Source organism: Rhipicephalus sanguineus, chromosome 1 (genome assembly GCF_013339695.2).
Source record: "Rhipicephalus sanguineus isolate Rsan-2018 chromosome 1, BIME_Rsan_1.4, whole genome shotgun sequence".
NCBI lineage: Eukaryota > Metazoa > Arthropoda > Arachnida > Ixodida > Ixodidae > Rhipicephalus > Rhipicephalus sanguineus.
Window position 1 is genome coordinate 261,661,350 of NC_051176.1, and position 110,468 is coordinate 261,771,817.

General features: G+C 49.0%; 1 protein-coding gene across 6 annotated transcripts; it reads left to right on the forward strand.

Moving 5' to 3' along the window:
* Positions 1–642: 642 nt before the first annotated feature.
* On the forward strand, positions 643–73,539 carry LOC119378848 (low-density lipoprotein receptor class A domain-containing protein 4). Of its 6 annotated transcripts, XM_037647886.2 has the most exons (4): positions 19,175–19,247; positions 21,191–21,376; positions 69,217–69,392; positions 70,151–73,539. In XM_037647886.2, exons 3-4 carry the CDS (start codon positions 69,300–69,302, stop codon positions 70,511–70,513), a joined length of 456 nt encoding a protein of 151 aa, XP_037503814.1. In that variant the 5' UTR covers positions 19,175–19,247; positions 21,191–21,376; positions 69,217–69,299; the 3' UTR covers positions 70,514–73,539. The 6 variants fall into 6 exon arrangements, with proteins under 6 accessions (XP_037503812.1, XP_037503814.1, XP_037503811.1 ...); XM_037647884.2 differs by lacking the exons at positions 19,175–19,247; positions 21,191–21,376 and adding an exon at positions 643–852; XM_037647883.2 differs by lacking the exons at positions 19,175–19,247; positions 21,191–21,376 and adding an exon at positions 34,031–34,130.
* Positions 73,540–110,468: the final 36,929 nt, after the last annotated feature.

The following is a 110,468-nucleotide window of genomic DNA, read 5'->3' on the forward strand; positions in this document are numbered from 1 at the left end:
ATAAAACATTTCATTAAGCGATTGCGTGTTTTCAGCAGGCATTGTGACACGTAGGCTTCGGTCCTCAAAGATTGTTGGGCTCTTTCTGAACGCTGCTACGGTTCGTAAGAACAGGAGCAATTAATCGTTAGGTTTTTTTGCTATTCATTATTAAGCTTAGTTGAAAGAAACGGAACCATTCTTTTTATGTTCTTTACGAGATGTAGCTCCATATGAATTCTCCTTGCGCTTTCGGTTCTTGAGCGCTCGCTTCTCGGATGGTGCTACGTGCCGATTCCATATTCCGTCAGGGCCGCTGCAGCGGTCACGACCGGCGCCGCGTGTCCTCGTGCGGCAGAGCGGTGGCGAAGCCGACCGCTGTAGACGACGTCCGCGCCAGCATTGCTTCACGCGGGGCCAGGATGGCCAGGAGGCGGCGGCCGAAAAAGCAAATCTCTTTCCGAGAAGCGCCAGTTATCGGGGGCGAGGGTGGAAAGCGTGGGTCGCCAGCAGCCCCCACGTAAGAGAGGAGGAGGCCGCAGCGGCAGCGGTAAACATTGGGCCAGCGAAATTGCGTTCGTCTGGCGACCTTGCGTCTGCGCGCCCGTCTGTGACGTCGGCGCCGGGTCACGTGGGCTGTGACGTTGCCGGCGTTCAGAGGGCGTCACGCACCGCCCTGGCAGCAGCGGGCAGCGGCTTGGCGGCTGCGCTGCTGCTGCTGCATTTGCGTGTCGAGTGTTAGCCCTGCTGGATGGCCTGCCGAGCGCCGAGCTCGGCTTAGCCTGGCCGCTCTGCTCTAGGCCCACCCGGATAATGCCCACAAAGGCCGGCGCCGCCGGCCCCCCTGCGTTGCGGCCGACATGCTGGCGAGCTGTGAGTACCGCACTGCTTTTAACGGTTGGCCGCATTGGGGGCGTGCGTTTTGCACCGCGCCAGCCCAGCTGGGTAAAAGCGCCCAAAGGCTTGCGACTTGGCCACCCGCACGGGGTCGAGTCGCGATCCTTTTGGCCTTGCTAGCGCTTCTGCAGCTGCGATCTGCACGCTCCCGCGGTCTCCCTGAGAGCTCCGTCGGCTCGTTCGAGCCCGATCGAAGCGCTCTGGGACGCCTGCACAGCCGGCCGATTGAGTCGGCGCCTGAGCGTGCTGCATTGGGCAGCCCGGGGCTCGCAGGGTCGAGGCCTAGGCGCCTGAGCGCTCCGGGCAGCTCGCCGGCCCCCGTGCGCCGGCATCCGCTTCGCAAAAGCGGTCCCGCAGCCCAAATGGGGCCTCTCCCCGAGCGACGATGCACGTTCGGGTAGGCCTTTTGTGTCGCGGTTCGCTCTTTTCTGGGGCCCTGTGCAGGCGCTATACCCACTTGCGAGGAGAAAAAAAAGGAAACAGCGTCTTTGCCCTTTGCTTCTCGCGATCACATGCGTCTTCTTGAGGGTGAAATCCTCCACGGCTACGACTGACGCTACAAATTTTCTGGAGACCTCTATTAAGTTAGCGGTCATCCTAGTGCTCTTGCTCTTCGGCATATTTTTGGTTTTCGCGCAAGCGCAAACGAAGGACGCTTTCTATCATAACAATTGCTTTAAATCTTTATGACCCTTTAATTGTGTGCAGAGACGTGTATGAAAGAGATGTACGCATGCTCATGAAGGGCTTGACTGTTGTGCAAAAGGTCCCGTTCACGAGCGTCAGGTATAGCGCGCGTACGTACGCACCAAATGCATTTTGCAAGCTGCACAAATACAATTGGTTATACACAGACTTGTCTCAAGCGTGCAGAACTAACCTACGTCAGCGGTATGGATACGTCGGATCGTGAAATAAAAACAAACAAACCTGTATATCCAATTGAACCCCATGTATATCCATATATACGTGCGCACGGGACGAATGCCGTTTTCTGATGCACGCACGCTGTAACACACCGATGCTTGACACTTTCGACCTCAGTCGTGCAGGCATTCGCTATTAGTGTCGACTAAACTCATGTTAGTTACCCTGCCCCGGACGAGTTCAGCTGTGGTGCAGGATATCCTCGCGTTAAAAGCGACGTCCGGAATTTGCGCGTGGCTAATCATTATTAGCGTTTTCTCATTTCCGAGTATTAGAGCTAATTTGACGCGAAGTGCGTAAAATAAAAATTGAAAAAAAGTGAGGGAGAGAGTTAAAGTATAGACGGCGTTCGCTGTTGCCAGCTGAAATTGCCTTGTTGCCTGCGCCGGGTCGCTGATGCCAGCCGCGGCCTTATTCGGGTGGTAGTACAACACACTGTCACACACTGTGTTTCGTCCCAACGTGCGCCCGAACGCGGGTCGGGTAGCCTACTTTCTTATTTTTTCTTTGCTCGGCGTATGCTTGGCCCTTCTTTCTTGCTGCCGCATCTGTCCGTGGAAACATTTTCTGCGCCTCTCTGGGCCCCTCCCCTCCTTTTCCTGGACCCGTCCGGAGAAAACTGGATTCGGATTCCTCCTTCGCAGCGCCCGAGTGAAAGCGCTGCGCCGCCGCCGCCGCCGCTACGCCGACGAGTCGTCGCCGTCGTCTGCTGCTGCTGCTGTTGCTTCTTCGCGCGTAGCTTTTTCGAGCGCGCGGCTGCAGCAGGCTCGCTCAGCAGCATCTCGGCGTCGTCTCTCCTCCGCCGCCGCGAGACGTCGCATTTCCGTTTTTATTCTCTATTTTCTTTGCGTTTGCGTCACCCCCCCCCTTGGGTTCCTTTCGCTGCATGTGCCCAGATCGAGCGTGCGACTGCTCGGCCTTCACATTCCCTGTGTCCTCTCTCTCGCCCTGACGTTGTGTCATCGATTCCAGTTTTAGAGGAAGTTGCTAGCCGCCGGCAGGCGGTCAACAAAATGTCCCCGCCGTCTCGCTTCCGTAAACACTGCCGGTGACCACTGCGCGACGGCTTTCGCTCGTATTCAAAATTGACGCGTCTATTGTTGTTTTCTCCCTCAAAGAGGTGGCGTGTGTATGTGGTTATGCTGGATCAATAAAGGACACTGGAGCCGCCTTTGTGTACGCTCACTGGCGTCTCGTTAAGCGAATGAATCTACAGAGATTCGAGGAATGTCCACTCGACAGTGGCATGACAGTTCTTCGCCTGTCAGATGAACTTTTTATTTAGTCGTACCGTTAACCCTTTGTTGTGGGTCGTTGAAGCGAGGGTGCAGTGAGTCAAGTTCACATAAGCACACGTGATAAGTAAGGCTTCGGATGGGGCTGGTTGATCGACATCGTTCGGGTCGCGGCGCTGGAAGTTTTGCACGAAGCGCTATAACGGAAGACGCACCGAACACATGCAATCATCTGAACATTGCGCACCCGTCCTTTCTTTTTGCCCTTTGTGTGAAAATTCCGGAGCAGTAAACCGAACCGGAAGCACATTTCTCGTAATACTTCCCTACGCAGAGTTCAAAATCGCTCATGTCCTTTTCGTGCACATCATTCGGTAAAGTATTTGGTGCATTTATAGTCTCATGAAAGAGAAAACAAATTAGTACGGGTTCGCATTCCTTGCACAATGACAATCTGGTTTGTTCGTAAGCATAGTTATGTATGCCTGTCCGTTCCTTTACTTCGTTGACTTATTTACAAAAGGAAAACTATCCCGATCAGAACGTCTGCCTTAGAGTTCTAGTGTCTTTAAATCGTACATCCTTTGTTACCTAGTCATTGCGTCTATATTTCGAGCATACAAAGCAAGCCGAGAATAGCTGTAAACGCCGCGATTTCGTCTTCAATTACTTTTTTGTGTCAGGATTCAATATGCACCGTCATGTTATACCTAAAGTTGTTCTAACATGAATTCTATAAGCCATCACCTTCACTTCTGCAATCGCGTTCCGTAATTTCTGTCCGAGAAAGCACAGTTTCCTGCCGACAAAGCGACGTTCGCTACATAGGGACTGTAGCTTAGATTCTTCTATATTGTTACGCATAGGTACTTGAAAGTAGTTTCGCTAACCAAAATTTGGGCGCCATTGTTGTATGCCAACAAAAACGGAACGCATTTTGCAATGCGAGTGTGAAAGGATATGTTACAATTGCTTTTCTATCCCCCGTTTTCTACAGCATGAGCATATAGGGATTGACATGAAGACACCCTCTTCACATGCTGAGCTGAGAATAAACATTTGTCTGCAAAAAAGCTTAATTTTCGCAGGATATGTGTTGCCTGAATATATTTCTATGTCGCCCTAATAATTTAACCTTAATAGACTTCTAGATTTCTCTAAATGCTTGCTGACGATGCGACAAATACGCTTCCATCCAACCGACCACTGGCGCACTGGTTCCTACATCGCGAGATTTGCGAGGCAGTTTAAGGCGGGGGACTTAATCGAATTCCTTCGCGAAATCAGTACGCATAACGTCTATTTGTTGACTTGCACCTAGAGCTTCACAAACATAGTCAACTGTTCTACCAGATCTGTGTACGCGCTGGATAGGGACATAATAAGTCATTTGGTTTTAAAATCTGGTGAATGAGTTTTTGTATTATGCATTTCAGACAACATTATTTTACGTCGATAAATTCAAACCAGAAGCATGCAGCATACCGATGTGAGCTATATAGGACCCCTAAAATTCACGAAAACGTCTTACGCTATGAATTGTTCGTGAGCTAATATTTCAGGCAGCGCGGATGCTGGATATATCATTAGCGAACACCCGCCGTGTGTGTCCACTGGTTATTGCTTTCGACTGCTGGCCCGATAGTCGCGGGATCGAATCCCGGCCGCGGCGGCCGCATTTCGATGGAGGTGAAATGCTAGAGGCCCGTGTACTTAGATTTAGCTGCACGTTAACAACAACATATGGTCAAAATTTACGAAGCATTCCACTACGGCGTCCCTCATAATCATTCGTGGTTTTGGGACGTAACACCCCAACAGTTATTACTTTTATTAGCAAAGCTGGTCGGCCAATCACAAAAATCACTTACGAAAAAAAAAAAAAAGCTTTGTGAATTCACAAAACTTCTCTTTCGTAAGTGCGTTTTTCCATTGGTTAGCCATCTACGCTAATGACGTGTCCCGCATTGTGATTGGCTGAAATATTCCCTTACGAACATTTTTGGCGTAGGACGTTTTTGTGAATACGAGCCCTGGTCTGTAATCATTCGTTGCGGTCCTTAAATACCGGAAAATCCATTACGCACAAAGAGAGCGCGCCCCCTCTGTGGGCGCATTTCTGAAAACAGATATGTTTGGGCGATGTGCTGGAAAATAAGTTAGTTGGTTGAAAGTCCTATACTGCCTTCTACATGTTTTTTTTTTTTTTTCCTTGTTCAATTCGCGCCACAAATCTTTTGTTAAGATAATGTGACAGGCACTCCGCACGTGTTCGCAAAAATACGATCGGTGCACCGTCAGACCCGGAAGGCTTCTTTTGTCTCTAATAACAGTGCTTGCTTAAACATTTCTTCCCGGATAATGGGAATTTCATAAGCACGACGACACAGCAGCAAACTCGTGTTTTTCGATGTCATCTTAGTCATGATTGAACAATGAAACTGAGATACCGCGGTTGAATCTGTCCGCTGTAATTCCACATTCGTCCTCTTTGATTTATGTTCCGCCTAGCGTCCGGTTAAGTCTGTCGTCCTTGTCTCTAAAGAAAAGCCGATATCTTCTTGGTGATCACATGAGAAACCTCTTAACCGTTTTATCTTAAATTGTTCCTTCTTAGTGTATTTCAGCGCTTGAAATTTTAGTTGCCACGGCTTTCACTTTGCTTAGTCTTTTATGTTGGGTTTACTGCGGATAATATTTCCAATTATCCATGGTTCGTTCTTTTTCTTCTCCCCTTTTCGAAGCACGTGCAGGCGAAATATTATCTGCACACTGCTCAACGATTTAAAAAAAGAAAAAAAAAAGCATTTTCACAGCTATTCAACAAATTCCGAATCTGGCGTGCTCTCAGAATCAAGAGGCACTTTAAATAATATTTGGGGTTTTACGTGCCAAAACCACGATATGATTATGAGGCACGCCGTAGCTGAGGGCTCCGGAAATTTCGACCAACTGGTGTTCTTCAACGAGCACTGACATCGCACAGTACACGGGCCTCTAGCATCTCGCCTCCATCGAAATGCGACCGCCGCGGCCGGGATCGAACCCGCGGCACTTTAAATAACCAACAATAGGTGTTTCATCTGCACCGCAATTAACTTTAACACGAGCACAGACATGAGGTCTCGTTAGATCTCTTTGGTACATTGGGTGCAACACAATACATTCGTAGAAATCATCTTCGACTATGATATTAGTCGAAGATGACCACATAATATATGATAATATATGGTATTAGTCGCTATGTTTAATATGAAAACGAAGTCTCTCTCTAGCGCAGTATTTTACACTTTTTAAGTTCATGAGGAAACATGAATTCTGGCAGCATGTCCGGCATTTAGCAGTATCTGCATGACCCGTTAAAAATTCCTCCCATTTGAAATGAGGAAACTTGAAGTCGACAGTATTATTAGTCTTGTAATTATAATTTACATTAGCGCGCATAAGCATGTTAAAATCATGCGAGCTCTCGGGCGAAGCGGAAGGCTCTATATATTACGCGGCTTCAATAAGATTCAGTATTAACATAATTGATCTTTCACCAGACCGGATAAGCGGCAACGACGCCCGCCACCTCGCCGGGCCCTGTCCCGTCTGGAGATTTATAGCCCGCGGGAACAATGCAGCTAACGCCGTGAGGGCGAAGCGAATGTAATAAATATTCTAAATCTGTTACTTTGTTTGCTACGCCGCTCGAATTCAGTGCAAGCAATCGGAGCTCTCGCTGCGGCCCCTCGCTTCCCAACCATTCCGGCTGACGCTCCAGATACCCGATGCGCTGCCAAGGCCAGAATCATCAGAGCCATCACTGCGCTGTCCGTTATCTCGACGGCTTTTACGTGGCCAGCGAATCTTGATCCCATTCAGATATAACGCTGTTTACCTTAAGCTTATCATAGATCCACTGCACTGTTGTTCCGGTGGCTTTCTCCTTTTCATTACTTTGACACTCCTTTATCTTGCATGAACTTGCTTTGTTTGTATAGAACCAGAGATTTCCTGGCATTCTCATAAGCGCGCTTTGTTTTTGTGGTAGATTGGCCGTTGTAGGTTACGTGCCTTCAAACGTGCGTTGCTTATTTTTGCACTGCACGCTATCTAGTTTTTCCTTAGAGTGCCTTGAGGTGTTTATTTCTCTTCTTCTATTTACTCATAGCTGTTTTAAGGAGACGTTGGCACCATAAAGCGGCGCTGGCTCCCCCTTGTCGCTGGGCTAACATATCAGAAAAAAAGAAAGAAACGCAGAAAGCACTGTGTAACACTGAAGGATGATATGCAGTTGCTCTTTACAGCAAGAAATTGTAAATTGCTTGGTGTAAACAGACCGAATTTCGCTGAGCTTTTTCTTCAAACGCTGTTTGCATTGGCCGGCCGCTATTGATAATGATGTTTAGCGTCGGGGTTGGCTGTTTCTTTGCAGCAGAGCTGTTATGCTCGAGGCTTGCCGTGTGTCGTAGGTAGAAAATTATCACCACCATGAACCGGCACGCGCTCTCTTCGTCCTCTTCTTCCTCTTCCGCTTCCAGAACACGTGAGCGGGTTTGTCCGGCGTGGGATGCGATAACTCTGATGGGCGAGACAAGGAGTAGAAAGAGAAAGAGAGACAAAGAAAGAGATAAATTCTTGGCGAAAAAATTTCTTGTCGAGGCGAGATTCGAACCCGCGTCCTAACCGCTCGGCAATTTTGAATTTTTTTTTTGCTTTACTGCCTGTTCTCAGATATGTACATTAAAGAACAAGGACATGAAAGTAACGACAACAAATTGTGTCAGTTTTACTGGACAGACGCACGTTTAAAATTCCTTGAGTGCTGTCGAGGGTTGTACCCTCGACAACCACTCAGGTACGAACTCCTGTGCTTTCTGCAATTCCAACACGCTAGCAGAGCATAGCATAGCCTTGTATAGTATAGTATAATATCAAGGGGGTGGGAAAGGGAAGTGGGTGAGGAGGAGGGAAAGGAGGAGGGGAGAACGAGTGCAGAAAGAGAGAGAGAGAAAGGAAGAAACAGACAGAAAGATTGAGAAGAAAGAGAGAAAAGGTGGAAGGCGAAAAAACGACTACAGAGAGAGAGGGAGAAAAGACATAGAAAGAAAGAGAAAAATAGTGAGAAAGGCAGGCAAGAAAGAGAGAAAAGATAGAAAGAGGCGCAAAAAAAGATAGAAAAAAAAAGAGCGCAAGCATAGCCACGTATAGTATAGTATAGCAAGGGGTGGGAAAGAGAGAGGTGAGAGGGTAAAAGCCCATTCAAGCCTTGCGCGCTAATTTTATACCATAAAATCGATTTCATCGACGAAACTTTCGAAAATCCAGAAATTCAAGATTTGCAAACGCTTTAGGCTTACCCTTACGGTCAAAGTTTGTTTTACCCTTTTTTTCTTTTTTTCGTGCGAACAAATTTAGCGTAAGACGTTTTCGCTAATGCGGACCCACCAGGATTGGCTAAAAATTTTGTCTTGCGACTTTTGCGGATAGGGGCCCAGGTCTTTCGTGCATTGGTTGTGATGCAGTGTATTCGATGCGCGTGGTTGTGATTGACGAGTGCAGGGCAGTACGCATGAGGTGTGCGCCTCTCGCTGTTATTTGTGCTCACAGTTTGATTGAAAATTTGGCAAGCAACTAGGAGCGACGCGCCTTGCGGTGTATGTATACGTGTTCGTGTGTCGGTACATTTTCTGTTCTTTCATACGTGTTAAACGTTTAGCGAAATTAGGTGTAGTTGAAATTAATCCGCAGTCTGAGACATAGTTCATGGGCCACGTGTTGCTCTAGTACGTTAGTTATTCAACAAGTCAAGTAATCGCGTCAATTGGCTTTGACTTTCGCGATAGGGCGCATAGCAGGGGACGTACTTGATGGTGGCATAACAGTGACAGCTGATGGTGACCTTAACAGCAGTTGTTTGCTCCTGTGACACCACACCGCAAATGCCGTTAACCCGAGAGCTAATTGGCCAACGCTTTTCGTCATTATTTACGTTTCAGTGTCCCGTTACTCGCTACGCAGTGTGATGGTTACGTGAAGCTCCTCTGTCAAAAGGATGCTTATGAACGCACGCCCGTCGATTTCTAGAATTTTTCATTAGCGACTAAACCACAAGCCCTCCGTGGTAGGCTGTGGCATTGCGCTGCTGAACACGAGGTTGCAGGTTGGGTTCCAGCCGTGACGTCCACATTTTGATGCGAGCGAAATGCAAAAACGCTTGCCTAGCGCGCATTGAGCGCACGTTTAAGAACCCCGCAGGTCGTAAAAGTGAATCCAGTGTTCTCCACGACGGCGTGTCATAATATCGTAGTTTTGGCACGTAATCCCCCCCCCCCCCCCCCCCCCCCGCCCGCCCAGAATGTGTGATGACCTGAAAGCTGGGCGTCCCGTCAGCCAGTGGGGAATGAGAGCCTGCCACATAAAAGGAAAGTCGCTTATTGGCATTCACTTTTTAGCAAACTTTGTGTCGCTATGTTCCTGACTGTCGCCGGACAATGGACGAGTCCATTTTCGGTTTGCCGCCGCCGATTGGTTGAGGCGACTCGTAGGCTTCGCTGCGCTGCACGGAATATGCCTGCAGCCCGAGATGGCGGCCGGCCGGATGATGCCGTGGTGACTCGTATACTTGCAAATATGAAGCTGCAAAGCGTTCGTCGCCCGATAGGCGTCTCAGTAGGGCTGGTGTTCCCGTGCACAGTGACAACACGGAAGGGTGCGTACGCTTTCCTGCTCCACTCGGCTTATGCTGCGCTCGCTTTGCTAGCTGCGCACTTTCGTGGGGAGACTTGTTCCCCTTGCAGGGCCGAGTCGCCATCTCGAGCGTGTGTGCTATGTTATCAATTTCCGCACTTAACGCAAGAGGCCCTCTGTGTGACGACAGTAGCGGGCACCTCTTTACGTGTTGCATCTTAAAGGGACTGCCTGCCGTTATTCAAGGACCTCCTGTTTTGTAGAGCAATGAGAAGCCTGGCTTTCCGAGTGTGTAAACGTGTAGTCGTTTACTTGAAACAGCACAGCGACGACGGGGACGAAGAGAAAGGAACCACAAACCACTCTTCTCTTCGTCCTCGTCGTCTTTGCGCTGTTTCAAGAATGTTCAAGTACTGTCACCAACTAGCCCAGCTTTCAATCCTTCTACAGTGTAGTCGTTTCTTTCGAAAGCGCGTAAAAACTTTGAAAACGAGACTTTTCTTCATGCTTAGGCTCTTTTCCGCAGGAATACATGTCACATTGCTTGAAACGATTAAATTATGACCGTAATAGCCGTTCTCAGTGAGAAATGTTTTGCATAAATGATTAGTTTCTTCGTTTAATATATCGCGTGTTTTCCTATACAGGCGCGATCTGTGCAGTATGTTTCTTTCGGTTGGCGCTGCTGTCGTCATCGGTTACCGTGCAGGGCTTGAAGTCTCCCTTCATAGCGTGACGGCCTCTCTCTCTGCGCACACGCACACGCACACACACACACACACACACACACACACACACACACACACACACACACACACACACACACACACACACACACACACACACACACACACACACACACACACACACACACACACACACACACACACACACACACACACACACACACACACACACACACACACACACACCGTGTTGTTCTGTGTGAAAGTGTTTCGTCAAAACTCGCACAGGCCACAGAAGTTGTGTTTGGGATGGTCACAGTGTGGTGAAGCCAATTGAACAATTGAACAAGTGCTTATGAATGTTACAGAAATCGATATTTTGTTACGGGAAAGAATGACAGTGGGACGCGGGTTTGAGCGAGATGATCGAGGAGGAGGATGAAGTGCTTGGAGCGGGATGCTACAGGCAGTGACCGTCAGACAAGGAAGTGTTTTTATCCATCTGTTTCCCTCGTGTGTAAAGCGCCCGTTACAGCAGTATCCCGAGTGTATTTCTGATATTTATTCACTGTGCCAATCCAATCAAGCGCTAAAAAGAAATAAGCATATTGGTTACGATTTTTCAGAAATAACTCGGGATGTAAAGAGTTAAAGATGTGAGAGCTGAAAGCAACTAGCTGCAACGCAGAACATTCATTAGTTGACTCACTGCATGGAGAACTTAGGCACGATGACGCTATATTTTGTTTTCACACTTACCTGCCTAAAAAAAGAGGAAAAATGCATGCGTACTTGGCATTACGACTCGTAATTCACAACTAAACGAATGAATATTGAGTGGTAACTTAGACACCAAGGTGAACCTTCATTGATTCACGAGCAGGTAGCTTCACGCTCAGGTGCCTCGTGAAACAGTATACGCTGCGCCAAGAAGCTTAGTGCTTAGTCGAACAGGGCGGTGATCCGCCGTGTGCAGTGTTTCGGGGAAATGCATGCGAGCAGTATGACAGAGGCAGTACCTGTTTTCCTGTTTTTCTCGCACATCAACCGAATAATTGGAGAGAGAGAATTTCCCTGCACAAAGCACTACTGGCAAAAAAATCAACTCCAGCGCTTGTTAAATGGGCGCCGCAAAGATACAGTTGACCTGCGGAAGGTGGGCCGAGCCGCTCCCTAAATAATAAAGAGGAAAAAGGGAGAGTTCCTCCCCCCCTGACTTGAAGCCCTGCGGTTACACCTTAAAAGCGCAAAGCACTTTCGACTTACTGAACACGAGTGAAATCCTCGCACCATCCCCACAACGCAACTCGCACTGGTGCGAATCACCATACCAAACGGGGCACATTTCATCAACCACTGATACACCCAGGCCCGTAGCCAGGAATTTTTTTCGGGGTGGCCCACTTGCTGAAAATTGACTTTTTGAGAAAAACACCTATTTTTATTATTTATTTTTGGTAAAAACACATACTTCACCAAAATTACGGGGGGGGGGGGGGGCTAGCCCCCCCCCCCCCTGGCTACGGCCCTGGATACACCGCTCCATTCTTCTGCGCGAAGGCAATGACACCTTTCAGCGCGAGCTAAATGGGAAATGCACAGAAAGGCCCGGGAGGTAAGCCATGGGTACTTCCTGCACCGGGAGAGTTTAGGTGCGAGGTTAAAAAGAGAATGATAGCGGAAGGGGGAGAGAGAGAAAGGGAAATGGACACAAACAAAACAACCGCTTACATTGAGTAATTGTAGCTGAAGGAACTGTTACTCTAGCAGAAGCACATGCTATCGATCAATCTAAACAAAATAGTCATGTGATGGTGCAATTTCGTTTGCACTACTTCACTGTCGAGGAACGCCACAGGTCATCCTGGCATCATCTTCAACAGCGGAGCTGTTTGAGCCGAGCATGTGTCCGTGACGGGTGAGCAGGAATAATCATCATCACGAACCGGAACGCGCTCACTGCATCCTCTTTCTCCTCTTCTGCTTCGCTCCCAGAACACGTGCGCCGATTTGTCTGATGGGTGAGACAACGAGTACAGAAAGAAAGAAAGAAAGAAAGAAAGAAAGAAAGAAAGAAAGAAAGAAAGAAAGAAAGAAAGAAAGGAAGAAAGGAAGGAAGAAAGAGAAGAAGAAAGAGAAAGAATAGAAAAAAAGAAAGAAAGAAAGAAAGAAAGAAAGAAAGAAAGAAAGAAAGAAAGAAAGAAAGAAAGAAAGAAAGAAAGAAAGAAAAGAAAGGAAGGAAGGAAGGAAATTCTTGGCGAAAAAAATTTCTTAACGAGGCGGTATTCGAACCCGCGTAGCCACGATTCAATTCAGTTCAATTCAATTTTTATTTCATCTCAAGGATAAGGGCAGGCTCGGGAGAGAAGCGACGCTTGCCACTTGAGGAGAACCCGAGCCTCCTTGATACATGGAAAGCAACTAGGACATATGGGTAATGGATCAATGAACTCAGACCGTGAAAGGTTTTGCGCTGTACACGTGAAAATATGCACGTACAATAATGCCATGCACAGAAACTCTAATGCACGTAAGCAGTTTGTTACTGCGCAAATTTCGAAGTACAGTGCAAAATATAACGGAACACGAAACACCATATACATGAACAACAATGCTATAGGCACACAAATTGTAACAAACGTGAACGGCGTTCCCGCTAGCCAAATTGCAAAGTGCAGGTTTAGATATGCATAAACACAAAGCGCAATATATGTAAACAGTTCCACAAATGCCTGATCCGAAGGCGAGCGCCGTAATCACTCGGCTATTCAGGCACGCTATAATAGCGGAGCATATAGCATAGCCTTGTATAGTAAAGTATAGCAGGAGGGTGGGAAAGGGACGTGAGGGTGAGGAGGAGGGTTGAGAGTAAAGCATAGCATAGAAAGAAAGAGAAAGAAAGGGGAGGAAAAGAACTACAGAGATGAAGAAAGAAAGAGAAATGTCTAGAAAACGAAGAAGAAGGCTGTCCAGCTCCGCACTTCCTTCAGGCTTGGCACCACTTGTGCAAAGCTGCCTTAACTTTTTCTGCCGTATGAGGCTAATTTAATACACACTCGTATGTTCCGCCTGCAGCTTGTATACGTATGCATGCGCCGTGCTGGATGCACTATCGGTGTGAGGCGTAGCCGTTATTTGAACGAGCTCCAATTGCAATGTCATCTCTCACGAATTTGATTTGCCTATCGGAGCAGCACGCTTTAAACACCACATATGATTTACTGACTTATTATTTTTTTAAAGCACCCTTTCATTCATACGGCTATACATTTTCTTTTTCTTTTTTCATTCGTTAAGGGCTGCTGATGTCGTCTGTAACGCGCGAAAGCGGTGTCATTTCGGCGCGCTTCCGCCGCGTATGCTGTCGAAGCATGCATTCGGAGTTGTCAGAGGCGTGCACGTCGCGTTAAGGACTTCTTTGATAATTAATAACGCGAACGCTTTCTTTGTTTGGGACCATTGTCGTCGCTCCGCAGGGGTGCTCTTAACGTAACGCATTCATAGTTCATCGTTGATTAAAGTACAGATGTAATGTTCGTGCCTCTCTGGTTTACGATCCCGTAAACGCTATTGTTGGCGGCAGTGTCAAACACTGTTGCATCGTCTAATTATTCATTGCAGCTTTCATTATAGTAAAACTAATGAACATTCAAGGTCTGCACCCGCCGCTGTCGTCTTTATTAAATTGTTCATGCAACGATTTATTGAGCAGCAAAGGCATACGTATAGCCTCGCATAATTCGTGTAAGTATAGTTTAGTAACCGTCCGAAAAAGTAACGGCCGTTTCTCTTCACTTAATGATTAGCGAGGATCATTTCTTCATATTACTGTTTGTCTGTGCCCGCGTTGTAAAAAAAAAGAAAAAGAAAAGCATGCAGTCCCATTTCCGTGGGTGTAGGTGTAGCTCTTACCTTCGTTGTCGAATGTCGATACGAACCGGCCGTATTGCATCCCTCGGAGTAAACGTCACGTGCATAGGCATGCGCAGGGTTCCCCATCAGGGGGCCGAAGGTTCATCGCTGCGCCCCCCCCCCCCCCAATCTTACTAAGTCAATGTACGAGGCAGATTATGTGCCCCCCCCCCTCTTAAGTGACAAGGGGGAGTCAATGTATGGGGCAGATTTTGTGCCCCCCTCTAAGGTGACGTGGGGGGGGGGGTGCCCTACCCTGCCCCCCCTGTGCGCATGCCTACGGTCACGTTACTCCGTAACGCCTCCAAGCATCTGCATCTACCCTTTGACAATATCTCATTGTCGTACCGTGACGAACTTTAAAAAATCTGTGTGTGTGTGCGTGCGTGTGTGTGTGTGTGTATGTGTGTGTGTGTGTGTGTGGCGCCAGCATCTTCAACTTCACGTTGTCACGTTTGAAGAAATTTAGGGCGCCCTTCATCGACATTATTAGCTTCACATTAAGGCCGTAAATAGTTGCCGCAATCGCTTCTTTCACTACATTACGGCTTGTGTACGGCTGCATTTCCTTACATCGTGGCTCGGTGCGGCGCGGTCTTTAGAAGCCTTGCTGTTGATATGTCGAGCGTCGGCATTGGCTGAAATTTTTTTCCTTACGAGTCGGCGAATGCCTTCCTCCGCTAAACACCGATACATCTCGAAAACTTAGGTCTGAACCCGCTTATGGAATCTCGTCCGTAAGCGTATACCCAAGTCGTCTCAGTCCTGCCAAACATTGTCGACTACACACGCGGTGCAGCTGGTTTATCGATGTGAAAGCGAGATTGAGCCTCACGGAGTCTTTATACATGTTGAATGGCAGTAAATTCTGTTCCGACATCTGCGTGCAGCTGCGCAATTTACTATGTTAAACCTGACATTGATGTCAAGTAAACCAAACGTCTGCTCTTTCACTTGGTAAGGCCGTCAATCCGAGTTGTGTCGATGGGGCGAAATGCGAAAAACGCCCGTGTGCTTACATTTACTTGCACGTTCAAGAACCCCAGGTGGTCGAAATTGACCCGGAGCCCTCCACTACGGCGTGCCTCATAATCATATCGAGGTTTTGGCACGTGAAACCCCAGCACTCGAGTTGTGCGGCCAGAGAGAGAGAGAGCCATCAGAAAATGACAGCATTGGCCCTTCCTGAGAAATTGAATGGACACTAAAGAGCAAAACGATTTTTCTCATATTAGTAAAGTACTCTTTCACGATACCAAAAACACCACGCTTGCTGCGAGAGGACGCTTAGTAAGCGAGAAAACGCGCAAAAGCAAAATGTGGGTGGCGGCGCCACCTTGAAGTTTCCGCACCATTCGCCGTGACGTCACATGTTTTGACGGCGCCTATTAGGGACTAGTAGTTCCTAATCGGTAAAAATCAAGTACATTGTCCTCTGAGGGGTCCATAGACTTAACATACCAAGTTTGGGGTAATTTTGTTGAGCCAATGGCGCCAAAATACGATAAATACACTTTGATACCCGTGACGTCACGCGGGGAGATTTCGGCGCAAAATTTAAAAATGAAACTTTAAACTTCATTTTTCTCCTCTATTAATAAACATGTGATGGCGAAATTAACGACATTAGTGTGCTCAGAGCACAATTTATCGATCTAGGCCGATTCATTGTTTCTCTTTAGAGTCCCTTTAAAGGGACACTAAAGGCAAATATTAAGTCGACGTTGATTGTTGAAATAGCGGTCCAGAAACCTCGTAGTGCTACTTTTATGCCAAGTAAGTGCTTATTTTTAAATAAAATCACGTTTTATTGGTCCGCATCGCGTTAGCGCACTTCAAATCACCCGCCTGTAAGCGGTCTTTCTCACGTCACTGTTGTCGTGCCCAACGTTGCCCGGCTTTACTGCGCGGCGGCGTGCACTGGCGGCGTGCACCATTCGGGCATCCGGCAACATCACATGCATGCGGCATTTTGTCGAACTTTCTGTCAGAGCGACTTTCACGAGCGTGCAAAACACACGCGGCAGTACGCGATACCGAAACTACCACTGAGACGCGACCGCGTGAGCGAAGCAGGGCGCCGGGCGAAGCGCAGTTCGGCGAAAACGGAACTTTTGAACCACGCGCGGCGTTCCCCATGGCAACGCCAAAGAGGTTCTTTTTTCCATGAATCAAACAGAAACGAACAAACAGCATTTTATTACGTCTCTTGATGCACGGAAGGTTTTTTTTTTTTTTTGCAGCTAGTTTGATTACTAGTGATTAATTGTAGTCGGACTCTCTCACGTCATCGGGATCACTTCCAAAATGTCCCACTCGTGGCGCTTATCGTGTGATACATTTAGCTTAATTTCACGGTACGTAGGGCACCGCTGTTGATAATATTGCCGTTTTAGACGACTTCATATATTGAGCTTTCACAATGACATAAATTGTTAGTTGCCTTTAGTGTCCCTTTAAGACTAAAGGGTAACAAGTAGCTTCTATGGAGTCTTTGTTTCGAGAGAACGAGACTGAAAGGCGAGTTAAGCATGTTGACAACACATAAACAAGCGTGCCATACGTTTTCACTATGAATACCTATCGCCGATTTCTTTCCTCTCCATTTGCAGGCAGTGTTCGTGCAGTTGCGGTGTGAACTAACTTTGGGATGGTATACTTCCTCTGATGCTGACAGGAATACAGAAAAGCTGTCGAGGCAGAAGCATATATAATATATATATGCTCACAGTGGTTCCATTACTAGCAGTTTACATGATTGACCATCACAATGCATCTCATTGGACTGTGTTAATGTATATGACGTCATGGAATGCCAGAACGACTTCTACATGGCCTCGCCACGTGTCCTTGTTTTTGCACATTACTCTCATGGCACCAGAACATCATAAAATCGTAATATACCAGCAACATCGTTACGTCGCAAGTAAAACGGATGGCTTACAAGTCGCTAATACGTCACCCATACACAAAATCTCATCACTGGTAATGTTGTAAGAAAGGCAGCCAGCCACAACGGAAAAGAACTAGCGTACAACGAAAAACCGAGTGAAAGCAAGAAAAAAAAAATAGTTGAATATTATAATTCTTTTTATATCTGTTATTCACATTATTCCACGCTTTTTTTAGAACGCTAATAAATGCTCCAGAGCAGTTGCGTTTCTTCTATCTTTTCTCTTCTTTCTTTCTTCTTTCTTAAGGGAGGCAAGCCAGTTCATTACCGTTTCTTAGAACTCGGAACACTTCGCGATTGGTATGGAAGACGACGTATCTGGTGTTCTACTTCTTTTTCTGCGTGAATGACTACACTAGCAAAATGTCAACGATTTGATGGAACATAATTTGTACTGCTTCGTAGATAGCGCCCATCTTTTGTCAAGGACTGCGGGAACGAATTGAAAGAACGAAAGAACAACCACGATAACGCTCAGTCAGTTCTTATCACACGCTTGCCGCCAGTCTCTGCTCGAGCACCATGGCTTTATCGTAGCTGCATCGCCATTTTAATTGACAGCCCAGTCTGAACTGCATGAACAGCTAGCGACTGGTGAGGCGAACTGCGCACGCTTCAAAATGGTGTACGAGAGTAACAGATATCTTGCCCGTGCAGTAAAGTATATTGCCTCTTCTACTTGTAACATGAAGCGATGGACCGTGTTTCCGTTGTGTACATATAAGGAAACGCAAATACGGACTCGCTACAACAACAACAAAAATAGAAACACTAGGGCCGTACTCGCAAGAACGTCTCACGACTCGTTCGTAGGAGAAGCTTTCAGCCAATCCTAATTCTAGGCATATCATTAACGAAGGCATCGAGCCAGTGGCCAAAAACGCTTGCCAACGAAAAGCATTGTGAATTCGGCTTGACCTTACCCTCGCTTTTGCGCCTGCCTTCGTAAATTGTTTAAAAGTTTTAAGAACCGACATATGCGACCAATAGAACTTTGTGCGGCTTCAGTGTTTCTGGGATGTCAACTTACTGAGACGTACACTGCAGTTTGGTCATGCTGTATGATAAATCACGCTGAACTGTAATACGAGAAAGACCCCCAATATTTCCCTGAACCATACTAAAATCCCTTAGTCAACAGGTAGACACACAGGTATACTACTATTCCAAGGAACGCGTGATAGTTGACACGTACGTTGCATAGGCATTCCGTTTATACTAGAAAGCATAAGATTGAATCGCTTCACACTGAAGGAAAACTGACTTTTTGGGAAATAAGTTCGCACTCTAGGCTTGTGAAAATGAGTCAACCTCACCGCGAGAGTAACTCCTGCTGCATAAAGTAGCGTGTGATCCAGACATCCATATGCGAATTTCGTCTGCGCATATAGCAAGGCGTAGTGACAGAGGAAGTGTCCCAGGCAGCTGCGGCACGATACTAAAGGAGGTCGCTTCCTTGCGGGCAGAGAATAACGCGATTTATTGCTATCCACAGTCGTAACAGCAATTTTACGGTCACGCGCACACGAATTACGCAGATCCAGCGCACTTGTTTGGCATCCACTCTATGCGAAGGTTCGTTCTGACGTTGGTCAACGCTAGTCGTCGGGATAGGGCAGCTGTGGCGCTAGGCGTCGACGTTAATGCGTCCGCGTCAAAGTTCACCATGCCGGCCCAACAGCACATTGTACAAATTGTATTCCTTAACGTCCAGCATATTGTGCACCACCTGTCTTGTAGTTCCTGTCTCGTCCCCGTCTCGTAATACGAAGGGCAAGAATAAATCACGTCCAACATAGCTGCGTATGCTTCTATGAAGACACTTGACTTTCGTGTTATGAACCACTGGCATAAAAGAAAGATGAACCATCGTTTATTTTTCAGCTTGCAAAGATCGCTGTCCAGGACACTTCTATTGTACTTTGAACTTGTGCCAAAGGTCGTGTGTGTCGTCACGCCATTTATGCAGAACCATTGGAAAAGGTGCGAAGAGTTCACTTATTGTTCCTCTTCTTGTTAGTAATATTTGTACTGTGCCGTAAACGACATCCACCAGTTCTCTCAATTGAGCAACTCGCAAGGCAACAGCAGTCTATGCGTAGATTCATGGCCCTAGGAATGAGACTCGGGTCCTTAGTGTTGCGTGGGCCCTTTATCAAAGCCCCATTGTTCCGAATGGAGTACATATTCTGTTTTATCAGTAGGTTGCATACGAAAGCAAACTATCAGCGGGAACAATTTGCCCCGTCTGGCTTACGCAGACGTATCTAACGAATCACATGAGGAAAAAAAGGAGGAGGGGGTATACCAGCGCGATTACTTCTGACACGCTCGAACGGGTTCATGCCATATATCGCGGATCATGTCCTGCACAGAACTACACTGAAGAGTAGCATAGGCACGATACGAGCGTGCACTGTCGTTGGATCGCCTTACTCATTTGCGTGAAATATGAAAGTTTAGAGCCAGCATCCGTGCACTCGAATGAGAAGGATGTTGTAATTGTGTGCGGCTTAGTGTACATACGTGACAACCTTTCATTTCATGAATCTTCCTCCGGTTTGCTGACAACTCACCTGGGCAGTGAAATCGTCATATCGACGTCTGTAAGTGACGCCAGCTACCGGTTTTTCACGTGAGGTAAGGAAATGTAAATAACGCTGGAATCGCTCTGTAAATAACGGGGCCCGGTAATTCATTCACACGCGCTAGTATAAACGCACTCTTCACCTGCGGAGCGATATATTGTAGCTTTATAGACCTAGTGTATAGCGAGGTGTGTAGAGTTGGCGAGCAAGACGTGATGCGCTATAGAACGCGGCATATTAATGCTGTCTGATATGCCAAAGCCATTTAGCGCAGCATTGAGCGTGTCGGCGGGAAAGCCCGTCTTGGCGAGCAGCTCGTGCCGTGGCTCTCCTTTGTGCGATGAGATTGGATTCCTGGAGGGGGGGATAATGATGCGCTTTGCAAGCGGCGCACTATCGGAGAGAGCAGTCGAGTAGTCTCGCGCATTCTTGAGCCGCCGCCGAGACAAAAATGGGTTTTGCATCATCCCGGTCCTCTCTATTTGCAGCCGGCGACGCGGTCTGTTGTGTCGGTTTCGCTGGAAGGCGCTCCGTCGCTAGCGCTGACACGGCGGCTCTGTGACGTAACGCGCTTTCTCTGTCTACGCACTGGCGAATCTCTTGCTGCCCGTCTCGTCTGGCCGGCCGGTCTTGCATAAGAATTCTTTCACGCTGCGGCGCGTCAGCTCGCTCTCTTCAAGGCTTAACAGTGTGCTCATCTTGAGGGTTCGCCCTGTGTTCCGAGAACGTGCGGCTGAGGCCTCGCACCGTTGACGGTGTTCTGCGCTGCTGTGGACTCTGTCAGCCATCACGCGAGCTTCAGAATTAATGAAACCTTGAAGCTGCCCCGCAGCTTGCGCGAAATGCGGTGATGTCGCCTGGACGCTTGCTGAGCGCGTCTAGGCTGGAAATTCCGTTAATTCCGCCTCTGCGCTACAGTGTCACTTACTTTTACTGAACAGCATAAGGACGACCTAGCTTGACTCTTGGTTTTTCTGAGTCACGGAGGTAATTTCGTCCAAGCTCTGTCTTTATATTTACCGCGTTGTTGGCTGTGTATATACGTAATATGCGTTCTTGACGGTGATCCAAGTAGGAGTACTCTTTCTTTCTTTCTTTCTTTCTTTCTTTCTTTCTTTCTTTCTTTCTTTCTTTCTTTCTTTCTTTCTTTCTTTCTTTCTTTCTTTCTTTCTTCTTCTTTCTTCTTTCTTTCTTTCTTTCTTTCTTTCTTCACCAAAAAAAATGCTGGCGTCAGTTAGTACACGACAAGGCGCAATGAAACACGAAACAATTTTTCATTCCTGCCTCCTCCGGCTCCTCTTATTTATTCATTTATTTGTAATAATTCTTCCTACCTAGATCGGCAAGAAACACCTCGTGGAAACGGAAAGTCGTAACTGAAAAGACGATATAAAGGACTTCAGAAAACCTTTTGTCCTCGTACATTTTACGGCGCCTAATCTACCGAAAATGCGCAGTGGCTATTATATTAATATCAGCCAGGAGATCCAAGTTATTGAAATTGGTGCTTTAGCAGCTGGCGCAGTAAGTACAGAATACCGTTTAAAAAATCGTTTCAAAGATCATTTCATCGCGTGTAAGTACTTCGCCATTTAATTGGCCTCATTTTTTCGCCCTATTCTGAAGTATAATAAAATTTTATGTGATGAATTGAGCTGAATGCACTTGAAGGTATTCATTACTCGGAAAATTTCTAGCCGATTCCTGTGTATAGGTAGCCGGGTCTAAGTTTGTGCGCATTTTTTTTTTTTTTTTGGGGGGGGGGGGGGGTGTTGGCGCTTCGAGGTTCAATCTAATACTATCCCGTTCCGCCAAAACATCACAGACACGTTGTTCCATATGGTATACGTGAGTATAGTCCATCATTGGTTCACGTAATTGAGAGGATATGTGCTGTGAGAGCCTCCTTCTTGGTGTCTCCCTCTCGCCTTGCCCACACTCTCTCCCTGACTATATATGTGAGCAACAACAACGAAGAAAAAAAAAGACCGAACTTATTACACATATATTCAGGTTGGTCTTCCATCTGTTGACGCTCTTCCCGCTTTCTAACTGTGCCACCCAAAGCACTGCGATTGGCTGGTACATTCTCCGATTGGTTAATATTTAGTATTTTTCACGTTTAAGAAAGCGAATAACTATGTGCGAGCTCATGAATTGTTCAGAGAAGAGTACTGATAGAGCGCTGGAGCAGTCACGAGTTTGTGCACACGAGCAGTAGCCGTCATTGTACCTGCGCTTCCCTGAGACTGCATGCCTTTCCAATGCCATAAGTATTAATCACGAGCGTTGCGTTTGCCGAGTAACTCTGTTTGAAACGTCTTTTTCCCCATCTTTGTCCCCCCCCCCCCTTTTTTTTTTCCATTGGAGAAGTTGAGCATGCGATGGACGGGGCGCACGTTGCTGTGCGCAGATACTGCGCTTGTCAGTTCGGCTCTGCAAAGGCCGTCACCCAAACAGTGCAAAGTTCAGTTGTGGCCGCTGTTTGTCCGTTTTGTTTGCAACGTAACCATGCGTGTTCCCCCCATTGCTAGCCGGGGGGGAGTTTCCGCCAGAACGGTTGTACCGTGGACATTGAACTGCTTGCATGTGCAACCCCTCGTAATATTCGCAGGTGCAGGGAAAAGAATATTCGAAAAATGCGTACGCTTCAAATGAAATCATGCGGCTGTGCCGACGCTGACGATCGTTAAACGAAGTATCTTTTTTGATTATGTATCAGTTTTATTATTTCGCTGAAAACAAACCCCGAGTATTTTGTCCCGTGTCAGCGACCGCTATCGCTTTGCACTTGCAAGCTTGCGAGGCATCAGATCCATGTTGTGGCTGCTTCGTGACGTCTCATTTTTCTTCGCGGTGCAGTTCGACGACTCGCCATCGACCCGTGTGGTCATCTTTGGCTTTTGACCAGATGCGACATTCTGATCACTCGGGGGTCGTTCCGATTTTGTTTTTATCGTCACCGAAACGCGGGTTTTTCCTCTGTTCTTCTTCGTGGCCTTTCTTTCCCTCAGTGCTGAACAACGGGACACAGCCATGCGCTCGGCTGTCGAAATCAGAAGCACGCGTCTAGTTGTATTTCACGTGTCTCACGCGTTGCATGTGTTACGGCAACACGCTATGGCTTGGTGGCTGAAATTCCCCGGTTCTGGACACCAAAATAATACTCGAGCTCTTGGCGCCCGCACCTGAGGAAAAAAAAGGGGGGCTGCACGCACGCAAATTTTTCGCCAGGCTGGTTTTAGCCGCGTTGCGCGTCGCGATGTGCTCAACACTCGAGAAATGTGTGCCTTGATCCAATGTGTTTCTCAGCACCGTTGTTATAGATTAGGGACTCTGGTTACCGAATTTTTATAAAGTGCGGCGTCATTATTTGCCTACCTCCGCACGGACGCCCATTGACACAACGCCATGGATGCCGTCAAAAACGCTGAACGTTGGTCGTTCCTGAAAGGATATTAAAGAAAACGAAAACGACTTCTCTCGTGTTAGTTGAACTATCTTTTCGCAATACCAAAAACATCGCACTTGCCGCGAGAAGACGCTTGGCAAGCGAGAAAGCGCGCAAGAAAAAGTGCACAGGCTGCGGCGAGACGGTCTGTAGGTTCACGCTCCAACTTGCCGTGACGTCATAGACTTGGACGGCTTCTGCTCTAGGGCCCTACGTAATTCTTTATCGGCGAAAACCATATACATTCTGTTCTAACAGCTTACGTTCTGTTCTAAAGGAGCCAGGCGTAGTATAGAGCAAACACGAATTACCAACAGGCCCAAGCATATGCTCTTTCAGCATAGTTTATTGATCGAATGTGGCCGAAATACGCAAGAAAAAAGGTACCTTGAAATTTGTGACGTTGCACCAGACATTTAGGTGCTAAGATTTCATCGCGATATTCAAAGATCACTCTTTCACCCCGTTTTACCTTTTAATACTGAACATATGACGACTAAGGTAACGGCAATAGAGTTCTTGAAGAACAATTTGAGTGTAAATTTATTTAGTGTTGGACTGGATGAGTTCAAAAGCCTTATTGATTATTCAGCGGTGGGAAAACGGGAATGAGAAAATGGGTATAGGGTGGGTGGGTTCCGATTTACGGACACTATTGGTCCAGTCTATACCCGTACCGCCTGGTCCAGGAGGCCCCCTTTTCGGCCCCCAGCTGCGGCTGGGCGAGCAGTCTTTTTAACAACGTGTCCCGCTGTGAGCCTTAGGAAATGAAATTCACTCCCAGAGTCTGGTGCTGTCATACGAAGCTGCATGCTAACCAACAACGCACGGCCGCTTGCCCGCTATCCGTGCCATAACACGTTATCCAGTGAACGCCAATGTCATGCCTCTGCGAGTGCTCTTGGAACGCATATTTTGCAGCCCCAGAAAGACGTTGAACAGCGCCGCAACTCGTTTGATATACATCGCTTGGAAGCCGGCCACCTCTATTGAACGACTGCAAAATGCAGCCGCACGCGTCAACCTCTCGCATTTCGTCAAATATTTGACGTTCTCACTAGCAACGGAATATCGCGAGGGTGCCATCGCGCGACGCAAAGTATACGCACGCAAACTCCACACGTGGGACCTACGATCTACGCATGCACACTGGCAACCGCCTTGCGGACGTAAGTGACGTCCGCTGCGCGATATACTATGCGACGTTTGCAGCGAGTTAACTTTTTGAAATCTTTTGATACGTGCGGCATGTAAATGTGACATTCTCGTGCGATTTCGTCGTGCACTATAAAAACGCCATCTTGAGTCTCGAAGCGGCGCGAAGATGACTCTGCCTGCATGCTCCCTTCAACTTGTGCTATGCGTAAGTATACTCCGGCAGTGCCGTATTGCACTTCGAGCTCGACTGCGAGATGCGTCGGTTCCATTTTGTGTATGTGCGGGTCTGCTTTCACCGTGACGTCAGTGATGCAGCACATCGGTTCTCGCCGGTAAAGCGCAGTCTCTTTGCTGCCCGGGTAGGCACACTGTCCTGGGCATCCTCGCTGGATTTCACAGCCTTGTTCCTAGGAGGAGCAACCACTGCACATGCTGCATGCTCATAGTCCTGTAGATAGCAGCCTCGTTTTCGCGGATTGCGCCAGAAGCATTCGCGGCTGGAGGTCCGGCCTTTATTACATCTCGACACTTTGATGGAGTCGAGAAACATTAAGTGAACTGCCCGCGGTTTGTCATGCGATTTCCCACCATTTACGTAATTTAGCGAACGGTTTCGTGCATTGTACAGCGTTTAAGGCGAGGAATCGTCGGAATTTTCGCAATAGTTGCGCGCCTCGATCCATTCATCACACATAACCCACCCATCACTGTCAACCGCTCGCTTATGTAACCGAAGCCCTTTGAACCCTGCACCGAACATGTAATCCGCCGCGGACGTGCGGCTTAAAAAAAAAATTCATTTCTTGACACGTGTCTGTTCATTCGGCAGACGAAATTTTTTATGAGCAACGGTACTTTGCGATGTGAAAACGCGACCTCGCTTGACGGCTATCAAAGTGTTGGCCTCACTCAATTACCAGCGGCGCATGTGCAGCGACAAGTTATCGCTAATTCTCTAAGCTCCTAGTTCGTAAGAACTCTCCATCCGTGGCTGGCTGCTTTCAGTATTAATGTCGTCCGCTTTCATGGGATGGACCAGCGGTTGCTTTTACGAACCGCTGAAGCGCACGAAATGCCTTGTGGCTACGTGCCCGGAATTTCCTTTTCTCGGCTTATAAGCACGAAGTGAGACATGCAACTTTTCCAATTTTTGTTTTCGTCCTGTTAGAGTTCCACAAAACTCGTAGGAGCGTACGTGTTGCGTCGTTGCGGAAATTTCAAAGAACTTCTATTGAATAGCGCTAGCTTTCAGTCGAGCAACATAAATATCGCTCACCTTGTGAAGCGTTAAGGAGCACGTTAAGCTCTTGTCAGAGTTTTTTTTTTTTGAAAAAATGTTTGAATAACGGTGCGAAAATAAAAAGTTGATAAGAACTGACATATCACCCCTTTGAATTCGGTACGTGTCAAGCGCATGAGTTTCGCGGTGTTTAAAAAGCTTGCGCTCCGAGTTAGGCCTGGGGCACCGAATTTAAGAAAAGCACGAGCGTGCGAAGCGTCAACATGCGTATTTAAAACTTTTTTTTTCTGGTCAGTTAATAGTAAACAACTTCCCGGTATCAGATTTCGTAGCATCGCACACGGCAGTTTCATGAGGGATTTGCGTGTGGGCGGACTGGAAAGCAAAAACGCAGGCGTACGCGCTTCGCAATACTTGTGACACATTCTCGTGTGTCGGCGACACGAAGTTGGTGGTTAATCTATATCACATGTTAATTTCGCCAGGTCAGCGGATGCCAGGTGGTGCTCAATAGGGCATGGTACATTGCAAAAGCGAGTTTTTTTTTTTTTTTTTCCTTTCCTCGGATGTTCTAGGGGGCGGCGCATTTGAACGAAACACAGCGTCTGCAAACTTCAGTAATTTTCTATGCTTATGTGCGTAATAATAATTGTTGAGGTTTAGCGTCCCAAAACGACGATATGATTATGAGAGACGCCGTAGTGGAGGGCTCCGGGAATTTCGACCACCTGGGGTTCTTTAGCGTGCACCAAAATCTAAGCATACATGGACCTCAAGCTTTTTCGCCTCAATCGAAAATGCGGCCGCTGCGGCCGGGATTCGATCCCGCGACCTTCGGGTTAGTAGTCGAGCACCATAACCACTAGTCCACCGTGACGGGTTGCTTATGTGCGTCGCAGGGTCGGCAGCCTTTAGTTTTACTGGCTACGTATGAACAGTTACAGCGGAGCCAACTGCGTTTTAAAGCGTATGGTTCGAACTGTCACAAAGCACGCTACAAACTGGATATGTCTGTCAGACTGTACTTACTGTAAGCCTACTGCTTACGGGCAATTGCGGGCACGGGATGCGATCATCAGTGATTAGTTTTCGCACAGCCATCCCTAATCATAGTGATACGCGGCATGGTTGGTTGCAGTCGCGCACATTGACATCTTTCTGCCCCTCTGTTTTGCCTGGCGGGTCTTTTTTTTTTCTTTTTTTTTCTTTTGAGGGCTGTCTGGAAGCACGGTGCGGAAGAGCGGGGTGTAGATAAAAAAATCGATGACTGCTGGGAGTGACTGGATTGCAATCGGAGTCTCGCCTGACTGTCGTCTAGCCACTCCGCCGCTCTGTCTGGAATCCAGCCATGCCACCCACCGTTTCCGGCACGGGCGCTCTCTCATTTCGCTCTGTGCTGGGACGCGGCATTTGTTTTTCTGGATTTCCCACACTCGAATGCGCCAGTATTCGTGCGAACTTTCGCTGCGGGCGTGCAACTCGTGATGCCTGTCATCGACACATGCGTTGCGGTCTCACCTGATGCTCGCCGATGCTTTTTCTGCCATTTTTTTTTTCTCTTTTTTTTTTGCCGCCTTCCAGACGTTTTCGCGTGTACTGCATACGCTCGCTCCATTTCCGTCCGCACTGTGATGATCCTTTGTTTGCGTGTTTGTAGGATCACCTCGTCAGCGAATGTTCCCGTGCCACTTTGTGCGACGTGCGCTCAAAAGTGGAAGCTGGCTTGATCCGGAGTGTCAGCGATCCCTTCAGCGTTCGAGAGTGATAAGTTTGTGGGAAGCAATCTCGTCACATACCTAGAGTTGCGACAAGCTCGAATTACCGTTTGCGCTGGCTTGTTCCTTTGCCATTTTGTAGCTCTATGGTCGTTTGCCGTCGGTGTGGTGTCGAACAAAATTTGAGGAACAGTGCTTCTCGAAGGCGAGTGCAGTGAAGAGCCGAAATTCTCGACAAACTGACGATGCACATTCTTTTGAAAAATAAAGAAAGCGGCGTTTGTGTTGTCTTGACCTGTCTGTTGTGTCCGTGTTTTCACGCCCTGTCTCTTTAACATGAGTACAGAAGCAGCTACCTTTTGCACTCATCGTTCGTGATACATTTCCCGATCGAGCCAATCGTATGAGGACAGCCTTCGACCCTTGGATAACTCGAGGCACCTACGACCAACTGGCTGATGAACGCTTTATGCGTGTGTTTGTGCACAGTGCACCCACTCCTCCTCATCTTTCAGTGCCCTTTCCCAAGTTCAGGGTATTCAATCGGACTCAGCCTGGTTAACCTCACTGCCCGTCCCTTGTGACTTCTCTTATCAAGTGTAGATATGTGTCAAAGTGAGACGACAGTAATATATGAGATTAAAAATGATATTTCGAGCTACTATTGTTATGCTACTGATATTTCGAGGTAATACCAGAACAGCCGCACTGAGCTTTGTCGTCGAAAAAGCGTGATTACCTAAAACAGCAGCTTCTTAAATACACTTAATTCAGCATTAACAAAACGATAGTGCAAATGCCGACGCCATACCATAGAGAAACATAAGATTTCCAGGAAAAAAGTTTTCAGCACCCATGGATGGATGGATGGATGCGAAACTTTATTGTAAGTCCTGAGGTGCACGACTCAACGCGCAGCGGGCCGCTCCCACGTTGGGACAGTCAGGCCAAGCCCGACTGCCGCATCCAAAAAAGATTTTTTTTCATCATGTCAAACCATTTAGAGTTGATAGCTGCCGACTGCAGACAGGCCCGCTGCCGGCCATATAGGGTGTGGGTGTTGAGGCGGTTGAGGTCTCAATTCGGAGATAATCGGCTTGAACTGTGTCATTTTTTTTTTTCATTTGTCTATTGGTATCGTTATGTGGGGATTACGTTCTATGTTCCGTTTGTCTTCAGCGTATTGCCCTTATCCTGGAGAGATCTGTCCTTAGAAGAGAATGTGCGTCATGAGCGAGGAGCCGAGATAGGCGACTTGTTGACCTTGGACTAGCGAGCTATATTCGTTCCAACCTCCTTTTCAAGTCGAGGTCTCCAGTCTGGCAGACATGATGGCCCTCTTTGTTTTCCCGTATCGATCGTACACTTGAATCTCCCATACTTTTTCGCCCGTTTTGTCACTTCGTTACGCTTCTCGTGCTTGCTGGTCTTCTCACCTTGTCTCCAGATTTAGATTACACATTGCTTCGTGTTTCTGCGCACGTGAGGCACGCTACTGTCCTGATGCCTGCTTCGGCAGTGTATAAACCTACTAGGTCAGGGTCACAAAACACTCGAGAATTAAGCTGGCCGCCTGGTTTTGTTTTTATTTATATTTTTTATCTATAGACCTAGTAGGCTTACACGTGCGTGCGCATTTATTGGGAAGTGAGTAGTTAAGTTTTCTCGACTGTATATTGCTACAGCCGGCCTTTAACGCACCCTACTATCCCATTCTTTGATAACCAGGTGCCCTTTCCCAAATACAGGGGAACCAACTGGAGACCTCTTCGAGCTAACCTCCCTGTCTTTCCTTTACCTTTTTTTCTCTATCCCTCTACCATCCCATTTGCTCGCAATTATTAAACAACAAAACAACAAGCCCCGGAGCTATAATCCGCTCGCCCACATCAAAATACCATCTTCCTTCACGTCGTATTGACACTATCAAATTGGCCGTAATTGTACCCTACATCGTAAACTGATTTGGAGTGACCTTGAAGTATGAAAAAAAGAAAGAAAGAAAACAAGTGTTTTCATTGCTTGTTCGCTTTTGTGGCGTGATATAGCAGAAGGCTCATGACTACTTGGATGTCCCTGCTGTGCGATGTCGTTTCTGCCAGCACACTGCGATCCAGTGACACAGCCAGCACATTATCCCCCTAAGTGACGGAGTTGGCATGCATAACTCGTGCGGGAATGGGAAACTGACGACAGTTCTAGAAATGAGCAGAGGGACCCGATTTATTCCCGTCACTCGCTTGCTGAGCCCCAGGTGTGCACGCAGGTGGCAGCTGCGTACTGTACACTGCATGTGCTCTAGAACACAGACGTGAGAGAAGAATAAAGAGATCGTCCTGAACAGCTTGCACCGTCGGGCCTTGCGCCCCGCGCTGGGCGAGAGAGGCTGGCGAAGGGAGAGAAAATTTTGTACATCTACACCAGTGCATCGACACCAGTGCAGCAACACCAGCGCAGCAACCTTACGGCCAGAAAACGAGCATTTATACAGTGTACAGAAAACACAAACCGCAGGAGCTTCACTGGCGCGCTGTTTGGGCTTATAGAAAAGACGAAACCAACTATAAGACCCTGAGATATCGCCGCTACAAATTTATGCAGTGAAAAGCTGCCTTCTCCCAGCGAGGCGACCTTGTTCTCAAGGCGTTGCCGCGACCCGCGCTCGCAGGACCTGCCTTGCCGAGCGGGCTTTGCGGGCGAGGTGCCGTCGTCTCTCGCCGCCGGTGACGCTGGTCGTTTTGTTGTGTCGGCCGCTGGGACGCCCGTCTGTCAATACGCACCAGCGGGCGTTCGCCCGTGTGTGTGTCTCATTTATCATCGGCGCTCCCAACAAAAGGCGTACGCCGAACCGGAGATTCCTCCCCTCGTTATTTCCTCCTCGGCGTGTCACACCTGCGCGCTTGGCCGACGACGTCGTGCATCGACCCTGGAGCGCGCTGCAGCTGCGGCAGTCCGCCGCGACTGGGAAGCCTTTGGCGACCCCGTCGCCAGCAGCAAGTGATGTGGCGGTCATTGTTCCCTTTAAGGCCGACGCGGCCCACTGGGACTTGTCGTCGGCCAAGCGTTCCATCTTCTTCCGTGCTGGAGCAGTTTGGAGCCGGCAGTAGCCCAACAATGGGGCGTCGAAGACGAAGCGCTGTGACGGCCAGTCACTCCTGCTTTGGCGTTGCGGCGGCCCATAAAATTTCTCCAGCGCACCGCGTCCGGTCCTGTGACGCCAGCGTTCGGCCGTGCTTGCCTCCGCGTTCGTAGTGGCTGCGGCCGCGAGGGATGGTCTTTCGCGACATGCCATGCCAGCAGCACTTTCTATTCGGCATTTACAGCTACGAAACTCGCACCGACCCTCGTGTCATGTTGAAGCATGTCGGTAAACGGAAAGCAGAAAATCGCGCTAGAAGAAAACGCGGCGCAAACGCTTACTTGAAAAACGAATCAGTTGTGCAAACTCCCAAAGGACTAAACGACAAACAGTTTTTGTTAGACACGGGAGCCAAAAATTAACGGTAATTAAATGAAAATAACCCTTGTTTTCCCATCCATCGTAAGGACGGATCCACTGACGTTATATGTGCACAGCCACGAACTGGGACCTTATACATGCTTCCGGACCCATACGACGCTGGGAAGTTGGTGATAGTTTGATGTTTTCTTTTTGTGTCTGGGAGCCGTAATGTTTCTGTATAGCAGCAATGACGCTCAACAGTGTCGTTTTTGTCTGTTTTGGCAAAGCCTTAGTTTCTGCTTACGAATGCGTATACTATAGCTTGGTTGTATCGGTTGCTTTCGGCTGTGCTGTGGCGTAGGTTCGATTCAATGATTTGGAGCACTAACGAGGGTGGTTTTAGCAACATATATTCTACATTCTGTGAAAGAGAGTTCCTCCTACGCATATATAGGCACGCCAAAAGTTAGGCAATACCGTTTCGCCACGTTGACGCCCTGCCCTCGTACTGCAGAACGTATACAATGGCGTCCCCGGGAAAAAGAAATAAGTAGATATTTTATATATATATATATATATATATATATATATATATATATATATATATATATATATATATATATATATATATAACAAAAAAAGTTAATCGATAGCAAGTGATACTGCCTTGACAGGCCATGGGACCGGTTCACGCGGGTACGCGGAGTCGGTCACATATTTGTTCTTGGAACAAGAGCGATATTGCCGAGATCTGTCGGGCGTGAACCATGCGAGTGGATCAAGACTCGTGCAGTTTAGCTGGAGTTTTTGCCTGCGAAAATGTTTAATTGCCACGTACAGCATGCATGGTCACCTTGCCACCCACAATGATTCGTAAGTCTCTACACGTACTACAGAAAAGTATTAGGCGCGTTGAATAGGAAGTAGTTAACTGTTAGCGTGAGCACGCATCCTGTTCTGCTTTTTCTTGACTTCCCAAGTCTTGCATGGGAGGCACCGCTTTACACAATGCACTCAAACTCTGAACCTCACTTTAGAAGCAATTCGTAAGTGTTTATGAAACTTTTATATGCAGCAACGACGCCTTTTCATGTTGTTTATTGCCGGATAAAATGTCAATTCCTGTATTCCGGCAAAAGTAATCAGGAACACGACAAACGAACAAGCTAATACCCCAGTTGCCCTGCTTACTGTTTTTATCCACTTAACGCGCATTAAGGGTACAAGAACGATACGAAAGATTAGAGATAAGGTTGGTTTGTGAATACGGGCCTTAGATCATTCTTTTTCGTGGGTTCGTTGAAGCATGCACACCCAGACAAAATGATCTATCTCAGGCTCAGCAGTTTATAAAACAATGTTCAGTAGATGCGGGCACATTACACAGGCGACGATCTTAGCTTAAAACGTCAGCCGTGATATCGAAGGCCCCGTGGTACCGCTCTGAAAATGGACGGAGCATCAGCCTGCTTCAGTTTTTCTAGAGCTATTGGGCCGAAATAGCAGCTTAAAACGCAAAGGAAACGTGAAAGTTTGGTTAATGTTCACGTTGATATACGGGATATACGGGTATGTATAGCTTAATTGAGTGAGCGGGCTGTGGCCTTGGCCTGCGTTTTTGCAGCAGCTCTTCTATACGCGTTGCCCAATCTTGACCGCCACGTTATAACTTTGCCATTTGTGTCTTGTACCACCGGGGTGCCGCTTTGATGCGTTGAGGGCTTAGTGGACGTACTCAAAGCTTTGGGAGAAGTAACAAATAAGAGGTGGAGGGGGCCTTTTACTTTTGGGCATCGGTCTACCCAGAGGACAAGTATTTCCACGTACATAATTTGACAGCCTTGCGCAGTGCAGCTGTCCTATGCTTCACTTAACGAAATTAAGATCCCTCAGCGACTTCGCTTAGTGTTGCTTTGCGAGTTATCTATACTATAGCAGGATCGTTCTGTTCATCCAGCCGTGCGGGGAGCCCGAATTCCCAGCGATGCTCTCGCCTCTAAACGTCAATCTTACACGTTGCTTTTGGCAGTTTCCGAGGGCACTGTTAGTTTCGTCTCTACGGCCTGGCTGTTCGCTCGATTGCCGAGATGAAAGAGACGACATGGCCCAACACGACCGACCCGAGTCACTGTCTGACCGCGGGATTTCGAAACTGGTATAGCGCGCCGCTCGTACTACCTCCTCGCCGGGCGTTGCCTAACTGGTGACATGAGGCGTTCGTACTGAGAGCGCGGCGGGATAAAGAAGCAGTCAACAAATGCAGCTGCGCCGCGACAGCGTGGAAAGACGCAATGGTATTTCATCGTTGTTGCCGGCGGCTGCGGCCGTCGCGTTTTGAAATCCCGCGGCGTGGCTGCGGTCAGGATTGCGGTATTTCTGTCGCACGCGCGAATCATGTCGTCTGCGGTTTTATATTTATTACTATTACTTTTTGCCGCTTGATGATGTTGCGTGCGTCTTAAAAAAGAAACACGTTGGAACTTCGTACGACGCCATTATTGCATGCCAGAATATATAGTTCAGGCGGACGCGTGGGTAAATAAAGCAAGTTTTTGCGCGTTTGTGTGTGTGTGTGTGTGTGTGTGTGTGTGTGTGTGTGTGTGTGTGCGTGTGTGTGTGTGTGCGTGTGTGTGCGTGTGTGTGTGTGTGTGTGTGTGTGTGTGTGTGTGTGTGTGTGTGTGTGTGTGTGTGTGTGTGCGTGGTTCACTTATAGATACTTCATTTCAACCTCCTCCTGAATACCCACACGGGAATTTTAGTATGCGCCGATTTCGCGTGCATCCGGGGCATGAAGCATCGCGCTTGCGTTGCTAGTGCTACTGCTCTCTGCTAAAGGTTTCCTCTTTCCGGAGTCGTCTTCGTACTGTTATCCGCACGTGAGGATAAGCTAGTGCTGTACTGTCTATCAATCCATTCCTTTTGTATATGTACACTATACGCAGGCAGTATCTTTCCGCCATTTTCTGTTCGCCATAATCTATACCAGGAGTGCTATATAGCTCACCGCGAACACACCTGCACATCCGCAGCTGTAGCCTGTAATTTAAATACTCGCTATATTCGTATTGCCGTCTGCTAGTCTGGTGCAATGCAGTCGTTGCTGTCGCAGATGCAGTCTTCCTTTCGGTCGTTGAACGTCTCACCTCCCACATGATAGTCTGCTACCGTCTGGTATCGCGACTGCTGCTAGTAAATGCATCGCCGCACAGGAGGGCTGCACTCTTCGCGCAGTGGCGTTTCTGCTGCTGCCGCGTGTACCGATCTCTCCAAGCGTTTGTATTAGTTTTCTTCTTCTTTACTGATATGCGCTGTAGTAAATGTAGGCGTCTTCTTGCGCTGGGTGCTCCATTACAGAGCATAGTGGCACGGTGACTATGAAAGGTTACGTTGTGCTGGAAAGATTTGTACCTTAGCGCTTGCTAAACGAGGTGAGTTGCAGAACTTCACGGTTTCGAAGCTTGAAGGTGTACACGCTGCAACAACAACAACAACACAGAAGGACAAATAGCCTGCAGGGGCACTACTTCATCTACTACGTAAGTTCGTAACTTCTCAAGTTCCGTTCTCGCATGCGATTTTGTGATTGTTGTCGTTTGCCGATATCAGTCACGAAATGAGCCTTTCCTAAGCGTTTGCGTTCTGGCTGAGGCTTCCTTTGCTTATCTAGTTATAACCGAAGTTATCGCTTTGCTCGCAATACCTCCGGGGTTTCCGTGCGCGCACGCACACACACACACACACGCACACACACACATCCACACGCACACACACGCGCGCACATACATACATACATACATACATACATACATACATACATACATACATACATACATACATACATACATACATACATACATACATACATACATAGTATGTATGTATACATACATTTCCGTTCCTTCTTCTTAATCATCATCTTCTTTTCAAGGTCTAGAGTTTTACGATTCCCCCCCCCCCCTTTTTTTTCTGCCAGAGCACTTTTATACTTAAATCTCTGCGGTTGAAGTTGCGGCGATTATTTGCATCACAAGTTACGATGCACAACGATCTGAAGCGTTTTACTTACTTATGGGCGCACGCTACAAATAAGCCAGCAAATAGTAAAAAAGTAATTACTCATTTACCTTGCCAAATAGCGTCACTTTTCGAATTTCCTTTTCGAGAACGGTAGTGCCTTTTTCCCAGATGTCTGTTTTCCGTACACCATCCTAGGGAGAGTAACTTGCGCCGGCATACGTCAATTAGTGTGAGCACGCACAAGCACGCATCGGAATATGGGCTTTCGTGTCGGTGCTGTGATCTGCCGCTAGCCTGATTTTATAGCACTGATGCCTCTGCAACCGTCAACATTTTTCCAGTATCAGATCAGGTTTCAAAATTTGGCTGAGCCAGGGCAGCTGGGTCTCTGTTTTTAGGTTCTTTTCTACGGGCCAACTTTGCTGCTGGAGCGACTTGCTCCTTTCTCTGCCGAGAGTCGGCTATCCGATTCCCTTTATGCAGTGCCGTGTTTTGATATCTTCATAGATACTGCAGTTTGTCTTTCAGCTGATCCGATTTCCTCCGCTGTCTCGCTTCGTGATCGCCACTGAAGCGAGTGTGCGGTAAATGAGCAGGAGCGAAGGACAAGACCCGACATTTAAGGGGGAGGGGGGAAGGTAGTGGTCAGTGTGGGTTTCTTCGCGTCTGGAGGTGCGGCCGGCCGGCCGGAGATCAGGTCTGTTTCTATTTCGGGAGTAGCTAATTGCCGGCAGTTGGACGCGCGAAAGCGTGCACCGCACACAGGTGCGCTCCGACAGCGCCACCTCTCTCGCCGAGCTGCTTGCTCGTGCCTGAGCACGGCGGCGGCGGCGGCAAGCTCCACCTGCGCGGCCGTAATCCCGCGGATGAGGGGGGAGGGCAGACGCGCCCGCGTTTGTCGGCGCGCGCGCTCCTGTGACCTTCTTGGAAAACAAGGTGGCTAGCCCGGACGTAACTTAGTTGCGCTGATCGGGCTCTCGTGTATCTCGCTTCTTGCGCTGCCAGCAGCACAGCTCGGCGCGGGTACCGATTTGGTCGCGTCCTTGCTCGCGCGAGCCGTTCCCCGCATTTTATTCGATTTTTTTCTTCTTCAACTCTCTGCAGCAACGCGCATAAAAGCGAACTCCGTCAATGCCGCGCGTTAGTCGGCGCCAGGTTCGCGGTGCCACGATAGGGTTTGGCCCTCTTGCTCTCCCTGGATCACTGCCACGTTTGTCTGTCCCGCTTCTTGCGGCACCGCGCATAGCATATGCATCGCGGGGGATCGCGTATGGTCGTTGCTGCGTGCGCGGCTGCTCTGCGTCCTGCTATTTAGTGCGCGCTACCATTAAAAGTAAATTGCCGGCCCACACTCGTCGTTTCCTCTTTCTTCGCTTTGTCCTTGCAATCTTCCCTCGCTGCGCAGCTATCGGCGTAGTGAGATCAGGCACGACCATGTTAGCATGCGCTTTTTATGGCGCAATTCCAGACCACGTCCGGAATATCGCTGCCCCACGAAAGCAAATAATCAGATTCGCCTTTCTGTCTGCGGCTTTGGCGTCGCGCAACGGTCGCCACTATGTAGTTTGTGGCGTTTGTTGAGTAGGAGATCGCGGGTTCGATGCCGATAGGGCCAGAGTGCAGAAAACTCTCGTTTACCGTGGTTTGTGTGCACGTTAAATGCGCCAAGTGGTCAAAATAATCCGGGGCCCCACTCTACATTGCCTCTAATAATAACCCTTGCGCTGGTTTGAGACGTTGAACCCCATGCTTGAAAGAATGGCAGCAAACGAAAGAGGTCGAAATTTAACTGCATAGCACTCTTGAAGGTAAGCCTTGGCAAGACAATGATGGACAGATTGCCTGACTCCCATGCCTCGCACGGGTCTTCCCCTCCTACACGTACGCGGCCCTCTGCACGCTATCCCCTCTTTAGCTCAACGTACCGAGATCAAGTAAGGACACGGCTTGAAGTTAGGCCCGCACCTAAGGTAATGCCAGGTCTGATGTCATTCTGTTGAGCTGTTCGTGTGTGTTGCGCTAACAAACAATAATGCCAAGGAAAGTATAGGGATGTTATTTGTAATAATTGGGACATAAATCTAAAGAAAGTAAAGTGGACGAAAAGATAACTTGCCGCCGGCAGGGACCGAACCTGCGACCTTCGAATAACGCGTCCGATGCTCTACCACTGAGCTACGGCGGCGGTCATCCCCCCGTCCACTTTATAGGGTATATATGTGCATTTAAACCTAGCAGTGTTAGTCAGCGCCGATCGCAGCCATGGCGGTGAGTGTGACTCTTTTTCTGCCTTTTAGCGTCACGTAGCACGTGATCTTTTTTTTTTTTTTTTTTTACGAGCTGTCAGCTGACCAATAATCCCTCGCATACTACCTGAAGGCACCAAGTCTGCCAGAACGACACCCTCGCTATGAACGAAGGAAAGATTACTTTTAAGGGCTCGTTTTTCTTGCGCTTAGAATGTAACACAAGCACGCATAAAAATCTGCCTTTGATATACACAGTTTGAAGCCAATTTTTTTCAAGCGAGATTTCTTTTAATATCGTTACATATAAATGGTTACAATGCACACAACTTACTCTTTCATCTGTATATACATTTCAGATGCACTTAGAGATGAGCTGATCATCAGTGGCTGATTAGGGGTTAATTGTTGCTGGAGCCAGCGTTTCAGCGACGAAATAGTTCGACCAGTACATCATTGAAAATGTCCTGTCCATTATGCAACCTTGCCTTGTTTTGCTTCGAGATAGGCTGTCGTTTGGTATGCTCATATCTTAAACATGCAAAGATCTGTTATAGATTACGAATTCGAGACAGTTCCACCATGTGGAGTACATTATTCATGTGGCTTTGTGTTTTCGTTCTTTATGGATTTCTTTAGTTATTTTGGAGGTGAGGAAACATACTATATCATGTCGGCGCCAAAAACTTACTGAAAGGAATCGGCAAAAATAAAAGTAGAAAAACTTGATATTTTGGTATATTTAGCCGGAAGCACGGTGATGGGGTGTTATATGGCTGAGGCTTGAAATAAGGGTCAAATACGCACTTCCGTGGAAACCGCGCCCTGTAAACTTCTAGTGCCTTTAGTGCACATACAGCGTGATAGAATATCGCAGACTTGATCAGGTCGGCGCTACTCGCGCAGAGAGGAGGGACGAGCATGCGACATCAAATCTTTCCTTTCTTGTCGGGTAATATGCCTTCTTCTGGTGCGTCATCTCCCAGCGTTGCGCTTTCATATTTGAAAAGTATGCGTGACCGGTGATAGTTGGCGGCCCCTGATGCACATTCACGGCGGAGCAACAATGACGAGAAGAGCGCAGACGAGCACTTGTTTTTAGGGCATGACGAAAGAGAAAATAAAATGTGTAGCGGAGCAGGTGACAGGGCTTTCTTGTGATCCCTGATGCAAATTCTGTAGGCCCGCGATTTTTGTATCGGGTTCTTTGTTTCTGCTGTCGCCGCCGTGATTTTACCGAGGGATTAGTTCATTTACATGAAGGCATTTCATAAACCTGTCCGGCAATATGAGATGCGTTCGCGGCGCCTTCCCTCTGGTATTTCGTAACAGGTGAACTGAAGCAAAGGATGGCGCGCCCGGGGCAATTCAACACCGCCTACCGCCGGCGCATTGTGCGATATTAATGCAGCGGAGCGCGCGCTTCGGGTGGCCGTCGTGGATTGCACGGAAGCCCTAATTGTGCGACTGCCGAAGTTAATCGAACTCGGGGCGTTACGTAAACGCCGCGGCCGGTTCCTGCGGCGCGAGCGCATCTGCCAACGCTATTACGGGCGTGTGTCGCGGAGCCAACGCGGTGACATCCTGCGGTTACTGCGGTGCCGCTCGCTACTCCGTCGCGTGGCTTTCGACGAGGTGCGAAGAGGCGCGCGCGCCTGACCTTGCGTGACATTAGTGCGGGCGCGGCGCTAGCAACAAGTGCGACCATGACGACACTGACGCGCTGAGCTGCAGACGCCGCCGTTGCGCAATGGACGCCGCTGTCTCGTGCTCCTCCGGCGGGCTCTTCTTTTTTTTTTGTTTATTTATTGCGATAGCAATTAGGCGGACGCGAGGAGAGGTGCATAAGGTGCATAAACGCCGTTGTCGCCGCCGTTGTCGTGCTGTCCCGCTCAACTGTGCGTATACGCACAGTCGGGGAATTTCAGGCTATCGAGAGATGGCGGACTGTGTTTGGCTGTCATTAAAAAAAAAGAAAAAGAAAACAGGAGGAAACGAATTTGACGCCGTTTAGCTTGCGTGGTGACAGGCTTTGACCACCCGCGCGCCGCTACTTGTAGTGGCGTCATCGTAGGTCAAAATGGCTGCGCTTGGTTCTTGTTGCCGTGACCTCGGGGGTATCACCACCTTATCGGTCACGAGCTGGTGCGTTGAAAAATTTTCCTCGTTTAACTACTGAATACTAGAAATCGCTGCCTGGAGCCATCCACTCTCTTCCGTTGGACGATTTCCTGCTTGTGCTTGAATGTTATTAATAATCACTGTGGGTTTGTTTTCTTTCTCGTGCTGTGTATAGTCTGTAAACGTAACTTGACACATTTTATTATTTCACAGCATTATGCAAGTAAGGATCAGAAACAAAAAAAGAGAAAATCACTGCAGTATAAGCTGTACATTTCGGCGTAAACATGCATATGTTGGAAGTCGCTGGCTTGAAAATTTTTATAAATTTAATTTTTACTCCAGTCGATTTTGTCACCGTAATATTTCAGCGCAGTAGTGTTTGATCGAGATGCTTCATAAAGGGGTTTCCACTATTATTTAACGCTTCATTCGCACCGAAATGCAACATATATAGTGCACACTTTAGGTTTTGTCATCTAAATTTGAATGTTGCTTTTTCACACGAAAGCGACAATCCGAGCACCAGCACAGCCTTCCACGTTTGACCCAAGTGGCGGCGCTTCCACCTTGAGTGAAGAGACATGGTTTTGGGCTCTCAAACTCACCATAGCCGGCGGGCCGCAGTCACGCAATGTAGTACCACAAGGCCCGGGACAGTAAAGATGGTGGCCCCGCCACGGTGATCTAGCGGTTATGGCGCTCGACTGCTGACCCGAAAGTCGCGGGATCGAATCCCGACCGCGGCGGCTGCATTTTCGATGGAGGCGAAAATGTTTGAGGACCGTGTACTTAGATTTAGGGGCACGTTAAATAACCCCAGGTGGTCGAAATTTCCGGAGCCCTCCACTACGGCGTCCCTCATAATCATATTGTGGTTTTGGGACGGTAAGCCCCAGATATTATTATTAGTAAAGATAGTGGGAGAGCGTGGGGGGGGGGGGGGGGGGGGGAGAGAGAGGTGGAACGAAAGGTTGCCATTTGAAAGAACGCCTTTCCCATATATGGGTCATTTGTGAAGGGCATTTGACGCCAGGTTTCGTAAAACATATGGATACTGATTTCCACAATCACTAAAATGTGGACGTCGATTCTGAAATATAGTTTTCGTTCCATGGTGATGTTTGAGCTCATATTGAGCGCATGGGGTGCCTCACGAAAAAGAAAAAAAAGAGATATGCATGGGACCAGTCCCGTCTCTGTAGTTTACCCGAGCAAAACGCTATTAATCGAAATAGGCGAGAAAATAATGCGAGTATTATTTAGCAAAGTCACAAAACTGTATTACGGGGGAAGCCGCGGGCCGCTAGCGAAAGGTCCGGGGGCCGCGTGTTTGAGACCCCTGCTGTAGATGCACCGTCAGCGCTATGCGCTCAATCGCATCAAAGCCAAGGCAGCGCTCTGCATCATTCCTTGTGAGCTCTCGAGTGTATGCACTGCTCTGAGTAGAACGAGCAGTTAAACATCAAACTAAAGTTGTCTGTTATTTCAAAGACTGCTGACGGTTTGCCGTCAGTCTCGTACCGTGCACAAACAGCGTGGTGCGACGTGTGCAACGCCATTGGCTAGAGAGAGAGAAACGAAGGAGGAGAGGCAGGGAGTTTAGCTAAGGACGTGTCCGGTTGGCTACCCTGCTATTGGGGAGGGGGAAATAGAATTATCGGTGGAATAATAAAAAAAAATCAGGAGCGACGCTTGTCATTATGCCTGCCTTGCGAGTCGCCATGATAGCTGACAGGGGTCCCGCTTTTCCTCCTCGCGTCAACGTGTCGCACCCGTGTATAGTTAGAATAACCGTCTGAGGAGTCCAAGCGCGACGCTAAACCTCGCTATCGTTGTCAATGCTTAAACTGCCAACTTTTTTTTTTTTTTCTGTTACCCGTGCGCCGGCGGCGGGGGCGGCTTTTGTGCGCGCGTACCAGCGGGGTGAACGTGCCCCGGCTGCACGGGTGGCGCATGACTAACGGCCTTCGGAAGCCACGCCGGGGTCACGGCCAGATCGAAGCTGCGGCGCGATGCTCTCTCACCTGTCCTGCAGCCCGTCTCGCGGCCTTCCGCCGCCGCGTGCTCTGATTTATCCCGCCGCTCTTGATGAGCCAGCTGTATTCCGCCCTCCTCTGCTGGTCGATGACACCGGCGGGAGCCGGTCGCGCGGTGCAACCAGCCCCAAGTCCCCCCCGCCGGTTCCTGACCTGCTAGGCAGCTGTTAGTAAGCGCGAGGGAGGAAATTCACCCGGCCGAATATTTCCTGATATAGAGAAGGGTACTGCGCTCTCGTGACCGTCTGGGAAGCGTTCCTTCTGTGGCTTCATATCTGCACAGATGACGAAAAGGCACTTGGGGCCCCCGACGGTGATCCTATCAATCCAATATGTGGCAACTAGTACATGTAACTCGTACAGTGAGCGAATTTGCCGCCGTAGAGTCGGAACTATACCACTACAGTTACGCTACACTTCATTAATACACACTTTGGTGCGCTACCAGAAAACTCATTACTTTCTCGCATATCGCATCTTCTTTTCGCCCATATTTTCAAGAAGTGTTGCGCAATCGTGCGGACGGATGCTACCTCTTTGTTTTTGTTTGTCTTTAATCGTTGCACTGGTGCTATAACGCCCATTACTTCGGTAACTAATGGATGATTCACGAAGTACGTTAAACAAAACTCGCGGGGTCCCTTATGCATTCGCCTAAGACGACTCGACGGCTGTCTTTTTCTTCTCAGTTGACGTACTGATCCTTCCCCCCACCCCTCCGGAAGTTTTCTGCAGCTAACGTGATTTTGCACTGACTCCGGGATATGAGGCACTGTAAGCTTTCTGCACCTCGCCTGGATTTGCACTGTCCCCGTGACCGGCCCACCTTTGACCAAGCGACGACGTCTGGGTTGGCGTCATCGTGTGACGTCATTATAACACCACAAATTTTGGCGATCTGTGACGTCATTACATGATTTCTTTGCATCACTTGTGTTGACGTCGACGCGGGACGGCGACGGTCATGTTTCGCGTTTGGTGAAGCATCTAAGGCTTTCGCCTTAAAAAGAAGTCGAAAGGTGTTAGATGAGAAATTGTGTATGGCTGACGGACACAGTAAATTCCTCGCGGGCACCGAAAACTGGCTCACGTGGCTAAAATGACGCCCGATGTGTTGTACCAGCGCTTCCTGGAGGCGCTGGTTGTACACCATGGTAACGCGTACGCGTCAGGAATGTACGTACAAACGCACAACCTGAGCTTAAACATTGATTGTCGTGAATTTAACCCCTCAATTCAGCTGCCTATAATACCAGATGCAGCATTGTGAGTTGGTTCGGGCCTGTAATATCCGAGATATTATAGTGATAAGTTGGTTTTGCGTATATGCAGCAAATCCACGCCGGCAGTTTTTCTGCCTCTGGTAACAACTTCAAAATCAAGCTATCGTCCTGGGTAGCTTGATATAGCAGCGACACGTGGATTCAGCGTCTTTATTACGTTCCACACAGGGAACCAGCCAAACTAGCAGATTATGTGCATGTACGAACTTGTTGAACACACTGAACTTGTTATGTCATGGAGCAGTTTTTATGTCAGTACACCATTTTCAGTTGTGTATAATTATATCACAAAACTTCTCCAGTCACTCAGTTACATTCAGTCGTAGCACGTAGTAGTTCTACCCTTTTCCCGGCGGAAAGCTATGGAGACGTTTGTGTAAGAAATGCACGCATTCCCTGGCACATCTTTTGGATGAATTCTGTGGCTCATATCGCATCTGAAAGACGCGGCGAAGATGTTTCTAGCTTAGCGTGATAAGAGCTTACGTCATGTCGACCTGACAGTCAGAAAAGCGGACGATTAGAGATATCCTTGTGCTGGCCACGATTTTCAATTGCGCGTCTCTCCAGCAGCTGGTGGAAACGTGAAAAAAAAAGTCGCGTCTCGCACGTGCATGTAAATGAGTCTCTTTCTACAAGCCACCTTTCTATGATTCCAGTTTCTGTCGCTCACGAGCTCGTCGCTGCAGCACGCAGAATGTTCGCAGTATATAATGCGGGACACATGCTGTGTCGTCGTCTATATGTATACAAGAAAGCAGCCGCCATGGAGCCGGCTCTTGGAATACGACGAGATGCCATCTGCGACTCCGTGCTGCTTTCTGCAAACGGCTTGTTTAGCTTTAGGGGATCAGCGAAATACCGGCGAAGCGGCCGGGGTCACGTGAACGTATACGCGTATAGAAGGCGAGCGTGTTTTGACGTCCAAAGTATTTGGCAGTCTGCCTGCTTTGACGTCGAAAATCCGCGCCGCTCTCGATTTCGCGTGCACCCCACCCATGCTTTTCCTTCGAAATGCGTGTCCCTCCCTCTTATAGAGCGAACAGCTCCTGTGGGGTTTCGAGTTCGTGACTGAGGCTTATCTGTGACGACTGGAGAGAGGCCGTGCTGGCTTCTAATCCAGCCCTAATGAGCCTGAGCCCGCGCTGCTCTCGGACTGCGTTGTGCCCGATGCAGTTTGCCATGTGGGATATGGCGGCTGCGGCTCTCAGTGACAAGTGGGGGGCACTGGTTTCTGAATTTTCCGGCGTACAATGGCAGAGAAACGGACTAAGCGCAAAGGAACATGGCGTGTTTCTTTCTTGTACATATGTGAATGATTTTACAACGGCCTAGTCTGCCGCCACGTTGAGCTGTATAAGCGCACGTTGCAACGTCTAGCAATTTATAATGTAGCCGCGCGAACGCGTTTTATGTTATATCGGCGAGTCGTGATCATGGGCAAGAACGATAAAACGTTCGTTACAGGTACTCTTCAGTCGTGTCGCAAACATTCAGAGATTTCTAGTGTCTCGTACTCCGTGCAACAGCTATAGCCACAAGATACGTTTCTTGGAGTGACAGAAGGTTATAGCGATGAGTTTATCGCGCGCTTCCTTTCGCCGGTGTACTACGTAACTTAACACCGCATGGCTCGGCTGGCGCACTTTGACGTCGTGCATGGAGCATTTCGTCATGTGTACTCGCCAACGAGTGCTGATCCAAACTGGAGCCATATATCATTTGTCATACATTATATAGAACCGCCAGTGTACCAACAAATCCGTTCACCGAGTCGGTTGGTTTAGTGAAAGGCTGCTGTTTTTTTTTTCTTTTCAGTTTTCTTGTTCTTGTGCCCGGCTGTCGTGTGCTTAAGACGACGTAGCCGGTGACGTATACGTACCGTTTGTCGTCTTTTTTTTTTTTACTTCGCTGTGTTAAACTGTAAATGGCATTTAGTTGTGTAGTTCATCTTTGGGTGTTTGAATATAGATGACTTTGCAGCAGCCTCTGGTGACCGTTTTTACATCATCTTTTCTCATGAGTGGTTTCCATATATGATATACTGTTACTGTAATATTTGCCTGCTAAGTGATTGAGTTTGGTTTCCCAGTTGTCCGCGTCCCCTTGCCTTCCTGTTCTATGCAAGCTCCTTTTGTTTTCTTTTGCATTTTTGTTGTTCATCATGAGATAGAGCAAGGCTGATTCCCATTCGCCCTAAAACTAAAATGTTTCGCATGCACCATTGATACTGTGGGCGTGTGTTATGCGCTTCTTCCTCATTGTACATTATCACAATCATCATTATCAGTTTGTCTCTCCGTCTTCATCGTCACTGTGTGTCATTATCATCATCTGGTGTGTGCGCGCTCTGCCTCTGGCTGCCTGTTCGCTGCCGAATCCTCGGGCCTAGTAAACGTCGTCTAAACCAAGACGTCATAATACATATTTCAGAGGAACCGTCCGCCTGGTTATCTTTTTCTCGCATAGTCGCAGCGAAGCCGGCGAAAAATGTGTCATGGTGAGGGCTCAGCACGGCACTGACCCTTTGCAGCGTTCCTTGAAGGAAAACATTATAAATTTGACCCCAGATAACAGATTGCGCGTCTAGTCAAGGATGCCAGATTGCAGCAATTGCTATAGGCATGCGGTATCATGCGGATAACATGACGAATGACAGTTTCTTTGGCGCGGATCTCTGTTGATGCGAAAAAACGTTTCCCGATTGAATGTGCTTGACTTTCTCAAAGCAACAGAAGTGTTGCTTTCAGCACGGACGGGTATTGTGGACGTGCCGCCAAAACTCGATACATGCATATTCCGCCCCCGTCGAAAATGAACGCAAAAAGCTTTATAATGAAACAACTCAGGTTCTTGTTTTTGCTTCAAGTTCTTTCGCTAGAATTCGAGTCCTCTCCGATTCAACAGAAGCGATATACCATCATCCGCCATCGTAAGATTCGCGAATGTAGGGTTGCCATTGATTTCCGTCGTCTACCCGCAACACTTCCCCCCCCCCACCCCTCCTTTGCGTTCTTAGCGCTGTTTCATCGCTCATTGCAGCTTTTGCTTGCTATTGCTTTATGCAATTTCTCTAGACTTCCGTTTTCTGATGTCCTTTATCGCTGTGGCCGACCCATTATCGACGGCGCGACGCCGTGGCAAGGCGATAAGCTTTGGCACTAATGCAGTCTCGGTTTCATATACTCCCGGGCGATGTGTCGTTGCGCTAGCGCAACACTATTGCCCTTAAGCGAGAAATACGTGCGGTCTGTTAACGTTTTTCAGCGAATAGCCGTATTTTTACGTCAGACTGTAAGTATCAGTCGGTTTTTTTTTTGCTGCAGCTGCATTAAGAATCGCACCGAAGAAAAAAAAAAAAGAAAGACATCTTGCTATTTTAATTGAACAGTGTCGTTAGCTCCCCCCCCCCCCCCCCTCCCGATAGACCTCGTACTGCTCGCATTTGTCCACAATGATGCGAAGCCGCGAGAGACCTTAATTTTGCCAATTCTGCTTTGTCCCCGAAGTTGGTGCCGCATGCATGTGCACTGCGGTAAGACACCCCCACCTCTTTCCAAAGACACACATACATTTCTTTCTTTTTTCTACAGAACAAATAATCTTAGACAATATGAGAATTGCCCATCTTACGAGGCAGAGAAAAGTTTGTTGTAGCGTGATAATGATTTCTGCGAGACCACGTTATTGTATGCAGTATAGCGTAATGAATTAACTTCACAACGTCGTGTGTACGCATGCCTGTGTATGCAGGGATACGGCGATTTGTGAGAATAAACGTTTTCATGTTGGTATCGTAGCCTCAGTGTTCCCGCGTAGTCAACTGACTTGGCTTCAGAAAGTGACCGGAAGCTTTATATTTACATAAATAAACGTCGTAGATAGAGGAGGGGTTACTGAATGGTGAAGAGAAAAGTATCAAACGGTAGCCGACAGGAGAGGGTACTGGGCGGCTGTCGTCTGCGCTCGACTAGACGGTCGTCTGTAACAAGACTTGCAAGGCAGACTCCATTGTCATCGCCCAGGATCGGCGAAATGGATCGACGGCGCAAAAAACCGAGGAGAGCTGGACAAAAGAGTCCATGTCAACGAACAAGTGTAGCGCGTTTCTGACTGGCTCCGTTGCACGGGGACGCATTGTTCGAGACGGTTCGTGGGCGGACTCGACGGCGTTGTCCTTCGAACCGTTCTCCGATTACGCGATGCGAAGGGAGAGAGGACCGTCTAGGCCTGTCTGCGCGTCGTCGAGAGTGCGACAGTGTCGCCCCGAGTCCGACCGGTGTACGTAGCGACGTGTCGCGACGCACGTAACCGAGCGGCGCTGCGGTTGCTGCTGCTGCTGCTGCTTCTTGGACGATGTCGTACTGCGGCGTCCCTAAGAGCGTGCCTCGCCCGTCGAACTCGTCATCGTATATCTTCCTTCCCCTCCGATGTCGGCGCTTTTCTGCCGCCTCTTTTGATATCGTCTATAGCTATCTCGCCGATATGGCGAAAGTGAACGTTGCAATACATCAGGCCTTCTCAAGTTTTCCTTTTTGCCTTACCAGAGTTTGAAGTGGCTCACAAAAAGGGGAGGTGCGGCATGTACCGGCTCATTGTCCGCGTGCTTTGGCGTTTCGATGAATGCGGCTCTTCTCGCATTTGTCGGTAGGGAAAAGTGGCGGTGTTTCGAAGCCGTTGTGCAAGACGCGCGGGTCGCTTGAGTGCGGCCCAAGGTCAGCCGGCCACGATGACGTGCCAGGCGGACTCGTTGGAAGAACCCATGGGAACAGTCCTTCCGATCGCACTCCGCGATGTGCGAGCGAGGACTGGCGTGGCAGCAGCCGGGCGCGGTCTCGGGGATTCCATCTTGGACGCGACACGTCGTGCCTCCTTCCCTCTCTTGTACGCCCGGCCAGACGGCCGGTCCTTTTTGACGCTCGAATCGATCGATCGACTTGTCTGGCGTGGATTCCACGCCGCGCGGCGCCGGTCTTCCGAGTGGCCTTTGTTGTCGCGTGCCGCAATAAATGGCCGGGGCACAGCGGACGGCGCACACTTTTGGACTGATCGAGCAGGAAACGGATACAGACGCTGGCGTAGCGGCAGGTGTGCCTTCCTCCCCCTTTCGAAACGCGGAAGTGCTGAGGCGGCGGCTTCCTCGTGCCGCGTAAACAGGCGCCGCACGTGCGCGCGGACGTGCTCGCCAGCCCATATGGCCAACCTTTGCTTCCTGGTCTGACCACGCGCTTTTTTGCGTCGCTCCTGAGCCATGACGTTTGTTTGCTGCGAGCGCACTGGCCGCCTGCCAAGCGATCTCCGTGGTGCCGACGGTGCTTCTTCCAGCCTCTCGGTCTGGACGGTTCACTCGGCTAAGGCCATTTCTGTCCGCCCCTGGGGCCGGTCGCTCCTGCAGACAGATCTGTCTATCTTTACTCACCACAATCGCTCTTGTCTATACGGTACTCTAATCTGCTGCAGGCTCAAGAAGAGTCGGGATTATTCGGGTCTCAATCAGTTCGTGCCGATCAGTGGCGCGAACGATGGTTCTGGAGGACGGCCCGCAGAACTGGCAACAGTTCGTTATATGGTTCAGGAAGCAGCGAGACTGCATAGCGGCCGCCATCTCTTATTTGTACTAGATTTGGTGGTCGGAGGGCGCGCTGTGTAGGCTATAATTGCTGGCTTGCGATTAGCACACTATACAGTGGCATAGCGCACTATGCGATCGTTACTGCGCTCAGAGCGCAGGAACGTTCCTGCCGTATGGCCAGGTTAAGTTTGCCGTGCACATGCTGGCGCTGTTCCGTGCCCGAAGCCTTGGGTTTTCTTTTCCCGAGGAAACAAATACGAGCCGCTGTCCTTCGGCCGGCACCCAGTCTGCCAAGGAGCTGCGAACGCGGTTTTATGGCCGTGCGTGTGTCTGCGATCATCTCCTCGAGCCGCCGTGGCTGTGCGAAGAATTTGGCGCGGTCGCTGCTGCTCGTGGCGCGCCAGTTTGGCCTAAAGAGAGAGGCACACGCTTATCGTGTCCCTGGGATTGGTGACGCAACGTGTCCGGCTGGTTCGCGAAAGCTAGTGAGAGACGCCGTCTGCGGCTGCGCTGACCTTGGTCGCAAACCGTGGGCGGCGCCTTGGCAGACCGCGCGCTGCCAGGTTATCCGCGCGTTTCCTCCTCGTGTTTTTGTTGTCGGCGCATATTTGGCCGCGCGATAAGGGTTCCGCATCAGCTAATTTATGTTGCAACGGCTCTCGTGGAGCAGCGCCAGCGCGCTCCCCCTTGGCCCGCGGCGTGTATTTGCATGGCCCCCTCCCGTCCGACGATTCTTCTCTCCCCCCTTTCTCTCCCGGTCCGTTATTGGTTTCTGCATTCGTCGGCACACATCTTTAATGCATGGTGCCTGCAGACTGCACGCTCGCTCGCTCCTGGAGGGTGAGCCGCCTGCGAGAGCCCTCGGCGCGACACTTCTCCCTGCCGCCGCCGCAGGTATGCCTTTGGGCGCGCCATGTGCCGCCCGCCCGGTGCTTCGTGTCCTGCGCATGTGTTGACCGCAGTTCTCTCTCACGTCTCGCTATAACCGCGCATTTCTCCTAGTCATATTCTCACCGCCGCGCGCATACCGCTGAAATAAACGGCGGGCACGCTTATCTTATCGGAATAACTGGGTAACTTCTCTCGCGCTAGGAGAAGGCACTCCGTTTCCGCAGTCCTGCTGCAACAGTTGAGACCCCTCGTCTGATTAGAAGAGAGCCGACAGCAATGAAGGCGCGGCGAGAGGAGTGGCCGGACGGATTGCCATTGTTGACCTGGCCAAGGAGAGCGCATTCCTTCCCGAGATGACTGTCGTCTTCTCTCGGGGCGGGTCTCTTGTTACGTGAGCGATGGCACGCACAACACGTTTCATTCAAGGAGCTTATTTATATATACTTGGTTTCCCGGCACTGCATAGAACAGCGCGAGCCAGCGAACGGCGCCGGTATTGCGCGCACAATTGCCCTCGTTGTGACAACGATCGCGTCTTTCCTGCCTCCGGTCCCAAATGACAAGACGGCCGCCGCCTGTCTGGCATGCAAGTGATCGATCGGGGCAGACGCGGAGAAACATTAATTACCGCGCGTCGTTCCGTTCCGGCGTCGAGCTGCCGCGCGTCCCCATCGGCCAATCAATGGAGTCCGTTGATGAGGTAGCGTGCTCGGCTTGTTTTTCTTTCGCCGAATACTTTTGGTCTAATGACCTCTCGTTCTTTTTTCCGCGCCTCGCGCTTCAACTTTTTCTGGGTGCGTTCGTTCGCTTTCGGAGCTTTCGTTCGCACCGGTGTCGTAACTATTCGTTCTTACGCATGTATTTTTTTACGACCACTCGCGAGTATGCGAATTGCCTATTCAATGTCGATGAGAGGGGGAGAAAAGTTAGACACATTCGTTTTGAGAAAGCTGTCGCCACAGTCGTGAAGACTACACACATTCGTCTACAGCTGTGTAGACTCGACTGGGCGATCGGCGTCGTGAAATATGTAATAACGTGGGAGTGAGTATGACGTTTACAATATATGCGTACATATTTTACCGCGAGAAATGGAGGTCGGAAACGCGTTTATTTCAGAGGCTTGTAGGTCGTCCCAGGTGACCTTCAAAATTAATTTTTTTGAGTTTGTCCCGTGTACAGCGCGCCACGATATATAGTGCTCGCGGTTATGCGATAAATTTTACATATTATATCGAACCTTTCTCGTTTTGGTCCAAATTTTTATCAGCCTCGAAATGAAATTATACTCTTTGCTGTCCCGGGCCCGTTCGTGCGTTCTTAGATTTAGTTTATCCGGGGCGTCCAAGCTGTTATATGCCGGCTTGGCCTGTTAGTGGCGCTCGTGCAAACACGCAGCGTTCCTGTACAAACCCTTTTTCACAGCGGTCCAATATGTGCCGCCATGTTTGATCCCTTGATGACGCTTGCCTCAGCCGGCCTACGCTGCGTCACACGATGCCAGTGCGCATCAAGGGTAGTATTCTGTAAGTGTCTACTAAGTGAACTGTCCGTTTCAGCGGGCACTGAATGAATAGAGATCGAAGCCGGGGTTCACTATTGGTGCCGGCCCGCTTGCTCTCAATATTGAGGCAGTCGGAGCTTGCTGAAATGGACAGTCCACTTAGTGGACACTTACAGAATACCACCGCAGCCAGCCGTAGTTTCGGCGCTTGTCGCCAACAATGGCTGCGTAAACTGCACGAAACTTTGACCAATGCTTCAGAAGACACGCAAACGTCGAATATCCATCCTTCCGAGCTCGTTACACCTTGTCGAAATGGTACAAGCACTCGTTCGCTGGGAGACTAGGATAAAAATTTAAAAAAAAAAAACAGTGGCAGGTACTTTCTTTCGGTCGCTGAAGTCTGGACTCATGCGCTCAGATTTTTCTACCCTTATGTATGGCCAATGCTTTGGAAGCCATAATTTATCAAGTTTTTTATTCAGTAATTTGCGGTGCAAGTTAATTACATCATTTAATTTTCGCGTAAATACTCGTGAACTTGTCGACGGCTCTAGATTTTTTTATACCATGCTCTATGCTTAAAATACCTGTGTTTAGAAGTTTCTTGTGGTATAGCTTACAGGAAATACGTAACTATTTATTCATCACTCGTTTACGTTGTGGCTTGTGACGAAACACTTTCGGCTTATCACATTTTGACGTAACATTGTATGTAAACCACTCAATGGTCGACATACCAACAAGCGCACTTGTGTACTGCAATGTGTGACCGTGAGACCCAGTGAGCTTGTGAATTGGACCGGACGTTAGTTGAAACCAGAGATGTTTACAACCGCGATCGCGTCTTATAAATCTGCAGTGCCATCTAGCCCTCTTATTTTTCCGAGAACTTTGCCTTTCACAAACCATGACTATGCTGCAGCTCTACAATGCCTTATTTCTCGGTTTTGCAAGATACAGTCTTCCTGTGATGGGAAATACCTGCAAAACAAATTTGAATGCACTCCAGGGCCTGCAAGCTCAAGCTCTAAGGACATGCCTCGGCCTTCCAAGATGTGCGTCTACAGCGGCAACAATTGTCATTGCAGGAGACCATCCTGTGTCAACATACGTAACCATTGATACCCTCAGGGCGCATATTCGACACCTTGCCCGGGTACCTTCGCACCATCTCGCATCTTTACCTGCACAAAGGCCGCATACAACATTCAGCCGCACTATTGCTGCCCATAGTACTTCTTTGCCATCGAACTACACGCCTGCAGCAAGACCATCCGCGCCTATATGGTGCCTACATCGACCCGAAGTGCGCCTTACCATACCAGGAATTACGACGAAAAGAAGAATGTCATCGGTTGCCCTTAAACAGGCTGCACTACTGTATTTACATGAGGTGTACATTGCTCACACCCATATTTACACTGATGGTTCAGTTATGACTTCAAGCTCAACCGCCGCCGTAATAATTCCAGCAAGAGCTATCACAATACAGCTCAAAATGTTTCACGCAACCTCAACTACAGCTGCTGAACTAGTAGCGCTCCGTGCTGCTCTTCAATTTGTCATGGAGCAGACACCTAATTCGTGGCCTATCTTCTACAATAGCAAAGCAGCCCTCCAAAGTCTACCCTCCGCTTTACGTCACGGCTCACATGAGCAGCTCGTCGCGGAAATCAGGCAAATACACCATGAAGCAATAGAAAAAGGGCACCGAGTAGTATTCCAGTGGCTGCCTAGTCACTGCGGCATTCAGGGAAATGACCAAGCGGACGCAGCTGCCCGATCCGCTCATGACGGTGTCAGCAGTGTCACCATTCCCCTGTCAAGATCGGACGTCGCAAGAGAACTTCGTATGCTAGCTCGTCGCATAACGTTGGACTTGTGGAAGTCATCATCTACGTTTACAAGAGCACGGCTGCATGCCTTGGACCCTGATCTTGAATTACGCATCCCGTCCACCTTATCACGACGTGACTCTACCCTGCTGGTCCGTCTATGGCTTGGAGTGGCCTTCTCAAATGCCTATTCGTATATTATTGGAATGGCTGAGAGCCCGTCGTGTGAAGTCTGCGGGTGCAGCGAAACAGTCGCGCACCTTCTCTGTGAGTGCACCCGCTTCAGCTCCGAAAGAACGGCCCTCTCAGCCGCATTAGGCCAACTGGACAACCGCCCTCTCACGGAGAACAAAATCCTAGGGCCCTGGCCTACCCGGTCTTCAGCACGAGCCGCTCTGAAGGCGTTGTTGCGGTTTCTCCAAGCAACCGGACTCAATGTCGAACTTTGACTGCTGGAAGAAAATGTTGCTGTGTAGTACTTGGATTGCGGTTATGACTTCGTTTTTTTTGTTGTTGTGGTATTTTGTCCCGTGCTGTCGTCACAAGCTCTTCTTCTTCTCTTTCATTCTTTTACATCCCCTTTCCCCTTCCCACGTGCAGGGTAGCAAACCGGAGGCTGCTTCTGGTTAACCTCCCTGTCTTTCCTTTCTCCCTCTTCTCTCTCTCTTGCCTTTCATAAGAGATAATCAAGTGACCGCAGTATTCTGTCGTATCAAACCTTCATGACGACGGTTCGCCAGATAGCGACTAAGCGATAACGGCTATAACCAAAAACTGTCGACGCCGAAAGGCAAAACATTTAATGCACGCGTAGATAAAATGGCGCACTGACCTCATCGTGGCCGCCATATTTGGGTATTAGCGTGGCGTGAAGTCACGGGAACGTTATCCATACGAGGACACTGTACTTCGGCGGTGCGCAGAACCGGCGATATCGTGTCATGTTGTACCGGCTGCTAGCAGAGGGAAGGAGCCCACGCATTCACATACCGAACCATCTGTGAATCACTCTGTAGGAGACTGAATTTCAGCAAACTGGCATCTTGGTTAGATGCTAAGTAATTACGCTTTTGATGCAACGTTAAGTGTCCTTTTAACTATTTCAGGGCATGAATCGGCCAGTGCTCGCGCTGTGCAATTATAGGGCCGATCTGGCCTTACATTCGTGTCATTTTTTTGCTGAAGCTCGAGACACTTTCTAACAGTAGTATGTCACTAGCTTGACTTTAATGAATTCTTGTCCTTTACGCTGTGGTGCTAGATGCATTATATGCGTAGTGCATAGCATTGTTAATGTTGATCGCGTTTGTCACTATGTATACTGAGCGTTTCTTTTTATGCGGACAAGTTTTTCATACGAAGTTGTCATTTCTAAGCCCTTGCTCTTTTTTTCTTTTTTTCTTTTTTCGAGAGACAGTGGCTAGGTTGATATCAGCAAAAGATTTTTTTGCGATAATCTCTCTTAATGACTAACGTATGCTAATTAGCGTTTTAATTGCTAACTTCAGGTCATGCTTGTACTTGAGGCATTTCAGCCGCCAGATTGTTAAGTCATATCTGCTTAGCAGGAACTCAATAACTAGCGCCACTTTGGAGATACGTGACTTTAAAAAATGTGGTACGAAATGCCTTGCAGTTCTTTAATAAAAGCGTTTGTCTACCTGTTCGGCATGATTTTAACTAGAGCGCAGGGACATTTTTGTGCTAATTTGAGCGCAGATATATCCAAACAGGTTCGAGTTAAAGGATATTTCTGCTCGGCAGACATGTCTCCTTTTCAGATATCATTTTGTAATGACAAATGTACCTACAAATGAGTTGTTAATATTTTAGTTAATGCGGTGCTTTTGAAGTTTTCTTACTGCTTATGTCGGCTTAGCCACGTAGCCTATATCTGCAGAAATGGTAGCGTCGTAGGTACGAGTTTCTTTAGCTAAAAGCCCTTGTCAAACAGAAACGCCTTGTGTAATATGAGTATGCATTGTACATCATCATTTGCCGTTAACCACGCTCCTTGCCCTGCGCCATATGCTAGCGGCGTACGCGTAACGTCTTAGACTGCATGAAGGAGAATCGGCCGATGCCTCTACAAGGAGAAATGGGTATCTTGGAAGACGAAAGAGTTAGCGAAACCGACTAATGACTCGTTATTGATGTCGAATTCGTGGCCCTAGAAGCCACCTGAATTCTGCTTGCGCCGTTTGGGGTCGTGTTCACTGAGCTATTCGTAATTTGGATATCCTGACAAGACAGGGGCCATGGCCGCCGGCGGCAATTGTCAGGCCTATATGCCAGGTTATTTTACTTTCGCACCCTTGTTTAGTGCAAACTTGCGTAATCTTGACCCCAGTTATCACCTGTCCGCGCGGCGAGGGCAAGGGCTGCGAGTTCGGTTACGTCACAGCTGATGACGACCGAACAATGGCAGCGAGTATGCGATAAGGACAGGCCGGACGCTATCGTCCTCGTTCGTTGCACCTGACCCGCAGCCCCCGGCCAAATATGGCTTCTCCCATGCAAGCGACGAAAATTGCTATGTAACTGAAACCTTACTGCTCGTGATATGTTTCGTGACGGGCGATAAGTTTGCTGAGTCACTGCTGCACTTGCACGATGCACAGCTGTAGAAGCTTTTACGCGACTTTATTCTTCGTGTGCCTTGCCGTAAATCCTCCCGAAAAAAAAAAAGTAACTGTAATTCATACCCGCAAAAGCAAATGGTAGTTTACATAAACCCGACAAAGCGGGTCAAGTGGACTTATCTGCCTGAAATTTCCCTGTCGTCTGAGTCGACTAGGCTGCAGTCCATGGGTATATACATGTTGACCTGCTGGGCGTATGCCCGATAGGCGAGTGTCATATAAAGATCGTGATCGCGCATGTCGACTGCCCCAGCCCAAAGCGTCTCCACGTAAAATGGTCGGAACAACCAGATTATTTATGACTTGAATAAGCTCGCGTCAGTCTCATCGAGCCTGTATTTCTACGGCCTGGTTTTGACTCGCGCTTCACTCAATTGTCGCCCCGGGCTCTGGTCGTTCAAGTTTCTTGGCTTCCGCGGTGCGTGCCACATTCAGAAAAAAATCATGGGCGGTGCGTTTTCTTTTTCTTTGTTTTTGGTTGAGCACGGCGTTTCACCTCGCACTCACTCTCCTCTCTTTTTGTCTTCATGCGCTCGTTGTTGGACCGGTAGCGGACGGTTTACTTTAGTGATCCTCGCATGATATACTGCGCAGACAGTGAGCTCGAGAAAGGCGCGGCCAGCAGCCAAATCTCTGCCAGACTCGGTCGCTTCTCTGCGGGAGGCGCAAACCGGTGGCTTTGGGAGAGACTTCGGGGTAATATTTACCCTGCGACGCGCCGAGAACGCACACACGGTGCTCCGCCAGCGGACGTGCGGGCAACCTCGCGGGCAGGTCAACAGCGCCCGACGGCGCGCGCCCCGTCCTGACCCCTCTCGCCTCGACCCGCCGGTGCGTCGTCTCGCGGCAGTAAAACCCAGGCCGTCGGGTTCTCCTCGCTAACTTGGCGGCAACGTCGAGCGGAATGAGAAGACACGGCGAGGGGGGCCCCGTCGCGTGACTTGCATGTGGCAAGGGATGTTGACAAGCGCATTGAAGCCGCTATCTTATCGGCCCTCTTTTCCCCGCCGGGGCGCGTAGCCGGCCGATAGTTTCGCTCGCGTAGGATGCTCGCTTGGCCGTGGCGCCGCCTGCCTTCCGCCGCGCGTGTCTTCGTGGCCGTCGCGGTATACGCAATAAATCGCACTCGTTCGATTCGAGCGCCCAGCACTGCGGCGGGCGATGTTTCCATTGGATCGCTGTCCGGCGCCGGAACTCTTGTCTCGGCCCCGCACGTGATTCGAATTTTGCTCGCGGATTATGCGCGCGCATTTTAGGTGCTGCGCCTTTTGTTCTCTTTCGCTGTTCCGGGACGCTCGATGGGCTTTATTGCGTGATCAGTGCGGCATTCGGCGAGGCCTGGATATATCCAGCGGGCATTCCGCGACGCCGGCTATACGAGTGTGCAGTCTCGCTGCTTACGTCGGTGACCTTGCTGCTGGGACGAGACAGCGTGTAGACAGGCAGCTGCTGGGAAGCCTGCCGACGACACGCAGGCAGCTTTCTCGCTGCGCCGACAGGTCGGCTGGCGTGCTGGAAGTAGCGTGGCGCGTAAAGCCGGCGCGCCGCGCGTGTGCGCGTACTACATACATGAGCGAGCACTTCCGTGTTGCGCGCGCCGGGACCCGTGCGTGCTCACTGGCTGTCACTAAGTCGACGTGACGTAAGAGGCGCTCACTATCCCAGGAGGGGATATACGGGCTGCGTGGGCGTTTCTCGAGATATTTGTCTCCGGCAAATGGATCCGCGGTCTGTCCCTGGCACAGTTTCGCGAGCCGAACGAGGAAGCGGTGAAATACGGAAGAAGGCGTGACCGCGGCAGCTTCTGGGCCACGCTTCGCCGCGCCGCGCGAGGTGTGCGTCTCATCTCGGACCCGATTCTCAGCTTTCGCCTGGGAACTGCGCCAGCGATACACCCTTTGGAGCTTGTACAGCCGCCCATTTTTTTAACCTGAACGCGCGAGCATCGACCGCCAAGTTGATAAGCGCCGTACAACGGAGCGCAGTGGCGAAATGAACGAGAATACGCGCATGCGCGCTATAAGCAGTCGTGGGCAACTGCCGTCGGCTAGGCTTTTCCGCAGACGGCAGCTGTCCAAGACTGCTCATTGCGCGCATGCGCGTATTCTCGTTCATTTCGCCGCTGCACTCCGTTGTACGGCGCTTATCAACTTGGCGGTCGATGCTCGCGCGTTCAGGTTAAAAAAATGGGCCACTGTACCTACATATAATATTCATTTACTTTCTATGCTTTCTAGCGCTGGGCGCCCAGTACTTCTATAGCAAGTTCTACAATTGGCCTAGTTGGTACGGTTGCATGTTCAATTGAAAGAGCGCTAAGACGAAGTTGGGCGGACATAACGAGCGCTTACTCGCAACTGAGAGGTTTATTAAGAAAACATAAAAGGAGGGCGAACTCAAACCAACTACGCAGTCGCCACAACATAATCTTGCCAACATGCAAAACTTGCAACTTTTTTGCACGTTTCAAACATGGATAATAGTTGTTGGGGTCGGAAGTTAATATTGCGAAAAAATTACAGGTCATTGCCGTTATGAATTTTGCAGCAAATTATTTCGTTTTTCAGGGTGCTCCACAGTTTTAGAGCGTAGCTCTTGGGCGCCCGTTCCAGGTTAGCGTGGCAGTCGCGCCAGTCTTCGCGCCATTTGCAACGTGCCGCACGAGACAGACTGTCCGCGCCAGCCTGTATATCGTGAAATGAAAACATGTGTACAGCTGCGCTCAAATTTCGTATTCTGGAGTGTCGTGATCGTCGGCGTTTTTTTTTTCTCCCCTGGATCAATAAACAGGCGCCTACTTCAGTTCGGATGACGGTAATGGTGACATTTCTGTGAAAGGGACCGACAGCTGGCCAGAACGCGGGGTTAGATCCTGGTGGATACGAAAAGACCGTGAATTACAGTGACAGATTTAAGCATCCTTTTCGCGATTTGAGTAGTATTCTATTTTTGTGTGTATATATATATATATATATATATATATATATATATATATATATATATATATATATATATTGTCAAGACGTTTATTCACGCGGACTCAGCGACGGCGCACGGCAGCGAACAGTCAAAGCGGGGCCGACTCTCTGCACGAGGAGCGTGCTCTCAGAGAAGAGAACGACCCACTGGAAGGCGTTCGAGAGGACGACCCATTACTCAGTAGGAACGCTTCGCTACAATTACCCCGGCTACGAAAAGGGAGCCGCCTGGGCCTGGCGACCTAGCAACTTGTCACTATGAGCGGGTCATGGTAGGGCTTCAAGCGCGCCAGGTTGACAATGTCGCGCCCTCGACGGCGCATGTCCGAGGATGGGTCGATGGGTTCGATGAGGTAGTTCACCGGGGATGTGCGTTCGACGACACGGTAGGGGCCTTCGTATTTGGGCAGTAGTTTGGAAGAGAGGCCAGGTGCAGTGGTAGGGACCGAGAGCCATACGAGCGCTCCAGGAAGGAACGGGGACGCACAACTGGTGGTGTCACCGCGAATGCTTTTCTGTCGCTCTTGGCTATGCGTAGTAAAGGTCTTGGAGAGCTCGCGACACTCCTCAGCAAGTCTGGCTGTGGCAGAAATAGGCGCACATTCAGATCGATCCGGCTTGTAAGGAAGGATTCTGTCAATGGTGTGCGACGGGTGCCTGCCATACAATAAGAAAAATGGTGAGAAACCAGTAGTGCTCTGAGGAGCGGTATTGTAGGCGTACGTGACGAAGGGCAGAATGACATCCCAATTCGTGTGGTCGGCGGCGACGTACATCGAGAGCATGTCACCTAGCGTGCGGTTGAAGCGTTCGGTGAGGCCATTCGTCTGCGGGTGGTAAGCAGTAGTTTTGCGGTGAACAACGTTGCACTCTTTGAGAATGGCCTCGACGACTTCCGACAAAAAGACACGGCCTCGATCACTGAGCAGCTCCTGGGGTGGACCGTGACGCAGCATGAATCGGTGGAGCAGGAAGGAGGCCACATCGCTCGCTGTAGCCGCAGGGAGGGCAGCAGTTTCAGCGTATCGCGTGAGGTGGTCTACAGCGACGATGGCCCAGCGGTTACCAGCGGACGTCAGGGGAAGTGGCCCATATAAATCGATGCCAACGCGCCCAAACGGTCGGTCAGGGCAAGGTAGAGGTTGCAGACCTGCTGGCGACAGGTGCGTTGAAGTTTTGCGGCGCTGACAATCGATGCAGGAGCGAACGAACTTCTCCACGTAGCGGTACATCCCTCGCCAAAAGTAACGTTGGCGAATGCGGTGGTAGGTTTTCGATACCCCAGGGTGTGCACACTGCGGATCAGAGTGGAACGACTCGCATATGTCATAACGCAGACTGCGGGGTATTACTAGTAGCCACTGGCGGCCGTCGCCGTTGTAATTGCGTCGGTGGAGCAGGTCGTCGCGAACGGCGAAATGGTGGGCTTGACGACGCAACAAGCGACTGGATGGTGTGGCCGATGGATCAGTCAGCAAGTCTATCAGTGAGGCAATCCATTGATCCTTGCGCTGCTCGGTAGCGATGGTGTGGATATCGATGGAAGAAACGACAAAGGGAGACGCTGAGTTGTGGGCATTGTCGTCAGGCAAGGGAGAGCGCGACAGGGCGTCGGCGTCAGCATGCTGACGTCCGTTGCGGTACAGCACGCGGATGTCGTAGTCTTGCAGGCGAAGTGCCCAACGGGCAAGACGGCCTGAGGGATCCTTCAATGACGACAACCAGCACAGTGCATGATGGTCGGTGACGACATCAAATGGGCGACCATACAAATAAGGTCGGAACTTTGTAAGGGCCCAAATGATTGCCAGGCATTCTTTCTCCGTGACGGTGTAGTTGGTCTCGGCTTTAGTAAGCGTACGACTTGCATATGCGACAACATATTCCGGGAACCCAGGTTTGCGCTGCGCAAGGACAGCACCGAGGCCAATACCGCTGGCGTCCGTGTGTACCTCTGTAGGGGCCGTAGGGTCGTAGTGGCGTAGAATGGGAGGAGACGTCAACAAACGACGGAGGTTTGCGAAAGCGTCGTCGCATTCTGACGACCACGAATTGAGGGGCCCGTTACTTCCAAGCAGCTTCGTCAGCGGTGATATGATAGTCGCGAAGTTTCGGATGAAGCGCCGAAAGTAGGAGCATAGTCCTACGAAACTGCGCAGTTCTTTGACGGACGTAGGTTTGGGGAACTCTGTCACGGCCCGAAGCTTGGCTGGATCTGGGAGGATGCCGTCCTTGGACACCACGTATCCTAGTATCGTCAGCTGCCGTGCTGCAAATCGGCACTTCTTGAGATTCAGTTGTAGCCCGGCGTCGCTCAAGCGCGTCAAAACCTGCCGCAGGCGTTGAAGGTGTGTTGAGAAGTCCGGGGCGAAAACGACGACGTCGTCGAGGTAGCATAGGCACGGTACGGGATCGAAGCTCCAAGGGCATCGAATGCGGACCGTAGTTGTTTAAAGGGCACAGCACTCTCCACCAAATTGTCAAGACGTTTATTCACGGGGACTCAACGACGGCGCACGGCAGCGACAGTCAAAGCGGGGCCGACTCTCTGCACGAGGAGCGTGCTCTCAGAGAAGAGAACGACCCACTGGAAGGCGCAACGCTTCGCTACAATATATATATATATATATATATATATATATATATATATATATACCCAACTCGCCCGATCAGCAACCCTTCTGCTACCACAGCATAGCTTAGCTGAGTGCATTTTTTATTGCGATAGCAATTATATGGACAGTCTCGGCTGGTTTTTGCCGTCGCCGTCGCCGCCGTCATGCACCATATATGTATAAGTATGTATACATATATAAATCTGATCACACGTAGAGCACGTGTACACGCTAGAGCTGTGCACGGGCCGTATTTCCGAGCCCGGCCCGGGCCCGCCGACTTTGTCGAAGGCCCGCCCGAGCCCAACGGCAAAGGGCTGCGAGCCCGCCCGGCCCGGCCCGACGTACGAAAACACAATCCCGGGTCCGGCCCGGCCCGGCTTTTTGAAGGTTCTCTCCGAAAACAAAACATCGTTTTCCAGTAATTTGGCATTTTATTAAGTATAGAATATGATAAAACGACACATGACGAACAGTCTTTATTACACAGATTACAAACTGTCGTGCAAAACAGCAAGCAGTCCCACGATTCCGGCTTCAAAGAAGTGCAGCGCTTTTGCTTTATGTAGCCCGCCGAACTGAAGTTGCGTTCGCTGCTTGCACTCGTCGCCGAAATTGCTAATATCCTTTTTGCCAGCCTGGCAAGCTTGGGATATCTCTGCTGCTTGTTTTTCCAGAAGACTAAAACTTCAGATGGACAGGCGGACGATTCCATAGAGAGATAATCGGAGAGCTCCCCTTCTGTTTAATGTAGCGAATGGGAAAGGAAAAGCGGTAAAGGGCGGTCGCGGGAAAGGCGCTGTATGCGTGCTAGAAAACAATTCCCGCTGATTTTCTATATTTCGGGCTTCAGTCGGGCTTTGCGCCGGGCCCGAGCCCGGCCCGATAAAACTCCAAGTAGCCAGAGCCCGGCCCGGGCCCGAGGTGGAAATGCGTCGGCCCGCCCGAGCCCGGCCCGCGGGCCGGGTCGGGCTCGGGCTTTCGGGCTACCCGGAGCCCGTGCACACCTCTAGTACACGCAGGCAAGGGTTGTATCTCGCATAGCTGAAGAACTTATCTCTGTGGGCTTCGCATAGGATTCAAAGTCAGCTCGCAAAGTGTACGTGTTGAAGGACTTAAACTGCTAGAACTTGGTGAGCAAGCTCCAGCACTATAAGATTGCTAAAAGTTGGCTGTTGTAAAGGACATTTATCGGGTGTTTAAATTCAGTGGTTTCAGTGGTGGTTTTTCGTATAAGCTTACTGATGCGGACAGAGCCAAAGCGTACTTCGTTGCTTCGAGGGAAAAAGAATGTTAGCGCATTCAAACTGTCGTCCAAGCAACTAACGCGTTGTTGAAGCTTGCCTGGGGTGTGCGTTTGGAGTCGATGGAATGTGAACAAGCTATCCATGATGAGGTTGGTTCACGGGGTTTGTATACTACGTGAGATAAGGTTGAATGGGGAGATATAGGTGGCAGACAGGTCGTCTAAGATATGTACCTAGGGTATAAGTTTGACATCAGTGTTGAGTTGTTTGGTACAGTATACTTGACTCATGGTTGCCGTGAGTTTGTCGCTTTTTACGAGTTGCTATTCTGATATGCACAGTATCGAGCAAAGTGCTATTTATATTTTTCCTCTTGTTCGCGTGAGCTGCACATTTCCCTCCCCCCCCCCCCCCAAGGTTTGCTTCGTATAGATTGTTGTGAAAAAGAAAAACTAATATACTAATATAATAAAAAATATACGCTGTCACGGAATTTTTACAGCAAAAGCAAGGTAAAGCCATGCTAAGTCTGGGAATTTTAAAAGCAGTATTCTGGGTCCCGCGGCGAAAAGAGTTCATGTGCTTCCTTCAAGGCTCCGTCGTTATTTCAACCCATCCATGTAATCTATTGAGCTTGAGGCAAAGGAATAGGGAAGAGTCTTACAAACGTCAAATAATAGTCGCTTTTCTAAAGTTAGCTTTGCCGCATTACACAAATATTCTGCAGTGAAGCGTGTGCACTGTATTGCGGTGAAGCATATTTGTCGTGCACTGAAGCGTATTACAAGTAGAAAGAAGGCATTGACGCTGCGCCTAATTTCAGTGTTCCTCAATTATTCACGCGCTGTCTCCGGCCACGATACAAGCACCGAGAGGTTTAATAAGTGTGCTGGTAGGCCTTGAGAGCTGCTTCTGGTGTGGCTGTGGTGATGTGGCTGTGGCCCTTGCTTCTCCTACCTAGCTCCACCCTGCATGTGAGACCGTAATGGGGCCTAGTACGCGTTGCCTAATTATACACGCGAGTATGCGCCGTTTCCGGTCACAGGATGCGCACGGAGATGTCTAACAAGTCTAGTGGTAGGTGTTCAGAGCTGTTTGTTATTTGACTGTTGCGATATAAGCCCTTGTTTCGCCCACTGTGCGAACCTTGTCGGGGCCTAGTCAGAAGACTGCGTTTCATGTTCTGCCAATAGCGTTCAGCGTTTTGGGTGTGACAGCTTGGAATACTGAAAAGACGCGTGCGCGCCTGTATAATTAAGTGACGCATACTAGGCCCCGTTACGGACTCGCATACGAGCCAGGTGGGCGATACAAGGGCTGACATCGCCACAGCTACGCCAGAAACAGCTATGAAGGCCTTCTAGTACGCCTACTAGACCTCTCCGGGCTCGCACTACGACCGGAGACGGCACATGAGCGCGTGTATAATTGAGGAACATGAATACTATAGGCACGACGTCTTTGCCCCCTTTCCACTCTTAGTATGCTTCAGAGCACGACAAGTATGCTGCGCCGCAATACATGGTGTGCGTTTTATCGCATCGCAGCCTTGTACTGCAGCGAAGGTGATTTAAGGGAATCGATCGTTATGCAAAAGGCGTGCGAGACCCTTGTCGTTTATTGCGCTTATACGTGTAGACCGCGGTGATCGCGACGATACAGCTCAGCTCAATAAATAGCTGGTTGTATATATTCGCAGATATCCCCCCCCCCTCTTACGATCTGCTTGCTTTCTTTTCATTAATCACGCGTTCACCTCATTTGTGTGTGTGTGTTCCGGCTGAGGGCTTAGTTAAAGGATGCGTTTAGCATGTAACTACTAACCGCTAACATTTCTACAGAATCCAACGCCATTCGCTCAGGGACCGCTCGTTGTACGAAGAGCACGTGTGTCGCTCCGAAGATTTACGTCCACTCCTCGTGGACTGTCCCGCATTCTAAATAGCTTTCACGGCGCTATCTTCCGGTGTAGACACCGTCCAATGTCTTGGCAAATTCGCTTCTCTGAATCTGTTCAGAAGTCGGTGAAGTAATGAAAATTCTAGGGGCGCAAAGCTCCCTCTCTCCGTCGGCAGCCTGTGCGTAATTTTTTGTTCTCTGCCCCGCCACGGTGGTCTAGTGGTTATGGCACTTGACTGCTGACCTGAAGGTCGCGGGATCGAATCCCAGCCGCGGCGGCTGCATTTTCGATCGAGGAAAAAATGTTTGAGGCCCGTGTACTTAGATTTAGGTGCACGTTAAAGAACCCCAGGTGGTCGAAATTTCCGCAGCCGTCCACTACGGCGTCCCTCATAATCATATCGTGGTTTTGGGATGTTAAACCCCACATATTATTAACTTTTTTCTCCATCTCTGTGGTGTTTTCGTCTTTCTGATTCCGTAAGGCATACATCACTACGTGTTGAAGTCAGAACAGTGCGTGGAATGCTTTAGTCCCTTCGGGGCCTGAACTCCATATTCACGAAGCAGTTCGCGGGAAGCGTTTCCTGACAAATGACCAGAAGTGGTTGTCGAGCTTAAATGAGCGGATGATGTCACGACTACTGGCGAGAGCTGTAGCGTGAAGCTAAAAATGACCGTTAAGGACCTTGTCGTCTGTGCCTGTTACTTTGTCCATCATCTTTAGCTTAACGCTCTCGCCACTAGTCATAGTATCGAGCATGTCAACAAAAGCGGTTGGCCAATGACGAAAAGTTTTTCTACGAGCAAGGTACTTTTTAAAAGCCGTTCGTATATATAACGTGAAAATGGTCCGTAAGGCCTGGCCAAGTCGCGATAGCCAGCAAGATAACCAGAACCCCAGTTTCGTGCTTCAGGCGTGTAACGTCGAATCCAAGGCATCGTTGTGCATACACGCCTTCATCAGCTGCTGTCATTTGATTTTCCGAGCTTTTCTCTCTCTCTCTCTCTCTCTGCGTGAGATTCTATTTTTGAAAGCTCCGTATTGATTTCGACCATCTGGGGTTTCTTAAGCGTAGATTCTTAAAGTTATTTTCAATATGTGGCTTTTGTTATGTGCGCATAACATAACTGAGGACAGAAGGAGCTAGCTTCTTGTGTCTTTATTTATTCGCTTATGCGTTTCGGTACTACTTTGTTGTCAAAACAGTCAGGTTGCGTTCATGAAACTTCGCATGCCTTTGTCGAATTTCGTTCGATCACCCGCCGCTCTACAGCGCATTCGCGCCCAGATTACGCCACTGTTTTGTGGTGCGGCGCTTGGTAGGTTTGGCGTGATTGCAAAAGTTTTTGTGTTTTATGTTTCCTTCTTTTACCTGTGATGCACGAGCCATAACTAATGCTAACACACGCTTGAGCTGCAACGGCTTTTAAGAGGATGGCTTAAGTTCCTGTATATGATCGTTAAGGAAAGCTATAGGTAGGGATAACCTTTGAATTGCCGCCGACGCATCATATAGTTAGTTTTTGGCATTCAATTTCCGGTTGGAAGCTCGTATACCTTCCGCCATGTTCTTCATAACGTGGTGTAACCAGTGTAACGCTTCTGACAAGGAAGTGAACGGTTATGCTAACTCCGTGTTTCGGACGCATATCGCCGACAAAATGCTGCCCAGAGATCAGACACGAGATGGACACTCTTTTGACCACCGCTAGCCCGGAGATCGGTCCTCGGTCTTAGCAGCGCAATGTATCGTTTTTTTCTAACGCTTCGAACGCGTAGAAAACAAAAGTTTTCTACGCGTTATCTATCGTGATTTTCTGGCCGTGGATGATCCGAAGTTGTGCAGTCCATCTGGGAAGCTCGTGGCGGACGACACTCATTGTGGGTACGAGGAAGCGGTCGCTACTTAGCATAGCAGTTATAGCAAGCGTATCCGCAGGAACCGAGTGGCAACGTGTGCGTGCTCCACGGCAGCTGCGCGCGCGCACAGATGGCCTCTCGCCAACGTAAGTCGCGTGGTATAGTCGATCGTGCATCGCGGTACACGCTGTGGTGCCTCCAACAAACGCACATTTTGCTTGCGTCCCGAAAGCGAGGATACCCTTCGGTAAACCTGGCCTGTGTAGGAAGCCGGGATCGCCTATTTCGCAGCACAGCTCGCGCCTCTCCCATGAAACTGTAGCCGCGGAAAAAAAAGAAAGCGCGCTCTCGAGATGGCTTTCTGCGCGAGTAGCTGCTGCTGTTGGAGGAAGCTGACGAAGTGCGATGCTGATAATGATGTGCAGACCCCGCGCGAAGGGCGCGCAGAAACGGGAGGTTCTCACTCGGAATAGGCCGTGTGAAGCATTCAAGGTGCGCGGCATGTAACAGCTCTGTCTCACTGGCCGGCTCTCTCGGGTGCATGTGCCGCGCTCTGCATGAGTCCGAGGCGTGACGTATGAGTTATTTTCCGCGATTTACTGCGAGACGTGCAGTATACTGCATGCCTGCTCATTTGTCCACTGTTTCCAAACTGCTAGCCTAGGTTTTCTAGCATTGAATGGGCTTCGAAGTCTCAATCCTCGTTCGTTAACGAACGGGGTGGCAATTATACAGCGCTGGTATATTTCCGACTGCGTCGAACAACGCTGTTTTTGTGCGCCTTGTGCTGCGACAGATCGTTTATCTTGCGATGTGAAAGCAGAAAATAATCTTTCGTGACACTCGTAGCCGTCTGATGGCTCTGATTACGTGGATTACGCTCGCGGCTAGCAGGTTATGGTGTGATAAAGACCTAACAAAAGCAGATGCCGTACTGTCCTCCCGAAAAACAGGGGAGGCTCACGCATCTGCGCCACCTTGCGGGCGCTCCCATGCACGTTTACTCATTCCGCGCTGGCGTCGAAGACATCAGGGTCTAACGAGCTGTTTCATCTTCCATTCTTCTCGCCCTTCGCCTTCGACTATGACGCAGCCGCGCAACTGTTATCGCTGGGCTCAGCTAGCCGCTCGGCGAGACTATTAGGAATGAGAAAGAATGGACCATTACAAAATACGTACGGGCCGCAAGTGGTGGCTACGATCAAAATCTGCGGCTGAAATTTTTTTATTTGCGCGTGCGCAGTGCATCGACCGTGCAAACATTAGGACGTGTTCTTCTCTGCTACGTCCACTACGTCCAAATGCGTACGTGCATTTCAAGCAATCCTGTGTCTCATGTCTGTAGAACACAGGGGATTGCTTCATCGATGACAGAAGCGTGTTCTTATCTTTTATGTAGCATGTTTCTGACGGCACGGCTGCTGTGGTGTTTACTCCTCGCTCTAGCCGATAATCCTGGTATGCGGAAAGTAGCGTTAACAAAAGCAAGCTGTGCAACGTGTAGCCACATGTGCTCCATTAGGTTAACTCAGATTGTACCGAGTGCTGGCATTTGCTTTGAACTCTGCTGCGACTCATTCCCAGTTCCGCTTCAAAGAACCGCTGAACCTGGACATGCGATTGAGTACCTGTAGTGGTCCAGTTGCTAAAAGAGGCGGCTTGCAACGCATTTCTCCTGTCCTGTGATCGGTGCGTGTACTCTCGGGGCTCGGAGCAGCGACGTCCGCGTAACGAGCACATGGGACAAACTGCAGCGGTGGGCCACTGGCTACGGCGTCTTACTGCTAATCTCGAGGTTGCGGGTTCGATCCCGACCAAGGTGGCCGAATTTATGTATACGAGGCAGAAATACTCGTGTAACTGTATTGGGAAGTGCATATTACTTCGAACAGCATGTAGTCGAGATGTTTCCCGTTACGGCGTGCCCTAATCAGGTAGTGGACTTGGCGCGCGGATTCTGAAAATTATTTTTTAGCTTGCTACCTCTGTCCTATTACTTGATTACCATTCGTCAGGAAGTCGCGATGAGTGGTTATGCTGTGGTCAACCAAATTCCACGAAGCTTTTCCGTAGTTGCCGTTTGTTTTTCATGCATAAATTACTAACGGAGCGCTGTCTTCTTCCGGGATATCCTATAGGCTTGGCTCAGTACGTTCAGTTAACAGAACGACTGCGCACGCGCATGGAGGAAGGCAGCATGTGCTCAAGGACGAGGAAGCTACGTACAGGACATCCCTGCGTCTGTTTGATGTTTGTAAAACCTAATCATCATGCGTTTTTCGGATGTACATAAGTGGATGACCCTTATTTGCATATAAAGAACGCAATTTTGTGATCTCTCTGTCGTCTGCTGGAAGAAAGCGATCCTTGTAAACAAAGAGCTCGTCGTAATTTGCGCCGCTGCGACTCTCTTTATTGAAAGCAAACACTGGTACTCACTGCGGTATCCCATTTAGCTGTGACATTGTGCTGCTGAGCTCGACGCCGCGAGTTTTGTCTCCGCCACGGTGGTAGCATTCTGATCAGGGCGAAATGCGCGCGCTTGTGTGCTTGTGTTTTAATTGCAATAAGTTGAAGGATTGAAGTACGCTGCTGCCGGCTACTCTAAGCCTGCATTGTGCGGGAAAGTGGGGGAAGGTCTGCCTTTTTGCCTGAGTGGCTTGATGCAGGCTCTACCCGCCGTGGCAGCTTATAGCAGGTGAGGTGTTGCGCTGCTGAGCTCGAGGGTTCGATTCCCGGCCACGGCGGCTGCGGATCAACGGAGCCAAGGCCAACAACACCCGTGTACTTAGTTTTAGGTGCACGTTAAAGAACCTGAGGTGGACAAAATTGATCCGGAGTCTCCACTATGGCTTTGGCACGTAAAACCCCAGTATCAATCAATCAATCAATCAATCAATCAATCAATCAATCAATCAATCAATCAATTCGGGCTCTGACACGTTTACTTTGCTACTACTCATTAACAAATAGGCATCGTAGCCATTGCACGTCGCACGGTCACGTAAATTACGTAATTTGCTTTTTTTCTTCTGCTGGCGTCTCCGTCATTCTATTCAGTGACCCATTTCGACAAAAAAGTATAGCACCGTCGCACGCGCTTGCCTCGTGTTCAGTGCAAGCAATATATTATCGAACGTAATGTTCTCATCGATATATTCCTTTAAAGATACGTAATGTTTGTTTCGTGAGTATAAGGCTATAAAAAAGTGACCCGTGCGGGCTTCATAACTGTCCCACCTTACTGTACGCCACGCGGCCAGCGAAGGGCGAAAGGAGGATAGAGAGAGGCGAGAAGACTTGCGTAATATAAACCCGCGTACTGGAATTTTGCAGCATTTGCTCTTGCCATTTGGAAAAGGATCGTCCAACAGTTTGCTCTCTGTTGCAGACGTTTTGTTTCCTCGTGTGTGCAGTATTAATAAGCTTCCAATGGCGAGATTCTGTTTGTGTTTGTAGCTTTCGAGACTTAAGTGCGCATGCGTGTTGAGGCGCTCTACGAGTATGCCGCCCTGCTGTTTTGCTTTTCGCTTGACGTACTTGATATAATTTGTGGTATACCGTATCGTCTCTTCTCACACTGGTTGTATCTTGCCCTGCAGCATCCTGGAGCCAGGTGGTGAGCGGCCTGTTCAACTCGGTGTTCAGCCTGGGGCTGGTCGCCTGCATCGTGAGCCACTACAGGATGGGCGCCCGGTCGTGGAGTGAGCGGCGCAGTCGGCCGGCGCCCCACGACCCGCAGCCCTACCAGCACGTGCTCCTGCCGCCCGTGCAGTCGGTACGTGATGTGCTTTTTTACATGTACAGCCGTGTGTATTGTTCCAATTAGTGGGGGATTAGCGGATATAAATTAACGGCTGACGTTAGCTCATGAAACCTTGTCGGGCTTCCTCGTGACTCTACGTTTGTCTCACCCTACTTTCAAAACTGCCAGCTGGCCTTATTCGCGCTTCAAGTGTCGCGCCTGCAGATCTGACCGGAGGCAGTTGGCCCGATACAATATACGAAGGTTGCCCTTTAATCCAAACGGGTGATGAAACTTATTAGTGAAGAAGGTATGTTCTCTAATGCCCAAAACGCAGCTGTATTATACTGTAACTGAGAGTTGGCCTTGTTTCTTTTTTTTTTTTTCGTCATATTTCATCCCAAATTAATATACGAATGGAATAACTAACGCGTTAAATAGCCTGTCGTCGGGCTAGCTTTTCTTGTCATCCGTCACCTACCTTTCTTTCTGTGTGTCTTTATTTGCGTTGATCGCTGCAATACTTATTGATATTTTAAAGCAGCGCGTTACAGATTTCATTTCAGTCTAGAAGAACCAGCTTTCTGATCTCCCCAAGACCTGCTAGGCTTGATCTCTGGCAGGGATGCCGCGTCCTCTGTTAAATATGCATAAGAACATTTCGGAGCTGCTGACGGTACTGTGAGTTAATTTGCCAGCGGAGGTGCGAATGCACAGGGGAGGTTGCTCTGTCTTCTGCGAATGGAAAGTGTATCTTTTGTATAGAAGCTGGCTTTTGTCCTTCCGTGCAGGCACTGTACTCGTCGGCTAGCGCGGCGGAACGGCAGCGGGCCGCCCTGGCCGCGGCGCGCGACGCCCAAGTGCGCGCGGCGTCGGTGCGCACCGACTTGGCGCTGGAACTGCCGCCGACGGTGGCGCTGCCCGAGGAGCATCCGCTGGCCGGCAGCGTGAGGCTTCGCGACGCCGACCAGGAGCAGGAGCTGTACGGCGCGTGCGTGCGCGCGCCGCCCAACCGGACGGTGCGCGACGGGAGTCCACCGTGCGGCGGCGGCGGCCGGCTGCGGCGCGTCGTCGTGCGCTCCAACTCGGTGACCCCCTGCAACCGGACTGCGCGCTGGCACAGCCCGGACTGCCAGCGGCCCGGGGGTGTTTGACCCCGCGCCCCGCGCTATCTGTCTTTCAATGGGCCATGTGATACGCTTCAGTGCCTGCCCCCCTTCGGGCCGCCGCGGCCCGCCCCCCTCTTTGTACAAACACGCCGGAGGGAAGAAGAACAAAGTAAACGTGACGAAGGCATTGCCAGCGCCTGCCCAGGGGACTGACCCTGGGGTCCGCATCCATGGTACAAATGTCTTCACAATTAACTCTCAAGCATTCCTAGTCATGTTGTTGCTTCTGCTGCGAATAGTGCAAGTCTTAGACGAAACCAAATGGGCAAGGACCGCCGCCGAGAGGACTTCGCAAGTGTGTGCGCACGTTTCGCTGCTCTGTGTGCCCAGAGCCAAGCCCGTGTTGCGTGTCTTACTTGCATTCAACAAGCCTGTGTACAAAGGCATTCTCTAGCGGAATTATTGGATGCACGTTCTAGTAAAACACACAACTTTTAACCCAACATTTTTTTCGTTTGTCTTTCACATGTATGTTCAGTAACTTAGGGACAAAACTCAGTAGTGTACAAATTTTTTAGAACGCAGACATATACTCACGGCTTTAAGTATTGTTTACAAGATTGGCTATAAAAATGTGTTTTGCCCTCAAAATGAACAGCTTTGGTCACTGGTCTTATAAGAAAATTAATGACAGACAAGCTTAGCCGACTTTGTTGTAACCCTTTGAAAAGCTCAATAGGGCCTTTGGACTTTTGAGCAATACTTTCAACCTTTTTTTGTACATTCACTTATTGTGTTGCACTGTGTCCGGAGCAGTTCGTGCGTTTTGTTTTGAAAAAGCCTTGAAGAAGATCAGCACGAATTATGACGCTGTTTGCTGACGCACTACCAGTTGAGTTTGCCAGCAACTGACTCGTTGAAGGAAAACTGTTAGTCACCAGGGTGATGGCCTCCCCTGCGATAGAGCATTTGTGAAGATATTTTTCCATGATCATTCGCGCTTGGTTCCTGCAAAGCTCAGTAGGAAAAGAGTGGACAGACTGAGGGGCAGTTGTTGCGCATGCAACAGATGTGTATATATTGTCCAATGCCTATTACGTGTAGAGTTCACCATGTCATCATGACTGTCTATATTCATCATTAAAAATAACTACTGCTGTACTTGTTCATGAACTCCAGGCACATTATTCAGTGGCTGCAAAGTATTCCCTCATTTTAAGCAGTCTGTGCTACCATCTTGGTTACAGATATATTTCTCATTTATGGTTCCCATGCTGAGTTGTACAGATTGCAATCCCTGGCCTTGTGGGCTGCGGTTCTCGCCGAGAGGTGCGGAAGGAATCGTGGCTCGTGCAGCTACTGTGGCCCGCTGCTCTAGTGGCTGGCTGTCTCGTATTAAAACAAAAAAAAAAAGCTCTGTCCGGAGAGAAGTTGTCGTAGTCGTTGCAATGGCAGAATAAAAGACTGCATAAACCCTAGTGTTTGGGTTGGATTAAACCTGCGACGGTCGTCGAGGTTAGTTGGGGCTCTATGCAAGTCGCTCCCAGCTTTCAGAATCGACATCTCCTGTGGTTAGCACCACTCCTCCTGTCTGCTTGGACGTCAATGCAAAACTCGGCTTCCCTTGCAGCGTAGACGAACCACCTGTGAGAAAAAAAAAACTGCCTTCTGCAGATCGTGTTCCTAACAAAACGAGCGTGTGGTATATTTTGTAGCATATGTGTGTATTCTACAGATTATGCCCCGCATCCGTAAATTGTTCTTGTAGCGACAGATGTAGCGAAACAAAGCATGATTGACAGCACACTGAGGACTTCTGCTGGACTAATTGATGCTGCTGGTGCAGTGGCTGCTATGCAACATTTTGTTTTCTTGTTGACGCCACTATGTGTTCAAATTAGGGTGGCAGCTGTGTTTCGTTGTGCTGACACAGTTTTGAAATGCAAACTATGAACTTTGCTTTTCATACCTCACTAGTCATATGTGTGAACTTAGGTGTATACTGTGGTGTCGTGGCACAAAAAAAAAAGAAAAAGAAATATGGCGTGGGAGTCAGGATTATGGTTCGCTTCTACGGTGCTTGCCTTGGCAGAACAGCTGCGCTTTTGCGTCACGCGACCGATTCGATAAGGCGGCCCAGTGAAGCGGCTCCGGGCATTGTTTTTTTTTTTCGCACTATGACAGCAGTGCGCGGATCCCCGTCTAAATATTCGAGTTGTAAGGAAGAACGCAACGAATTTAGAGGTATTTCTGAAAGCGCGAGTAGCGTCCTGGTCTTCAACTCGAACAATTCAAATGCCACGGCGATAGTGGAGGAAATTTTCAACACCTACAGCAGGATCGGCTAGCGTTCCAGCGCGAACGAACGGCAAAACTCTACTGGTAAAACGAATGCGGGGTTAACAAGTGGCCATGCCAAAAGTGACCCTTGAATGCCATGCTAGTGCCCCGGTACCCTCTGCTCCCGAAGGGCAGGCGCTTCTTCGAACGAACGTAATCCTGTCGACCATACGCGTGAGATGTGCGCGAAAACACGGTACAGCAGCCAGCGCTTATTGCATCGAATAAGGTTCACGTATTTCAATGCGTACATTTCCACTGCATCAGTGGATGCGAAGCTTATTTCTGCGCTCTCAGACGTTAGCAGATTGTTGAATTCGTCGCGACAGTGCCGTTGTCGTGTGTCGTGCGCCATACTTTTGCCTAGATAACGGTTCGTGAGTGGCGTCGCAAATGGAATGTTCAGAAGACGTTTCGAAATTGCCGGAAGTAGTCGTTGTCAATTGCTGTTTCTATTATTTCGCTTTCTTAGTACTGCCGCTCTGAATTGATGCGGAGCGAACGAGGTCGCTGCACAAAGGCTGCGTGTCGTGAATGTCGGCAGCCTTTTGCCGCGCCTGTTGTGGAGGTCGAAAAGCAAGGTTGCAGGGACACATCGCCGGACGCACGCTAGCTTTTGCGGCTGGTGCTTCAGAGAGCGTGCGCGCGAAAGAGGTGCTTGTACAACTGTGTGACTGATGTATCCCTTGCTTAAGGGGCCTGGAGTTGGTTTAAATAAACGGATAAAAATACGGCTTTTTTTCGAAGAGCGACACAAGTGTTCCGAAAGCTTTCGTGGAGAAGGCGTCGAAAACTTGCTGACATCGCTCCTCCAGTGGCGCGCGCCTCAGATTAAAAACCTGGTGTTGGTGACTGTGCTCACTGCAGTGTTGGGACTTCACCCAGCGCACGGACATGGGTCGCATGCAGCGGTTCACCTATGCTGCACTCGCTGCTAAAGTGTATTCGCATTTCAGGCAATGATGTTTTCTTTTTTATTATTTTCTATTTTTTCGAGCGCGTGTTACAAATGTCTAATGCAGTGACCATTTCATGAAACGTCGTGGCTGTCACTTCTCTGAGTGCCAGCTATATGGTAACCACGAATCACTAATTAAAGATATCACTTTTTCGTGCCGATACCGGTATATGATTGAGGTACGCGGTAGTGGGGGCCTTCGGTTTGATTTTATTGCGATAGCAATTATATGGACAGTCTCGGCTGATTTTTGCCGTCGCCGTCGCCGCCGTCATGCTGCGTATATGTATAAGTATGTATATATACATCAATATCCCAAAGAAAAGTAAATCAGAAAAATGCTTCCGAAGCGCGGAATCGAACCAGCGACCTCTGAATTCGCAGCGCGGTGTGCTAAGCACTACTCCATAAAGCGTACAGCCCTCAGGTAGCTAACGGCAAGCGTTGTATACACACCCTTTACCGTTTGCAGTCCTCCGAGATGGAGGTGCTTCTAAGCGTTTCTTCATTACTAGCGAGATGGCGCTAGGTGCGCGACGGGCGCACTTAAAGGCGTCGGCCAGCTCTCTCTCTTCTTATATTTGCGCAAGGAGAACCTTGCCCTTGCGCTGTCTGCTCGCGCGGGCGCTCGAACAAGCTACCGCAGGGTTCATGATTTTCAGCAGATGGAGCTACGTGGTAGCTCTCACCGCGCGTCGCGTACGTGTAGCTAAAAGCGTTTCAGATGTCGTGCACGTAACGTACGTGTACTTTTCACGTTTGCGTACGTGAAGTCCCTACGTACGTGAAATTACAACTGTCTAGTAGCTGCCGGATAGTGATGGACGCACGGTATACTTGCAGCGCGTCTATCACGGGCTGCTTTTCTTGCTATCGCATTCATTGCTTCGCCCTTGCGGCGAAACTGTGACTTTTTTTTTACCACTTTGGGACCTTTAACGTGCACCTAAATCTAAGCACCCGGATGATCTTGCATTTCGCCCGCATCGAAATGCGGCCGCCATGGCCGGGAGTCGAACCCGCGTTCTTCAGCTTAGCAGCGCAACGTCTAAGCTGTCACGGCGGGTAACCACAAGTCACGTTAGGTTTGTTGTGTACCTTGACATTTCCACTGTCTATTGGTGCATGTGGAGGGAAAATGCGCCTCAGCTCTTTTACTGGCCTATAGTTACTTTCATCCGAGAACACGTGTACGAAAGAGTGGAGCACTGTGCCTGCGGTAAAGTTCTACGGAATGGTGTACGGTGCCCATTAAAAGGAGCCCCCGTCAGTGGCATGTGAAAACCGCAGTTCCTTTCCACTCGCGGCCTCTTGCGGACTCATTTGACAGCTCTTTTGGCCTGAACCGAATCAAAGAGCAAGGTGTTGCTTTGCATTTCGCCTCTCTCTTTGACCGTTCGACCTCGATAAAATAAACTTGTCTGGCATCTTGAATATCAACGCTTGTTACAGCATGCAACTTGCCATGAGCGAAGGTAAGTTTGCCAAGCGCGCGAATCCCGTGCAACTTGAATTATCACCTGTGTGTGTGTGTGTGTGTGTGTGTGTGTGTGTGTGTGTGTGTGTGTGTGTGTGTGTGTGTGTGTGTGTGTGTGTGTGTGTGTGTGTCTTTTAAGACTGCATCTGACTGAAAGTTCTAACTACTCGCTTGAATAAAATTTAGCAGAAATATTGCCCCTAACGCGTAATTTTCCAAACTGCAAATGCGCATGCGTATTTCGACCACTCTGTTCGAAAAGAGAAAGCGGTGAAATGGTGTTGATACTCTGAAATTATTTTTATACGATGGTGCGCGCCTGAAACACTTATTTCGGTCCCATGCTGGCTGGGCGCACCGTTGGTTCATGCATAGTCGAAGGCGGTGTTCATGTTTGAAACCGTTAAGCGTACAAGTTTCGTGTTCTTAAAGCACTTCGTTCTAGAGGGATATCTGGTCCACCGTTCACATTTTTCACATCATTTGCGGCAACGATAGCACACTATGTATATACATTGTAAAAAGCAAAACATAGTTTATGTATATTACAAACTGCGCGGCAGGACTGCTGACGAGCATAGAAGAGCGACACGCGAGTGCAGACGTACAACTGAGTTTAACGAAAACACGTAAAGACTTCTACGTGTTTTCAATGAACTCAGTTTTGTCTGACTCAGCGTTCGTCTGCACCTCTTTCCTCGTCTCGAGTGCGCAGTTCAGGCTAATCTTTGGTTGTCATGTCACGATAGAGTGCTTGAATTCGCCTTTTTTCACGGTGCCACGGCGCATGCGCCCTTCCCCTAGCGGCAAGGTCGCGAAACATTTTGGTATGGTCCCCGCGCGCCGCTCGATCTTGGAGGCTTTCGTTCTGACAATCCCGGACCATCACGCTAAAATCCGCCACCCTACCGAAACGTTTCCAGCGGGAGAGGACAGCACATGGACAAGTGAGCATCTGCGAGGAACATTCGTGGAGGGAGACTGCGGGACTGTTCCATGGACCCTTAGTAAGACCGCTACGCTCTTACGAAAAAATAAAACTAACAACTTTGCGTAAAACTGCAAGTGAAAGCTCGGATTTCTTGCACACGGTGCCACTGATGTATACATTTCTTCGCGAAATTGTACGGTCTACTGCGTTCCATTTTTGAATGTATGAGATCACGGGAAGACGGGCTACGTCGACTACGCCTGAATCATGAATTGGTAACTGAACTAGCTGTAGAGAAAAATATATATTGTTGAAAAACAGCACAAATTCACAAATTCAAGCGCACGAAGAAAGTCTGTGAGAACCAGCACGTAAAGCACACACATCATGCATGGTCACCCATCGCAGAAGTAATGTCTCTTCATGCACTTATACAAACAAAAAACAATCATGATATTGGACCTTTAAATAAAAACTCACTGTAAATAATACAAACATAATGTAAAAGGAGTCTATAAGCCTAAGTGTCCGCTCAAAAATCGCAAAACTGAACGCATCTCTTCATTCTAAATAGACGGCTTGCGAACATGGACAGAAGAACGAAGCTTATCGGGGCATGACCACAGTCCAAGTACTTTGCTCGCTGTGACAGGTCGTCTATCGAGGATATGCACGCATGCATATCCGATGTTGTTAATATTCAGCATTCTCAATGGGAATACACGCCACTGATCCATCGGTATGGTCACAGTAAGTGCAGTGCGGGGACTTGCTTCGTCTGATGCGACACAAGACGTGAGACATGTAGGTTAAGTTTAACTCATCCCGCTATTGTTCGTCAGTGCGATGGCGGTTCCCGTGACCCTGCTTAAAATTAAGGCGTCTGAGTGGTCAGTAAGAGAGGTCTTGTAATTCCCGAGGGTTCTGGAATTTCTGACACACATACATCAATGATATCAGACTGGTGGTCGCCGGTCATGAAGCCTTGCAATATACTTTTGACAAAGACTGTACGTGCGCTTTTTCTCGTAAATAGCCGCTCAGGTGCTCGTTGACCAACTAGCAACCAGCACCAGCGATGGAGGCGCAGATACATAGACTTCTTGCTCAAGCTTCGGAGTTTACTGCGGCGCTCATTTAACCCTTTGGGGGTTAACCCCTCAGAGTACGGCGAAAACCTTTTGAGGGTACATGTACGGGCATCACCTAACAGACACCAAAGGATTTTCGCCGTACATGTACGGCATTCAAGTACAAGCCACAAAGGTATGGCTCTTTTTGCGCAAGGAAATAACGACGGAAGGGACCCCTGGACCCCTTCCCTCGTTATTTCCTTGCGCAAAAACAGCCATACCTTTGTGGCTTGTACTTGAACGTGAACCGACTAGCCCAGCAACGTGTACTCCTAGATGCACGGCATTGCCTGTATGTTTAAAACGCGCGCCTTTTTCGATCATTTCTCTTGCTTGGCATGTGCTGCCACACTTCGAGAATACGTGGAATTTTTTTCATGTGCCGATGTCTCTGGGTTTTTTGTTCTTTTTTTTTTTTGCTTTCCAAAGCGGCGCGGCGGCTTTCATGTGCATCAGCACGCGCGCACGCGGTGCGGCTGGTTTCAGTTTCGTCCTTCGGGTGGTTATCGCTTCTCGCGCCCGCAAAGATGATGGCTGTTGTCTGCTTTCTAATCTCTCAAAGGGTGACCCAAGGTCAATCTAAATAGGTCGCGAAAGTCGGAGCAAAAAGTGGTCAGAAACCTATTGCGACAAACATCAACACCCGCGTGACGATTAAAGCGCTACTATGTGAGGGGGGGGGGGACAAATAATGAAAACAAAAAATTAATGAAACATTTATTTTCATTAGTTTTAATTTTATTTGTCACGAATTAAATTAGTAGATTACTTTAATCAAGCTTTAGTCTTGAGTATGTGGTTGAGTGGCCAATTTTTTTCGTTTATTTTCAGAAACAGCGGGCACATGCAGGCAGTCTGGTAACATGGGCCAACGGTTTTGCGCATTTTCAGATGCAAATGGCGTCGCTCGTTTTTGCGCAGTAGGTTTGTGCCTGTCGTCCGTAGGTGATTTCCTCGCATAAGCGTTGTTTTCTAGCCGTGGTACTTGGCAGAAGGTAATATAGCCCATCGCAGCCATCGGGAACCGTTTCAGTGACTGTGTTTTGCCAGCGCACGGCCGGCGTGCTGTCGCCCTTCGGGACGATGAGTCCGCCACGCTACGCGAAGAAACGCTGCGCTGTCTACGGATGCAAGAGCAACACGCGTGCAAGGTTTGTGTGCACGTTGAATTGTTATGCTGCTTCTGATTTCTGTGTTATATATTTTGGGGTAATATCCTGTTCAACTGCAATATTTCGCCAATAAAATACACCTTATTTATCAAATCTGTCTTTTTCGCCTTCCCGTTATCTTGCAGGCTTCCATTATGGAGCCGCCATAGTGATAAGAAAAAGAACGTGCAGCTATAAAAAAAGTAAGAAGCGGCGCCCTGTCAAAAAATTTCATAAATTCGCGCCCATCGCGTTAAAACGTGACGTCATCTTTTTCTTTTTTTTAATTCTGTTTGTCCCCTCCTCACATAGATGGCGACTGTTGCAACAACTAGCCACCGGCTTGACACGTGGGCTTCTACGGAAGTTACGCTACCAGTTTACATATACCTTGGGTGACCGCTTGTGACTCTCGTTTATTGTTCCCCGGAGCGCGATTACATCTGTTTCCGTGCGGCGCTAAATAACACAAACGACGCCGCCGTGGTTGCGTTTCCTGTTTTGGGGAGCACGAACATTTTTTACGGGAAAAGTACTTTGGTGCGGTTATTTTTTATGTCTGTGAGCTATGTTTAGTACAATGCATCTTTTTTATTTATAAAAATCGTATATGTTTTTTTTTAGGATTTTGCTTGATGTTACTACGAATAAACCATGTGTATGTGACAACAAAAATGATTTTTTTTGTCACTTTACAGTCACGCAAAAGAATTTTAGACAATTTTTTTCTGAAATAGAATCGTCTGAAGAATTTATTTCAGCAATAAAGAAATCACACATTTTTGGACTGCATTTCGCAAAGAATTTACCCTCAAAAGGGTTACTGCACGCACTCTGCGAATGACGGCTGTTGCCCCCGAGATTTCTGTGCACGCCTTGACGTTTGTGGTCTTATTTGGCGTGTTTGCATATATTACCTACAAGAACTATGAACAACAATTGCTGCCACATGTAAAACTTCGCGTTAAGGCGCATCTCGGAGGTACATATTACACAGGAGGCCTTAGGAGCATGACTTTAAAATGAGCTTGACTTACAATGAGCGATGCCTTACAATGAGCATGGCTTGTCATCTCGAATAAGAACCTTTGGCAGGGACAACTTAAGAAACTATATGCAATATTGTTGCATGCAGGCGCATCACTTATTCGTTTTGCCTTTTAGTAACTCTCCAATCTTGTCTAAGCGCTCAGTCTTAAATGATGAAACTTGTAGCCAGAGACCTTAAATCATGTAAGTTGCGAAACTCCGTTCCGAAATCCGGCCATGCCTATAAACAAATCTGCAGAGGTTAGCGAACCGACGTCCCACCTGGGGACAACGACAGAAAACACAGCATCGCTGCAGCTTTCGATGTCATTGCGCGAGCTGCCGCGGCGAGAACTTGAAGAAAAGTATTTCCAAAAAAGGTCGAAGAGTTCTGTGACCGAAATTTCACCTGAAAAAAGTAAGCCGCAAGCGTAAGCACACTGCTCGCTTCATTGTGCTTGCGGTACATGTACAACGCAAAACACAAGAAAATGGGATTTATTAGACTCGTTCTCCGTCGACAGGTGGCGCCATAATCGGCAGACCCCCCCCCGCCGTGGTTTTGAACAATGCCGCGTTCGGACTCAGATGCATGGAGTCTATGGGGAGTTTCGCAACTCGTACGATATTGAAGAACTTAAGGAGACTGACACATGGTCGCCCGTCTCCCAACGGCCTCACCTCAAAATGCCGGGCATGCTAGTCGTTTGAATCACATTCACCAAAGAAGATACTAGAATAATGACAGTATTTCAATGTCGCTATATTAATGGATAACTGTCAATGTTTAGGCTGGCGCAGCCACAAGATCGAGCGGAGATTCTGCACTTGTTTTCGGACGTCAAGTTTTCCGGGAACGTTTAAATCGCTTTACTTATCCCCGTTTACAGCGCCACTGTGGCCATACAAATCTTTCAGAAAAAAAAAAATAGTTTTACTTCCTTCACATAACAGCAAGCAACAACACAATAGACGAGATGGTGCAGTTACAGTGGAACCCGACTATTTCGAACGCAGGTAAATCGAATTATCTTTTATGTACAACTGTTTTCAAACACGACAATACTTTACGTCAATGCATAGGCAAGTTTATAGCTACATAGAACAAAAATAGCAGGAACATTTTATATATCGAACATCGGGAAGTGCTTTCCCTCGCAAGAAGCTGGCTTTTCCTCACGAAAGGAGAGTTTCCTTCATGAATTTGGGAGAGTGAGTGGTGTGATTAGGTGGTTGCCGCGCAGAGCTAGTAGAAACTACAGCTTGGCCATTACGTGCTTTCTCCCATGATCCCTCGCCGTCGCGTCCGTTGGCCCGTGATGCGGGTTCCCCGTTCGCTTCTCCGCTCCCTTTGTTAAAGAATATACCGGTGCGCAAGTTGACTCCACGGCATCGTTTCACGATAATGCAAGGAAAGTTGCTTCACGGCAATACGCGGATATTTCTTTAGTTTTTACATTTTCCGCGGTTTGTAGTTGGGAGTGCATGTTATACGCAGGGGCGAGCTGTACGCGAGGAAATACGGTATTGATGTAAACAGCGCCTCAACATCTACATACGCAGCTGTGCGTACTCGTCGGGCGCCTGAAACTTCTAGTCCGCCTTGGCCCTAATGTCGGCCTTGCTTTTCAATGTCATACTTAGCGTGGTTCTTGGGATGCTGCACGCAGCAGCGACGTCAGACTTCTTTTCTCTACGTTCGACTGTGTTTGATTATCGCCAGGCTTTGGAGAACAGCCAAGTTCTTCCATTTCACGGCAGCCATTGCATTAAAATAGAGCACATTCTTTAAAAGTTGAGTTGAATAAACTTTGTGCCCAACGGTTGTTACATTGCCCTGGGCTAGGCTGCCAGGGATCCACCGTTCGAGGAACATCTTCCAAGGTCCTCGGCGACGGGCCTGGCCCGCTGGACGGCCCACTCCTAGTCTTCGGGGGCCTCGTTGAGGAGGGCGGCTTGCCATCGCTCAGCAAGGCGCCCCGCTTCAGAGCGCCCTTCAGTTGTTGTCGTCCTTCCTCGTGGCCTATCTTCGTTTCTTGTGCATGCCCAAAGTACATGGGCCATATCGGCCCGTCCGTGCTCGCACCACGGGTAGCCAGGCGACGGGTGCAGCGCGGGCCACAGGCGGTGCAGGTGGTAGGGGTTGGTGAAAGTTCCCGTCTGCAGCCGCCTCAGGTCCACAGCCTGCGACCTGTCCAGACGCACGAGGGGTTCCGGATATTTCTTCGTGATACGTGGCCGGGAACTCTTCGGCATAGCAGTCGGAGTACCTCTGGTTCCTTGCTCCTGCCGCCACGGCGGGGTACCGGTAGGTCTTCGGCCGTTGGCATTGCTGCTGTTGCTTTTACGGCTGTTGGTGTTGATAGCTGCAATGTCCCCCACGTGCGCGGGGAACCACTTGAGGGCCTTGTTCGTAATCGTGCGTGACCCGAAGTCCCCGGCCCTGGTGTTGAACATGCGCGCCAGCTCCTCGGACACCCAGCCTTTGGTGTAGTTGCGAATCGCTGATTTGGAGTCACTGATAATCAAGGTATCCTCCGCAACTCCGTGGAGTACCACGAGGGCAGGGGCGTAGCCAGGGGGGGGGGGTTGCTTATGGGGCTTCAGCCCCCCCCCCCCCCCCCCCGGAAATTTTTCGTGCTCTCATACACCACCGACCAGGGGCGTCACCCGGGGGGTGGGATTTATTGGGCTTCAGCCTCCTCGCCCCTCCCCCTTGAATTTTTTTCTTTTTTTTGTTCTATTATACACCGCCGTCCGAAATAACCACCTTCACCGAAAACCATCCAGGATGTCGTCTAAAATGTTTTTTTTTTTTTCGAGCACGACAATGCCATGGACAGTTGAAAGGTTCTGGAAGAGGGCTTTTCTGCAAGATATTTGTCAACCATGCAGTTTGTGAAACAGGGTATCACTTTTTTTTTTTTTGAACAATAAAAAGAAAATTGACTCTGGTCAGATTATTCCTATTTTTACGTTACTTTCACGCAGCCGGCGTCTACCATTGTGTTCTTCCTAACCTAGAAGGTCAACAAGGCGACGCACGTTTAAGTGCATTAATTTTTTTGAGGACTAACGTCCCCGGGTCTATCAGTTACTCTCCATGCAGTTACTTCTACGAGGCAACTTTTAGTCCTCACAGATCACCTCGCCAGAAGAATAGTCAGTCCGCTCACACACTCCATGCGAATTATCTTTTTATCCCCGGTTCAGATGAGCTGTTAATCCCCAGGGATTATTTTTCACAATTATTTAGCGCAAGGCGCGAATACTTTTTTTCGCGTGTTGTTTTCCGTCGTTACGAAAAATCTCACGGAAAAGAACACGACAAAAAATATTTAGCATTCCGTGCGTCACTGCTTTCGCTGTCAATGCGACAACTAAATACAAAAGGCTGGACATGTATAGATGGATTAGCTACTCAGCGCTTCAAGAGGGTGCGTTTTGCCGAATGTGCGTCTTTTTTAGCAGAAGAGAGGTTGGCAAGGGCCAACATGCGCGCACTGCGGCCCTCGTATCCAAGTCATTTCAAAAGTGGAAGCACGCCCTCGAAGTCTTCGGTGCACATGAAGCCACTAAATATCACACTGACGCTCAGCTGGTAGCCGGTAATTTTCTTCAAACCTTCTCAGGATGTGTGCCCAGTGTTGTTGATCAACTGGACCATGGCAGGCAAATTCAAATAAGAGAGAACCGAAGGAAGTTACAGCCTATTGTTGAGACAGTTCTCTTTTGCGGGCGGCAAGGTCTGGCTCTCCGTGGCCCTATAGACAGTGGTGCCATGGATTCAAGTACAGCCTCCTCTACAAGTACAGGCAACTTCAGAGCGCTGCTTCGCATGCTAGCGGATTGTGGCGACACAGATCTAAAAAAGCGTTGGGAAAGTTGCCCAAATAATGTCTCGTATTTAGGTCCAGATGTACAAAACCAGATTATAGAACTCTCTGCTGCAATCATCAAGGAAAGCCTAGTCGCAAAAGTAAACGCTGCAGGCTGCTTCTCCGTACTTGCTGATGAAATGACGGATATTGCTGGTATCGAGCAGCTTACTGTTTGTGCAAGGTACCTTAATAAAGATGCGAACGAGATCGAAGAAGTGGCCGGGCACTCGCCGACACCATCATAAGGTTCTTTATACGCATGGGAATTAACATGCAGCATCTCCGTGCTCAAGGCTACGATGGTGCGAGATCGATGGCCGGCCAAACGAATGGTGTTCAAGCTGCTGTTCGTAAGTCTTCTAGCCGCTCACACGTTTTGCGAAAAATGATAAGCTTGAGCTGTCCTGAGCCTACCAGGCAGCGCCTTTTGCGAAACGCGCTGGGTCGAGAAGCAGTGCCTTCATTTGTGAGCCTCTCTGAGCCGTTGATCGCAGCACTAGAGGAGATTAAGTTTAACGGAAATGGCGAAAGTCCAGTGCAGGCAAACAGTCCAATGTTGGCACTCTTGTCACCAGCTTTCCTTGCAAGCCTGCATGTGGCGGAGCACGTGTTAGCACTGACTTTGCCATTGTCAAAGAAGCTGCAGACGAGGAGTATCGACGTGAGCGCTGCTATTGACGACATAGAAGCGGTACAGTAGACAACGGAAAATGACCGCAAGAACGCGAATGCTTCTTTCTGAAAAAATATTTGCACAAGTGCAGGCATTGGCAGAAAAACTGAATGTGGAGATCACCAGCCGTCGAGCCGGTGTCCGGAAGCAAAACCTTGGGAGCAATGCATTCGAAAGCGCGGAACAATAATTTCGCAGAACCCTGTTCATTCCGTTCATGGACCACGTATTAGCTCAGTTAAACCTACGGCTCGAAAAGCACAGGGCACTTCTAAAGAATTTTTCAGTAATTGTACCATCCGCAATACCACCAATGCAAGATGATCGGGAGATAGGAGCAGAAAATCTCCTGGCTGTTTTTGCGCATGACGTCGAAACGAGGGCTGCTTTGGGAGAACTGTGACTATGGTGGACAAAGTGGGCGAACAAAGCAGCAAACCAGCACCCCAGTACAGGAACCGGTGCCCTCTCTCATTGCGACAGCAGGTTCTATCCGAATGTGTACAAGCTACTCCAGAATCTATAGTCACCCTTCCAGTGACCACTGCCAGCGCAGAGAGAACGCTTTCAAGCATGAGGTTGATTAAGAACTACTTACGCTCCGCGATGTCTGAAGAACTTATGGTTGGCCTGGCACTTCTGTACGCCCACAGAAATGTGGACATCAGCGTGTCGGAGCTCCACCTTGTTCACTGAGAGGTCGGCATACGCGGCGTTACCAAACAAATTCAGCTATTGGGAAGCCGTACTACCGGCACTGTTTGTTACTTTCATTCGCCGTTTTTGTTCTTCATTGCTTTTTGAACTAGAAGCGACAACCCTCCTTTTATATTGAGTGCACAATAGTGGTTCGGCTTTTTAAAACAGTTTTGAAATAGTTTCTTTCGTTATTTCTGCGCTCTTCCTTCATAGTTCTGTCCACATGGTGCGTCCGAGACAGCAGCTTGGCCCAAGGACATATCAGTTTCTGTGGTTGTGCAGCATGTTCTTTGGCTTATTTTGGGCATTATGTATAGTGATCATTGCTTAGTTCCGTATATTGATTGCATATTTAAATGTACATTGGTGATGCTTTGTGTAAGCATACTGCGCACTGTTTCCGGTGACTTATGTTTTGCCCGTATTCGAGGTGTACTTTCCCATTCTTGTTTTTCCCTGGCCGCATCATTTGTGCAAAAAGATGAACATTTTGCGTAAACAATCTGCATTAAAATACTTGATCTCGTCCTGGTTATTTTGTGGACTTCATTTTTTTGTCATCAGGCGCTTTTTCAGTTTAAAACTGATGCAATTCCAAAGTTTACGTGATATTTGCCGTACCTCTTACCAAAAAAAAAATTTTCAAAAGATTGAAGACAGTTATTCCTGGAAAGGTTTTGCGGGCATGCTAACATAATATTTTTATGAAAAAACACATTTCTTACTCGTTCTTGACAGTGCACAGCATTCATGAAGTGATTTGCAGCATCTAATACAAATTGTCACCGGCAATACGTGTTATTCATATACTTAGTCGTTCGAAAAATTCAATGAGGAGGTGCCCCCCTACCCCCCACCCCCCGAACAAAATTCCTGGCTACGCCCCTGCACGAGGGCTATGGCCAACTCTTCCGCAGCTTCGGCGGACGGCAGCCTCGCCGATGCCGTGACCCGGAGCTTTCCCTTCGTATCCACGACCGCCATGGAGAAGGCCTGCAGGTACCGCCGCCGTCGGCCGGCCTTGTCGTTGATGTTGCCGCTGGCGCTGCTGACGTAGTAGTAGTAGTGGTGTTGGTGCTTACAGTTCGTTGGAGCGGCGATGGCTGTAGTCGTCCCCCGTCACCGTCGCCGGCGTGCCGTGGATACCTGGCCGCATTGACGAAGAGGACGCCCTCTCGTCTTCCTTGTTCCTTCAGGATCGCTACCGCTGTGCGTTTACGTCATTGTAAGTCTTGTACGGGGTGCATGTTCCTGGGGATGTTTTCTGTCAGTATGGCGTCCCTGACTTCCGGTAGCATTGCTTCCTTCAGTCCTCGCGCCTCGTGATATTGAATCCCGAGTTGGTCGAGAATGCGTCTTCCCGTTCTGGTGCCCGACAGCCTCTCGAGCTGTGCGATTCTCTGCGCCTCGGCGACCTCGTCGAGCGTGTTGTGCACGCCCAGCTCGAGGAGCCTATGGGTTTCCGTACGTGTACTGGCTGTCTTGAACGCCTTGCGAATCGCCACGTTCAGCTTGTCAGTTTCGCTCCTGTGCCAGTCGGCGTACGCGGCGACGTGCGCTATGGGGCACAGCGCGTACGCATGTATCAACCTCGTCACGTTGTATTCGTGGTCCTTCAGCCCTTTCCTCTTTTTCGCTACCCGTCGCACAAGGTGCGTGGCGGCGGCCACTTTCTTCTGCAGTGGCGCAACCAGCTCGCGGTTGGCACCGTTCTCTTCCAGCCACAGGCCGAGCACTCGTATTTTGGATATTGTCGGTATTCGGGCACCCTCCTTCGTCGTGACGTGGATGCCCAAACGACGGGCGTCCACTACAGCCTGCGGGTGAGGTCCTTTCTTCCGCGTTCTATGGAGCAGGATTTGCGATTTATCGGGAGAGCAGACGAGTCCCGTGTGTTCGAGGTGCCGCTCCACCTCCCGGACGGCCCGCTGTAGTATGTCTTGCATTTCGCCGATGCTCGTATTCTCCGTGGTCCACACGGTCACGTCGTGTGCGTATATCGTGTGATTGACGCCCTCTATCGCGTCGAGAAGCTCCGGTAGCCCGATCATGGCGAGGTTGAAAAGCATGGGGGAGAGCACAGCCCTGCGGCGTACCCGCTACCCCCATGCCAACCGTTCGCGGCGGGGCCCCGTCAATCATGACCGTCGCCTTGCGCCCGTTCAGGAAGCTGCTGACGTACCGGTGGAACCTCGCACCGAGATCAAGTCGGCTGATCTTGTCCAATATAGCCGTGTGTTTCACGATGTCGAAGGCGCTCTTGAGGTCTAATTCGAGCATAGCGCGCAGTTGCGTGATTGGTGTGTTAACAACCTGTTCCTTGATCTGCAGTGGCATCCTGCGTGGAAAGCCCCTTCAGGAAACCGATGATGTGGGTGCCTAAGGCGCCCCTCTTCTCGAGGCCTGTTGTCACCCTGTTGAGGCAGGCGTGCTCCATGACTTCCCCGACGCAGGACGTCAGGGAAATGGGCCTAATGTTTCGAACCTCTAGCAGTTTACTTGGCTTGGGTATTAGAATTACGTCCGCGGTCTTCCATTCGTGCGGAATACGGCCTTCTTTCCAGCACACGTTGATGTACTGACATCAACGTACTTTCATCGTCCAGGTTCCTCAGAATTTGGTTGGTGATCATGTCAGGACCGGGCGCCTACTTGGTCTGCAGTAGCTCGAGGATCGCTTTGATTTCCTCCACGGAAAAGTCCGCGTCTAGTTCCTCGTTGGGAGCCCCGCGGTATTCGAGGTGACTGGCCTGCCGGGCGAGCGACGTGCGTCTGCACGATCTCCTCCGCGAAGGCCTCCGGGTCGTCTTTGTACTTGTATCGCAGCTTGGCCATCTTCACACGGGTCGCCATTCTGGTGCTGGTCGGGTCCAGCAGGTGCCTGAGAATCTTCCAGGTGCGTCCTGCGCTCATGTTCCCGTCCATCGTATCGCACAGCCCCTACCATTCCTGTTCTCCCAGTCGAGCGTAGTGTGTCTCAATCTCTTGGTTGACCTCGGCGATCTTCTTGCGTATCTTTCTGTTGAGTTTCTGCTTACTCGCTCTCCGTTGCATGGATTTCTTTGCCGCTACGAGATGTGCCAGCCGGCTGTCCACTCTGGTCGGTTAGGAAGCGCCGTCTTGTCGTCGACGCCTCCGCGGGACCTGTCTCCGCCTTCTCTTGAAGGTTCTTGTCGCCACTCTGTCAACTGGATTTCTTCTGTAGTTCTCTCTGCATCCGCGAGTAGTCCCCTACGCCATTCTCCGATATCCGCGATCGGGCCATCCTGCTTCTCTCGTTCTCTGTTCTCTCGGAACTTGTCCCAGTCCACGACTCTGGCCTTTCGGCAGACGTCCATCTCGCTTTCATCCTCTCCCACAGTCACGCACAGGACCCTGTGGTCGCTCCTCAGGTCCTCGAAGGAGTTTGACCAGGAGACCGCGCCCGCGTCCGACCAAATGGAGAGGTCGGGGGACGTGTCGCGGCACGCGCCCTGTCCGATCCTGGTGTGCCAAGTCGGTTCATTCTGTATAACCAGGCCGAGCTCGTCCATCAGTCCGGCTAGCCTCTTCCCTTTCGGCGAGTCGGCTCCATATTCCCACCGCGTGTGCGGCGTTGAGGGGACTGGAAGTGGCCTTGGCCATCGCTTCGCGAAAGAGGGCGCCGAAGTTGTACGTGAGGCCTCTTTTTGAGGGGGCGCTGTACACGTTAAGCACGAATAGGCCCGTCTTCATTGTTCATCTGCAGGGCACGACTTCGATAAGGACGTGGTCTACGTCCAACTCTCCGCTGATATCAAGTGCACGTTCGATGAAGGCTGTCCCTCTCTTAAGCAGGGCACCCATGTCCCGATGTCCATGTCTTAAGCAAGCACCCATGTCCTTCCCCGTGAATTCACAAGGGGAACCGCACGAAACAGTGCGGTGGCTGAGCCCGGTCGAAAGGTTCTTGCAAAGCAATCACGTCGGGAAGTCTGTTTTTCGAGAGCGTTTTCCTGTATTGCACCATCGTTGCTTTCTTGTTTTTGAAGCCCCTGCAGTTACACTGTCAGCCTATGGGTCTGCCGTCAGACTTGCGGGACGCAGCCATGGTTGTTATTCAAAGGTGTTAGGGGGACGCGACTGTACGTGCGCCCCTCCTGCCTCAGTGTGGGTGGCACTGGCGTTGTGGCCTCTGTTGAGAATGGTCGGTACTTTGACTACTTGTGGTAACGGTAACCCGGCTCCTCCGGGCTCGTGGCGTTCTTGTTGCTGTTGGTGCAGCTGCACGGTACCGCGTTCCAGATCTTCGATTCGCTTATTCACGGCCGCGAGTTGGGTGTTGAGCGCGGTGTATTGCGCGTTCTGTTCCGCGTCGGATTCGTTCAGCCCAGGAGTGTCTCAAACATTCGCTCCTTGTTCGTCAGTTTGTTCACCATCTCTTCGATCGCGTCTATTTTTCGGGCTCCGGGTCTGGGCCGCTTCGGTTCTTGAGCGTTATTCTCCGCGTCTTCCGAAGGTTGGGCACCGCTCGGGCTCTTGCGCTTGGAGCACACCGCCGCCGGCGCTTCATCTTCGCCACCGCAGCACATGTCCGTCTCCCCCTCTCCTCCTGCCGCAGTCGCATCGCCTCCCTCGGCAGCCCCGCGGGGGTCGGAGGTGCAGGAGGATGGTATCCCTCCGGAGGGTCCTCCCATGTGCTTAAGGATTTCGTTCAGTGTCTGTTGTAGCTCCTCGATTTTCTTCGTTGATTTTTCGTTCTGCTTTCTGGCCCTGGCCAGCTCTTTTTTAAGTTCCTTATTCTCTTTCCCCATGTTATCCATCCTCGCCGCCATGTCGGGGTCGGGGGCTGCCCTCGGGCTGCCAGAGAGAGGCGGGCTCTGTACAGTCTGTATACAGAGAGGGGCTGAGGGGGGCTCTACCCGCGACTGTGTCGGACCAGGTGAGCCTGCGCGGCCCTCTCTGTTTCCCGCCAGGTGTGGCCCGCACTCCGTCTTGTGAGGGGTGGTTTCGGTTCTGGCTGCGGCTTCTGCTTCGACTCCGCCTTCGACTTCTGCTCTTACTTCGACTACGACTTCGGCTCCGGCTTCTTACCGGCGAGGGGGATCCGGATCTGGGTGGACTGCCAATGCCCCGTCGGGAGCGAGATCTCGAGCGACTTCGGCGTTTTCCTTCCGCCGCACTATCACTGCAGCCTGATGGTGACGGGGCCCGCTCTTGTCTGCATCTTGCCCGCCACCGTCTCTGCTTCACTATGTGCGGCGTCTTGTATTTGGCTTTGCATGTTCGGTCGACGTAGGATGCGCTTCACCACAGATTCGGCACTTGGGCGTACACTCGTGTTCGCTGCTGGGGTTCTTTGGTCCGCAGATCGGGCACAGTTTGAACTCTTATCTTGGGCACACGTCAGGTCGGTGGCCGAGCCTGCCGCACTCCTTGTAAGTCTATCTGCTTTCGGTAGAGGGATACTATTATCCTGACGCTATTGAAGTAAACCCACCTGGGGACTCTGTTTCCCTCGTATAGCAGTATCACGGTGGTCGTACTGCCGAGCCTCTTAGCATACGTTAGAGAGGGGTCTCTCGTGTTCACCAGCGCGTGCACAAGTTGGTCTTGCGTATTCGCAACTTTCAGCAACTATAGGGGGCGCCACAAGAAATCCAATATGGCTGTCGATGCGGTGATCACCCGTACACACGGAGCGATCACCGCATGCGTTGTCGCTGGTTGCTGCCGCTTGCCGGCTAGGGTAATTTTCCACCGCATTAAACTTCCCATGCATGGAGTGGCACACGCTTGAAAGCGTAAACTGCGAGACGTGGCACGATTTTGCATCCGATTTGACGTCCTACGCGCTTGTGTAGCAGCCGGAATGGTGATGTTTCGCCGTACAGGGTCGCCGGATCGGGCGTCCGGCGTGCGTAAAACTCGGCAGATTTTTATCATCCGCCCGGTCCGGCGATCGCACGGCCGTATAGCCATAGTGGCAGCAGCACGAGAGAGGCAACGTCGTGCCGCTGCTCGGTTTCTTACCGCTCCCATCGTCATGTCCGAGGATGCCGAAGTATTTGCCGGTATCGCCGCTATCGGTGGCATGAAAAAGATGTGCTACAATTATTTTATCACGCAAACTAATTCCTAATTCAATAATGCGGTACTTCCAGTGTGGCACTAATAAAAAAAAGCACCGGCGTCCACACCACTCGCGAGATCGGGAACCACGATGCGAAGGCACCTGCGATACATTCGCAGATAAGCAGTGACACTGCAGGCCGTCTTACTTAACCGGCTTGCTTCGCTTCCACCTTTGCTCTTAATATTGAGGGTGTCGAGAAAACGGATTGCGTATGTCGACGCCTGACATAAGAGTACAATATCAATCGTGTTAGCAAAATTTGCTCACTCTACGGCGTGCTCGCGCTCGATCGCGGACGGCAGCGGCGTCTGCGCTCGCCGGTGTCAGTTGCGGCAGGCTGTTTTGATGTGGCTTTCACTCGCGAAGGCATAGTTTTATTGACCGTCGTCTTCTAAATTAAGCAAAAAAAAAAAAAAAAAGAGCACTCGCCTGCTGTCTCCCAGGACCACGGTAGCGCAGTACGTAAGGTGTTGCGATGCATGTTCACGCGGGTTCAATTCCCGGCCACAGCGGCCGCATTTCGATGGAGGAAAAATGCAAAAGATGACCTGCGTGCTTAGATTTAGGAGCACATTAAAGAACCCCAGGTGGTCGAAATTCATCCGGAGCTTCTCACTACAGCGCGTCCCATAATCGTATCGTGGTATTGGCACGTAATATCCAAGAAATTCAGTTGTGTCCCAAAATTCAGCCGATTTGAGAAGCACGATGGAAACCATCACTTTCTCGTATGACAAGCTTCCCGATGCGCACGTGGATATCCCATTGTCTTTTCTGCCGCCGGTCCAAGAAAAACCAGCCACGTTTGCGACGCCTTTCACAGTATACGGTTTGAGCATTTTGGCACGCAGTACACGCGATTTCTCTTGTGCTGTTGTTAACCCATTACTGAACCGCAAAGCTTCCACAATGTTGCACCAACAAAATCCATCGTAATTCACTAGCCACACGCACAAGTTGCAGGACACACCGACGACGAAGCACAGCCGGCACGTTGTCGCTAGGCAAGTTTTCGTTCTATCACCGGAACGTGGCTTTCACCGGTTGCCGCCTGGCGGCGCCACCGTAGCTGAAAGTTGCGAATACTTCAGGGGTATGTTGCGAATAATCCCCGCTTCTCCTAACCTTCTTGGCGGCCTTGCTGGGTGCTGCGGGCTTCGCACGATATCCGCTCTCACGGGGGCACAATTACTACTTACTCTTTTCATCCTCTCGCTATCTTTCATTCCCATTCCCCATCCCCGCACCGACCTGTTGAGGTGTCGTCCATAGGACAGACAGTTACGGGTCGGCGCTTTTCTCTTCATTTCCCCTTACATAACCACTCGTGTTTACCATTTGCTCAGGCGCCGAAACGTATACGCGTTGCTTTCGCACCTCATTCCGTTGATCGTCAAAACCCTGATCTTGGCGATTTTCGACACTGTTTTCTGCTCCGGTGTGCTTATCACCAAAATGTTTTGCGTGGGGTTGGGACAGATCGTGATCATCTCGTCGTCGCCAACTCCCGGTTCGTTTCGTATCGCCTCATCGAGACTCACACCGCACGTGCTGCTTATATTCAACTCGTCTCATGGCCTAACATTTATCTTGATATCGCCCCTGGGCAGTCTGGGCATCTTGCTTGCTCGTAGAACCTTGCTCACGTTGCTTCGACCACCTTGGCGCATCGCGCTTTGCGAGCGGGCGTCTTTCTGTCCCTCCACCTTGTTGAGGTTCGCGCGTCCTCTTCTTCTGTGCGTAACTTCGATCCACCCGGCTGCAACGGTGTCCAGTGACCAGTGGCGTATCCAGGGGGTAGCACACCGGGCCCGTGACCCCCTCCCCCCCCCCGAATTTTTTTTTCGCCATGGCACACAGAGCACAAAATGACACTCGACGACACCTGCCAGGCGCTCCCCCCCCCCCCCCCCCCACCCCAAAATTCTGCCTAAACCCTGCCAGTGCCCCCACCCCCCGAATTTTTTTTTTTTTTTTTGCCATGGCATACAGAGCAAAAAATGACACTACCACGTCTGCCTGCCCGGCCCCCACTTCAGATCAAAGAGGTGCCCCCCCGGAAAGAATTTCCTGCCGACGCGCCTGACGCTGTCAGCGTCTTTTCTTGCTTCTTCGGATCGCTTCGGTCGCTTCGGAAACGCTTCTTGCTTCTTCGGATCGGTTGTCCGGTGGTTCTCCGGTCACTGCCTCGTCTACCTCCATCTAGGTGGTGGTTCTTGCAGTCCCCGAGTCCGACGCGGGATGCGCCAGGCCTAACCGCCGTTAGGCCTAGGCGCTCACTCGTATTTCGTGCGGTTTTCGTGCCTTAAAAACTCGTAAAGCTCACGCTCACCCCCCCCCCCCCCCCCCCCCAAAAAAAAAAAATGGTATCTTTGGGTTCGCGATGACTTGCTCTGTCCGATGACGTGCCGCTTTCAAGTGTAGGGCTCGAAAAATCTGCGGGAACATTCATAAATCGATGGAGCCGATGCGAAATGCGTCCGCTCCCACCGGCAACCGCAGCGCAATCTTTAAAAGTGTTATATCGAATTACACGATATATCGAACTAATGCCGCAGAAAACGGCCTCGAAAGTGTCCGTAGAATTGCTGTCGCAATCAAACTTACACATTTGGTCATACTTCTTTTTCTGGCAAGAGGCTTATATATGGCGACGACTGCTATATACCAGACTTAATTAAAGACGTCTATAAAATCACTATTTCTTTTTTCTCGAAACAGTTTGTTATCGCTCAGAGTGTGCGTGTGTGTGTGTGTGTGTGTGTGTGTGTGTGTGTGTGTGTGTGTGTGTGTGTGTGTGTGTGTGTGTGTTGTTATGTTTGGCCTGAAAATTCATCGAGGCAGACGCCATTGAGCGTACAGCTGTCTACCGGAATGCTGTCTTCTCCCCCCGTATCGGCGCTTAGACGGAGGCAGGAACGCCAGTTCTTCCTGGAGGAGCCTATGCCGAGCGAGCGAGCAGGTCGCCGTGGACGGATTTCCCAGAAAAAGGACGTCGGAATTCGGAGACCCCTTTTTGGCTTGTTGTTCTCTGCGTGAGATAGCACCACGGGAGAGTTTCTCACCCAGCCACATCTGCCTTCTACCCTTGCGCCAGAGGGAGCGGTCTGCGTGTTTTCCGGAATTCGACACACTTGCTTTATCGTGCGTTTTGGTCAGCGTGGGACTGCGCCGTTGAAGACGCTCCCATCAACCCAGGTGGGGCCTTCACCCGACTGGCAGTGGAAGCGGAGGTCATCGGCCCTTTCCCCTTTGGACTGAAACTCCTCGCCGACCTTCTCACCTACGAGTCTTCGGGGCGTGGCGAGTGTATTGTGTGACTCTTTGCCTCCTTTCGGGAGGCCGGACGCCAGGACGACAGGTCACCGGATTGGCGGGAGACGCTGACACCGGTTTGCCTGTGCTTCTGCAGTGACGGTCTCGGGGCTATAAAAGCCGAAGACTTTTGACGTTATTTCTCTGCTCTCTTTTCACTCCTATCTCTTAACCATGTAAATAAATCTACGTTCCTTCTTGAAAGAACGCGCCTCCTCACTGGGAATCATCAGCTATGGGGACGGACGGCGGGAGCCAGCTACCGTAACGAGACCCGCCGAACCCGACTCCTTACAGTGTGTGTGTGTGTGTGTGTGTGTGTGTGTGTGTGTGTGTGTGTGTGTGTGTGTGTGTGTGTGTGTGTGTGTGTGTGTGTGTGTGTGTGTGTGTGTGTGTGTGTGTGTGTGTGTGTGTGAGAGAGAGAGAGAGAGAGAGAGACCGGGCGACTGAACACAATGACAAGCGAAACAGAGCACGATGAGGATGGGGCCGGATATCGCTATCGCGTTCAACTGCGTTCAAGCGAAACTTAAGCGTCCCCCCATTTTTAAATGCGAAGCATTTCTTAGCGAACTTCTGCGACTTTGAGCGTATCTATCTATCTATCTATCTATCTATCTAGCCGCCTACGACTTTGTGCTCTCCTGGTCGCTTGGTTAATCGAATGTACACCAAAGTTGGTATGGCATAACATGACTGTATGACGAACATAAATGACAAGTCATAACATGAAAATCATGACACGCATGCCATGTACAGCATGATTTACATGCCGCGCTCATGGTGCGCTGGCGGCCGTTTCGCTAGCCTGATATACAGCAAAATTGGTATCTTGCGACGTGACTGTATGACGAACATAAATGACAAGTCATAACATGAAAATCATGACACGCATATCATGTACAGCATGATTTACATGCCGCGCTCATGGTGCGCTGGCAGCCGTTTCGCTAGCTTGATCTACCCCGAAATAGACCTCTCCCTGTTTGCAAACAGTGTGACGTCACTGGCAGTGTCCCGCCCCCAAGTCCCGCCTTCGGAGCAGGTGCTGGTTGGCAAGAAAGTTCCGCCGGCGGGATCTCTGCATAGCAGCGCTGCGTGTGTCTGCTTTACTTCGATAGAAGTTTTTGCAAATTGCTGTTTTCTGAACTCACAGCTGTTAGAAGGAAGAGTTACTGCCTGTAATGAACGATTCTGTTAGTTCAACATATGATTTGCACGTCGTGGATGACAGCCATAAAAAAATCTTATGCTCCTCGGAAGCGAACGTTGTACATTTTCACGGCGACTGGTGTTTGGAGAAATATTAGTATGTCATGGATTAGCATGGCATGAATTTCCGTAGCGAAATCTGCACTGCAGTTTTAAACGATGTACAGCATTGGCGGCTCTGTGCGCGAGGTCACGGATTAGATTCTCACTCACGGCGCAAAATTCTGATCAGAGATGAATCAAAGAAAAAAAACGAAGGAAACAAGCATTAGCCTGCGTTCGGTTAAAAAATCCCCGTGAAAATTAAAGCGAAGTTTTCCCCTACCGCGTTCCTCATAATCCACTGAGCTGTTTAGAGATGTTGAACACAATAATTTAATTATAAATATTCTCTTGCGCGGTTACGTCGCTGTATCTGATGCCTTCAACGTGTTTCCATACTTGCTCCTCTCCTTTAGACTTGGTTCACAAACTCGGAATGTGACTTCATAAATATCGAGCCGTAAAGGTAAGCTAACTAGAATATGACAAACAAGAATCTCCACTGCTTCCATTATGACGTATATCTCCAATAAAAGGCGATACGCGTATGGTTCTGGATATTCGCCGTGGTTAACCGTACGTGCATGTTCCGCAATGCTAAAACACGCTGGTAGCTCATGCGTAGTCTCACCTTTCAGTCCGGACATCATGCACTTTCTTTTTTTTTTGTGCACGCAGCACAAACACTGAGATGTACGCACTCGCAGATCATCGCGTCAAATAAAATGTCCAATCCTGATGTTCCGTCGACAACCGGTCACTGCAAATTGCCTTGTTAGAAACAACGCGTGCCGATGTTTTCGCAAACAAGATGCATCGTTATTCACACACCACACACAATATTGTCAGTTTCAACGTCCGCAAATGTGAACCGATATCGTCGCTGCCTTTCAACGCACACTACACGCCACAGTAAACGCGGCACATTTTCGAAGACGATGCCGCTGTTCCTCGCACAAACCACCACGTGGGTTCACTTCTCCAAGTTAAACAGCCAGCAGCGTGGCAAATTTTTCGTCACGCAGTCCACGACACATTTATATCTTCTTTGACACATACCACAAATAATCTTGGAACCGAAAGATTCAGAAAAAGGTTCCAAAGAAGAAAAAAAAAACGTGCTCCAAACACCGTGCGACTGTACCACGCTGAGCCGGCAGCGGGAATGTTTTGCCAACCACCCGCGGTTGCACGTGCGCCGAGAGGTCACGTGACCTGACGTCACGGGGAGTGAGTGACGTAGGCTGGTAGAGGTCTATTGGTATTGCGCGACGTGACTGTGTGACGAACATAAATAACACGAGTTAACCCGGAAATCATGACACGCATGTCATGTACAGCATCACTTACGTGCCACGCTCATGGGGCGCTGGTGGCCGTTTCGCTAGCTTGATCTACCCCGAAATTGGTATTGCGCGACGTGACTGTGTGACGAACATAAATAACACGAGTTAACACGAAAACCATGACACGCATGTCATGTACAGCATCACTTACGTGCCACGCTCATGGGGCGCTGGTTGCCGTTTCGCTAGCTTGATCTACCCCGAAATTGGTATTGCGCGACGTGACTGTGTGACGAACATAAATAACACGAGTTAACACGAAAACCATGACACGCATGTCATGTACAGCATCACTTACGTGCCACGCTCATGGGGCGCTGGCGGCCGTTTCGCTAGCTTGATCTACCCCGAAATTGGTATTGCGCGACGTGACTGTGTAACGAACATAAATAACACGAGTTAACATGAAAATCATGACACGCATGTCATGTACAGCATGACTTACGTGCCACGCTCATGGGGCGCTGGCGGCCGTTTCGCTAGCTTGATCTACCCGGAAGTTGGTATTGCGCGACGTTACTGTGTGACGAACATAAATAATAGGAGTTAACGTGAAAGTCATGACACGCATTTTGCTAAATGACATACAAGACGATGTATGCAGCTCTTTGCTGGCTGCTTCGCATTACATCGATTCCCACAATGCGTGGGATCTGCCGGCTTTTTTTCTTCGTTCTTTCTTCTCTTTCTTTCTCTTTCTCTTTGTTTATTGTATCTCTTTTTTGTATCTGCTTCTCTCTATTTCTTTCTTTCTTTCTCGATCTATGTCTTTCTCTTTCTCGCTCTTTCTGTCTTTATTTCTCTTTCTTCCCTTTCTTTCTCTCTCTCTCTCCTCTTCTTTCTCTGTCTTTCTTTGTTTCTATTTATTTCTCTCTTTCTTTCTGTTTCTGTCTAGCTTTCTGTTTTTTCTCTATTTCTTGTCTGTTTCTTTCTAAATTTTCCTCTCCCTTTCTATGTCTTTCTCTGTTTTTCTATCTTTTTTTCTATCTCTTTCTATCTCCATCTGCTTCTTTCTCTCTTTTTCATTGTTTCTCTTTATCTCTCTTTTCTGTCTTGCACTCTGTTTTTCTATCTCTCTTTCGTGTCTGTTTCTACCTCTTTCTCTCTATTTCGAAGCCTTTCTCTATCTTTTTATGTCTTTATTCCCTTCATTCCTCTTTATTTTTCTCTTCCTTTCTATCGCTTTCTCTCTCTCTCTCTTTCCCGTGTTCGTTTTCGTTTGACACTCGCACCTACTGTACACGGTAGTGGGGCTTGCCCAATTCCTGAGGCGTATACCCACCTGAGGAGTTTTTCACGACGGAGCACAAGTTACCGATAGCTTAAACAACTTCACTGTAAAGAGAATGAATAGGGCACGTGCCGGTACATGACGATGATAGTTTTTTTTTTACGACGGAGCGCAAGTTACCAACAGCTTGAGCAGCCTCGCCGTTAAAATGATAGGAATAACAGAGATAGAAAACAGCAGAGTTGATCAGGGAGCAAAGAGGGGTAAATGGACCCGGGCAGGACACGTCATGAGAAGGACAGATAACCAATGGTCAATCAGAGCGATGAAATGGATACCAAGATATGGGAAGAGCGGACAAGGACGACAAAGGGTTAGTAGGTGGAGCGAAGGAATTAAGAAATTTGCAGGCATAAGATGGAACCAGCTCGCACATGACAGGGTGGGTTGGGGGTCATTGGGAGAGGCCTTCGTCCTGCAATGGATAGGCTTACGAGGACGATGATGATAATGATGACATTATGGTGCGGAAATTCACATTTATCGTGGAGCCCTACAAGAAAACTTTTGTCGCCTGGTGCACATTTTGTCTAAACTCGCATTTCCCAAATATACAAGCTCTTTCGGCTAACTTGCGCCAAGTATTAAAAAAGCAAGCGTAAGCGCTACGAGCCTCGAATTGGCGCAGTATTATTCTGTCATGATATTTTTTGCTTAAGATTGCTTAATGAACTTTTTAAATAGTAAGTGTAGCGACAAATATTCAATACAAAAGTTGTAGCGCTTGTTCAGAAACGTCGGATATTTTCATCTACGCTGAGATTACGCCCTTGCTTTATTTTCTTTCAATCCTTTTTTTAAAGCGCGCGATTTTTTTTAATGCCGCTCAACGCGCGGCGCTTTTTGTGCCCTCACATGTAAGTTGAATGAATTATCGAAGGCTGCTTTGCGCACAGAGGTCGATTGAACACGATATATCTGTGACTGCGATGGACGTTAAGTGATGGCAGGGGCATACAGTTTAAAAAAATTCAAGCAGCTTCACTGAGTTCAAGTCGCGAAGACTGGTTAATTCATTGCTCGACTTTGCTCTATAGTAGATTTGTCACCGTCTGCCCACACGAAAGCCCGGTATTCTTATCCAAAGTCACGGAACAATTCTTGCAACACATGTAACGTGCAGCTGTTCACAATTGACGAAGAGGCCGTTTGCACCTATTGCGCAAGTGGAAACCCTGGGAAACACTGCTGTGAGTATCGCGAATGGAACACGGAGTCTTTGTACTTATTTCCTCTGCGTGCCTTTTGCTTTGGACACTATCTATCTATCTATCTATCTATCTATCTATCTATCTATCTATCTATCTATCTATCTATCTATCTATCTATCTATCTATCTATCTATCTATCTATCTATCTATCTATCTATCTATCTATCTATCTATCTATCTATCTATCTATCTATCTATCTATCTATCTATCTTCCGGAGAGCGCACGACTTCAGCCATCGCCGAAAATTCTAGTTATAGACAGCTTCTTCATGTTTAGTGGACCGGTAGTGGGTAGTGGATCTTGCCCAGTTTCTGTGGCACACGGGCGCTCCGTAGGGATTTTTCAGTAACCTCGACATTAAACAGATCCGCTGTTAAAAAAAGAAAAGGAATCTTCGACGAAACAGTGGCCGCCACGAAAAAGTGAATCTCTTATCTCCGTCCTTAATCACAATTTCCCCGTCGTCCCTTCCGTCGTGTTTCTTTAATGGTGCGAAATGAAAAGAAAAAATGTCTACCTTGCATCAAATGCTACCTACGGTCTCGTATCTTATTTGCCCGTGGTTGCCGCTTTTTCGTTGAAGATTTTTTTTTATTAAGTGTGTAGCACTTTAGGGGCCCGGCTTGTCGTCCATCCGTAGACCTCATGTGGCGTGATTACACTCATAATCAAGTGGGCAATACAGGCCTAAAACAAGGCTAGGAATGCTCCAAAGCCGGGTTAAAATAAACAAACAAGGTCTGAAATGATATAGTTAACAGAAATAACGAAGAAATAATCACAATAACTTAAAATCTCTAGAAACGCTTCGGGAACATGCCGCTGACACCCGAGCCGCGCAAGAGAGGGCGCCACCGCCTCGCCCAGCACGATTGCAACTCCCACCGGGGCTTCTCCGGCGCCTTCGCCACTACATCTGAAGGGTGAAACAACCTAACGGAACTCGCTGCAGACGACACGTATTTCAACTGCCGTAACAAGCAGGAAGTCGATAAATCGCAGCAAAAAGTAGCGCGCATGTCGCACACCGAGCTTGTGAATCTCCCTAACAAGGTTTTACTCGTGCCGGGGAAACCTTATAGTATACATGCATACCTCAAACACTGACGTTATTGACGCTTTGGCAAACGGAGCAGTGGGAACTCTACGAACGGTAATCGCTGGGCCCCCGTGCTACGCAGTTCCTCAGGCTTAATTCACAGTAGTGGAGCTGCATTTGGCGCAGGATTTAGAGCTACATCAATCGCTACACAAGTTTTTAGCCCGTCCTCGGTCTCGTCCGACCTAAGAGGTTATACTGTGCTTCATGAGCCCGTCTGCTTACACGCGGCCCTCCAGCTTTCAAACGTACAGTCCCCTACCTCCAGTCTGACTTCCAATTCCTCGCGACGGCTGCCTGCAATGACTCCTCCTTTGTTGTCGGCACTTGTTAAAACGGTACGCCCCTTTTGTCGCTTAACGTCTATGCCACATTCATCGATAGCCTGTTCAATCGACCTCTGTGCGCGGAGCAGCCTTTCATAATTCGCTCCGCTTACATTTGAAGGCACTAAAAGCGTCGCGCGTTTGGCTGCAGTCACATGTTTTGTTTTGTTTTTCTAAATCGCGTGCTTTAAAAAGATGCTGAAAAAAAAAAAAAATGAAGCAGGGGAGTTGGCATGAATGAAAAAAATCCGATGTTTCTGTACAAGCGCTGCAACTTTTCTATTGAAGATTTTTCTCTAGAGTTACTATTTAAAAGTTTTAGTTCAGTAAGCAATCTTTGTTAATTAACGAGCTTGGCGGATTGTAAAAAAACATCATGACGTGCTATATGGCTCAGAACAATACTGCGCCAATTCGAGACGCGCAACGCTTATGTTTTTTTTTTTAATGCTTGGTGCAAATTAGCTGAAAGACAATGTATAATATTAAAATCACAGATGACTTCATGGCAGAATCTTTTTCTTTTTGCTTAATAGTTACAATGAAGTCAAGACATTCATTATTATATTTGGCCTTATTCCCAAAGTGCAACACTGTATACAGTGCTGCAAGCGCCTCGTATATATACGATGCTATCCGCGAGCGCTCCTGCAATATGAACATATACCAGCTTGCCCAATTCGCCACGTTACTCCTGTACGCGCAAGCTTTCGCCACGTTGTACGCGCTACCGTGCAATCTGACCGCCGAAGATGCGTCGCATACAAAGCATTCTATTCAGACCACAAGATTATAAACACCCAAACTGAATGGCTGGGTGTTCAAAGCGTGGCATTACTGGCATTACGCCATGTTTTTACGCGCTTCATAAAGCTTGGTGCTCTCTTCCAGTTGCCACCGTTAGCACCTTCTAATAATAAAGAAAGCTGTCGAGTTTTCTTCGTATTTCGCGTGTCAAACTGTCTTAAGCACATGTGTACGTTTTCTTTTAACCTACACTATCTAAAACATTGATAGAGTAATCTTTTCATGTTCTACAAACACCCGTCGCTCTATAAACATGCAGAAGATCCGAGGTTTATATTAAAAGAGCTTCTTTGCCTGCGCGGTCGTGAGTTATAGGTATATAGGAGCTGTAAAGGTCCCGTTATAAATGGCTCGCGCTTTGTTGATATCCATGCGGTGAACTTCTGATGCGTTAACATTGTTTGCGCAATTAATCAAAGCGCGCCAGGCGCAAGGAATACGGGTAAGGTATACACGAAAGCATTAAACTTTGGCCTCGGCATATTCGGACACGTAAAACGGATAACGCTATAGGTGGGAGCCCGCTAATTGCTCTGTGTGTACACAAACATGTGCACGCTGCGCGCTTTTAAAAAATGCGAAGTGTTGGCAAAACGTAATTAAATTCTCCTCCCTTGAATCGGCACTAAATTATATAATCCTGTGCAGCAGGCATAATGTTCCGTGCAGCTATAGAGCACTGAAAGTGCAGAATTGTAGGGCGAAACTGAAAACACCGAAAAGTCCGCAGCAACACAAGCTTGGGTTTGCCCCTGTGAAGAGCACGTGCGCTGGCACTGCTTGTAGACTGACCAATCACGGTCAAGGAATGGGATTCGAAGATATATATAAATATATATATATATATATATATTAGGGGTGTGCGAATATTCGAAAGTTTCGAATATTCGTCGAATATTACCTTCGAAATATTCGTATTCGATTCGACAATCGTGTATTCGAAAAGTTTCGAATATTCGATAACTTCGAATATTAGAAAAATTCGAATATGCGATTCGATTATCATGCATAAAATAACTCGTCTTCCACATTTCTGCTGCGTTCGTATAGCTAAAAACGTTGCCGAGAGGAGCGATACACATCGTAAGTACGCGGAGGCAAGATATCTGCCTGCGACGAGCGCCCCAATACGTATGATTTATTGCTGGTGCATCTCCGACGTGCAGCGCTGTTGGCGATCATGTAACCGTACATTTTCAATATTATGCGGCCGTAACGTGCCGCACTACCACTCGTTCACAATGCGGGACCACTTCTGATGAAAGACAGAACCCATGTGACTGGTGGCGAACTGTAGGCACCTTCAGATACCCCATTCTGGCAAAGCTTTGCCCCATGTACCTCCCTATACCAGCCACTTCTGTTCCAAGCGAGCGTGCCTTTTCAGTGGCATGGGGGGGGGGGGGGGGGTGTCTCTGTTAGAAGGGAGCGCCTGCTGCCTGATCATGTGGAGCAACTCATATTTCTTCATGATAACATCTAGTCATTACTTTGATTGTGCCGTGATATTTGCTTGCGTTGTGATGTGCATTGTGCTAGCCTGGACATTGTGTTCTGGAGATAGCAGTGTATGTTTTGTTGCCAGTCAGGCTGTTAATGTTTTTTTTTTTTTTTTTTTTTTCAAATAGCTACATGTTAAATAAAATATTGTTACTGTGGAGGCATTTTTCCTTTGATATTCGATATTCGATTCGATATTCGAAGGTGGATATTCGTATTCGATTCGTATTCGAAAAATTTGATATTCGCACACCCCTAATATATATATATATATATATATATATATATATATATATATATATATATATATATATATATATATATATATATATATATATATATATATATATATATATATATATATATCCGCCAGAACTGCTATAAAAACAAAAAGTTAATGTCAGAGGTGGCAGATAACGCAATAGTAGTCCTCAAGCTGAGTTAGTGACAGAGGCGCGAGCCTTATTTGCTCGAGAAGTCGAAAACGTATGACAGAATTATTACTAGAACTAATTAGTTTAATCCTTCACTGGTTATGTTAAGCATCTTACGGATAAATAGATGGATTCCGCGAGTACACTCTTTGCAGGGGCGTAGCCAGAAATTTTTTTCGGGGGGGGGGGGGGTTCAACCATACTTTACGTATGTTCGTGCGTGCGTTTGTATGTGCGCAAAACTGAAAAATATTTCGGGGGGGTTTGAACCCCCCGCCCCCCCCCCCCCCTGGCTACGCCCCTGACTCTTTGAAATGGGATGGTGGCTGTCTTTCAATATGTGCGTTCTTCGTACGTTTTTCCGCGAGATCGAGCGGAGTCGCCGCCTGGCGGCTTCTGGCTGAACCGCGCCTAGTGGATTGCTCCATGCGTCGTCTGCTAGCCACGTTGTGTTTGCATGTGCGCGTGCGTCATGCAGATCCTCAAAAGGCGGTTTATTGCGTTGCGTTAGTGCAACTTTAAACGCTCGTACGTATGCCTAACATGATGTAAAGAAGCATTTGGTCTTGATCGGCAGTATATGTACTGTAAGAAGATCAGTGAGTACACTTATCGAGAGTGCTGTGTGTGGTCGTGGTACCCTGCGTTCACGAGAGTCATGTCAGTGTAGGTGCCGCTCTGTGGTCCAAGCGCATTGCAAAGTGCACTTAGTGTTGTGCTAAAGATGAGAAGTATTAAATCTCATGTGAATATAGCCTTTTCTCGGTAGTAAAAAAAAAAGCCCTCATGCACTTGCGCGTTGTGGTTAGGTGTATAACTTCGGGACTGTCGTTTATAGGTTACGCGACGAGCTTTAGTTGTGTACGGTCCTGGTCCCACTACAGAGAAATATTTCTGTCAAGTCACGTCTGACACTTCGGTACTTAAGCTGTCCTCTAAAAAGAACAGAAAAAGGAATGACACGGAAATCGCAAAACTGAGTTGCCTTGCGCAATTATAACTTGTGGCGAAATGTATACAAACACACCCGTTTACTTAAATTAAGGTACGCGTTTAAGAGCCCTGATGGTGAAAATTAATCCAAACGGCGTACTTTTCATTTATGTCGTAGTAATTTCACGTGAAGCCAGATCTTTTTTTTTTCTTTACATTACCTTGAGCGTTTGTGTTGCGTTGTTATAGCTAGTAGATTGATGGAAGGCAACTGACATTATTCGCATGAAAAAAATGTATATTGGTCCCGTGAAATAACCGGGCCTTTGTTCCATTACTGTCGTGCAAGTAATCATTCGAAGAAAGTTCCGTTCTGTACAATTACCTTTGTGTACTGTTACTGGAATAAAAACAAGCCTGTGCGTGTTAAACGTCTCCGTAGCGCTAAAGCGTTGTCAGCCACGTACGTTTCCTCAGTAAACCTATCAAATGCCCTACATTTCATGGAGAACTGAATAAGAAATGCGGATGAATATTTGAGCACGCAGTGCACATAGTGCTATTTGAACTCATCGTGCAGGAATACGGGCTTTCTTTTTATTGGGGATATCCAGATGAACAAGAAGTAAATACTTAATTCAGTCGCACTACAGCAGTGCGTAGTAGGTGGAACACAAGCTAAACATGTACAAATAAAACAACAAGAAAACTTCATCTATTGCGAAAACGCCGACTGTTGCCGAAGGCGAGAAACCCGTTCGTTGGCAGAATGCGCTTCTCTCACAAGTAATAGTGACGTTCGGCGCGCTTCGTGCATTAATTCGGGAATGAAGAGCGCACATATTACCAGAGAGCTGCAGTCAACGCATTTTGTTTGCCGGAAATCGGGTCAAATCGCTCAAAACGAAGCGCTGTTATGTGCGTTCAACCGCCTATCCGCACTGGCGCGGCGATGGTGCTGCCACCTGTAGCCCGATCTCGCGGCGAATACTTTCGCTGTGTTATATTATATCATTCTATACAGCGATGATTCATTCACATTTTTTTCATGATTACATTTAAAGGGACAATAAAGTCCAGTAACATTTTATGCCACAATGAAAGATCAGTGCTTGACAACCTCCAAAACAATGATGCGCAGAAGCGTGCAAAGAAAACTTCAGAGGAGTAGCTTCTCCCCCCCCCCCTTTTACCCCGCCTTCTTTATGCGCAGCCCATGCGCGCAAGATGTCGCACTTACCTATGGATGCATATATAGGTGTGCGAAGGTTCGTCGCAGCGCCCCCCCCCCCCCACCCCTCCCAATTATGTCAATGCATGGCGCTGACATTGCCCCCCCCCCCCCCCGAGTCGCAGCGCCACCCCCCTCCCTATTATTTCAAGTGTGGTGGGGCTGATTTTGCGCCCCCCTCTTAGGTAAATAGGGAGGGGCGGCCGCCTCCCCCCCCTGCCCCCCTGTGCGCACGCCTATGCTTGGATGGATACCGTGAAATGCTAACAAAAAATTATCAATATGGTTCCTGCGCGATTTTCGAACGATGCATGAGCAGCCGTCATCTACAAATCATGGTTCTCTTATAACGCATCGTTTCCAATTAAGACATCAATCCAATTCTTTTTTTTTTTCAATTGAGTTCTCTTCAATTATTTTATTATTCACACGAAGATAGTTACATCAGTTATATTATAAAGGCAGCGCCCCATAACTCCCATAGGAGTTGTGAAAGGGCCCCTTATGCCATATATTCTGCTATACAAACACTACACAGTGCGCAAGAGAACAAAGCGCAACGGTATAGCAGTAGCGTAGGCAGAAATTTTTTTCGGGGGGGCGCAAGCCCGGTGTGCACCCCCCCCCCCCTGGCTACGCCACTGTGGTATAGGAATGTGGAACATTAACATGAGACAAGTGACGCGAGTATAAAAGAACGTAGGTTAATTTTGTAACTCGTAAATGACTATGGTTCCGTTAGGTCTGTGGTATAGTTTGTTCCAGAGCTGTGACGCGGCATGCATGAATGTAAATGATCCATAATTACTGCGAGATTTTGGAACGGTTAAAGTTGTTGAGGTCACTGATCGAAACGGGCTCCCGACTTGAATTCAATTCCAGTTGCACCAAACAGCGTCATTTTGTTAAAGCTGCTACATTCATTGTGTACATGAGAGAAACTATACGCCAAGAGCAACGCAGGAAATGCACGTGGCAGAGAAATATGCGAACGATGTGTTGTCGTTGTCTGTACCTTCGCCATTCGCAAGCTAAATGGTCGCAACGTATGAGTTTATAAACGTGCTTTTGTACCTTGAACTGATTACCCGCTACAGTAGTTCAGTGACTTACACATTCGTTCTCACTCGCAAGCCTTTTTTGGTGATGGCATTATACGTTTGTTTTGTTTTTGTTTTTTTAGACAATACCGATTGTTATAGAAAACTATGACAGTCAGGCTCTTGTCGTTTACGCACACGGACTCTATGTCGAGGCGGAAATACTTTGCCGCAGATAAATTGTTCACCAAAACACGCTAACTAACTTTTAGGGGCGAAGCTCCTTAAAGGGCCCCTCACCAGGCCACATAGCAAATTTTAGTTAGACGCTGGAAGTTGTTGTGTGCCGAATGAAGAGCAGTATGCCGCAAGAATTTTTCAAATCGGTTCATTACGAGCTGAGAAAAACAATAATTTGTAGCGGCGCGAAACCATGATGCGAGGAGGCGAGTTTCAAACCCTTGCCACTCGCCCCGTGTAGCCTTAGCAAGAGAAATCCCTTCCCTGCCTTCTTCACTTGAGACATACGCATGAACACGTCATGCGCGTGCATGGCCACGTGCGCATGACGTGCCCGAGCCAGCCCGAGCACGCGAGCGGCGTTGCACGGCCGCTACCTTTGTTTTTATGTAGCGGCCGTGGGCGTTTTGTCGGCGTTCTCTGTGGTGTACTGCCTGTTTCTGCGGGACGGGCATGAAAGTTGAGACATTTGTACGGGCACGAGAGTGGCGGTATCATGAGCCAGTGCCGCATTAACGTTTACTTGGACGCGGTAGAATAAATGAGCATAATGAGTGCTCGAACGCGCCAAAACATCACCTTCGTTTCCAGGACTGGCGTCTGCTCGATGCGCTAACCGCGGGGACACGAACGCACGGGAAAGGGAGGCACATTAGCCCCGCATCTTGCTGCAATTCACGAAAAAAAGATGGAAAAGACGCACACATTCCCTTTGTGTGTCTCATTATTTCTCTCAAGTTTTATTAATCTATTCAAGCAACAAATTACACAAACTACACATGTCGTGTCAAATAATTATCGCAGTGTCACGTGGTACTGTTGGCGACGTCAGAGCACAGTCGTCTACGTAGAGGAGCGACGTCACAGCACTACCACCTACGTAGGGCCATTTCCTCATGTACGTCATCCCCTCATTCTCTAAAGCGCGCGCCCGCGAGAGGAAGGGCAAGCAGCGTTCACCTTGAAATTTGACCCATTTCCGCGGCACGTAGCGTTGCAAATTTTGGCAGACGTGATCGTGAACGCCCAGTGTATGCATTGCGCTCGTTAGCTCAAAATTGTCAAACCTGGTGAGGGGCCCTTTAAGGCGGCACCCGTTCGTCCCTCGTCGTGCTCGTAGTAGTGAGTAACAAGTCTTACCCTTTGACCTCCAAGGTGGTGCCGGTGGGAGATTTCTCCTGTGCGTTGTTGAACAATAAAAAATTCGCAGCGTGCGCGTTAACTAAAAGCCGAATTCTTCTGTCTCTGTAGAAGTGTAAGTGTTAGCTAAAAGCCGACTTCTTCTGTCTCTCATTCCCATTAGCAGCCATTGTTTACCTCCAAGGTAGTGCCTGGTGAGATTTCTCCTGTGCGTGATTAAACAATAAAAGTTTTGTTCAAAACGCCGTTGATTGATGAAATAAACCAACGAAAGACGCCAGATGTTTTGTAAAAACAAAACGAAAGAACGCCAGATGTTTCTAAAGCAAAACGAAAAAGACGCCAGCTGCTTAACGAAAGACGCAAGGTGTTTTCTAAAGCAATGGTTTTCTAAACAATGAAAATTCACAGCGTACATGTAAAATTAAAGTGAGCTGCAAGTCGTCATAACTCATCGAACCTTTAGTATAAACGCGCCCGATCTCACGTCGGTGATGATATACTGGGCAGAATTCACGGAAGATTCACGGTTTACCGATGAACCTCCGCAGCTTCGCCCACTCATCATCATTCACTCCGTGGATATGCTGTGATTTTTTTAGTTATTTACATGAGGGCCGTGATTTATATGGGAAAGATGTAGTCCGTGGTCATTTATGACATAACCATTTTTTACAAATCAATAAAAGTTGCACGTAATTTGAGATATTTATCATTGAATTTAAATGGCGGTATCGAAACTGACCGCGCCCGGCACGCAGAAAACGCGGCCTGCTACGTCAGACCGGAACTTCCCGCGGCAATTAGGAAGTTTTGTAGCGTTAGCTACATTTGCCTAGCCGGAGCCGATTTCGCGTGGATCGTCATGAGCCGTGCTGCGCATGCGCGAAGATCAGTGATGTCACACAGCTGGCTCACCGGAGCCGGCATCGCACGCGCTCTCCGCCACCGCCGCGCGCGGCTCGCCGCTGCTTGTCTGCGCGTTCGGGAGGAGTGGCGTCGTAGCCGCGGCAGACAAACTGGCGCCGGCGCGCGCGCAGCTATTCGCCTTCGCTGTGCAGTCGCCGTCTGACACTGCGCTGGAGCCGATTGATAGCGCCTCTGACTGGCGTTTGCAGGTGGGTAACGCCATGGAGAAGGAGAGCGCAATACTGCTCAACGGCGCAGAAGAGCCGAGAAGCGTATCTCATTGGATCCCGAAGTAGTTGCCTGGCAATTAGCGGTTCAGCGTACGAAGAATGAACAGAAGAAGGCTAATAATCCTAGACAACCTGGAAAGCTAAGAATAATCAGCTGAACATTTGCTAACGCTACGTATATCCTGGCATAGCCGAGCTGAGCCACTGCAATTTTTTTACAGCGAAAGCTGTTATGAGATCATTTCACCGGCCGTTTTTGGTGCCGTAGTTGTCCGCCGCCGCCGCCGCCGCCGCCGCCGCCGGTGTCCGTAACCAGTATCGCTCGAAATAAGAAAAAAAACTAAATAAGAAAAAAATTCCAGGATGGAACGAGGTTCGAACCTGGGCCCTCTGCGTGGGAGCCCAGTATTCAACCTCTGAGCCATGCCGGTGCTTGAAACTGCTTTGCAAAAAGGTCCTATACAGGCTTCATGTCGGGAAGGAACCACATTAGCATATGCAATATAGCGTGGTAGAAGAGTAAAATAAGCACCAAGCGTCGCACAACGCGAATTATGTAACCAGGCTTGATACAATGCGAATTGCGCAACGAGTAGGTTGTTGGATGCTTCCAACCCATTACAAAGAGCTCTGCCATAATTCTTCATCGTCATCACGCACATCATCAACAAAGTGCGCATAATGCCTTACATGCGTTTAGCAGGTACCACGGCTGTCTGTAAAATGACGAAAGATGGCACAGTGCCTACTGCCCTACTTCTCAAAAATTACAATGATTTATAGCGTAGTGGGTTCCTCGCAAGTGCACTTCTGTTGGTTGCCAAGGAAGCCCATAAGGCTCCCATGATCCATTTCCTCAGGGTCTCAATAAAGTCAATTCTCTCTCTCTCGCGCTCTACGTTTCTCCGGTTAAAGTGTGTCATAAAGCGTGGTGGGACAGTTAAATAACGACCGGGCGTCACACAGTATGCATTACGTAACTAGTTGGTCGTTTAAAGCTTCCAACCCATTACAAAGGGCGCAACCATAATTATTCATCGTCATCAACCGCCGCATCAACAAACTGAACATAATCGCTTACATATGGTACCTCGCTTCTTCGCAGAACAACGAATAATGTCGCGCTGGGTGCTTCCAAACTTCCCAAAAATTACGCTTTGTGGCGTAGTGGGTACGTTGCTAATATACCTGTATTAGTAGCCACAGGAGAGTTTATAACGCGCTCTAGAAAAGCCGCTCTTCCAGCTTTCGCTGTGACTGTGCTGCGCTTTCCGCGCAGGCCTGGCGTTTTTTTCCTTTGTGTAATTGAAAACTGGAATTCATTGC

What these genes read in the sequence shown, in the direction of transcription:
- LOC119378848 (XM_037647882.2), top strand. Translation starts at nt 48,934, where the DNA reads ATGCATGGTGCCTGCAGACTGCACGCTCGCTCGCTCCTGGAGGGTGAG. An exon ending in TCTCCCTGCCGCCGCCGCAG is followed by an intron (nt 49,031 to 69,216) that starts GTATGCCTTTGG and finishes CTTGCCCTGCAG; the next exon opens with CATCCTGGAGCCAGGTGGTG. An exon ending in TCCTGCCGCCCGTGCAGTCG is followed by an intron (nt 69,393 to 70,150) that starts GTACGTGATGTG and finishes CCTTCCGTGCAG; the next exon opens with GCACTGTACTCGTCGGCTAG.